The sequence below is a fragment of the Micromys minutus genome (genome assembly GCF_963924665.1).
Source record: "Micromys minutus genome assembly, chromosome: 29".
Classification (NCBI taxonomy): domain Eukaryota; kingdom Metazoa; phylum Chordata; class Mammalia; order Rodentia; family Muridae; genus Micromys; species Micromys minutus.
The window spans coordinates 36,341,299-36,463,194 of record NC_137964.1 but is presented as its reverse complement, the minus strand read 5'-3'; the positions used below and the strand labels follow the sequence as shown (position 1 = coordinate 36,463,194).

The 121,896-nt window shown below is 49.1% G+C and overlaps 3 protein-coding genes across 11 annotated transcripts; 1 reads left to right on the top strand and 2 right to left on the bottom strand.

Annotated features, from left to right (window-relative positions):
* Positions 1 to 211: 211 nt before the first annotated feature.
* On the bottom strand, positions 212 to 2,995 carry P2RX2 (purinergic receptor P2X 2; the record flags this gene model as incomplete). Of its 4 annotated transcripts, none has more annotated exons than XM_080941373.1 (12): positions 212 to 316; positions 524 to 601; positions 687 to 752; positions 877 to 970; positions 1,134 to 1,264; positions 1,581 to 1,719; positions 1,832 to 1,912; positions 2,044 to 2,140; positions 2,218 to 2,293; positions 2,373 to 2,444; positions 2,540 to 2,675; positions 2,820 to 2,995. In XM_080941373.1, the coding sequence occupies 12 exons, from the start codon at positions 2,993 to 2,995 to the stop codon at positions 212 to 214; spliced, it is 1,251 nt and encodes a 416-aa protein (XP_080797499.1). The 4 variants fall into 4 exon arrangements, with proteins under 4 accessions (XP_080797499.1, XP_080797500.1, XP_080797497.1 ...); XM_080941374.1 differs by having other exon boundaries at positions 212 to 253; XM_080941371.1 differs by having other exon boundaries at positions 212 to 601; positions 2,540 to 2,711.
* Positions 2,996 to 9,761: 6,766 nt separating this feature from the next.
* LRCOL1 (leucine rich colipase like 1) lies at positions 9,762 to 14,997 on the top strand (the record flags this gene model as incomplete). The annotated part of the gene is made up of 5 exons (XM_080941343.1): positions 9,762 to 9,854; positions 11,121 to 11,246; positions 11,443 to 11,568; positions 11,681 to 11,803; positions 14,917 to 14,997. The coding sequence occupies 5 exons, from the start codon at positions 9,762 to 9,764 to the stop codon at positions 14,995 to 14,997; spliced, it is 549 nt and encodes a 182-aa protein (XP_080797469.1).
* Positions 14,998 to 18,691: 3,694 nt separating this feature from the next.
* On the bottom strand, positions 18,692 to 101,391 carry FBRSL1 (fibrosin like 1). Of its 6 annotated transcripts, none has more exons than XM_080940805.1 (19): positions 100,774 to 101,391; positions 87,721 to 87,921; positions 72,761 to 72,865; positions 70,860 to 70,895; positions 51,381 to 51,410; positions 38,268 to 38,313; positions 36,611 to 36,929; positions 36,292 to 36,512; positions 35,877 to 35,945; positions 35,477 to 35,706; positions 34,846 to 34,896; positions 33,893 to 33,961; positions 33,743 to 33,772; positions 33,498 to 33,569; positions 31,885 to 32,014; positions 29,034 to 29,111; positions 28,762 to 28,845; positions 28,412 to 28,616; positions 18,693 to 20,393 (listed from the first exon to the last, which is right to left on the bottom strand). In XM_080940805.1, the coding sequence occupies exons 1-19, from the start codon at positions 101,059 to 101,061 to the stop codon at positions 19,556 to 19,558; spliced, it is 3,102 nt and encodes a 1,033-aa protein (XP_080796931.1). In that variant the 5' UTR covers positions 101,062 to 101,391; the 3' UTR covers positions 18,693 to 19,555. The 6 variants fall into 6 exon arrangements, with proteins under 6 accessions (XP_080796934.1, XP_080796931.1, XP_080796932.1 ...); XM_080940806.1 differs by having other exon boundaries at positions 36,292 to 36,509; XM_080940808.1 differs by lacking the exon at positions 35,477 to 35,706 and having other exon boundaries at positions 18,692 to 20,393; positions 35,782 to 35,945.
* Between the last annotated feature and the right edge of the window lie 20,505 nt (positions 101,392 to 121,896).

Here is a 121,896-nt window from a genome sequence, read left to right as displayed (position 1 = left end):
AAAGGAGATAGCAGGAACCCATTTCTCCTCATATAAGCCTTAGGAAGAGGAAGAAAAGCCTGGGCTAAAGCAAGACACCTGTCCTCTTGCACAGGTGTCTGTTTCCCAGTCATGGACATGGTTACTGAAGAGCACAGATCTTCCCTAGGGCTGCCTAGCAGCCAAAGCTGTCTCTGCCCTCCCAGATCCAGGTCTGTAGCTTAGGATGAGATCAAAGTTGGGCCAAACCTTTGGGGTCCGTGGATGTGGAGTCCTGTTGGGAAGGCTCAGGGACAGGAGGTCTTTGTCCCATATGCTGGTCAAGAGTGTCCACCACCTGCTCAGTCAGAGCAGAGATGGAGCAAGGCCGAGGAGGCTGGGCAGCCAGTGGTAGCTCTGCCCCTTCTCCCAATGTTGGTCCTTCACCTGATGGAAGGCTGGGTGGCTGATCCTGGGAGTAGTGACTAGGTGGGGGAGGGATCTGGCCCAAGACAAGGGCAAGGGTCACAGGCCATCTACTTGAGGGATGCCTTGGAGTACGCACCTTGTCGAACTTCTTATGGCTGTAGAGCTTGTTTTTGTTCATGAATGTTAACAAAATCCAGTCACACAGAAAGGAGCCCTGGAATCAGCGGGTGCCAGTGGGTAAAGGCATACCAAACACTCCCTTCCTGACCCAGACCCCCAAAGAGATTTGGGTTTCTTACCACCCCGATGGAGGTCAGAGCAGTGGCCAGATTGATGATGGTAGGAATGAGACTGAATTTCCCTGCCTGTGGAGAACAGACTTGTGTTTAGTTAGACCTTCAACACAGGTTGCTTGTGGCAGAAGTGGAGCTTGAGGGTGGGTTGCTCTAAAGGACATGGTCCCAAGTGGAACCCTTCAGCTGTGCATACCTGTCCATGCACAATGACATCAATTCGAATCCCATAGGCTTTGATGAGAGTTCGAGTGGTAGTGGTGCCGTTTATCTTGTAATACTTGGCAAACCTAGGGTGGAGTGAACCAAAGTGGTATGGAAGCTGTCGGTCTGAGGACGGTGGGGTTTGTGCACACTCATCTTCCTCTCTTTAGGACCACTTCTGGTGTAACTATAGTCAAAGCGGGCACAACTCTCTACGTCCTGGGTCTAGACATTCAGAGAACAAGATACCTGAAGTTGTAGCCTGAGGAGGCAGGGTCATACTTGGGGTCGAGCCTCCGGAAAGAATATTTGGGGTTGCACTCTGACTCAGACAAGTCCAGGTCACAGTTCCAATTGATGATGACTCCAATGACACCACCCTGCAGGAAAGTGGACCAAGGAAGGTTGAAGAGCATAGAGCAGGAAAACCTCAGAGCAGGGTTCAGCTCAGAGCCAAAGGTCCAGGGAACAACTAACTTTCTGGCTGTGGAGGTATAGTGAGGTACTAGCACTAGTCATGGGACCAGGTGTCAATAATTGAGCAGGTGCCTGCACAGACATGATCACATTTCTCCCCTCTGCCTAAACACAGCTAAAGAAGGCCAAAACAAAGAAGAGACACCTAGAAGTAAAACCCTTCTTGGGTAGCAGATGCTGGCACCCAGCTTCTCTGTCCCCACGCCCTCTGCCCCTCACCTTGTGTGCCAGTTCTGTGAAGTTCTCTCCTGCCTGCTCTACAATGAAGCCCAGCCTGAAGATGGGACAGTATGGGTCAGAGTCCTGATCAAATGTGCAGTGCTTCAGATAGTCACTCTTCTGACTTGCAATGTTGCCCCTAAGGAGTAGCAGAAGACACAGACCTGTAGTTTAATCACCTGGCTCCCAGCACAAGCCTACACACTGGCCAGACACAAATATCAGAATATTACTCTGTCCCTCAGACTCACTTGGAGAACTTGAACTTGGGGTAGTGGATGCTGTTCTTGATAAGAATGGTGAAATTCGGAGCCATCTTACCCAGAAAATGGCTGCAAAGGTACAGACAGTGGTTTAATCTCCTTTCCCCCAAAGCCCCAGGGAAGGGAGGACCTCTTCCCCCCAGCTAATCTGATCTTCATCAGTAAGGAGAAAGGAGACTGCCAACGGCAGCTGTGGATACTTGTCAGTAGTTCCATCCTCCACAGGGCACCAGGCTGACACCTCGCAGGTCTTGGAGTCCCCGTGGTAATAGGGTACACAGTGACCTGTCCGAATCCCTACAGGACACACACTGGTTAATCTGTTGGGGTCAGTGCTAACCCCACCTTCCCCACTGTCCCTGGTACACACTGACCATTGCCTTGCATGTCCAGCTGCCCGGCCACACAGTCATCATCTGAATCGCAGGTAGAACTGTGAACCCTCATGCTCTAGAGTGGAGACTATAGGTCAGAGGGTAGACTCTGTAACTGGCCTAGGTTTTCCCAGACCACCCTTGACCCGCCTCACCTCTGGGCATGTTCCCAGGGTCTGGGAAGGGGTAACCTCAATCCTGGTGATGATGCTGACTACACTGCCCCCCTGGGTGCAGAAATAAAGGCGTAGTGGGCCTGTCAGCTCACTCAGACCAGTCACACCGTGGAGGAGCATCTGGCCTGGGGCAGGAAGCGCCGCACCTCCGGGGGCTTTACGTATTCCTCCACGTCCCACACTTTGTCTTCCGACATGGTGATCCCCTTGACTTTGGTGATGATAGAGCTCTCCGGACCGGTCTCGCTGTCCTGGTAGCTTTTCTGCACGATGAAGACGTACCTGTGGGACAGGGCGGTGCCGGCTCCGGAGGCAACCCTGGAGAGACCAGGATGTCCCTCTCCTGAAGCCCTAAGGGTACCCGCGCAAGCCCCCAGCTGAGGATCCCCTTCCGCCCAATTGCCCACTGTGTCCCGGCCCGCGCACCACACGAAGTAAAGCAGGATGAGTAGCTGAACCATGCGGTGCACGAATCCCAGGCGCCGATTCCGCACCACGATCACCTTGGGCGTCTCGTAGTCCCAGAACGCGGACCAGCAGCCCCGGGCCAAGCGCCGGACCATGTCCGCCCCCGCGGGAAGCCAAGGCTGTGCAGCGGCCATGGTCCAAGGAGCTTGGTCCACCAGAGCTGCTGGAGCGCCTCACACCCTCGGCTCTAGTGGGCAGGCTGGGGGCGTGGCCTCGCTCCCCGCCCATTGTGACAGTAGCCATCTAGTCCCTTTTCAAAGATGATGGAGTTGTATATACTGGTCTCCCTGAAAGCTGCAGGTGCAGCAGGGTGCGGCTCAGAGTGCAGCTTGGTGACAGGGCGGAGAGGCCTGGCCAGAAGAGCCCCGGGGAGACCAAGAGAAGCTCCACACTGGGAGAGTGCAACCCTCATCACACTTGAGGCTCAGGAAAAGCTTGGGGGATGACGGCACCCCAGATTTCTCACAACAGACACACGAGGGCGCAAGCTCCAATTTCTCCACGGAACTGCCCAGCATTGTGCTGTCAATTCCGTTTCCCACCCCCACCCACTCCCAACCTCTTGCAAACTGAAATTGTTTCCTGGTAACTGATTATGCCTCTCCTGCGCCCAGGTTATTTGAAGCAAATTCCAAACATCTTAATATGTCTCAGAGAGATGACCTTAAGCTGTCCTTTATGGAAATAAAATGCATTTAACTTATGAACAATCCAGTGAGTGTAGTACACTCTGAACATTGTGCAGTTCCCTTCACTGGACAACACAAAACACGTTCTTCCGCCTCAAAATAAACTCATACCCGTGAAGCTGTTATTCCTGTTCCCCCTCCTAAACTATTGCACAGTAGTCTTCATGTCTCAAAAGGGTTTTTCTTTGAAATAGGACACCTGCCTTGGCTTTTCAAGATCCACCCACATTCTGTGCTCTTTGATAATACTTCGAAGTGAGGCCACAGCAATTCCATCTTTGGTAAATCTGGACATCTCTTTGCTGTTGCTAATAGTGCAGTTAAATTGTGTATTTGAACTGTTTGATTAAATCTGTGTTTGTGCCTAGGGAGCAAAGGCAATCTAATTCAGAACAACCAAATGCATAATTTTAGGGAATATTTTGTAACAAAAGGCCCGGTCTTATCCCATGTCAGACTGCCAATTGCCCAGATCCCTTCCAGACAGTACCTCCCCACTTGAAATCACCAAACTGATTACTTCCTTCCTGTTTTCCACGGAGGGCCTCCATAGATCTTGGCTCCTTATTTGTGAGTCTTACTTTCTTAGCTAAATTCTGGTTTTTAAGTTGCCTGAGGCCAAGCATGCTTATACAAAACCAGTAATCGCCCCACTTGGGAGGTGGAGACAGAAAGATTGTAAGTAGACAATCCTAGTCAATCCTAGAGTGCTAAGAATGAGTGCTGAAGTTGTACCGCAGGATAGCTCAGTGGTGGAGTGCTTGCCCAGTGTTTGTGAGGCCCTGGGTCCAGTCCACACACCTCCACCCAAAGCAAAAATCTCAAGTGAATGAACAGCCCACACTGTAGAACAGACAGAAACATTTATAATTGAGAACAAACTGAGACTATTATCAGGAGGTGGAGTCAGAACGAGACGTGAGCACCTGACAGTGGAGATCTGGGAGCAGAGAAAGGGGATTCTAGGTGCCTAAGGAGTTGTGGTCCTGGGGAAGGTGGCCCACAAGGAGCCAGTGCCCTACACTATCCACTAATGGTGTGCTTGGCTGTTAGTAGCTAGTCCTGCTTTGGAACAGAAGCATAAAAGCAGGGACAGTACGGTGGGAGGCCATGTCCATGTATCTCTACATCCTATGCTGAGGGTGGGGCAGGAAGCAGAACGCTGAGTGGAGTAGAGTTACAGCTCAGAGACTAGAGGACAAATTGCTCGGCTAACCTGTAACCCTCTACTTCAAGGCTGGCTGACTCTGACTTCAGAGCTGTCTGCTCTGCTTGGAAACTGCAGTTTGGCTGACCTCACTGCGGAGAGGAGCAAGTGGACCTGAGGCAAGAAGGTAGGGCCACTGGGTTTTCAGCAATACCCAAAACTACCTTTCTACTCCCAGGAATAAGTCAGATTAGTCTATCCTGGGTAGTGGGTACCTGACAAGAAACAGTATAGTTCCTGGTTCTACCCAGTGGTTGCAATCATCCCTTATCCCTGAAAGCAGAGTGGAAAAACTAATCGTAAAATGGCTTCTTTTGAGACTGAACACAGCCTGGAAAACCCCTGCTCTGTACAATATGAAGTAACTTAGAGTAGGGTGTAGCTTGATCTCAGCAGTAACCCCAAAGCCCTCTATGCCCAACAAAGCACATCTTCCCATTAAACAGAGTCTTTCTAGGCCCTGACACCATTCTTCCATCTGTCTCTGTGGATCTGATCCCTCCATGGCCCTCCAGGAAGTGGAGTCCAACAGTATTTGGCGTTTTGTGACTAGCTGATTTATTTAACATGGTGCACTCAGGGCTTTCCTGTTCAGTACTCCTTTGTAAACAGTGGAATGGTTATTTGTGACCCTGTTCTACTGGACTTCTCATGGGCAGTAATAGAGTGTTCTTGGGCTGTGTGAGGTATGTCCTGCCCAACTTGGAAACGGCCTGTGACCTTTGCAGATCTTAAAGGAAGGGCTGAGGCTTAAAAGCAAAAATCTTTCCCTGGTTTCAAGCACGAAAAGAAAAGCAAGTTTGAAATTCAAAAGTGTTCAGGTTGTGACTCAGTTTATAGCATATGAGGCCTATTAATATATAGAAAGAACACTTGCTGAGTTTGTACAATAGCTGTAGATCTATTCCCTCCACTGGGACAGTGCTATATGCCCCCAGCTACCTGGTGACAAAGGGCATCTGGGACCCTTGACTTGCTGAGAAGGAAACAAAAGTAGATTCTTTCTACCCTTAGCAGTCGGTCCCACTCCTGTGGCTGGCACAGTCTTCGTGGGGAATGGGCGTGTCTCACATTACTAACAAGAAGTGCAATTTGTTCTTGAATTGGAAGAGTAAATAAAAGCCATGGGAGCTGAGGCTGGAGAAGTGGCTCAGCATATAGGAACACCGATTGTTTTTCTAGAGAATCCAGGGGGGCTGGAGAGTTGGCTCAGTGGTTAGGAGCACTGACTGCCCCATCTAGGGGTCCTGAGTTCAATTCCCAGTAACCACATGGTGGCTCACAACTATCTGTACTGAGATCTGATACCCTCTCATGGTGTGTCTGAAGATAGCTACAGGTGTAGTCATATATAATAGAATAAATCTTTAAAAAAAATTCTAGTTCCAGACAATACTCCACAGACATGTTTGAATGCCAGTCTAATGAAGACAATCCTCAATTGGGGTTCCCTCTTACCAGGTGTCTCTAGTTTGTATCAGATTGACAAAGCCTAATCAGTATACCTGACAGGAAGTATGGCCAAGTCCTCAAAAGACTCCTTCATTTCCAGTGTCCCTGGACGTCCCTGCTGGCTAAGACTGTAGATTAGAACCCAGTGTTCCATCCTATCCTGGGCCCCAAGGCTGGCTAAGTATAATCACCTTAGCCCCTGAGGATGGCGTGCCTGGAGAGAATGATAACTCATCATGGAATGCTTTAAAACATAAGATTTTAGAATGTGGGGCTGGAGGGATGGTTCGGTAGTTAGGAACACTGACTGCTCTTCTAGAGGTCCTGAGTTCAATTCCCGGTGGCAGCATGGTACTTACAACCATCTGTAATGGGATCTAATGCCCTCTTCTGGTGTATCTAAAGAGAGGGACAGTGTATTCACCTCCACAGAATAAATAAATAGGTCTTTTTAGAATGTGTATAAATCAGGGGTGGGGCATCCAGGTGAGATGGGGATTGGGCTGGGGGTCAGTTTAAGGGTGACAGAGCATGAATAACAATTTTAATAACTCACCTGAATGATTATACAGTCTGGACTTGATCACATCAGGGCTTTGGGGTTTTTGCGTTGCTGCACTAGTGTTTGGAGAGCCTAGTTTGTGTTGGAGTGAGAGGCCCAAAGACTTTTCCAACAGACCTCTGAGCCACAGAACGTCAAGCATGGAGAAGGCTATTTCCAGCTCCAAAGTGGGGTTTCCTCTGGCATGGTAGGTGGTGACTATGCTGAGTCAAGATCCATTGAGCTATGTACTTTAGACGGCACATGGTGTGTTGTGTGACACTTGTTGCCTGAAAGAAAAATGGAATCCAAACTCCCCTTCCATAGCAGTTTCTTGAGCAGCAAACACTCAAGCTGAGACTTTGAGTACGGCACATCGGAGCTGGAACCTGACTGTTCAGGGGCTGCCTCTGGCCTGAGCAGAGGACAAGACCTTCAGGGAGGCTCTTTCTGGAAGTTCATAGTATGACATTACTAGTAGTCATATTGGGTGTGTTTGCCTATTTTCTGTTAGATTGTAACAAGGGGAGAATTATTCCATTCTGCCTCCCATCACTGGGAAGATAGGAAAGATGTTCTTTGGCTTGTCCCATGAGCACACCATGATTTGCAAACTCACAGTAGCCTCTGGCGCAAGAACAACTGTCTCACAGATGCTGGTGATAACTCATCATGGAATGCTTTAAAACTGACTCTGAAGATGCAGAGGTGAAGAGGACAGAGCTACTTGTGTACAGAGGGGAAGGCCCTATGTTTTGTTGCATGAGAGCAGAGTAGCTGCCGCCAATTATAGCAGCTGGACATGAGAGGGCAGGAAAAAGGAAGAGACATATCCTAAAGCCCCAACATTCTGCACTCAGACTCTGCCAGGCTCTCTGGTAACCTTTCCCCTTAGCACTTCACTGCGTGTGCCAGACACATAGAATCAGACTCGGACCAGGCCAAGCCCATTAACTGCTTCCTGAGATAAATAGACACCGTTCTTAGAAACAAAGGAAGTCAGGCCATCCACAGTATGCCATTCAGTGTTTAGGGCACACCAAAATAAAGACACAAAGAAACAGGGACCATGACCCACAAGCTGAGTGGGCTGAGCAGAAACCGTCCAGGAGAGACTCCTGTAACAGCTGCTGCATGCAAGGAAGGCACTTTGAAGCTCTCAGCACCTGAAGGCAAAATCAGAGGGAGAGTATATTTACACTCCTTAATGTTTGACCTCTTTCCTGACTTTGGCTTTCACAGAGAGTCTAATCCATTTGGAATTAGCTTCAATGGGAGAAAAGGATGCTGAAAGTCCAGGATCAAGCTAGAGATACAGTCTAATCAGTAAAGAGGATCCAAGCTCATCTCTAGAATCCACATAAGAAGCCCAATGGTGCACACCTTTAATCCCAGCACTGGGGAGGCAGCAGAAGGCAGTTCTCTGTGAGTTCGAGGCCAGCCTGGTCTACAGATCAAGCTCTAGGACAGCCAGTGGGGTGCAGAGAAACCCTGTCTCAAAAAAAAAAAAAAAAAAGTGAGCTAACAAATCAGGAAGAGACACGGAGAATCCTTAACCTAAATGAAAGAAATGATTCTGAAAAGCCACAGGCTGTGGTTCCAGCTAGAACCGTCTTGAAAAAGTTGAACTACAGAAAAAGAGAAAATCCAGCAATGACCTTGCTGGACTTGGGGAGGATAAGCAGGAACAACAGGCAATTCTGTGTGACATGACAGTGGGCATGCTGTTTTCTATTTGTCCAGATCTGAATCATGTGACTGACAAGTGTAAGGCCCAATGTCACCTTGAATTTGGCGAGTGCACATGTCCCTGTACATTCATTGGTGTTGCTGCCCCACCCCCCAGTGTGACATGTCACCAAAATGAAAAAGGGACTGAGGAAGAAAGAACTAGAAATCTACTTTCTTCACCATTTGGGAGTCATCTTTATTTAATCTGTTTCTTATATATACGAATACACTGTCCCTGTCCTCAGACACACCAGAATAGGGCATCTGATCTCATTATAGATGGTTGTGAGCCACCATGTAGTTGCCAGGAATTGAACTCAGGACCTTTGGAAGAGCAGCCAGTGCTCTAACCACTGAGCAATCTCTCCAGCAGTATTTATTTATTTTTATTCTATTTATGTGTGATAGGGTACATTTATGTGCACTATGTGTATGCTAGTACCCAAGGAGGTCAGTTAAAAGTGTTGGGTCTCCTGGAACTGGATTTGCAAATGATTGTGAGCTACTATGTGGGTGCTGGAAATTGAATCTGGATCCTCTGAAAAAACAAGTGCCCTTAACCGCCAGGCTGTCTCTCTGACCTCTTATTTGTTGTTTCTTTGTTTGTTTGTTTTGAGGCAGAGTTTCACTATGTAGCTCCGACTGTTCTGCAACTCAGAGATCTTCCTACTGCCATGTCCTGTCCTGCGTGGTGGAGTTAAAGATGCGCGTGTGGCTGGGGGAGGAGGGAACAATGTGTGTTCACATGGTCCAAGCTGGCCTCAAAGCTGCTATATAGCTAAAATAATGCTGATCCTCATGTCTTAACTTCCCAGTGCTGGGAGTTCAGTCATACGCCATCCCACCACATTTATGCAATGATGGGGGATCAAAGTCAGTGTGTCTATGTGCTAGGCAGTCAGTCTACCAGGCCTTATGCACATCTTTTTTCTTGTAAGCCCAAAGCTGCTCTTAAAAACAATTATTTATGGGGCCTGGAGAGACAACTCAGAGTTTAAGAGCACTCCCAGAGCTCCTGAGTTCAATTCCCAGCAACCACTTAATAGCTCATAGCCATCTACAATGAGGTCTGGTGCCCTCTTCTGGCCTGCAGGCGTACACGCAGTCAGAACACTATACATAATAAATAAGTCCTTAAAAAATAGACAAAAAATTACAAAAAAATTAATAGTTTATAAAAATCTATTTTATAAGAGAAAGTACTGTAGAGGGAAGAAGATACTTTGCTATATGCCAAGGGCAGGGCTTACTCCATAAAACCCTGACAGGCCCAGCGTGAGATGTCTGTCATGGTGTGGACACAACTACTGCTGCTGCTCTGGGCTGTGCCCACATCCCAGAATAAGAATGTGAAGATGGCTTCAGCCTACAAGGTGAGCTCAAGCCCATGCTCTCCCATGCATGTCTTTTATCTAGATGGCTGGAGGTAGGGTGGGGAACCCAGGACCTAGATGGAGCAGAGGTAACAGGAGCAGGCCCAGTGGGGAGGGACGTGAGAACGCAGATGGTGAATAGTACAGTCATAACAGCATCTGAGGGACCCCACTACTGTACCCAATCTTCTTGCAACTCGGTAAAGTCTTAAAGACGCAGCCGATTGGGAGAACACTCCAGAAGGCAAGGAACAGGATTCTCTTAGGGTCTCCCCTGACTCCTTTGTGTGCAATGTCATATCCCTGGTTGCCTTTGTATACACCCGAAATCACCCAACGCTATGTCCTGTTAATCTGTGATTCCCTTCTCCTGTGTGCCCTGTGTGTTCTGCTGTGGCTCCTTACTGACTAACCTCTGGTTGCAGTCTGCTTAGCAGTTCCTCTGACTTGAACCTACAGCCAATATGCTGGTTTTGTTTTAAAAACAAGACAAACATTTCCCTGGGTGGAAATCCCCAACTTTCCCTTTCTAGATCCAGATGAGCTGTGTGACCCTGGGGAAAGTGATTGTCACTAAGCATTAATTTCTTTATCTGTCATCAAAGGTAGTAAGGCAGACGTTGCAGGATTTGCTTGCAGTTCCTTCTTGCCTGTGTCCCAGGTTCTGGCACTTGTCTCTATCTTCTGTGTCCTATCTGACCTTCTGAGCCCCTGGCCTACGACAGACACTTTTCTTCTTCTTCTTCTTCTTCATCATCATCATCTTCTTCTTCTTCTTTCTCCTCCTCCTCCTCCTCCTCTTCTTCTTCCTTCTCCTCCTCCTCCTTCTTTTTCTTCCTCTTCCTCCTCCTCCTTCTTCTTCTTATCAGAACTGAGGACCAAACCCAGGGCCTCGCTCTTGCTAGGCAAGCACTCTACCACTGAGCTAAATCCCCAAACCTTTCTTTTTCTTTTTTTGGCTTTTTTGAGGCAGAGTTTCCTCTGTCACCCTGGCTGTGCTGGAACTCACTCTGTAGCCTGGGCTAGCCTTGAACTCAGAGATTCTCCTGCCTCTGCTTCCCAAGTGTTGTAATTAAGATTCACATGCTCTCTTCCACTCTCCTTGTCTTTCCCTTTTCCCAGGTCAGAAAATTTCATACTGAGTTGGAGGGAGGTTAATACAAGGTAGCTGGAGTGGGTGGAGCCAATGTCTAAACCCAGAAGCCTCTCTGGGAATTTTGTCTGCTGCTGCCATGAAGAAGGTAAACAAAAACCCTGATGTTTCAGGGGATCGGAGAGATGTGTCGATACAACTCTGAGTGTCAGAGCGACTGTTGTGTCACCAACAGCTTGAACCCACAGAAATTCTGCACCCCTCAGACCGTGTTTTTGCAATGTGTACCCTGGAGGAAGGTGACTGGGGCCCCAGGGCAACACCTAGGGAGGGAAAGAAACAAGCAGGGGACACCTTCCAGCTCCACTCCTACCTGCCTTTGGATGATCTAGATGAAATGGGCCCCTGGGGAGGGCGAGAGAAGGGAGTTCAGGGGTGGTAGAGGGAAAGGGAGTCCTTGGAAGCAGAGAGTGCTGGTCCTCTGCTCCCTCACAGCCAAATGGGTACATCTGTGAAACAAAAGCAGAATGCCACAGCAACTGTTGCGTCAGGACTGACTCCAGCCCAGAAACGTTCTGCTCAGCAAAGTCCATCTTCTGGCAGTGTGTGTCTTGGCGCAAGGTGAGCATGGAGCAAGGGAGCCATGGGCCCATGCCCTGGGGCAGGGTCCCTGGTGAGAGAGGGGAAGAGGGACTTCACTGGGACTAGATGATATCTGAGCATCTCTCTCCAGCCCGAAGGAGCCGTATGCCAAAACCACTTTGAATGCTGGAGCCTGTGCTGCTTGCCACTGAGTGAGAACAGCCCTTCCCACTGCACAAAGCGCACCGGGCTCCTGGCTCTCTGCCTACCGGTGGTGAGGGTTGTATGTGAAACCAAATCCCACCAACAGAGGGCACAGTGGCTCCCTGTAGTTAGTGTTCATTTGTCTCTGTGGAGCACACTTGGGGGAGGGGGTTTCCTGGCCCAGGCACTGAGCCCTCTGGGTATGAAAGTATAGGACACAATTGTAAAGGCCTGTTGATGCCACCTGGAGGGACCAGAAACTTGCAAGTCAGGAAGCTGATGTTGAAACTACCAGAAGCTGGAGCAGAACTAGTCTTCAGGCCTATAAGAGTGTGTGTCTATATCTGTACATGTATGTTATATGTGCACGCCTGTCCTGTCTTACTCTGTTTTTCTCTGACTCTATGTGTGCATGTGTGTGTTCATGTGCATGCATGTGTGTGTGTGTGTGTGTGTGTGTGTGTGTGTGTGTGATGTCTACCAAGAAAAGGTACCATTATAAGTACCAGGCAGAAAGGGTCTCCTAGCTTTTCTCCCTCCCACCTCTTTACTTTCTTCTGCCCCTTAGTGGATCCAGAGGACAAAATCTCAGAGAACAAGGGCTACAGAGAATAGGGGCTTGTGGGACTGAGCAGCCTGTGTGTAGGGGCCGTGTGGGGTTAAGTACATACTTTGTTGTTAGACATCATAATATCCATGTGGTGCACAGGGGTCTATTGCTCCTAAGGTTAAGAATATGACCCCTGTCAGGAGAATCCAACTATTGGGCGTGTTTAGCTTGATTACCACTTCAGACATCCTGACACATCAGGGAACAGTTGGAATGGGGGAATTGTTCCACCCACAGTGTCTGGGCCCTCTGGTTAGTGCTTAGAATGAAGCCCGTATGATTTTTTTCTCTCTCTCTGACCTCCGCTGTCTTGTAGTGAATGAACATGATCTTGTGCGATACAGAGCTAATGCTGGACTTCAGAGAGCAGAAAGTGTGTTAATGTGAATTCCCTGAGTCCCACGCTTGAAGCATCCGGGGACAAATCACAGGATTTTGGCTTAGTTACTACACAGAAATAAAAACTACTCATTAATGAGGCCTTGTCCAGTCCATGTTTTTCCTTTTTCTTTTTAAGATTTATTTATTTATTATATATAAATATACTGTAGCCATCTCTCCAGCCCCCAGTCCATGTTTTTAAATAACAAAAGTATGGATGTTGTGATAGAATTGCAGCTTGTGTCTGGACAGACCACACCAGGCTGATGCAATTCCATGTGGGGGAGGTTTATTGGGGGCGACAGACACAAAAGGGAAAAGGGGGAAAGAGAGAAGAAAAAGAGGAGGGGTGATTAAGGTTAGGAAGGGTAAGCTTTTTATTCAAACTGTGATGTAACTGCTCACAGGTAAATGTGGGAGCTAAACCAAATGTATGCTGGGAATGTATGGCCATTGCCACAGCAATAGATGCAGGAGTCCCTGTCACCTGTGGGTGACGTCATTGCTGAGTTCAGCAGCAAAAGCCTGATACCAACAATGGAAATCTTTGGAAACCCTGGAGACACATTTGGCTCTGCTCAGCTCCACTGGGATCACCAGGATTGGAGATGTTGGTGTTCCTCTTTAAGAAAAGGATTCAGTTGGGCTGGAGAGATGGCTCAGTGGTTAAGAACACTGACTGCTCTTTCAGAGGTCCTGAGTTCAAGTCCCAGCCACCACATGGTGGCTTACAACCATCTGTAATGAAATCAGATGCCTTCTCCTGGTGTGTTGAAAACAGTTACAGTGTACTCACATAAAATAAATAAATTAATTAAAAAAATAAAGTATTTATTACATAAATTCTATAAAAAGTATAAATGTATAAGTTTAAAAATGACAATATGCAATTTTTTATTAATTGCTGATATCCCTAGGACATTTTATTTCCAACCTTTTTGGCTTCATCATCATCTTTAACTATACTTACAAAAAATAGCATTTTGGGACCAACAAAGATGGTTCAGTGAGTAAAGGCATTTCTTGCCAAGGCTGACAACCTGAATTCTATCCCTAGGATCCAGAGGTTGTGGAGTGGGTTGGCCTGATGCTGTTTGTATTCTAATGTTAATACAGGTTTCTCAAGAAGGGTTGCCCCGTGGGCTGGAGGGATGGCTCAGTGGTTGAGAGCACTGGCTACTCTTCCAGAGGTCCTGAGTTCAAATCCCAGCAACCACATGATGGCTCAAAACCATCCTTTTGGGATCTGATGCCCTCTCTGGTGTGTCTGAAGAAAGCTACAGTGTACTTACATATAATAATAAATAAATCTCTTTTAAAAAAAGAAAGTAAAGCAGCTGAGTTCCCACTGAGGGCACTGCCCAGTGCTTGTACAACATTGAGGACTTGTGATGGTTATTCTTGGTTGTCAACTTGACTACGCGAGGAATCCATTAAAACTCAAATGACTGGGAGCGGGAGGGATGGCTCAGTGGTTAAGAGCACTGACTGCTCTTCCAGAGGTCCTGAGTTCAAATCCCAGCAACCACATGGTGGCTCACAACCGTCTATCTGTAAAGGGATCCAATATCCCTTCTGGTGTGTCAGACACACAAGCTTCAGTGTATTCATATAAACAACATAAAAAGATAAATCTTGAGAGAGAGGGAGAGAACACCAAGGTTTAGTTCTCAGAATCCACATGGTGGCTCACAATCATTTATAATTCTAGTTCCAGGGCTGGAGAGATGGCTCAGAGGTTAAGAGCACTGACTGCTCTTCCAGAGGTCCTGAGTTCAAATCCCAGCAACCACATGGAGGCTCACAACCATCTGTAATGGGGTCTGATGCCCTCTTCTGGTGTGTCTGAGGTGAATAGCAGTGTATTTACATGTTTAAAATAAATAAATAAATCTTTAAAAGAAACCTCAAATGTCTGGGCATGCCTGTGAGAGGTTTTATTTGTTTGTTTGCTTGCTTTGGTTTTTCAAGACAGGGCTTCTCTGTGTAGCAGCCCTGGCTCTGGCTGTCCTGGAACAAAACACTGTAGACCAGGCTGGCCAAGGCTGGTCTTTCACAGAGATCTGCCTGCCTCTGCCTCTCGAGTGCTGGAATTTGTGCACCACCATTCCTAGCTGAGAGTTTTCTTTTTTTCTTTTTTCTTATTAAATCATTTGTGGGAAGGCCTATTTCTGAACCTGATCTTTTTTCAGGTCCTTATGGATTTTCATATGAGGATCAGTCAGGGCTGGTATGCAGAAGAGTCTGTCAGCGGGTTAGGGTTCTGGTGTTGACTGTGGGTGGTAATCATCCTCTTAAGGGAAAGACAGCCTAACTGTGGTCAGTTTTATGGTTAGTGCCTGGTTTGGGGAATTCGGTTTTTTTTTTTGTTTGTTTGTTTTGGTTTTTTTTTTTTTGTTTTTTGTTTTTTTTTTTTTGATGTTTCATTTTGTTCTTTAAAGCAAGGTCACAGGGATACACAATGAAAATCATGAACGGAGACTGGAAAAGACACAGGAGTAGAGCAAGGAGGAGCCCTGAGCCACGTGCTTGGGTGGTTTCCTTAGAAATTTCCTCTAGTGAATGGGAGCCAGCTCAGGACCCTGTGCTGTTCCAAAGACGGCCACCAAATGGTGATGTGGCCTTGTCATGAAAGAGCCTTGGCAAGAGGTGGCACCTGACTCAAGAGAAAATAAAACAGGCAGACATGGAGTAGACTCCCGTTTGTGCTCAGACTTCTCTGTAAAGATCTGCTCTATAAAGCTTGTTTTTCCTGCTGAATAGTCTCGGGCTGAGCCAAGAGGGTTGCAAAAATGTACATAGGGACAAAGGCTAGAACCCCAGGCTAGAAGCCTCTGAAAACACAGTCTTGAATCTCTAAAAGTCAGAGATCAGGATGAAAGTTGGCTCTGGAGGTGATTCCCGAGGCATTGAGGAAGAAGCTCAGTCCATGGGAAGTAAAAAACCAGTGAATTTTTCAAGATGCAGCAGGTTGGGTAATGCTGGTCCCTGGAGAACCTGTCCAGTTCACTTCAGAAGTGCTTTAAGGCTTTAATAATATGGTGGTGGAAAATGGGGGTGACTCCTGCTCAGTGCGTGTTTTATTCATGTCAGGGAAGACTGACGTCTACAATTAGCGCCAGGGACCACAGCTTAGCAGGGCCACTTGTGGCTTGTCCTGTGGGGTTACAAGAGCCCAAGCTGCCAGGCAGGTCACAAGACAACAAGGCTGGTGGTGAGGCTGCAGGAAGAGGACTTGGTAGAGCGTCAGCAACATGAAGATGGGACTGAGGACGGACATCTACTTATTAACTTGTGAGTGAGGACGGACCCCAGGTAGCAATGAATTACAGAAACAGTGAAGAGGAACGTGTGAGTTTATCAGGTGCAATGAGGCAGAATTCGAGGTAAGAAGTTCCTCAGAGCCTCGAATGCCTCTTACGTGTGTGCAGAGCCTGGTAGCTGCAGTCCACTTGAGAGGCACATCAGACTAGGGGACTTTTTACAGTTGGGGCACAGATATGGTCTTCCAATCTTGACTCACATCATCTAGGAGTGAAGATGAGTGTTGTTTGGGGGTGACTTCATGCTGTGGCAGCAGCTGGAAGTGTACTGACAAAGCTCATGCCTCACCTCTCAGAGAGCCAGTCTGATGCTTCATACAGACTGCAGTTTCCTGCAGAGGTCTCTTGCCTCTTCTGCTGCCCTCTGGATGCAAGATAAGGTCTGTCTCCTCTCGGTGACATCTCATCTTGTCCCCTTTGTCTTCACAGTCTAGGGGATGGCTGTTGGCTGGAGGCCAGCTTCGGGCAGGCAGGCCAGTGAGAGCTGAGATATATATGACACGGGCAACTATGGAGGCTGATGGGCCAGTTTCGGTTCCGTGTTTCTCTTGATGCACCTTTTGCCCTGGGTCTTCAAAGGCTGTGTTGTATCCTCATTCAAAGAGCCCCACTAGACCGAGGTTCTCACGGAGATGCCCAAATAGCAGAAGGTATCACAAACCCTGCACATCCAAGACCATCATTCTCAAAGGTAACACTCCACTTCAGAAAGAAATGTTCAGCCCGAAGGCCAGTGCCACACTAATGAGGTGCCAGCACCAGGTAAGCACCCTTTTGGATCTTTTGAGAAATTGGAGCCACTCCCTTCCTTACTCAGGGCCTGAGGCATTGTATTCCTTGGCTGTCAGTTCATCTACACGAACCCCTTAGACACATGGATGGTCTTAGTTAGGCGACACTACCGCTTGTAGTGAGTTCTGTGGCCCTGGCAGTCCTGTGGCATTTGAACAGGTCCCCATGAGCAGCTTCCAATTCCACCCCAGTCAGGGCTCTAGAAGAAGATGTAAAAATAAAGTATTTAAAACAAACAAACAAAAAAAAAAAAAAAAAAGAAAGACAAGTGTCACTGTGTAACCCTGGCTGGCCTTGAATATGCTATGGTCTCACAGAAATCCACCTTTCTCTGCCTTTGCTGGGGTTAAAAGGATATTCTTGATGCCTAGGTTTTAGAATCACTCTGATGATGCAGACGAGGAAGGCAGATGAATCTCTTTGAGTTTGAGGCCAGCCTGGTCTACACAGAGGCCCAATCTAGTCCAGGCTACCCTGGGAGGAGGTAGGTGTCAGAAAGACCACTCTGCCTCATGACTTTCTGGGAATGTTTCCCTGACACTCACTTCAAAGCTCCATTGTTCTCACAGTGTCCATTCTGAGGCTTGGGTAGTCACGTGGTTGCAGAGCACCACGACAGTCATCAACAGAGCTACCCTGAGTATTTTCAGGAGGGGGCAGAGTTGAACACAGCCTTGTGTTTATTTATGCAGCTGTCAGTTTTCTTTTGGGTCCTCATTCACTCACGTTGGCTTGTGATTTTTCTGGTGATGCAGCTGCTTTTAAGGCCATCCATGTCCTGTAGTTATCCCAGTAAACTCACTTTCCCAAGTTGGACTCCAGCGGAATACTGCTGCAGTTTGTCACTGGTGCCCTGTCACCCAGCAAGGTGATCTGACTAAGTCTTGAATCAAAACCCAAGCAAGACATGGTGACAGCTATACCAAACCACACGCCAGTCTTGAGCTTCATCTGTATGGGCGAAGGTGGAAGGAGGTGGTTGGCCACCTCCTACCTCAGGCATTCTAAATTTTCATTTACAGGACAAAGGGTTAACTAGATTCTGTGTAAGCTAAACACAGTGGGGGTCAAGCCCCAGGGCACAGCAGGTGGGAAACTGAAGGATGGGTTTCATGCAGAAAACCGGACAGACTCTGGGAATATGGGCTGGGGTGTCCAGGATGTGGGCTATGTGTCACCCAGGGCCAGCCTGTAAGGTCAGTGGGGTTCCATGCAGGCAGGGACGGCTCCAAAGGAGGCAAAGGAATGTGAGCAGTAAAGATGGCACTTTGAAACCCTAACCCATACCCTAGAGAGAGAGGCAGGCAGTGAGGTACCTGCCTCAGAGTCAAACAAAACACTGGACCACATTTCATCCAAATCAAGGCTGTATTTATCTGTGTCGATTGGGGTGAAGATGGACTGTTTAAAATAACCAGAGCTCACTGCAGAAACCAGGCTAAAAGGAACTGAACAGAGTTAGTAGACAGGGTACTGAGTGATTCAGCATGAACGTGCTGGTCAGGAACCAAAAAGGACAAGCTGACAACACACACACTCACACACACACACACATACACAGACACACACACACACACACACACACACACACACACACACACACACACACACACACACAGACCCATCACAAGGAAAAACTAGAGGGCAGGGATACAAAACCAAAGCCAAAGGGGGAAGGGATGAAAGGCTTAGTGGTGGGGAGGAAAAAACCAAAACTCATCTCCTGGTAACCAACCTTAAGAGTCCTGAACTTCTAAGATTCTGCCTGGCCTACACAAATGTAAAGAACATTGCATTAAGCCTAGAACTGGTTGCAGGTTGGTCCTTGTGACTAGAACCAGCCAGTCCTGAAGCCCACTCCTAAGCAGACTCCCAGAAGTGTGGCTCTCTGGGAGGTCCAACCACCCTGATAGGAAGATCAGAAACCTCTCCCCCTGAACATCCTGTTCTGTCCCCCAGGCTTGCATAGGTGAAGGATAGTTGTTGCAATTAAACTGTTGAGTGTGTTCACAGCTGACAATGGAGTGGGTTTTTGTGACCACTACACAAATAACCAGAGGGGTTTCTAGAAACTTGTTATAGACTGTCCAGGTTAAGAATTTAATACGTTTTATAATTATATCAACTGAGCATTTACATTTTTTCCTAAAAACAAACAAACAAACAAACAAACAAACAAACCAAGGAAATCCTCTTACACCTATGTGTAATAGAATAAGGCAGAAAACCCAAAGTTTTGCACATTATTATTATTATTTTAATATATATCTGTAATGTTGGTTCCAAGTACCAAGGGAAGGCCAGAGCCGGGCCTGAGTTCGGAGCCTCACAGTGCACTGGACAGAAAGACTGTTTCTTTCCATAAATAAGACAAACCCTGGGGCTCAAATGGGATCTGAGAAGTTAAACTGCAAATCCCAACTAAAAATTCTTTTTTTTTTTTTTTTTTTGGTTCTTTAAAATGTCGTTAGAGCACAAAATTAAGAAAAATACAAAACCATTAAAAATGCTTGTCACTTGTGAGGGGGGGTAAAAGATACAAAGCTAACTTTTTCCCAGTGATCTAATCGCAAGCTCGGAAAATGAAGTTACCCCCAGAAAAGCGAAAAGTCCTCGACTGTGTAGGCTGCAGCGTGGAGCAGACGGCACTGCTCACGGACTCAGGACCTGTACTCAGGTCCCAAGGATTTAAGAGAGCCAGCTCGCTACGACCGGACTACCGGGCCTCCACCTCGGGCGGATTGCACGCCGGCGAGTAGTCCCGTGCCTCGCCAGGTCCCAGCGTCAGGGGCGTCGTTCTGGGACGCACGGGCGGCGTAGAAACCCCACCTGCAGTCACCAGTGGAGGAGGCGCACCGAGCGCAGCAGCAGTCGGCGGGGTGTGGGCCAGGAGCGCACCGTGCAGCGCCCCGGGAGCCAGGCGCGGGTAGTGCATTACCGGCAGCAGCGCGGCGTCTGAGTCGGGCGCGCGCAGCTCCTCCCGGCGCACCTCCTGCAGGCGCTCCGGGCTGTAGTCGTGAGGTTCACGGTCCCGATAGGCGCGCTCGGAGATCTCAAAGGGAGCGGGTCCCGCAGCGGGCGGCGGGGCTGGGAAGGAGCGGCGCGGCAGTTCCAGGCCCCGGTAGGTGTCGCGTGGCGGATCCCACATGAAGCCTGACGTGCCCAGGCCCAGATGTGTAGCTGTGGAGTGCACGCTGACGCCCGCGAGGTCCGGTGTCTCCTCTTCCCTGCGCTCCTCCTTGACCTTCACGTCGCCCTGGGGCCGATCAGGCGTCTGTTTCCCGGACTCCCGACCCAGTAGGCCTGCCAGGCGGAGGCAGTCGCCCAGGGATGCCTTGCTGTAGGGTGATGGAGGACGCGCAGTCAGTTTGGCGCCATCCTCTTTGCTGGGTGAGTGGCTCTCCTTGACCCGAGTTTCAGCCTCACCACGCTCTGTGAGGACCCCAGGGCGGCTTAGCTCGCCGGAGCTCCGCTGCAGGAGGGTGCTGATAGGGTGACCCACTGGTGCTACAGGCGAGCCGTGGCTCAGCAGGCGCGTCTTCTCCAGGAGGTCCCTGGGGACAACGGGATAGAGCCATTACCTACCTGCAGCAGCTACAGCGCTAGACAGCGGTTTGTCAAGTTTCTAGGACCTCAAGTTTCCTGCTGTGTGGAGCCTCTGTATCCTGGTCTAGTATGGTGATAGAAGCACCCCAACCGAGAGCACACAGCAGACAACATTCCCTGGTTATTGGCTCGGCTTTCTATACCGCCTTGGGTGGCTACCCCAGGGCAAACTTTGGGGAGTTAGTTCTCCCACTGGGGTGCGGGTGGGGGAAAGCAAGGCAGCGTGACTGCCCGATCCTGGAATTTTCTGCTCAAAACCAAGTGTGTGGGGCTGCTTTCTTCAACTTGCCCTGGTGGCAGGGGATCTACTGTCACCCCTGAGCCAGGAGAGGAACCCACCCTTTTCTGATAGGGTCCCCAGCTATGCAACCTCTTCTCCCACATCTGCTCACAGCATGGGGAAGTCTGGAGCAGGCCCAGGGCATATTTCTCATCTAGCCCATTCTGTCACAGGGAGGGTGTGTGTGTGTGTTTGTGTGTGTGTTGTGGAGCGTGAGACGGGGTGGTGGTACTCTGATCCTTAGGCCTGGGGACAGGACAAGGCCTTCAGAGAGCACCCTAAAGAGGGTTGTGCCTGCTGCAGGAACTGCATGGTTCAGACTAGCTGTTGTCTCCCGTGGACCTTCCACTCATTTTCAGTGTGTCCTCAGTACTTACACTGGGTTGTAGCACATGTGTTGGCGCCTGGGGCCATCCTAACTGGATACTGGTGACCTCCACCTAACACACTGACCCACACATCTGCTTTACACCCTGCTGTTGGGAGCAGTCAATGGGATGGCCCTTACCCAAGTAGGGCTCCCGGACCAGACCAGAGTCACTTCCATGAGACAGGCACTCTCAAGAGCCCACCTGCCACTGGGTGTGGTAGCAAATACCGTTAACCCCAGCACTACAGAGGCTGAGGTGAGTTCACCTGGTCTATATAGTGAGTTCTAGGATAGCGAGGGCTACAGTCTTCCTGTCTACAGGGTCTCCCCTGCCTCAAAAAGAATTCAGTCATTCCCATAAACAATCCCATCCTCAGTTCAGGAGAAGAGGTATGTGACACCTACTAGAGGCACTGCTTAGGGTTTATTGGACTGAGGGCGAGTCCTAGGAAAGTCAACCAAGCAGGCTTTTGACCCTGGGCTGCCTACTAAAAACACATACTACATTGATTTTAGTAGCCTATACCTTGCCCAAATGACTGAAGTGCATCCAAGCCTTGTATTTGGGACGTCTGGAGAAAGAAGAGTCCTTAAGCTCAGTCCACCCTTCTCCCTGGAGGCCCCGCCTGTCTTCCGATATTTAAGCCAGGGAGCTCTTTTGTGGTCCTAGCAACTGATGCCAAGCCAGGCAAGTCGGTGCTACACCCTCATTCCATGGAGGGGTTGGAGTCCTACAACCCCTTCCTCTCACCCCTTACCCATCTCCCTACCTTTTCTGATACCTATCTTACCCAGAGTGTGGCTGCTCACCTGGCTTATTACCTGAAACCTCCAGGTCCCTGCAAGCTTTGTCCTCATATGCATCGCAAACCCTATTCTGAGGTTTTATTAGTGTGCCACAAAACTTGGTTTGAAGCCTTCCTTCCTGGTCTACCCCTCCATTCCTCTCTCACTAACCATGGACCTCTAGAGCAGTGTTGGGATTCTGTAAACCCCCACCCTCAGTTACCTAGCAACAGCCAGGTATACCCCGCCCCAGGGACCTGACACTATAAAAGAGGCTGCTTGCCCCTTCCTCCCTCTCCTGTTCTTTCTCTTGCTCTCCCCCCCCCCCAACTCCACGTGCTCATGGCTGGCCTCTACTCCTCTATTCCTCTCTTCTTTCTGCTTCTACTAACCTCTCAACTCCCTCATGACCTGAATAAACTCTATTCCATACTATACAGTCCTGTGGCTGGTCCCTCAGGGAGAAAGGATTCTCAACTTGGATCCCCCAGAGGTAGCCCCCTTGCCTCCAGGCCTTGCTGCACCTCCATGGGCCATATCTGTCCCCCCCCCCCCACTTTTTATCCTTTTCCTAACATTGGTGTCAAAACTGGGATGTCATCTTTTAACAACACAGAGGCTTTTGCCATTCCTCACCCCAATGCATACAACACCCATACACTAAGGTAAGATCCAGGTTCAGTTTACAAGCACTCTCCACTGACAACTCAGAGGCCCTCTAACTCCCTGCCTTTGGCTTTGCCTGCCCGGTCACTAGAATAGGGAAATCCCTGTTCCAGCCCCCACGTCACTTTCTGGTTGTAGCTGATCATTCATTACTTCATGTGCTTCATACTTACCTTGCCTAAAATGTAAGACTTGCATTCCTACACACTTCTGGCTTACCTTAAAATAAATCTGAAGATATTAGTAAGACTGCTGACTGACTGGACCCAAACAAATCAGATAATACTTTTGGCTTTCAAAGCATTATCAGAGAACTTCATAAGACAGAAGGGAAACAGTTCTGTACATCTGTTTCCGACTACTATGTTGAACTGTATATATTTCTGTATATCAGGTAACCACCCCCCACACACACACACCGAGATGGTTTCCTGTGTAGCCCTGGCTGTCCTGGAACTCACTTTAGACCGGCCTGGCCTCCCTCAGACTCACAGAGATCTTTCTGCCTCTGCCTCTTTAGTGCTGGGATTATGCCTTTTTGTTGGTAGACAGGTTTTCTCTGTGTGTATCCCCTGACTTTGAAGACCAGGCTAGTTTAAAACTCAGATCATCTCCCCTGTGTTGGGATTAAAGGTGTCCTCCACCACACTCAGCCCATCAAATTCCCTAGACTCTCTCAGATGCTAATCTGACTGACCTCCCTCTGTCACAGGAATGAACTGAAATACATCTGTATTTCATTGACACAAAAGGTCCAATTAAGACCTGGGACCTCTTCCCTCCAGAGGTGCTTTGGTGCTAAACTGGGACTGCTGGTCCCTTCCTGCATTCCTTCAGGAGACTGAGGTCACTCTTTCCCTGGAGATAAACATCAGCACCCCCCCACCCACACACACATACACACTTCTCTATTCTGCAACTCAGGAGAGAGAACTTTACTCTGGAGATCACTAAACCCCTTTTATGATAAACTACAGAGATGAACCAGCCTGCCTCTATATTGGTTTTGAAAGCCATATCATAATAAAGACAAAGTAGATTTACTACTGTTTATGATTAAATTTCTGTTTCTCAAAGAATGGGCTATGCCCCACCTGTAACCTAAACTACACACAGTTCTGGATAGTCCATTCCAAGAAACAGCAACCATGTCTTTGTTTCAAAACGTTACGACCACCTTGCCACTATACCTCTGTCAAAAGGTTGTCACGGTCACCTGTTAATGCCACATTACGTTTTGCTTCTATCATCCTGCTGCTTATAGAAAGGACAGAGACTTTAGCCTAGAAAAGTGGTCGAATGCTTTAAACAGGGTTTACTGGACAGTCGTAGTAGGAACGCTGACATGGTGCTGAGGGTGGTATGAACTGTGTTGGCCCAGTTTAAGAGACTTCAGAGGGGAAGAACATTGGTAAGTGGCCTAGAGACCATTTTGGCAAAGAATGTGACTGCTTTTTCCCCTTGTCCTGAAAATATGCCTGCAGCGGAACGGAAGAGTTTTTAGTTAATGGCACTGGCAGAGGCTTCTGGACAGCTGGATACTGACTGTAAAGTTGTTATTAGTAATGGCTCTCACGCAGACCTATAGTGAAGAGGGACAAACTGGACACAGAGATAAAAAGTTTCCTAAACAGAATAAAGGGAGTCGTGACCTCATAGAAAGACCCACCTAGGTAGGCTTCCAACCTGTGACAAGCAATCTAAGGGAAGCTCAAGCAGTGAGTGAAGGAAACAGCAACAGAGGGAAGGGGTCGAGTTCCAGCCACATCAAACAGAAGATGTGGTTCTGGTTTTAGAGACAGTGGGGCCATGGACTCTCCACAACTAAGGAAAGCTGCTGAGGCTAGGCGTGTGCCAGGGGTGTCCCTGCATGGAGGCCAAGAGAGGCCACTTCATGGAACTGTGAAGCTGAAGCTTAGGTTACAGTGGAGACCCCAAGAAGTTGGAGATGCTGGCTGTGGGGCACGTGCCAAGGAGAGCCGCCGCCTGTGGAACCATCGCAGAGAAAGACAGTGCGTTGCAATCAACAAAGCCGGAAGGAATGGGAGCTCTGGAGATCAGTTTGTCATCAGACATGGAGATTTATAATTAGTAATTTCCCTGTGGGTTTTGGACCTGCTTTGCTCCTCATCAGGCTCTTTCCTCCCTATTGGAATGATAATATATATTCAGTGCCACTGTGTGTGATCTGCTTTTTGACTTTTGGTTTTAATTTTACATGGTGTTCTAGTTACACTGCCTTTAAAACTTTGACTGTGAGGCAGTCCTGACACTGAAAGTCTATGGAGACTTGTGAAGCTGAACTGATGCATTTTATTCATTTATCTCTGCACTGTGATATGGCTACAAGCCTGTGGGGCAAGGGAGTATATGATAGTAGTTTGAGTAAGAACTCACAGGCTCATAGGTGTCATGCTGAAGAAATGTGTCACTAGGGGGTGAGCTCTGGAGTTTCAAAATCTGGTCCAGTGTGCCAACCTCCTGCCTCCTTTGCAGATCTGGAGGTAGCTTTCAGTAACTGTCCTAGCACCATGGTTGGTGTCAGTTTGATAACAGACTGACCCTCTGAAAGTGTAAGAAAGCCAACAATTAGAAGCTTTCATTCATTCATTCATTATTTATTATGTATATGAGTACATTGTAGCCGTTTTCAGACACACCAGAAGAGGGCATCGGATCCCATTACAGATGGTTGTGAGCCACCATGTGGTTGCTGGGAATTGAACTCAGGACCTCTGGAAGAGCAGTCAGTGCTCTAACCACTGAATCATCTCTCCAGCCCCAGAAGCTTTCTTTTATAACGGTCATGGTGTCTCTTCACAGCAATGGAACAGTGACTAAGACACAGTCTTTACACAGCACATTTATTGGATCCTAAGAAGGACCTAGGTTGAGATAAAATGTCCTTCTCCAATATTTTTTGTTCCACATGTATCTGCTTTTGTTTCTGCTTGACCTAAGAATGTTGTTTACTAAAGGTCTTTATGTTCAAGATTCCCTTTCACAAGGGGGACTATAAAAAACAATCCCAACAATCAGATTCAAAATTTGGATTCATTAAAATATATCTTGAGGCTGGGAGAGATGGCTCAGTGGTTAAGTGCACTGACTGCTTTTCCAGAGGACCCAGGTTCAATTTCTAGCATCCACATGGCAGCTCACAACTGCCTGTAGCTCCTGTTCCAGGGGATCTGATACCTCACACAGATATACATGCAGTCAAAACACCAATGTATATAAAATAAAAATAAATTAAAATTACAGATGACAAAAATACATTTAATCAATGTGACCACATAGATAAAAGAAGCAGATATGGCTAGTAGCCCTAAATCTTTCTTTGGAAGAATTAACCTGAGTTTCTAAATTTAAAATCTGCTTTTAAAGAAAACATACAGTCAAGATATTATCTCCTTAATCCTTGTCTTAATTTTGATTCTATAACATGGTCCCCATTGCTGAAAGATATAAAATAACTTTTAAGAGGCAATTAAGCCTTACTGGAGCGGCAGCTCAGTGATCATATTATTCATGAGGACTAGAGTTCAATTCCCAGCACGCACATTGGGGGGGAGCTCACAACCACTCCAGCTCCAGGGAATCTGGCACCTATGCTCACACTTGTGCCTGCACACAGACATGCCCATACACATAATTGAAAGTAATAAAAAACAACCCCTAGCATTTCTTAGAACACAGGGTTTCTGTCCTATCTTCTAAGTTAAACCATGGCCATCTTCATGCCTAAAACGATCACAGTGGGACTTTTTAATATTCACAAAAAGAGGAGACAGACAGGCCAGGCCATCTGTGGCCCCAACAGGCTCAGATATTTGGACACTTGGTCCCCAGTTATCAGAACTTTTTTTTTTTTTTAAACAGAACTATTTGAGAAGGATTAAGGTGTGGTCTTGTTGGAAGAGGTGTTGTCACTTCTGGGGTTTCAAAGCCCACACACTACGCCCACTCTTGGGCGCTCTCTGCCTGCTACTAATGAATCAGATGCAGGCCTCTGCTGCTGTTCCAGCATCCTGCCTACCTGCTGCCATGAGAGAAGTGGTCCTAGACTCTTAAATAACCCCTGCAGAGGCACTCCAATTTCTTCCACACTTCTAAGTTAAACAGTGGTCACACAGGCCTTTGAGTTATCTTCCCGGAGATAAAGACAGACTAACTGGTAAAAGACAGACCACAGGCTCCTCCCACACCCACTGACCCCTGAGGACTAGATCCTTAATTGGCCCTGACAGTACAAAAACAAAAATTAATTATGGCTACCTATGTGGTCTTAGACACTCAGCAGAAAAGTATATCCAGAATTTACATGATCAGTGTATTTCTTTCAGTTTAATCCTCAGATTATACTTAACTACATGAAATGTTGCTTGGATAACTATTTCTCATTAACAACTCTTTTCCTGATCTAGATACTGCACAGATATAGGATGTGACCTTTGGATTACTTCAGTACGGCAGTGTCTCTCTACAGCTGAGGAAAGCACTGAGGTCAAATCTAAAATTTGTATTCACCAACTATGGAACACTGTCTCTTCTCACAGTGTGATGGTCTTTCTGCACCCTAACCATCCTGATACTCTGTCTGGGAAATTATTCAGGATCTTATTCAGTGGTATCCTTGGGACACTGCTAGACAATCCTTGATAATAGGAATCAAACAAACTACCAATTCGATGGACTAACTTTTCTTACTAACTTTCCAAATGCTTGTACCTGAATCTGATGCAGTAAGCATCTGATTACAGTCACCTTATCCTTCCTCGGGGCTCTGGCACAATGCTGTACATTTTACCTTACTAAACAACACTTACATTAAAACATTTCCTCAGCAACTTTAGTCTCCTAATGTTCTCCACAAGATTGAATTAAGGAGCTCTGATAACTAATTCTGAACTATGCTGGCCAATGACAAATGTCAGAAGCTCTTTCACAAAACCAGTGGCCTCACTTCTTACAACGGACAGCAATGACAAAAGCCACAAGTCTTGCTAACACTGATGATAAAGCCACTGAGGTTCTATACAAGGCTGTCTTGCCTGTTCTTAAGTTACAGTGGCTGCTTCCCTTATAACACACTCCAAGGATAAATGCTGTCACCAAATGGCCGTTTTACCTTCTAGATTCCGCCACTTTAAGTTTTATTGTTGCCTTAAATGGCCCCACAGAGGTGCTCTAACTGCTGTCTTTTACATCCCTGGTGCCAGCTATGAAACACGTCTGTGCCCCCAAACCCCTTGCAGCAGTTGGGTGACCTCTAAAATGGCAGATGGGCCATCTAACTCATCCTTGATAATCTGGGCATTTTTTTTTCTCTTTTGGAACTCAGAACTAAAATAGCTTTATGTGACTTAATTTCTGGTCAGCTCTTAAAAACCTTAGAGAAATTTCACGTGAACTTAATATTCTTCAGGACCAATTATATTCTTTGGCTGCAAAAATTAAAGAGGGTGTCGTCTACCCCCCAGTCCCCTGTACATGTTCTTGGGGTCTGGATCGAGGGTTAATGGCCAGATAAGTTAAGAAACCCCAGGCAGGTGAGTTGACATACTGAGAACAACCTGGCAGTTAGAAGCCAGGAAGCTCCTGATGAGGTTAACACACCAACTTTTGCTGGTTTCTGCAAGTGTGAGACCCTTTGGGAGCAGATCTGCAGATTGACTCTTCCACCCTAAAAGTTGCCTTTCCTGCCTTGCAAAACCTCTAAGCACTCAGCTTCCACTCCCATGGAGATTTAAGGACAGTAGAAGACATTAACTTTCATGTTACTGCTTTGATCAATCCTCATCTAACAGATTGCCTGGTGAGAAACCAAAGCGGGCAGGAGTCTCAGGGCCAGATGAACTCACCGCTCATGTTCCTCCTGGCCCGTGTCAGGCTCTCGGTCATGGTTGGTCAGGGCTGAGAGGCGCTCACTGTCCCCTGGCTTGGGCCATGGGGGCGGGGTAGGAAAGGAAGGTGGCACCCGATGCAGCCGGTTCCAGGCATCATGGGGGCTGGGCAGGCCAAGCAAAGCTGTGCCGTCCTTGGGGGCAAAGATGCTGCTCCCTGGTGCTAAAGTGAGAGGAAGACAAGACAGAGGCCAGGTGTGTGAGCTGGGCAAGATGCCCCTCAACACTGCGCACTGCTCAATCCTAAGAAGCTGTGAGAAGGGCGCAGGACAGACGAGGGCAGTGGATGCATGTGTCCAGTCACTTACTCAGTGCATGGCTGCCCAGACCTCCAAACGCATGGTTGCTTAGGCTCCCCAGGCCTCCAAAAGTGCTGGATCTGCTGAAGGGATCTGCAGGGGGTGAGGGGAGGTAAAGAAGGGGTCAGAAATCTATAAGTCTTTAACCCTGCCACCAAAAAGATAAGAGTGGTCCAGAGCTTCTAGCCTGGACAGGCACCACACATACAGGTCTGAGAGGCTGTGGGACCTCTGTCCCTCTAGCCCATGGAAGATGCCACCCAGGCCTCCAGGTCACCTACCTGTCAGATGACCAGTGGGCAGGAAGCTGCCATGATGAGCTGAGGGTCCAAATGGGTTGGCAGTTGGATGGGTGGCACCTGGGTGGATAGTAGCCAGGTTGATAGAGCCACCAGAGCTGTGACCTCCTGCCTCTACTGGTGGGTCACAGATGGGACACCCCGGTTTACTCTGGAAGCCTCTACACCACTATTCAGGTGTATAGTTAGATCATGAGGTTGGAATTCAGTCTCCCCATATCTGGAGGCCCTGAGTGGGCAGGGGAAATGGTATTGACCATAGGAGAGCTCACACAGAGGAAGAAGCCAAGATGTGGGCAAAAAAATGCAGGCCCAAGTAAGTGAGCCATCATGGTAGTTACCCCAGGGATTAAAACTGGAGCTAAATATGATCCTGACCACCCATGGGAGGCAGGTGGTCTTGGGTCTGCTGCCTTCTGTGGAGTCCCTAAACACAGGGCTCTGTCCCCAAGGTCATCTTGGTATCTGACTTGGCATCTCCAGCAATCAAACCCTGGGTCTCCCAGAACCAAGTGTGGAGAGCAGTGCAGGGACTGCTGAAGGGGGTGACTAGGGAGAGCCAGCGCTGTGGCCTGTCAAGAACCCGTCCTGCGCAGGGCAGCAGGTAGGGAAGCAGCAGGTGGGGGAGCGGCAGGTGGGATGGCAGGGCAGGAACTTCCCACCAGAGCCATCAGAGCTTCTGGTCTGCACTGAGGCTCTAGCAGGCAAATCAACCCATCTTGGGCACATTAATCAGCCCCCTCAGAGCAATGCAAATCCACTGTATCACAGCCAAAGGCTCAGTTTGGGAGATTAGCAGAATTGTAAGCATTGGAAGAAAGGCTGAACTCTAACTCTCTAAATTCCCAACTTAGTTGGGAAAAAGACAGCAAAGAAATAAAGGTAAAAAAAAATACAGATGCCAGAGACAAAGTCTTATGTTTAAAATTCTGATGTAGCTGGCCATTGTCTGGCAGATTAGCAGAGATGCAGGGCTAGGCAATATGAGCTACTTCAGTCTCTGAAAGGAGCAGGGGCTAACCATTAGTCATTGTCACTTAAAGAGAAGGTTTCTACACTGTTTCATAGGGCATCAGGGACTAAATGCCCCTGTATTGCTTAGTAAGAGTATGGGCTTCAACTAGATAGTATATACTTTTTCAGAATCTATGCACCCCCCCCCCTTTTTTTAGCTAAATGTAATTTTAAAATGAGTAATGAGCGAGGCATAAAACATGTCTATACTCTTACACAAAAGGGCTACACCTTGCTAATGGACTAGAAGACATCAGAAAGGATTGAATTTTCTTTCCCATACAGTTTTAACTCAATCCCTGTCAAAAATATCAACTGGTGGACACTAGGCAGGTTTAAGAAGACAGAGAACTTTGTGAACTGGGTAGAAGGCAGTGGTCATCCAAGACCAGGCCTGAGAGATGGAGAAAAGGCCAGCTGCAGACTCTTGCAGAGCACTAACAGTTTTGTCCCGGGGCTTGAGCAAGGGTGTAAGACATCAGGAATATCTGTTGTGAGGGTCTAGATCTGAGGCATCACCAGGATGCCAAATCAAGGAACAGGGAAAAGCCGTTGCACTGTCTGGTTTTGTGTGTCAACCTGACACAAACTGGAGTTATCACAGAGAAAGGAGCCTCAGTTGAGGAAATGCCTCCATGAGATCCAGCTGTAAGGATTTTCTTAACTAGTGATCAAGGGGGGCGGGCCCAGCCTATTGTGGGTGGAGCCATCCCTGGGCTGGTAGACCTGGGTTCTATAAGAAAGCAGGCTGAGCAAGCCAAGGGAAACAAGCCAGTAAGCAGCACCCCTCCATGGCCTCTGCATCAGCTCCTGCTTCCTGACCTGCTTGGAGTTCCTGTCCTGACTTCCTTTGGTGATAAACAGTGATGTGGAAGTGTGAGCTGAATAAACCCTTTCCTCCCCAACTTGCTTCTTGGTCATGATGTTTTGTTCAGGAATAAAAACTAAGACAGCCGCTATGCTGTGAGGCCAGCTTTGGGTGGCTAACCAGCTTTGTTGTCCTAACGAAGGTGAAGATATACTTGCCCTCATCCACCCCAAGTGGACACCTTGTGGGAGGAGGGTGGAAAAGATGAGGGGAACTGGGGCTCTGAGGTAACAGACCTGAGACCTTGTGGAAAAAGAGGGATCCTGCAAAAGGAAGATAGCCTTCATGTGTGTGCACATGTGTGTGCACATAGGCTGGAGGAACATTCCCAGAGAGGCCCTCAACTTGTCTCTACCAATATCTGGGTTTTGAGTTTAAGAAAGTTCCTTCCATGCCCATGACCATAACTGATCTGCAGCAATACACTGTGTCTAGACTTCATTCATGTAACCTCATGCTGAGTTTTTTTTTTTTTTTCTCCTGGAGATGTGGGATTTGGATACATGTCTGAGAGGTGTCCCCAATAAACTCTGGGCATGAAGTCTTGCCCAGACTTCCAAGGTTAAGAGCAAATAACTCTGCACTGCCATGCACTTAGAAAAGGCTGGGACACAGGTTGTTGGAAAGTTTCTTACATGTGGAGACAACACAGATAATGTCCTAGGGGTGTTGAGCTTAAAGAAGACAGATTCCCAGTGATGAGGGGTGCCAGGATGAGAAGGGACCAGGTTACCAAGCACCAGGTAATGTGGGACAGAGGCCCAGGTGACACACAGTGGTCAAGGCCCTGAGTAAGCAGCACCAGGATCTCAGTGTACATGGGCTGGCTTTGGGAACTATGGGGCTTTTAGCCTGGAACCAGCAGTAGATATAAAGAACACTGCACAAGGGCCCTGGAAGTCTCTTTTCCCACACACTCAGACCCCTGATCCCAGCTACCCTTGGCCTCACCTGTGCTGGAGAAGAGGGGCCGGGCCAGGTCCTGTGGGTAGTGGAACCCAGAGAACATGCCTGGGGCGGGGGGCCGGCTGAACAGGTCCAGCTTTGTGCCAACCTCTAGCTTGTGGGGGTCCAGCTGCATCTGCAGGGGGACAGAGTGTGTGCCAGGGCTGTGTGCAGAGGCTTGGCCACTGCCCCAGGTAGAACCTGAACTGGTTGCTGGACTATACAGAGACCTCACTGGAGGCGTCTCATTAGGAACTGCCCATGCTCTGGCAGCCATGGGGAAGGGGAAGGAAAGCCAGTTTTAGTGGGTTTCATCTGGGATAGGAGAACTAAAACCTTACTACAGTATGCAATGCATGGATCACAATGGCACACAGCACCTTTATATCATGGCTTTCAACTGGTGTAGTCTTTATAACAGCATATTTGTGCATTTCTCAGAAAATATCTTCATTTAGATCTCACAAAATTCAGCTGAAAAAGCATATCCACAGGCCTAAACTGTCCCAAATTTGCTTGTTTTTCAATAATGCAATTTATGTTTAAAAACATGATTTCACAGCAGTGAGATGGCTCAGCAGATAAAGCCACTAAGCCTGAGGACCTGTGTTCAAGTCTTAGGGCCCACAGGGTAGGAAGAGAAATCCAACTCCTTCAAGTTGTCTCGGACCTCCAAATGCATGCCATGGCACACATGAATTGCATATGCAGGTGCACACACATGTAAGCATAGACACACACACACACACACACACACACACGTGCGCACACACAGCTTTATTAAACATATGTACAACTGAGATGCTTGTTCTCCTTTGGGCTGGCCATCCCTTGAGGACTCTGTGGCCAGAGGATCCACTGAGTGTGGCTCTGAGGACAAGGACAAGGGTACTGTCATTCCATTCCTTCCTTGCCTGTGTGACCTGCCCTGCCACACCTTGCTATGGCCAGCATTTGGGGACTCATGTTCTTCCTATTTCCTAAAGCGCCTGCCTGCTTCCCCTCTCTGTAGGACATGTTTACACATCACCATGTTGGAGTGCTCTATGTTAGGTGGGGCAAGTGGGTGGCAGGTAGAACTTTATGTCTATGATGACATCCAACCAGGATCACAAGTTAACAGCTGAGTGAGAATCCAGCCCTAATTTCCTAGAATATCACCAGAGATTGCTCAGAGCCACTGTGGTCACCCTGAGTTTTATCACTCCAGTCCCGGAAATCTACACTGCAAGTTCCTTCCCACCTCTACCACGGCATGTGTGCTAGGATGTAAACACTGTCTACGAGTCCCTCTGTTGACTTTAAGTCTTTTAGGAGACTTTTACAACTATACACAAAGGTGCAGTGCATCATGGGTAACATCTGTACTGCAGACTGTCCTGACTTCTGGGGAAGACACTGACCCTCTCCCGGTTCTACCTATCATGAGCCAATCAGACACTTGTGCACATGCATGTGGCCCTTATCCTGGTCTCTGTTCTGTCTTCCCGGGCAGTTCCATGAATGCTCCTCACTACAACCTCGGAGCTGGCCAGAACCTCTCATCACACACCGTAGACTCCTCCCAAATGGTCCCACCAGGGAGGCCCTGGCAGTGCACCCGCCTGGCCCGGCCTCACCTTCATCTTCTGCTGCTGCTGGTAGATCTGCCAGGCGATCTGCACGTGTACCGCACACCACTTCCCTGGTTTCTGTGGCAGGACCGGGACGTGCTCAGAGAGCCCAGCGCCTCTTCCCAGGCCTCATCTTCCCCAGATTCCTACCATCAGGACCACCCCAAGGCCACCCAGGAGAGAACCGGAGTCCTTCCCAGCCACAGCCCTGGGTGTGCTTCCAACTCCTCTTCCCAGCATGCACCACTCACCCTGACTGCTGTCCGGTATGGATCAGACACCTGTGGAGAATAGGAAAGAGATGGTCATGTCCAGGCTCTATGGGAACACAGACCCAGGGTTGAGAGAGACAGCACCTGAGTGTATGCTGCCAACTTACATGGGTGATCGCTGACACCTACCCCAGGGGATTTCTGCAGGAAAGTGTGAACCGCACTGGACCGGCCTGTTATCTCGATTGAGTTTGAAGTCTGAAGGTGCAGGGAGAGAGGGAGAGAGGGCATGAGGGGCAGATATGCTGGGGAGGGAGGAAGTATGAGGCCTCTGCAAGCCCCAAGTTCTGGGATGGACTATTATGGACTATTATGCTTTGGCCTGCTGGTGGGACCCTGAACAGTTACCTCAGTCCCATCATAAGACCACTTCCTCTTCAGTCAAAAGGATTTGCCAAGGCAGGGAGAATGGCTTATGACATCACTGGGGAGTATGAGAGGCACCTACATGCCAGGATAAGACAGTACTTAGGGAAAGGAACAAGCACAGTTCAGAGCCCTGGAGAGGGAGCTGCTGCATGAGAATGGGTGGGCTTAAGTGAAGTGGGCCTACATTCTCTGTCTGGAGGGACATGGAACCTCTCCTGCTCAGCTCCTGGCCCTTCCCGCTCCTTCCTTCCTGGGCAAGGTGATGGATTTCACCGTCAGTTGGCCAACTCCCACAGGACTCAGTGGCAGGCTTTCTGACTGCAAACAGGCCCTCAACCAGCAGGGGTCGCTCACAGTAATGCCAGGTTGCAACAGGAAGCGGAGCTACTCTGTAGCCCCGCCCCATGCCCTAAACCCACCCACCCACAGGCCTCCTCCCTGCCAGGAGCAGCTGTATCTTGGGTTGAAAAGGGCCCTGAAGGGACCCAAAGGGGCCCGGGTGCACAAGCAGGGTTGGCAGTCTAGGGCCTGTGGGAGGGAAGGGTGGGAAGAGCTTCAAGAGAGAGAGAGTTCTGGGATGTGGGCCCCACATGGTGGAGGGCCTTTGAGCACTGCTTTGCCCTCCCTCAGCATCCAGAAGGAAGCACGGACAAGTTTGTAGCTTCCTCACACCCCCAGCAGGCTGTAATCTGGGCCTGAGCACAGAGACTCACGTTGGAATGTCGGAAGTAGGGGCTGTCCAGCTTGGGTGAGAACTTGTCAAACTGCAAGGGAAGAAGGCAAAAGTAAGAAAACTTCCTGTACAGGCCTAATGCCCTCCATTGGCCCAGAACCCACCCAACGGCTGGGTTGGGCAGTGACCAGGATGGCTACTGCTTTGTGAAGCAGATGGCCTGGTGTCACCTGGGTTCTTGAGAACACCAGCCTCTGGTTCAGAGGTTGGAATGTACTCAGCTGAGGCTCTAGATAGGGGAGTGGGCATGTAGCCCAGGCTGAAGGAGAGCCACGGACACCCCAAGCTGTGATAGAGGAAGTGGCTGCAGGCAACAAGGTGGAAATGGACCAAGGGGCACACGTGAGGACTGCAGTGGCCTGGTCCGTGCAGCTTAGTTTTGTCTAGACTCTGAGATCCAATGTCAAGACTGAGCACTGTTGAAGCCAGCCCAAGTTCAGGCCCACAGTCCACCCAGCACCTGACACGAAAGCCAAGTGGGGTCTACACACACTGGCAGGAAATACCACGGTCATCTGCTCAAGGCCTATGCATGAGGGTGAGTGTGCATCTGTGAGCTGCCTGTCCCACCCAGCCCGCCCGGCCAGGAGCCAGCACTCAGGCCTACGCACCGGCGAGGGTGCGGTGGGCGGCATGAGCGGCGTCGGGGGCAGCCCCGCAAAGGGGGCGAATGTGTGTTGGTGCTGGTGTGTGTGCTGGTGTGTGTGCTGATGCGTGTGCTGGTGAGTGTGCTGATGGAACTCGGCCCGGAGCAGAGCCCCCGGGCCCAGGGAGGCGCCAGGCCGCTCCGCATTCTGCACCAGAAACCGCGTGTTCAGCTCTTGCCTGAGCAGTTCGTGATCTACAAGAGAAAAAGAGAGAGAGACAGAGAGGCACGTCGGCCGTGGGCTCCCAGCGGGGCGAGGCGGATAGTCACCTGGCACTCCCGGGGTCGGCAGGCCAAGCGGTGGTGGCCGCTTGCCACTTGCGGGCCCAGGGGTGGAGGTAAGAGAGGAGCCTGTGACCAAGTACCAATCAGAATCCCCGAATGAGGCTGGCAATACATGATTGGCTGGTTGAATGAGATCAACAGACTGGCATCTAGAGGCAAGGAGAGAAGTCTGTGAGCCCCGTCCAGCGCACGGCTGCAGGCCTCAGGCTGGGATACTAGCTCTGCAGGATGGATGGCTGACTTCGCTCAGAAATCCTTCAGAGATTAAAACTTAGTGAAGTTTCCAGCCAGTAACAAGAGGAGGGACTTGGACCCCATTTGGGGTCTTCTGGAAGTTGGGAACAGCAAAGGTCGAGTTATGTACATAACCAAGAGTCCTCTAAGATCCCCTCCTCCACTACCTCCAACGGATAACTCACAAACCTCCCAGGATCTTCACCTCTTCCATCAGGGCCCCACTGAGGTTGAGCACGCACCCCTGGGCGTAATACCTACCAGTAGGGTGTCCTGGGATGACCAGGCTGCTGGCGGGCAACGCCGGGGGTGGGGGCAGTGTTGGGGGGGCAGCGAACATTGCCGCGGCGTGGTGCTGGTGCTGTGCCTGGGACCTGAGCGCCAGGTGTGAGGTAGACAGGTGGGGGCTGGGACCGTGTGGAGACAGTGTCACGTGCTTTGCCAGGCCCAGAGGGGTGCCGCCGACCGTGCTGCTACTCCTGCTGCAGGACAGAGGGCTCAGTGGCATCCCTACCCTCAGCCCTGAGATGGGCAGGAAGCTACCGCCCTTCCCCAGGCCATGGTATCACCCACTCCCCACCTGAGGCTGTGCAGGTGCAGGCTACTGGATGCCACCTGGCCAGGGCCCGGGCCCACAAAGGCGCCCAAGGACAGAGGCACGTGTGTTGGGAGTGAGCCCCGATGCTGCGGGGTAAGCTGTGGCTGCAGAACGTGGTGAGGTACAGTGGGGACTTCTCTCTTCACCAGGGGGCTGGCCCGAGCTCCTGGCAGAGGTCCTGAGGGTTCAGGTGCTGTGGCAGGCAGGAAAGACTCGGTGCTGAGCTCACTGCTGCGCTCCAGGCCTGACACCTTGGGTACTGCCCCCGCCTTGGCCTCTGACTTTTCGCCTCTCCCAGAACCTGGAAAGAAAGAACAGGTGTGTTGATGGACCTGGCCCTATGTGCCCAAGCACCATTTGCCACTAACCACAATGTCCAGACCCTGCCATTGCTCTTGGTACAGTGCTAAGGCTCCCTATGTCCAATGGGGCAACATAAGTCATGTTCATTATCTTAGGTCACACAGGTGTGCCAGGATCCTACCTGGTGCCCAATCCCAGGTCCTTTTCACAACTCCAGAATTCTAGGCTCCAAGGTAAGGCTAGGGTATAAGCTCATTTTTAAAGTTTCAGTGAGGTTCCCCCTATCCCCCATGTTTATTTTTTGTGTGTGAGTTTTGGCAGTACCACCTGCTTGCCTGGTGCCTGTGGAGGCCACAAGAGGGCGTCAGATCCCCTGGAACTAGAGCTGCATATGATTGAGAACCACTGTGTGAGTACCGAGAATCTAATCTTGGTACTCTGGAAGAGCAGTCAGTGCTCTTAACCATCTCTCTAGTCCCTTCCCCTTAAAGGACTACACCACCACCGCCCAGCCCCTATCTTTCTCTTATTTTAGTTTTAAAATGATGTGTTTTCAAGGTGTGTGACTGTGAGCACAAGCGTCTGAGGAGAGGACAGGCGCTGGACTCCTTGGAGCTGGAGTGTGTGACGGCATGTGTGACCTACCTCGTATGGCTGTTGGAACCCAAACTCTAGCAGCCCTCTTATAGAGCAGTGTAATTTCTTAACCACTGAGCCATTTTTCCAACCACCCCTCTCTGAAGACAACAGGGTCTTTCTGTGTAGTCCTGACTGTCCTGGCACTTGCTCTGTAAATCAGGCTGGGTATCGAAGATGGACTGGGCAGTGTGCACACTTGGCACCACCTTAACCACTGAGCCATCTCAGTGTTGTAAGATAAGTCTTGCACATGCTCTGCTACTAAGCTATCTCTCTAGCCCTCTTTGACTTTAATTTTCAGACAGGGTTGCTTTAAGTCATCTGGGATAGTCACAAACTCACTCCATAGCCTACAATGGCCTCTAATTTTAATCCATGTCCAGCTCTCGTGACCCCATTTTGTAGACAAGACTAGGGTTCTACAAGGGCTTGCCCTATGGCTGATACTTGTTTTCTAGGCTGCAGCATGCATTAGTAGATGTTAAGACAGGCACACAAGCATACACCAATGCCCACCTCTTTCTGATGCCTGCAGCGATCAACAGAAGCTGCCCCTGCAGTAAGACTGCTTCCCTTTGCTCCACTGTTTCTAGATGACCATCCATGCCCAATGAGATAAGCAGACCCTCCCAAGGCTCCTACTGCCCTTGAATCTCTACAACCTGAGACCCAGAAGCTGGGCTGGGGAAACACTCACCTTTGTCAGGTGCCGGGGCAAAGAGCTTCTCAGAGCCCACAGATGCCTGAGGAGAGAGAAGAGGCTAACATGCTGAGAGTGACTATTACCCACCACCCCAGCAGAACCCAGTCCCTAGTATAGTATACACTTCTGAGGGAAGACACGCTTAGTCCTGGACTTGGCATTGTGCACACATTATTTACAATGTTCATAAAGCTTCAGTGGACTTGCTCAAAATGGGCTACGCGTGATAGCCTTGTGGTGAAATGGTCTGAGAATGCCAGCAGCCTGGCAGGTGGCCCATCTCTGTGCTCAGGGCTCCGCTGGGTCTGTCTCAGCTACAGGCTGAAGGCAGAGAAGGCAAGACAGTCCTTACTGCAGCTGCCTTGTTCCCAACCCAGGGCACAGAGTCAATGCCTGGAGAGTTAGAAAGTTAAGAACCACCTATTCAGGGATGTGCAATCTTTTGACATTGTGGTTTAACATTGCCATCAAAAATGTGCCAGGCAGCATTCCAAGATATCTTGGGGTACATTCAGCTGTGAGTCACAGTAGTGGTCCTACTAGGTACGAGGTGGGGGGATGTGTCTCATGCTGTGGTATAGCGCCATTCTCAACATCCGGAACTGGCCAAGTCAGGGCTCATGTAGTCCAAGCACATGAAACCCTGAGGGGGATCTGCTGCTCTCTTTCCATTTCCCCCAGGGAAGCATACTTGTGTAGTTTGGACTGAGCAGGCACTTGCAGGTATGCAAGTGATCAGGATGAGAATATGGCCATGGAGGGTGAATGGAAGGCCCATATTCTGAAGGACTTGGCAGTTTGAAAACACTTGGTAAAAGTGACCCCGCTAGATCTTTCCGTCCTCTTAGATCACCTCCTCAATATGAACTGACTATGTCCTCACATAACTGCACTGAAACTCTCACTGTGATGGCACACCCACAAGCTGATCTGTGGTCAATGAAGGAATGTGTGGGATCAGTGTGCTCTTATGATGGAGGCCCTGGAGGACTCCCTGACATTCCACCATGACAGGACACTGAGAGTGCCCTGTGTGAACCAAGAAGCATCACACACAGATACCAGATTCTTTGCACCCTCCTGACCTTAGACTTCAGTCTAGCAGTGAGCTGCAAACCTCTGCTGTCTACAGTCCTCTGTGCTACATCACATGTGTCGGGTGAGTGGGTCTGGGGAGAACCTCCACCACAACCCAGCACTTCTAGGTTCCATCTGAAGCCCCAAGACTGTCTCTGACTCGCCCTGTTCTGCACCTGCACACAAATGCTTCGGTGAAGTTGGGGTTTGTGAAGACCATCATACCTACTTAATGCCTTAAAGATGCTGTTCCAAAAAGGGAGCAAAAATGAGATGTCATTTGTCAGCCAGAGACGTGTACACAAGGTGTCTGAATATGTGCACTGTATAGGTACACATCTGTTTGTGTTTTTGGGTGCCTGTATTGTACAGTCATAAGGCTGATTGTGTGTAAGCAGGTATGGATAGCTATTAACACACAACATACAACATTAGTTTACATTACTGCCATGTGCAATGACTGTAAATGTATGTGATTATGTCTGTAAGGCCTTAGGAAGTTCTGGAGGGTATATGTCCACTGGATATTGGTTGGGTTTGGTGGGTCTTGTGCCATAAGCTCAAACTATTTTATGGTTTTACAAAAAGAAATTCAGTTATCACTGAATGTGATGAAATGGCCTCTGCAGGGAGGTGGAATAGGCTTGCCCCACGGGAACTCATGGGAAAAACAGCTCAGCAGAGAAGACTTGAGGTCAAAAGAACAACCTCATCCCAGAAGGCTATACTCGGTCGGCACTTAACATCATGTAATGTAGCTCTACCATCTACAAATTCCCCAACCCCATCTAACAGGCCAATGTCAGAATGTGTGAGCTGTTGAGCCCTTACTGTCTATAGCTGTTCTACGTGGCCTGGCCCAAGGCCTGGACTGGGGCTGTGTAGGGCTGGGTTTTTAGGATGCTAGGCCCAGCCATCACAGAGTGAAGACACGCCAGTGTCTAGGAGCAGGCAAAGGGGATATTATATCTAGTCCAGACTACCTCAGCCTAAAGAACTGTGGACACAGGACAGAATTCTGATTGGTAAAGTTAAGGAAAATCCTACAACACGAGCTGGGGAGAGATGGCTCAGTGGTTAAGACCATTAGCTGTTTTTCCAGAAGCCCAAAGTTCAGTTCCCAGCACAACAGGGTGGCTCACAATCCTCTGTAACTTTAGTCCCAGGGTATCTTCTGGCCTTTTTTGTACATGTTGTACATATTACACAGGCAAATCACCCACACACACACACATTAACTAGTTAATTTGTTTGTTTGTTTGCTTGAGACAAAGTCTCACTTTGTAGTTCTGGTCGGCCTCCAATTTACTGTGTATACCAGGTTGACCTCTGTCTCCTGGGTGCTGAGATTAAAGGTGTACACTGCCACAACCAGCTTTTTTTTTCTTTTAATTTTCTAGTTAAGAAAGAATACCCCAGAACGGCGAGGGGCAAAGCATATATATGACTTTCTCCTGGTGACAGGCTCCTGTCTTCCATGCTGGGGTATTTACTACATGTTGGAGCACAAAGTAGGCCAGCTTACCTCACATAACAGACATTTCAGTGCCCTGACCTTGGACTTCCACTCAGTCTCAGCAGTGAGCTGTGAGCGTCTGTGGCCCACAAGCCTCTGGGCTACACTGCACTCATGGCACCCCAGTTCCCTGGAGGCTTGGGGGTCCTGCCAAGGGTGGGTAGGAGAGACTACAACCACACCTGTAGCTCCAAGTGTGGCATGTGCTCGATTTCGGGCCCTGGAGGTGGAGCTGGGTTGCTTAGACACAAGTCAACACAGCTTAGACCTGATGAGAGGTCTTTATAATTAAAGCCATTATGGCCCTGCATCCCACAAATCTCCAAAATGCACCTCTGGCCAGCTCAGCCCTTTTACACCATGCCACAATATGTAGCTGAGGTTTCCCAACCCTGATGAACCTTCTGCTCTTTCTATAGCCACCACTCCAAGCTAGTTTGGTAAAGAAGTTAAAACAAGCCAAGGTTCCTCAAGGTCAGGGCCGTTTTTCTTACTACTACTTCTGGATTACTGGGAGGGGTGACCACTGTAGGGTCTGTCCTAAAAGGGGCTCAGGATCACAAGGAATAGGGAGTCAGCCAGTGGGTAGGAAAAGCCAGAGACCTGCTGGGCAAAGATGGCCTGATGTGGCTAGAGTAACCTGTTTGCTCATCACTGCTGTCTGCAGACAGGTCCACCAGGGTCCTGACCAAGCACTGCCCCTATTGCCTTGCCCTGTCCATTAGGACACCCAGGGCTCCAGAAGGTTCTGTCATTGCCCAGTCAGAGCTCAGGCAGGCCACTTGGTCATCGGTGCCTGTACGAGGACTGCTGGGGCTACCTTAGCCTTTACAAAGTTCTTTATACCCAGCTGAGAAAACCTAAGGCTTACTCCAGACCAGAGCACAGACTTTTCTGACTGTGGTAGAATTCTGCAGATCCTTCCTACCTTATTCTTCTGCACACAGAGCTACCATGGTCCCCACTGATCTCTCTTGGCATCTCTTGGGGCTCCCTGGAGTCTAGTCTGACTGTATCCATCCTGCTGGTTGTCTATAGCTGACTATGCAGCAGCTCTGGGAACCCCAACTCTTGGGACCCATTACATAACCAGCCCCAAAGGCACGTGGGGATGGACAGCAGCTGGCCTCCCTCTGAGGCTGCTGTCCTCTGGGTGCCACCCAGCCCTTACTACAAAGTTTGCAAGCCCATCTTGGGACTCTGCTCCACATGCAGCTTCCAAGTGAGTGTGGGGCCCTGCAAGACAGAAAGGAAGAACTGTGACCTCTCAACCAGAGAAATGAAACAAGCCATCAAAGTCAGGACCTGCAAGTCCACATCCAGGCTGAAAGGCAGCTTCCAAACCTGACACTTCCAAACCTGGCAAGCATCGAGTGAAATGATTTAAATTTGGGTGGAGAGGATGACCCCTACTCTGCGTGCCTCTAATTGTGATCTAATGACTTCTTAAAGGTACTTCTTAGCAATGAATGTTCTTTCCCCTTGGTCTTCAATCTGCTGGGGGGGGGGGGGGATTCCCCAGCAGAGAGCTGCCTTTCCCAAGGGTGAATGTAAAACCCAAACTTTCTATGGACTCAGATCCATGATCAAGACTCCAGGAGAGGCAAAGGGGTTGGGAGTAGAGTGAGGAAAAGTAGGGGTGGCTTATTCTCCCTATCAAGGACAGTGCTGGCATGGTCAGTCAGCTCCCTCCACGCACAGGAAAATCTGCTCAGAAAGAACATGGGTTCTGGCAGGAATCCTAGTGCTTTGCAGGGTTTTCTAACACGTGGCCAGGCTGGTTACTCCCATTCAGGAAATCTCTGACCCAGAAGACTCCAGTTTCTAGGACTTCCAGAGGAACCAGTGGTGGAATATAAGTCTGAGCGACTGCCTTCCAAGGCAGACAAGACCCTTTCTGCCAAATTTCATAGCTGGCTAGCTAGGCCAAGACGGATGTCTCACAGGGGCCGCCAGACCTGCGTTAATAACTTTCTGGGCATTATCTACAGGGATGAGACTCGAGTACGAAGTTCTCCTCCAATCTTGGTGTGGAGCCAGAGTACAGACGAAAAGAATATGGTCACTTCATACCAAGATTCATGTGGGACATCTCCAGGTTGCAGGCTTGTAGGTCGGCGCAAAAGGTATATCTGGCCGGAAGACACCACTAATCCTCCAAGGGGCGTCAATATGGCTCGGGGACAGGGTCACTACGTGCTTTGTTTGAGACTATTGGACCCTAGGGACAGATCTCAGATTAGACACGAAACAGCCTCAGCCGCACCCCGCCCCAGACAAAGAACTCAACTCTAGGCAGGTAAGCAAGGCACCACACACCCGGTGGCGGACAGAGCATGGGGGCGCAGACAAAGGCGCGCGCCCCCACCGTGCTCCGCCTGCCTACGCCGCGCGCCTGATGGACCCGGGACCCTCGCCAGACAACACCCTGCGGCTTGCCACCACATGCGCCCCAGGTGCAGCCACGGGAACACGGGGATTCTGAGGGATCTGCTCCAGTGGAGGATGCGTGAGCGGGATTCCAGGAGTCAGCCTTTTTGCCCGTTCCTCTAAGGGGTCGGTGCTTCCCCACCCGCGACATCCTAAGTCCTGCTTTGCTCTTCATGCACTGACCTCTCGGGCACCCAGATTCTGTGCGCTTCTCTGCGTCGACGGTTTCAGTCCTAGGTGCTGCACAGACGCGGATGGCAGAGAAACTCCCGCGGGCCTGCCATCTAGGGAGTCTCTTTCTGCATGCCCAGCTCAGCCGGAACCCGAGCCGGGGGGCGCGCGAGGCGCACAAGTCCCCGCGCCTTCTCTGAGCGCTGCGAGCGCTCTGGCCGCAGCGGCTAGGAGCCGTCGGGCGGGCGGGGCGCTGTGTGGGCGGGGCACGGGCAGGCCCAACTAATCCAACCCCGAGGCGCAGATCTGCCTGTGCTGGGAGACTGTCTGATCTGACCCGGTACCCCAGGCTCTGGCTCTACTCCACAGTCATCACAAAAACAAGTTACAGACAACTGGTATTCTGCTTACATTAAGGGAAACAGAGCCAGAAAAAAGCGAGACCATTGGCAAGTCAAGGAGCTGGGGTATGAAGGGCTGACAGGATCTCCAGAGCCAACAGCAAATTGTCAACCAACCAACCCAGTTTATGCTTTGAATCCAGATCCAACTCTAAGCTATCCCACGCTGAAAAGGGCTGTTACTTTACAGAAGACTGGAGACACAAAGCATCTAGTTTTGTTTGCTTGTTTGTTTGTGAGGCCAGGGGAGCTGACCGAGTCCACAGGAAGCTGAATATGCCTGCCTGACACACAGACCTTAGCACAATGAGCCCTTCAATTCCAGTGGGAAATTCAAGCACCCACACGAAGCTTGAGGTGGAAGAACCCCCCACTTGGGTCAGGATGAGGTATCCACTTTGTCTCACCCATCCAATTCCTGGTGTAGTTTCTTCGAAGCATAAATGCCATGAGAGTTGCTGTGCTTTGGTTTTCAATTGAGTCTGTAGTGGGTAGATCACACTCAGCCTGGAAAGGTTTACTGTTCCTGGTATCTTCCACAGAAGAAAGCCACAGACAGAAAGGCACAGAGGTATGACAATACTTTAGGTGGATGCCAGAGAAATAAATAACACTCTTGGCAGTATTTTGGGGCCAGGAACCAATGGAATGGAAGAGCACATGAATGCTGTTGGAGAAACTTGGGGTCTATCCTCATAGGGCAAGACCCCTGACCTGAGGTTTCCTTCTACGGGGCCTTGTCTGCTCACACATCCAAACTACAGAGAAGTTGTTATTGTTTAACAATTATGATTGTCATTTCTTGTCACTCCTGAGGCTACTTTTGGCAGAAGAGCCCTTGAAGAGAGATTAATCCAACCAATGGGCTTAAAACTCACAGCAGGAGACAGTACCTAAGCCCTGCCCACAAATCTCCCACTCTGGTCTGGAAGTAAAATTAGACTTTCAGAACCTGGGGCAGGCCTGTCTAATTTTGTTTAGGAAGGAAAATAACTGTGATATGAGAGGTTTAATGAGGTTAGAAATTGAGAAGGAAGTGGAGGTAGAATAGATTATCATGGGAAATAAAGGCAGCTGCTAGAGACAACACTGATATCAAATATCAGCCTTCCAAACCAAATATCTGTGATCCACTGGGGCTTAATGGTGGTACTGGGGCACATTTATCCAAAACCCATGCGAGTTCAACAACTCACATTATAACTTACTCCACCATCATCCTATATCTCTAGGGGAAGATGTGAGCCCTGAGAAATGCTGAGTTCTTTGAGTTATGCTAGTCTGACACCCTGGGTACTCTAACCTTCACTTAACTATAGCTAGTACTTGAGCCTCCCTGAGGGCCTAGCCCTGTGATAGGATCACACACCATGGAAAAGCTTCTCCCTTTTGGCTGTTACTCTGTGGGGACAAGCCCTCAGAAGCTGAGTCTGAGACCACAGGGCAAAGAACTGTGAGATGTGGCTAAGGAACAAGTGGTGTGTTGGGATCTGAGAAACGGTTGCTTCTGTCCTGTAGATCTGACATGAACATCTGAGCCAGTTGAATAGGACATCAGGGCCAAGGACAGGAACGTTACATTCACCAGTGTGGTGAGTACCAAGAAGTGCTGCCTAAAAATGCCGACTACTAAATGACCTTGAGAACATTCAGCATCTGTGGCTTGAGACCATGCTTTGAGAATTACCACAACAGAGACACTGTAAAGACCTGTAGTCTCATCCTCTCAGAGATATCCTGAAGCTGCCAGGACCTGGGCAAGGGAAGGTAAATTCAGGGCCTGCAGTACTTTGACTTTGGGCTGTTGGGTTCCAGTGTGGGGAACTTTAATGCTCAGCATGGGCCAGTGTTTAGAACAGCCATACAGTCAGTCCCACATTGCTCTGTTAGGAAAAAAAAAAAATGGCTCTTACCAAAAGCTACTTGCTTCTTTGAGAGAGCTGAATACAGCTGCTTGTCTATTGGTGATTGCCAAACGTTAGCCATCGGAAAGCTGCCCTTCAAAGCTAGCCTATCCAAAGCCATGGTCCATACAGCTCTCTTGCCTCATGGCTGTGTCAAGGGAGGAACTTTTGTTTTTTCTATTTTCCAGGCAAGGAAACAGGCTCAGAGAGTCCCTGGCAGCCTGAGACCCCTGTGGCTTGTGGTCACCCCCAGTGTGGGGCTGAAGGCAAAAACCACGGCTTGTGTATAGTCTGGAGTCCCGTGGAGGGGAGGCATGGGTACAGGAGAAAAAAAAAAAAAAAAAAAAAAACTACAGCAAAATGTTTAGCTTCTGCTCTGGCTGCAGCTGTGAAGAAAGCTGAAGGCTCAGATCCCCCCTTTTACCCCCCCCCCCCCCACTAAACTGCATTCCTATGGCCATTTGTAAGCTACATGGACACACCTCTCACCTGTTCTGTGTGAGCTGGGTTTTTCTTTTTCCTTTTTCTAGACAGGATATTACTATGCAGCCCAAGCTGGCCTGTAGCTCTGTCTCAGCCGCACAAATGCAGTATAAGCCACCATGCCTGGCTTCACCCTGCTAACTTCTGACACCTATCCCTGCCAGCACCACTCACCTGTCTGAGGCGGAACCCAGCCAGTCCCATGACATGCCTAAAGACTTGCCAGAATATGCATTCACTGTAGCTCCCGAGGGGAATCAAGGTGCCTTCTTGTATCAGAAAGTGAGAAGGATACGCATGTGACTGTGTGTATGTGTGGGAAAGCCCCACCTCCCAAGATCCTCTCCTCTCTCACTGACCCCACCCCCAATAAAACAAAACAAAAACAAAAAGCCAGCCAGGGTACCATCGTGAAGTTCCTGTAATGAACCAGATGCTATTCTGGGAATCCCATATATGAGGCCATAGCCTTCAGGGCAACACTGGCTTGAGTTCAATGACCAGCTTTATCTATCCAACCCAGGGCAGAGGCTTGAGGTCTCATTATTTGTTTCTGGAGCTTCTGCACAACTCCCTTCTACCCTGTACTTTAGAGGTCCTATTTGAGGCCAGCTGAACTCTCTCTTCTCTTGCCCTGAGACAGGGATCACCCACAGGCCTCTATCTAGCTGTTCCCACCTAGAGAAACCCTAAAGTCAACAGGTAGAGAGTCTGTGGGTGTTTATGGCCAGTGGTAGTTCTCTATGCACAGATGGAAAGTGGATCCTGCCTAGGTCACTACCAGATGATAGGCACCCACCTAGAGGTAAGGGTGGCTGCAGGAGCTACTTAGCCTGACAACCATCTGCATAGCAAGCTCTGAGGAAAAAACACACAGTTGCCACTCAGGAGCATCCATCAGATGCAGCCCTTTCTTCCAGGCTGAGGCACCAAACAGACCCACCTAGGAACCAGATAGTCAGTTCTACACATGAATGGTGTGACCCTGGGCCAAAGCCTCCTGCTGTGCATAGGAGATGCTGAGTAGGATTCTATAATATCCTGAGGGTCCAGGAACTGTGCCTGGGCCCCTCTTGGGACACCCTCACTCCATACTGGCTCTGTGTTGAGCTCTCAGGTGGAACCAGGCCCCTGGACAGGCATGCCCACATTCCCTTTCTGTGTACTTCCTGATATCTAGGTGTGCTGTCATCTGCCCCTACAATCCAGGGCCCTGGATTTCTCTAATCACATCCCTCCACTCACGAAGGGAAGTTTCTATCCCTCGGAGGCCTTGCCTGATAATGAAGTCAGTGAGTAAGAGATATTGTGGGGTTATCTGGGTCCCAGGAAGTACCAGTCATAAGTGGTAGATGCCTGTGCAACCTTGGACCCCATGTTCTCTGCCCAGTGGGCCTCCTGCATACCAAGTCCAATAGGTGGCCATAAAGAAGAGAATTGGGTGCCAGCCAGCCAACCAGGTCTGGGACCTAGAGATGTCCAACTCAGAAACAAATCACTAAAGCCCTTGGACACCAAAGCCCAAGAAGGTACACTTGATACAGGCCAGGGTTGTCTGAGAAGTGGGAACCTCAACTGAGAAAATGCCTCCATCAGATTGGCCTATAGGACTTTTTTTGATTAGTGATTGATGTAGGAGAGCCCTGTGTTGGTGGTGCCGTCTCTGACAAGATAGTACTGAGCTACACTAGAAAGCAGGCTGAGTAAGCCATGGGGAGCAACACCCCCTCCATGGCCTCTGCTTCAGTTTCTGCCTCTAGATTCCTACCCTAAGTTCCTCCCTTGGCTTCCTATGATCATGGATGGATTGCAACCTCTAAGCTCAATAAACCCTTTCCTCCCCAGATTGCTTTTGATCATGGTGTTTTAACACAGCAACAGAAACCTAACTAAGACATACACAGTGTAGCAGAAGAGGTTGGCAGGCTTCAGACATACCCTTGAAGTCACTTCAGAAGGAATATCACTCCTGAGGGAAGCAGTATCCACTACTGGGCCTAACCTGTGCTGTCCTTCACAACATGGCCCATGTGGGGTCTACTTACCCCTGGAAGGGCCTTCTTGGTGGCTAGGATATAAGGAGCATCTCCTAGTAGACACTGCAGATGGCTGTAGACTAGTCCTGGGGGCTGGCTAGCCTAGCCACAGGGCTGAGGCCGCACACAGCAGGGAGGAGTCCTTACCAGATGGCTAGCTGCTAGGGCCACTTGGGTAGAACTGGCAGCTGGCTGGGACCTAATGGGCTGCCTAATGAGCCCCTACACAGTTTTTCACCCATATTTTCCCAATAAAAAAGCAGCTAGACACCAACTATAGCCCTGAGGAGGAGCCGTCTGTCTGCCCACTCCTGAGCCTGCAGATAGCACTGTCAGCTGCCATGCTAGAGTACAGCCCTGGTGCGTGGAGGTGCACAGCTGTCCTATGCAGGGCTGGGAGAGCTCGTCGGCTGCTGAGCTTCAGGTGACAGAGAGACTCGAGAGACTTTCCCAGAGTGTCTGGATCCTGACTTGAATCCGAGCTCTAAGCTTGTCCCTCAGGGAGAGACGTAGAGTGCTAGAGAACTAGGCTCAGATTCTGCCAGCTTTGGAAGAAAAGACCACCCTATCTATGTGAACTGGCAAGCTCTGAGTCAGTGCTGAGGCTCCTAAACAATGACCTCATTGGGGAACACCCCCACCCCAAAAGGATCTCTCTACAACTCTGACTGTCCTGGATTAGACCAGGATGGGCTTACATTCACAGAGATCTGCCTGCCTGGGCCTTACTGAGTGTCACTCATCAGTAACCCTGCTTTCTGCTCTCAGGCCACATGGAGCATAAGATGGTGGATGTGAAAGCTAAAGTATATGCCCCAGGGTCCCCTGTGAATATGGGCTGTTGAAAGGCCTCTTTCCCTCCAGAGTTCTTGCCGTGTTGAAAAGGACCTGGCCTTGGCAAACTATGCCCAAAAGACAGGATCTAACCACGTGGGTACCAGCATCATAAAGAAGGAAGCACGGGGTCTGGACTCTCAGACTCACAACCCCTAAACTCAGGATCCCAGCATCCAGGAAGCAGCATCTTTGTTGTGGCAGGAGCTGAGATGTATGGGCTGTGATCTGTCTCTATGGTATTGGGTACTTGGAAGGAGGTACAGCTCCCACACAAAGCCCTATGCTATACATTGATCCATCAGGGAGGGTAACCTCAAGAGTGTCAAAAACTGGCAATTAGAACCACTACAGAACAACAACTCTATTCTGTAAAAGACACCAGGACAGTAAACCTGTGTAGCCATCACATAGAGATTGCAGATGATTGTGAAAAGGGCAATCTGAGTTAACAGGGCAGGCATGTGACCTGTCCCAGTGATTTATTGCCCCATAAAAAGATAGATAGATGGGTAGATGGGTGGGTGGATGGATGGATAGACAGATGGATGGACAGATGGACAGATGGATAAATATCCCCAGAGCAGCAGTCTGCTGGCTGTTCTGTCCCTTGCAGACCCCACTAAGAAAACCACCACAATGACAAAACAGACTGTGGAATGGGACAGGTGCTACCGCTGAAACCTTGGCTCATTCCTCTTGTTCAGGGGGACATGAGTGAAGGAGACGGGAGCTGTGCTCTCCCACTCTCCCTGGTACCTCTCCAGAGGCCCCCACTCAGCCTCCCCAGTGCAGACCTCTCTGAAGACTCCACAGTACCTGTGTTCCACCCAGCAGGCCTAGAAGCAGCCTTCAGACACACAGTGGATAGAAGACCAGGTACCCGGAGGTTCAGGATCAACTCTGGCTGCTGTGAAGTCAGGGAAATGATGGGGACCAGATGGCCAGACTGGCCACCTGCCCTTAGGTGGGTGATGGGATTGAACCCCCTCCCCATGTTCCTTTCAGTCCATATGCGTTGAGCAGCTCTGGGCTACGGAGAACACTTCTTTCTACAGTTAGCTTTATGTGAGAGGTGGCACCATGGGAGCTGCAGACTCAGCACTTTTTCGGGTGCTTGTTTAAATGTTCCATCTGTATAAGGTGTCTGCAGCAAAAGAGGCAGCAGCTCCAGGCAGTGAGAGGAACAACTCCAGCTTTTCCACAGGTCTCTTACCCTGAGCCCAAGTGGCTCCGTCTGGACACACTGACCTCCAGGACTTTTTCCCCTGACATGTTCAAGGGACCTGTGAGAAAAACCTGTACTGCAGAGAGGCCATGAAGGCACCACAGGGACTTGAAACCAGATGGAACAGGCAGGTGGCAACAGAGCCAGAGGGGTCTGGCCCTGGGGCCAGCTGAGTTGAGCCTGCCAAGAGACCAGACATGGCTCCATGAAGCCATGCACTGCAGATTCTGCTTAAATAAAATATGCATGACCAGATACCAAAATACTCTCATGTACCCTAAAGACCTACATATAGAAAACCCTTCTTACAAAAACTTGCCTCAAACCAATGTCCAAGACTAACTTCTAACCCCTCCCATACCCGGTGTCTGGGAACAGCTCCCTTTGTGGCCTCTCCTCTACACTTGGGATTGGTATATCCAACGCAGTCCTGTTGGCTATGACGTTATTTGCTCAGATGCCAAGGCCAGTACACACAAGACAGAATCCTGTACTTGGCTGCCCCAACCCACCTGGTAAGTGTGACCTCTGCTAAGTCCCCTTCCTCCTCCCCCAGTTCTCCAACTATCTGTGATGAGGTGGTACCTGGAGGGCTCAAGAACCCTTGGGGGGCCCTGAGAAGTTGTCATGGCAACAAGTGACTCCAACACTGAGCAGCACAAATCCTGGATTAATGGGGATATTTTGTTTTGGACAGCAGAAGGCAACAGTGACCATCAGCTCCTACCCCACCTCCTGCAGGTGCCTGCTGCCATTCAGCAAGGCTCTGCTATCCTCATTAAGGCCAGCCAGGGCCTAGGCTGATCTCCATCAGGGTTTCCACAATGGCTACCTATCTGATGTCTACCGTTGGGATGCCTAAACCGATATCATGGCAGGCAGAGCAACTAGGGAGACGTTCCCTATAGTATTAGCCTCTCTATAGGGAGAATCCCAGATGCTACTTCTTCCTAGCTTCGTGGGTTGGATAGGCAGATTATCCCAGGTCAGTCCAGAAAGAAAGGGGTTTCAGGGAAGCCAGGCTCACCTTGTCATCCACGCCACTCTCACTGTCGCACTGTGGGTCAGAGAGAGAGAGAAGTGAGTCAGTGCCTTTCATATTGCTAGGGTTACTGGGCTACAGGGTACGAGTGGGCACTGCTAACTACATCTCAGCCAGGGTTAGCGGGCTACAGGGTACAGGTAGCATTCCTAGCTTCATCCAGTCAGGAGGGACAATGTGAAGGAACAGGGACAGAGGGAAGGCATAATACAACTGTCTGGTTTCCCTCAGGACCAGGCCAGATCCTGTAGCCTCAGCATGACCTGTGATGTTGGGAAATGTGCAGAGAGCTTTACCCAGTCCAGATGAACTCAGCTATCCCAGGATCCTCCATGGGGACCACTCCATCTTGTGAGGAGGACCCAGGTTGAAGGAGGCTCCCACCATACTCTCTCTGCCCAGAAGCAGCCCCAGTAGCTATTCTTCTATACCCAGGTGGAATGGGGCACAGAGGAGAGGGTTGGCACCACAAGAGCCAGTGAACCAGGAGACAGGGCCACGGCTACTCAGCTGAGAGCTCATGTTCCTTCTCCTGGTCTGAAACCAGGGATTTAACTGGAAATACCAGCATCCCTTCAGCTCCTCTGGCCTCTGTGGCAGGTCACACTTTCGCTATGTAGCCTTGACAAGTCCCTTGCCCTCTCAGTGCCTCAACCCATGCTTCTGTAAAGCAGGGACAGCAGCTTCTCTCGGTGGGAGTGTGGCTAGAGACACTGGCCTTCAGTGTGGACTTGCCTGGAATGCTCAGGCTGGAATTCAATGAATGGAATGGAGTCAATGACCCATTTGTGAGTACAGCTGGTCGACTCAAGAAAACAAACTGGTGCTTCCCATTTTCACTAAGTAGATCTGAAAAGGACACACTGCTAGAGAACAATGTAGTTTCTTCTAAAATAAAAAGGGGGGAAACATGCTAGTAACTGCAATTATGATACGTTCATGTCAAATAAATTTTATTGCTGAAAATAAATCTCCCCAAGACACATTAGATGGAGATTGGGCTGTGGTCAGACATGCACAGTGCTGGCTTTATAAGCTGTACTCAACATGATTAATACATATCATCTAATTATATTACCTTCCACTGTCCCAACTGACGGCCATAATGTCTTCAATGACAAAGTTCAGAGTTACATAAAACTGTGTTCACCAGCCACTCACTGCAGTTGAAGCTTTGCTCAAGCTCAAGGACAATATGTCAGTCAGCTGGGATGGGCATGTGGGGGGTTCTGAGACAGGCAGGCTTCACACCTACAGCTCAGAATCACCTATGAATCTTGTAGTGGGTCACGACCTGGTGCGCAGGCACCAAGACTCTGATGCTAAGCTCATGGGACCTTCGAGGAAAGTGGGAGACGAGACCATGGAGGTAAGTGGAGCCTGAATACACCGAAACATTTCTGGTCTATTTCTAGGACAGTGCAGGTGGCATGAGTCATCCTCAAGGTAGTCGTTTCAGCTCACGGAGACCGGTGTGTGCAGGAAACGTGGAGGTGGCAGCTTGGGGGCTAAGGGCAAGTGGAGAGCTTGCCACCTGGGCTGCAGTGACCAGAGGCCTCCTACCATCAAACTTCATTAAACCGTCAGCATTCGCAGGATCGACCTGTTTGGCATGTCTGTCACTGGAGCATGTGCCAGCTCTACCCTCTGCTCCTTCTTCAGCACCAGAGCCCACCTGCACCTTATACTATGGCCAGCACAGCAATTCACAGACCTTGACTGGTCACAGATTGTCCGATGGCTTTAGGTCTGAAGCCAGACAGGAAGGGCTCAACAGTGGAACAGGAGGATGAGGAAGGGCAGATTAAGGTGTTTAGCACCAGGTGAGAGAACAGGCAGGTACAAGAGTGTTGGGAGTTCTGCCCAGCCCCCACCTGCTATGGGTTAGCAGAACTGCCCGCCAGCAAGCCTTGACTTTGGGAAAACACACCTTTGTAATACTAATGCCCAGTCCCAAGCCTGCAGCACACCTGTTCCTGTTACCTCTGGATACAGACTTCACTCCAGGGGGTGACTCCTCCACCCAGCAGCTAGGTAATTTGCATACTCCCTTTGTAACTGCTTTTGTAAGTATATTTCTGGAGCTGGAGTCAGTTGGAGTGCAGTTGGAGTTGGAGATGGAGTAAAAGCATCTTCTGGTGACACTAATAATTGAGTTGTCTTTCTTTCAAACCCTATCAGGCCTTGGCCGGATTCGAAGTAGCTGTTCGTGGTGCTGGCACCACACAGGAGAGGCCGCCTAGATCCTGTAACTGCCAAACGGGTGCTATACCATTTGCAGTATGCAGGTAGACGGATTCATGTGGTTAAGTTCCAGTGAGGCAATGAATCAGGACAAGGTGGGGAAGAGGCATGCCCATCCTTTAAAAGTAGCTTGAGCAATGTTCAGGGCTGGACAGGGCTGGACAGGGCTCCGGGGCCCTGGAAGCCTTGCCTCGGTGTTGACATGAACAGGTCTTCAGTGTAAGGAGGAAGGATGTATACATCTGGGAGCCAAGACATGGGCTCTAAAGATACCTGCCTAATGCTATGTTACCAGTTACACCGGGCCCCAATTTACTTATCTGTGCCTCAGTTTATGCTTCTGGTGAAACAGGGATGACGACTCACTTACAGGCATGCACTGTCACATATATGAGTATGTATAAGTCTGCACAACACTGGGATAGAGCTGGGCATCTAGTACAGGTGTGTATGACAGTACTAACACCATTCCTATTGCCTCTCCCTTTCTGTCACCCTTCTGATGGCTAGCTAATCCAGTGAACTTGACAGGACGGGATTTAGAATCAGCTAAAAGGCATACCTCTCTCTAAGCATGTCTCTGAGGTATTTCCAGACAGGTTTCACCGAGGTGGTGACTCACCCTCAGTATGGGTGGCACCATCCCATTGTCTGGGGTCCTAGACTGAGAGAAAAGGAAAGCCTAAGCTAAACACTACCATTCGCCTCTGAGTGCATGCTGCCTCTCATGGACTGTCTCCTCTGACTGTGAACTAAATACATTCTTCTGTAATTTGCTTTTGTCAAGTATACTGCCATAGCAACAACAACCAGGAAAGCTGGACCTAGGAAGTGTCTTTGTTATGACACATCAACCATATGGCTCACACGCCTTTGGAATTGGTTTATGGGAAGAATATAGAAGACTATGAAGCTGTAGGCTAGAGAAGCCACAGAGTGGTGTAAACAGAACTTAGGGGCCATTCTGGAAGTAGCTGGAAGACTAGAATGCCCAGAATATAAACAGTGGGGGCTAGGAGATCAGGTTTTGGAGAAAAACAAGCCTCTACTAGGAACTGGGATCACAATAATTAGTAACTCTCAGGCAGACTCTGGTTGTATTCTGTCCATATCCTGAGAACTTCAGTGAGGCAAATTTAAAATGTGATGAGAAGAATTCATTTGGTAGAGGAAACCTCAAGTGAGCACGGCATTCAAGCTGTCATGGCTGCTGTTCACAGTCTTTACTCAGGTCTTCAGTGACAGACAGCACCAAGGGAGCAAGACAGGGAAGACAGTTGAACCCATTTAAAGTTGCAGACAAAGAAGGCCCAGAGAAAGCACTGTAATTCTTTAAGAGACTAGTGACATTAAGGACAAACCTTCTTAATAAGGAGATGGTGAAACCAGTAAATTACTTGCTACATAAACATTAAGACTTAAGTTTGAGTTAAAGGCCAGCCATGGCAGCATGTGCTTGAAATGGAGAAGCCAGCCTTGGTTAAAGAACCTTACGACTGAGAGGCCAGGTATCAAAGAAAAAGGTAACGAGTTGTGGGGTGCACACCTCTAAGCCCAGCACTCTGGAAGAGGCAGGACAATCTCTGTGAGTTCCAGGCTAGACTGGTCTATACAGAAAGTTCTAGGACAGCCAGGACTACACAGAGAGAACCTGTCTCAAAAATCAAAACAAAAGATTTAAGGTAGATAGCCAAAGTTGAACTCTGGCCTCCACACACATGTGCACATATAATGTACATATGTGTGTGCATGCATATTTGCATGGGTGCTTGCAAGCATGCTTGAGTGCACAAGCACACACACATTTTTCTAGGCATGATAGCACACACCTCTAATTACAGCACTCTGGAGCTGGAGGGAAGTAGGTCTCTGTGAGTTCAAATCCAGCCAGCCTGGTGTATATACTGAGAGACCCTGGATTAGAGAGGGGAAAAAAAAAACTCCTGCTATGTTCTGGGACAATAGGAAAGATGCTGAGTACAAGCCTACCTGTCCAAAGCTGTAACTTGTGATAATGCAAATGTATCTAAAAGGGAAAGCCTGAATTAAGAATGTCCCTAAAGAGTTTCCCTTATTAAGAGACAAACTATCTACTAGGGAAAGGTTTTCTCAGAAGTCATTACAGTTGATGTAGAAAAAAAATGTGACAGAACTATCCACATTGGTGCTGGTTTTATAAACAAGTTAATACAAGAAATGTGGGGTCATGGGGTCACCAGAATTCTAGAAAGCTGCTGGAGCCAGGCAATGTGTGGCAGGATTGCTTTCCCTCAAAGAAAGGCCAGAGGCCATTCACTGTGTAAAGCTATGAACATTATGGAGAGCCAGGATGTTGCAGATATCAGAACCATGGGACATCTACCAAGGGAAACTGTCAGCATAAAGTAGAAGTGACTTGAGGGAGGCTGTGTACCACAGACAGAAGCAGAGGGTCAGGCTACTGAAGGCTACTGGAGCCCAGACGAGTCCATCATGAGTCCTAGATTCTTCATACGGAGCTGCAAGATTTGGTGCTTACGTTGATAGTTTCAGCTTTATTTTGGCCTGGTCACTCTTTGTTGTGCCTCTAGCTCTCCTTTTTGGAATGGGAATATATTTAGTTCATATCATTGAACAGCAAACGTCTATAATTTGGTGTGTGTGTGTGTGTGTGTGTGTGTGTGTGTGTGTGTGTGTGTGTGTGTGTATGTGTGTGTGTGTGTGTGTGTGTGTGTGTGTGTACATATGTATGGCTCCTAATGCAAGACACAGAAAAAACTTCATACTTTCACTGCTGGAACAACTTTTGAGATGGACTAAATGCATTTTGCATTGGGACCAGAAGTAGAATAATGTGTTTGGGTTTTGAGCTCATTCGGGTTGAAGTGTGATAGTTAAGGTTAACCTGACAGGATTTAGAAAGAGAGGGAGAGAGAGGAAGAGGGAGAGGGAGAGACAAGGGAACTCCTAAAAAACTGTGATGGGATGCTGAGGTGTAGCTCTCCACACTGGATGGCTCTGGCAGGGGTTGAGGTGGAGAAGGCCTCAGCTTCCCTGGATAGGCTGGGTGCAGGGAGTTTGACCCCAGTGGCTATATGGACAATATCAAAACGGACTTTTTTTTCTTTTTCGGGGGAAGGGGAAAGGTTATGGAGGAAAGGGCCAGACATGAGATGACTGGGAGGCAAGCATGATCAGAGTACATGATGTGAGATTCCCAAATAATCAATAAAAATATTATGTTAAAAAAAAGTAGGGTCTCTATGTAGCCCTAGCTGTCCTGGAACTCACTGTGTAGACCAGGCTGGCTTCAAACTCAGAGTCTGCCTGCCTCTGTTTGCTACTCCAACTCAAAAAGATTCATCTGCTAAGTGTTGGGATTAAAGGTGGCATCGCCACACATAAAGAAAAGCCTTCTTTAAGCTGCATGCACTGTCTCGTCACAGCAACTAGAGCACTACACCGTCACTACCACTAAAGTTCCACTCCTTCCTGTCACCTGTTTAGTTTGGCAGCCATCCCTTAGAGGGACTTCTAGGTCCTGAGAGTTCCCCACTATATAGCCCCCACCTACACTCTCTCTAGAAGCCTGGTCAGCTGCCTGCTGGGGTGGGAACTACTTGTCACTCCTACAAAGACACAAGTCAGCACGGTTATTAAGGCAGGAACAGCACCATCCTTTCTTCTCTGTGTGAATGTTAATTACAGCTTACAGCAGTATTCAGAGGAGAACCACTGTCTCCCACCACTCAAACAAAGGCATGAAAATTCATGAAGAGAGCCTTTGCAGCCAGAGTTACTCCCAGTCACAACCCAAAGCCCACCATGTGTATCAAGGAGGAGCTGACAGAAAGAAACAGGAGGCAGGCCTCCCCAGACTCCCACAGGTCACCATTTCTGGGCTGAGGCAGGGCTGCAGGAGCCTTAGGCAAGTGCCAAATGTATGTTGGATTTCTATCCAGTTACAAAGCAAGAGCTGTGAGATATTATTACCTCAGGGTTGTTTGGGACAAGGAGGCCAGTCCCTACTGGTAGGCTGAAACAGTCCCAATGGCACTGCCACCTGCTGAGCCCAAGGAGATGCAAACTAAACAGGATAAAGATGTTCAAGAAGTCTCAGGAGATTTTACTGGGCCTGGCCCAAGAATGGGTAGGGTCTCAGCCCTAGGGATGTTTAGTACCAAAGGTGCACTGGAGGCTGGGTGTAGGTTGCCTGAGGCATGTACAGGTAGAATAACATACAAGTGCTATGCTGGCTGCTGTTGACACACAGACCTTGTATATTCCATGCATGTAACTGACAACTTTGTGGTGGGCATCAATCAGCCCTTGGATGTATGCACATGTATTTTGGTATGCAAGCATGTGTTTGAGTGTCCTGCAGTAGATGCTGAAGCCAGACCTCACACACAGTTCTTGGCACCTCGATTTTCTCCTCAGCTTCTCCCTGGATCTTGTGAGAGCAGTCAAGTGTCATGCCTCAGGCTTCGGTCGTGGGCCTCCAATGTTTGAATTCAGGCTTGGAACTTTCCAAAGAATCCAGGAAAGAGAGTGAGGACTACATGGTGCCAAGCCTAGGAGATGCATTGCTACTGCAGGTATGGAGTGGGAAGAGGCTCACCTCCATGCATAGTCTAATTAGCAATGCAGCTAACATAAGGAGCTAATGTGGGGTGCCCCTATGGGACTCAGAGGCTAGTGAGGTCACATGTTAAGCTCAATACTGAAAAGCTCTGATGACCAGATTGGGATTAATACATAAGAGTCATGTGTGGACAAGGTCATTGTTCACTCTTAAGCTCACTTCTGAGTGAGTCAGTGAAACTTTTCACCTTGTAAATGTAGTGAGTTTGACAAGACAAGTGCATCTACCCCATGCAACTAGGTCACCAATTGGGTCCTCCCCATGGCTGCCTGGTATCCTTAGGGACCAGGAAGTCTACAACTGGATCCATAAACTTCTTTCCCACTTGACTCTTGGAGCCTTTGGACTGAAGAACCTTTGAGGACAAGAGTTCCTGCCCCAGACTGTGGGTGCTGAGATGTGAGGTAGCCACACACTCCAAGCTCACTTGTCCATTTCAGAGAACTGGAGGTCAGAGTCAGAGGACCTGCCGGGGCAAATCAGCCAGCAAAGGCTGGGAGCTTAGTTTAGGGCCCAGAACCAGGTTCAAGGTGCTGTCTAGTAAAAACACATAAAGGGTTAGTGACAATTGAGGGTGAAGCCAGGCAAGGCGATTCAAGTGTTGCTATCCGGTTCTGACATGCTAAAGCCCAGATGATTGCCATCAGAAACCAGGAGAACATCTCTGCCCAAATACGATATCCCTGTCGTTCAGACTGCAGACATCGTCTCTTATTACTCCAGATAGTGACTGCAACAGAAGGCCTTGTGATGCGTATAAACGGACCCAACCTCAGCAGGAAGGTGGGAATCAGAGGAGACGGAGCATTTGTATGGAAAGCCCTCGGAAGGTCACAGACAAGAGATGGCTGGAAAGGGAGAAGGTGAGAACCAGTGATGATACTGTGTATGATGGAGCCACAGGTGACTGAGCTGAGGCAGGTGGTTCTGCTGGACCCTGGCTGATGTGGTATGCTTGGATGTGGACCAACAGGACTTGACAGACTAGATGTAGACATGTGAGGGACATGAGTACAGTGGGGCCCAGGAGCCTAGGATGAATGGAGAGCTACACATAAGTTGTCTGTATGTCTATATACAGTCAACTTCTAAGATGGGACTGGCTGGGGCAGGACTTGACAGACAAGGCCATAGGAATTTGCCTCAGGTTAGAACCTACATCCTATCGACCCCACTTCCTCTTCCTTCCTTACCTGGGTCTCTGGAGGCAATGGTACAAGTCAGATAGGGGCCACATACCTCATTCAGGTCCCATCACATACCTGGCCATTAATGGAAAACTGAGTCCCAGAGGGATAGGATCAATTCCAGGTACAACTAGGGGTGACTGAAACTTGGATTTAGGTTGGACCCTCTGCCTAAGGCTATGAAAATCATATCTGATTAATTATATAGTATTTGGTTGGCCCGAAATACTATGTCTACTCTTCTAATTTACTTTCTGAGTGTTTAGGCTTTAAAGCCAAACAAAGCACTAATTACACAATCAAGAGTCAATTAAGTTACAGCTGCTTAATAAACTATATGGGCAAACCCACTGTGGGACCAGCTGACCACTCGTGCAGCTATGGTCTCTGAGTGTGTACACCGACCTCCTGCTGGTCTCCTCTGTAGCCTTCAGTACAGGAGGGCTTGGGAACAATGACTACCCACACTGGCATCCTGCCTCCTGCCAAACTTTAAGGTGCAGCCTGTTCAGGAGCCTTGGCATAGTTGGTGTATCACTGGAACACGGAGCAATATTTGTGAGGGGTTCAGAGCAAGTGGCCCCTCCCCTAACCAGGCTCAAAGTGAACTCATTTCTCAGCTGTGAGGTCTAGGCTCCATCTCACTTAGCAAATACTCGTGACGCTAGTGGCTCAGCAATGATGTCATCAGCCTCTCCTGGAGACAATTCTAATGTAAGGTCATTTTAACAAGGTAAACAAACCAGAGTATGATGCCCCAAGCCACAGACAGATGTTTTCAGGGTAACTGTCCTGAAGGATGTTCCTCTTAGCTCTGTGTAAGAACGGGGGGGGGGGTCCTAGAAAGGACACTTGCCCAGCACCTTATATCATTCTGGAATGTTCCAACAATTTTCCCACAGCTAAAAACCTGCTTAAGCCCAATTTATACTTGAGCCTAATTCTATTGTGAAAATTGTTACTAGTTTTCTCAAATTATGCTTATAACAGCAAGGAAAATCTAGACAAGTGTCTTTTATCTATTCTCTGTGGGGTCACCACCCAGGAAGTGCAGAACACTGTACCTAGACCTGCATCACAGACAGGCCTCATCTGTCTGTTCCACAGGGTTGTATGTCTGGGGCACATTCTGGTTCTGCCTTTCAGACTCAGCCTGGCACTCATCACACAAGGGATTCTGTGTGATTTTACTTGGTACTTCCTTCCTGTTTCCCTCTCTTGTCTCAAGGGCACACATTCTCACTTTAACTGTGTTGATGATTTTGTGGTCTTTGTGTACAGCACACTGTGACGTGATGCTTAAGTTCCACCCCACCCCACCCCCGACATCCCTCCATGCCCCAGCCAGTGCTCTACTCGGCTCACTACCTCACTACTCGGCTTGGAGCTCACCAGGACACTGGATTACCTTCCTGGTTTCTACAGGCCTCTGTGACTGTCAAGTAATTACAATCAGACAGGGGTATAGCACACACTTGAAAGAGCAGGCAGCTCCTGGAACATCCCTTCCCCAGTGCTCTAGGCAAGTTACCCCGGGGATCCCCACAACCAACTTAGACATTGGGCCCTCCACCTGCATACTAGGCCCTTGTCTAACAGCACAGGCCCTCCACCTGCATACTGTGTTCTTTTCTAACACAGTCCCTCCTCCACTTCCCTTGCCCAAAATGTCCTCCTTTAGATACCCCACATAGCTAGGCCTGTGCAGTTTCTATGACCCTTTAGCCTTGGCCACAGTACTAGGAACCACCAATGGTTGCTATGCCCAAGCCTGGTACTATCACCCTTGCTCTGGTCCCACCCAGCCCCAACACCACCCTAGTAATGCCTTGGTTCAGACAGAGCTGCTCTGGTTGCTTCCCAGATCTCCATTTCCTCTACACAAACTGGTGTGTTCCTCACTACTCTTCTTTGCTCCCCTCCCAGCAGCCCAGGCTAGCCCAGACTAGCCCAGGATAACGAACAAACCTGTGTCAGGGGATAAATAAAAGGTGTCCAGTGCCAGCATGCAGCTGTCCTTTCTCAGAGTCTACTATATTAATATATCCTTGAGTTGTCAGACTGAGAGTGCTAACGACCTCATGAATTATTTATCAACAAACTCTTAGACAGAGCCCCTGTTAACACTCATCCCTAACTGTGGTGTCACAGCAGCTCTGGCTTGTTCTCAATAATGATATGAAAGGTTGGAGCAAGAATTCAGGAACCAGACTGCCCAGTGAGACCTGTTATGGTTCAGGACATATAGTTCAGGGTAGGATGAACACATGGGACTGGCTCCCTGTGAGGACAGGAAGCACTGGTAGCCCCAGGAGGGACAATGGAAGAGTGGGGCACCAGGCCACAGCACGTCTGTGTCAGAACTGCCGGGGATGGGGGTGCTCCATCTCCTTGTTGACCCTCTGACCTATCTGTGGGGACCTAAGGCCGTGGAGTAGGATGCAGTTTTCAGGATCATCAGTCAAATGTCCCAAGGTCTAGTGACTCCACCCTGAGAGGCAGGACCTGATAGGCTTCTGGGCTAGGGAGAGTGTGGTAGCCTCACAGACTCTCCTTGCATTTAGCCATGGTTCATGTCTGAAGGTCTCATGTCCAGTGTGCCAAAAAAGCCTAACCCTGTAGCTCCACTGTCCAACACTGGGGAGGCTGAGCAGAGAAGTGGAGTCTCTAACCCATGAGCTGTTTCACTTCTCACAGCAAAGCCAGTGGCCAGGCACATATGTTAGGGGGATCATCTCACAGCTATACATAAGAAAAGAACTGACCCCTGGGAAGACAGTGTTGTGCGTAGGGAAGCCCCTGGGGAAAAGACACCCTGTGGAACTAGGTCTATCCCAAGCCTGGAGCAGCGTGATTGGTTAGACCTGAGCCTGCCTAGGCTGAGTTAGCCACAACTGGCTCCAGTCCCCAGCAGCCTAGAGATACCTGACTTCCCCGGGCAGACCCTGAGAAGGAGTCTTGGAAGACACTGCCCAGGGCTGGGTGCAGACACGGTCTAGATGGCCTCCAGTCCAGTCCAGCCACCAGCTTATGGCCCCATTCTGAGGATGGAGTCACTTAATAAATGACGAGTCAGAAACAGTGACAGGACCTCTCAAACCATAGGCCAGAGTAGAGGCTTGGGGTAGTTTCTGCCGTCATGTCCTGTTTCTAGGAGTAAAATGGGACAGGGAAGGACCATGCTCACTGTCCCTATCTAGACATGGCCCTTGAGGGGCCACTATTTCCCTATGTAATGTTCATAGTGGGCATTTGATGTGTGCCTGGTTCTGAATCTGTAAGTTGGTCTATGCCTCTTTCAAAAGCCAACTGCCATTCTGAAACAAGATAACATGGAGAAACGTATAGAGGTGATGGGAATACTGTGGGAGAAGAGAAGTCCTTGGAAATGCTCTAGTCCGTGTTACACCTACATTACCTTCACACAGATCCACATACCCACAAACTGTATGCAATGTCCCAGCCCCCAGCATCACAGCCTATGACTGGACCAATCTCCCAGAGCCTACAAGACTTGCCTACACACTGGCTGATGGTAACTCCAAGCTCATCAGGGAGACTTCTCCAGAGGTGACCCAGCTGCAGTGTGCCTAAGCCACTGAAACAGTCCTCACCTGGCACCACTCCCTCAGGCTTGGGTGTCTCATCTTCCTTGCTATCTAACTAAGGTTGCAGATAAGGACCAGGTATAGACCTTCATGATCCCTCGATTCACGCTCTGCTTCTCTGGGCTCATCTGCCAACACCCACCTTCTTCTAGTTCCCTGAATACATCAAAATATCACTGTGTGAAGCCCTCACCCAACTGCTTGCCACTTCTCCCCTGAGCCCCACCCTGGCCACTGGGGTGGTCTCTCTGCAGTACCCCTGTGCTATCCCCCCTGACCACTAGGGTGGCGATATATCTCTCCAGCATAACATGGTGCCATTTTTCTTCCTTCCAAGTAGTTACTCTGAAGTCACTTCTATTTTGGGGGTGGAGATGGGGGATTGTTTGTTTGTTTCAAGACAGGGTTTCTCTGACTGCCATGGATGGGCAGCCTGTAGAACAGGTTGGCCCAGAACTCAGAGATTCACCTGCCTCTGCTTCCACAGGGCTTAAAGGCAAGTGGCACCACTGCCGGCTCATTTCCCTGTCTTCTGTGTCCAGTGTCCCTGCAGAAGTAGTTCTATCCGTGTATGGCTTCCTCTGAACTGGCAGCCACATCTCCAGTCCCCCTGGGGAGGGATCAGCAGAGCGCAACTAGCCGGGCCCAGAAAATTGCTCTCAGACTTTGTTGTTCTATGAGTCTGATAAAGGGAGACATGGGTTCAGTTACTATTCTAGCTTTAAAGACTCCTGTGCTGAGATTAGGAGGAATAGGTGCCCTCCAATCCCCTCCCAGCTCCAGAGAGAGGATGGCAGGTTTATTGCTTTTGTTCAATTATAACTTGGAAGTGGCCCTAGGAACAGCACAATAGATGTCACAAACCTTCCTCATGAATACAGAACCTATACTACAGGGCTGCAAGGCTGGGGCAGACATGTGACTCTAACTAGGATAGAGGATAGAGGGGGTCTCCCTTTTGTCATTGGAAGGTACAAGGTAGAAGAGGTATATATGATTGTGTTCCCCTCAGGACTTGAGGAAGGGGTGACAGCTCCGTCCATGTGTATTGTTAGCCCAGGCTTGTGGCACACGTCTACCTCAGGCCACCCCTATGCTGTTCCCTTTTTGATGCCTCAGCTACCTGACCAAATGCCACACCTGGCTTTAAGCACAGCTAAGCCCTGCTTCTGGAGAAGTGGTTGTGTGACCCAGTATCTACAGAGATTCAAGTCTATCCTCCCTCCAAGGCAGCACAGCCCTGACTGCTCAGACCACACTGGCTGTGGGTGCTTGAGTATAACCCAGGGACTCAGCGACACTCACAGGTATTCTGGAGGCAGATGCATCCTTAGGCCATTGCACAGATGAGCAAACCAGTCAGTCCCAGCTCAGTCAACTCAAAGCACAGCATTTAGACCCATCCTCAGACCCAGAAGGAAAATGGCAGAGCCAGGTATAGAGCCCAGCCGCAGTGACACAGCACCGACACAGCAACCTAAGAGAGGCCTCATCCCTGGCTCCAGGACAAAGAGGAGTATCCATGTGATAAAGAATGTGAGGTATCCCTGGCCCTCAGGCACTCTGAATAGGACACTTGCCCACTCAGGACTCTCAGGCTGGAGCCTCGTGTACTCTGAGGTAGGGCTGACGCTGGTGGAGAGCTGGGCTATGAGGAGCCACACTGGCTCTTCTCTGCAGGCACAGACAGGTTCACATGGTCTGGAAGGAGGGATGCACACCCCTAACAACTCAGGATAAGATTAGTGCCACAGTGGCAGTGGAGACTCTCCTCAGCAAAGCACAGATGGGGTGGTGACAAAAGGGTGCTGGTGGTGTGGAGAGAGGGTGCAGCAGACTGCCTAGAGCTCTGGGGGGCCTGTGTTCCAAACCGGGTGGCCCACCTGTAATAACTTTGCAGGTGAAGGTCCCCATGCCATCCACACAGGATGAGTACGGTAGGTTGTCTAGGGTATGGAAGGAACCAGTTACCCTTTCCACAGACTGTAGCCCTTCCTTTGACTGTTCCTGTAACTAGACAGGGTTCCTACAACCTTCAAGTCTTCAGAGACTGGCATCTTGGCTAAAGGTTGAGGTGACACCTCAAGTAGAGGCCAATGCTCAGGGAATACGTGGTCTCAAAATCTTCAGAACAGACTCTCTTCCAGTAGTGAACAGTCTTCCTGTTTACACTCAATCTCTAGGGATCCTTCAAGCTGTGTAAGGGGATCCCAGGACCACAGGAACTTAGCTCCTAGGATAGAACCTTTGTCTCCTGCATGCTATGAGCCCTGAACACTGCAGAGAGTCACTGTAGGCCTGGTCCTGGTGTGGCCTCTGTGAAAAAAGAGGTAGGGTCCCTGTAAATCAAAATATCAGCCACAGAGATCATAAGAGGTGACCCTGAGGGTCTATTCACAGAAGCACCAAGCACCAGTCTCAGTTTGAAAATACATAGATGAAGCAGGCTGCCTGGCAGATGCTTAGAGGGCCCAGATGCTAGAGAACAGCTAGAGGTGTCTTTCAGGCTCCTGTGTGAACTTCTGATATGTGGACTAACTTTCTTACAAGCTTCACGGCATCACCCTCAAGGTTATTTATTAGGCAGGCATGCCACCTCTGTGATGAGGGCTCCTGATACAGGAGTGGCACACAGCAGAGGACTGCTCTGGCATTTACACCATACCAGGATTCTTCCCAATCTGAAAAGTAGAGGGCAGGGAGAAGGGCACCCCAGGTTCAGCAGCCCTCAATGACTCTTTAGTGTAAGGGTGTTTAGTGGAGTGTGCTGAGAAGGAAGTAGCTCACACAGATATTAGTGGTTTATAATCTAACAATGTAAAGTTAATTTTTGAGGGACTAGAGGAATGGCTCAGCAGTTAAGAGAAGCATTTTCTGCGCTTGCAGAGGATCTGGGTTTAGCACCTACACTGGGTGGCTTGTGACTCCAATTCTATGGAATTTAAAGCCCTCTTCTGTCCTCCGAAGGCACCTAGAAGCACACAGCACACATAAATGTATACAGGCACACACACACAAAATAAAAATAATTTAAAAGAATAATATAGAAAAGAATAAAAATAAAAATAATCAGCTAATTATACCTCGTGCAAGGTGCCAGGGTGATTTTCCCGGCAGGTACTGCTTGCTGGTGGGATTCTGATCCCTCTGTACCTGGCCTTGAGGTTTTCCCTCACACAAAAACCTCCTTCTCTACTCTAACCATCAAAATCGGGAAGAAGACAGTGCAGCTTTCTCACCACATGCTATTCTCCTGCACAACTCTTATGCTACAGCACAGCCAGAGCTTCCTTGACCCCACTGCCCAGGAACCTCACTCACCTCTGCAGCTTCTCCATCAGAACCTTTACCTGCCTGTGTGTGGCTCCTCAAGCATACTTAGGCTTCTAGTGCAGGGCCTTCCCGCAGCTGCCCTTAGGCACAGCTTACAAAGGCCTACCCCTGCCGCATGATGTAAGCAAGCTATACCTACCTGGCCTGTCTGCTTCTCCTCTCATTCCCCACCCACACCAGGTTCCCCACGCTCGGTGCTGAGGATGCTCTGGAAGTATCCGTGCCTAGCCGGTATGGAGGTTGCCTAAGACCAGAAGCAGGGATGCTGCTGACTTGATGGGACCAATATGATGGGGGGGTGGAGGCTTTTCTAGCCTGCGAGGTGAGAGTTCGAGGGTAGCCGTGCATCTGTTGTCACCACTGTCACTCTGAGCTGTGTGCAACTGTGGCAGGTACATAGGAAATGCTCACTGAACATTCAGTGAAGGAAAAGGGTAAAGAAATGAGCAACTGGGCTGAAGGAATGGCTCAGCGGTTAAGAGCACTGGCTGCTCTTCCAGAGGTCCTGAGTTCAATTCCTAGCAACCACATGTGGCTCATAACATCTGTAATGGGATCCCATGCCCTCATCTACAGAGTACTCACATATATAAAATAAATAAACAAACATTAAAGAAAGAAATGAGCAACTCCTTTCTCATATCTGTAACTAGGTCCTTACAATGGAAAAGACCAGAGGGCAAAAGGGAGAACACAGAGAAGGCAGTCTGGGGGTTACCAGGACTCCTGATGGTGCTCCAGGCACCAAGGTGGATGGTTTAGGCAGGACACTCAGACAGTTGCTCCTTTCTAACAATGACGAGGTACTTAGGGAACTTTGGGCCACACTGCCATGTGGAGGGCCATGGGCTGTATGTGTTTGGGTAATGGAGGGAGAGGCAGTCCTTGGACCCAGCAAACTCTCCCTGAAGCCAGAGCCTGGCAGGTGTGTTCTGTAGCCTCTTCAGTCTGTGAGACCTCACCTGAAGAGCAATAGTATCAAGAATCTAACTCCACATTACAGGCTGGGTCTCCAGTCGGCTCCATATCAGCACTGGTCAGCTCAGCTCCACGATGGCTACTCCATCTCCTCTTCTCCTGATCTAAACAATGTCTACACTTGTTTAGACACTTCTAGAACATTCTTAGTACTGAGTATGGGGAGGCCAACTGGAAACTTCTATGTATAGAAATTGTTCTCATTTCTATCCTAAAGGAAGCCTCTGAGCCCCACATTCCAGGAGACACATCATCACACCCTTGGCCATGAGCAATCAAATTAAGAAAAATCACTGTCTAAGTTTATGGTGCTAACAAACATTTGGTGGCATATTAGGGAGGTGGTACCTACCTTTTAGAATGAAAGCTATTAAGGATGGACAAAAACTGGGGATTTTTCTGGGGATAAATCTCAGCAAAATCAACTTACTTTAAAACACAGTTTGCAAGTTGAGGATGTAGTTTAGTGGAGGAATGCTTGCCGAGTATGTACAAGGACCTGAGTTAAAATCCTAGTACTACACAATTAATTCATTAATTTAAAAAAAAAATAGAGTCTGAAGCTGGGCATGGTGGGGCATACCTTTAATCCTGGCCCTGAGAGACAGGTAAATCTCTACAAATTCAAGGCCAGTCTACATAAATGGATTGCTTGACAGTGACAGCTACACAGAGAAGACCTTATCTCAACACAAGAGCCTACAGAGCTAGGTTAGAGATACACAGTAGTGTCAGCATGGTGATGCTCTGGGGCAATAAGAAGAAATGTTCAAGGGGGGGCTGGCAGGGAAGCATGCACACAGACGTGGTGAGAAATCGGGATTCCCTGAGAAGCTAGAGGGTCGTATGAGTAATGTCTACAGATATGCAGGAATGCATAAACCACAGCTGATAAAAATAGATACATAGGCCAAGGAAAAACAGTTACTACATAAAAAACCAGAGAGCCTCATTTACATGCAACACACATTCAACTATATACACCTGATGATAAGACAGGGCATCATTGTCTCTTGCTGTCTGCCTGGAGCTCAGCTTCCATCTGAACCCATAGGGTTCATCTGAATTCATATCTGAATGGATATGAGGTCCCAGGAAAAGATAGCTTGCAAGTATCAGGGCTCTCAGTGGCACTCAGGAGCAGGAAATTCTACACAGGAAGACCCTAGAGATCTGTTGATTCAAGCCAGGTCTAATACACATGCATGCATATACTAGGGCCTAGGCTGTGTAGGTTCCAAGGACCTTCTGGGTCTGTTGCTCAGATGGGAAACATACAGTCACACATTGTAGACCAGTTGCTTCTCTTCCTGCCACCATCTGTCACTCTTATGCGACTGTCACAGGGGACTAAACTATAAGCATCTGGCAAGTTAACTGTATGCTTTTTAAGAAAATAGAAAAGCAAGGTCTTGAGGAGAAGTCTTGTATGGTGATGGTAGATTTGGGAACATAAAAATGGCCAGGTAGCTCAGAGCAGGGATGCCCCAGATACTCCAGGGGACTCAAGTCACAGGTAAGCCAGAGATCACCTGATAAACTTGGATTAGCTGTAGAGCATCTGTTTAAATGTTAGCATCACACAGGGCCACAACATCAGGAGAATGTTCCAAGATGTAGCATTCTTCCTACCCATGGGATGCTGCAGATCCCTGGAAATTTAGATAACAGATGTGGGGCCTAGATTTAAACCTGTGCCCAGGTGCATGACTTGACTCCAGTGCCAGCTGCTTCAACTCTCATGGTTCCGAGTCCTGCCAGCAGGTTCTGGTACTGGAGCCCACTATAAAAATGGCTTACTTCCCAGTGTCCAACAAAGTCCTGGCCACAGAGACATTCTCAGGAGCATAAGGACATTACACAGAGGAGGGTGACAGAGAAGGCTTGTCCATCAAACTAGAGGCACCACAATCACTCTCAAAGGCTGCTTGCTGTTTTCAGTGCTCAGGTGTGAACAAGGTCCCTTTCAGGCTGGAGAGATGGTTCAGCGTTAAGACCACTGACTATTCTTCCAGAGGTCCTGAGTTCAATTCCCAGCAACCAAATGGTAGTTCACAATCATCTGTAATGGGATCTGATGCCCTCTTCTGGTGTGTCTGAAGACAGTGACAGTGTACTCACATGCATAAAAGGAAGGAAGGAAAGAAAGATCTCTTTCAATGGCCAGCTAACAGGAGTCACCTCTTCAAGGTGTCTGTAGCCTCTGTGATCAAAGGGCCAAATACTGGATATTTTCAGTCAAACCCATGATGAAAATGGAGCAAAGTCTGATGAGCCTTGGCTTTCTATACCTCGGGTGGACAACAGAGGTGAGGCTAGTGAGGTGGGAAGTGCAGATGGAGAAAGAAGAAGCCAGGCCCCTCCTCCAGTCAAAGTATCCCCACCTTTGCTCTTAGTACAAGAGGAAGGAAAGAAAGGTCTACTGAGCCTGAGCTGCTGGGCCAACGCTTCCCTGTTTCTTTCCAGTGTCCAGAACACTAGGGTTGGGACAGCTCTCCAATAGGCCCTACTGGGTGACTAATGGGTTAATTATACACCCCCATAAAAAGCCACTGTGATTTAGAGAGTGAACTAGGCAGGCCTTAACTGGCAGTAAATCAGGGCTGCAGGGATGAGATGGGGAGTCCCAGCCTCAGCCTTCCAATAAGCCAAAACGCCTTTAAATCTGCAGAAATGGCTTTTATGAAGCTCTGGGTTTTATGATGTCATTAATGTTTCTCTTGATACTTAAGGGAAAATGAAATAAGCCACGAGGAGGTGCAGGAGCTGTTTTGTTCGGTTCCAGGGCCACTCCATAAACTCAGGTAGATAAGGGACTTGCCTGCCCCTGAGGTCATGCCCCAATGGACCTCATTGAGCATGTGTGAAGCCTCTCCAGTAGACCTGGGTGAGCCTGCCCGTACAGGGATGTTTGCAGCATGAACTTGCTGAATGTCATCCTGTCCTGATGTGGCTCTCCATGGGCCACAAGCCCACCAGTTGGGTACATGCTCATCTTCCCACAGTAGCTTTGGACATCTCAGGTTTCAGCATAAGCCCAATGGGGGTGGGAGCTGGAATGGGGGTGGGAGCTGGAATGGGGGTGGGAGCTGGAATGGGGGTGAGAGCTGGAATGGGGGTGGGAGCTGGAATGGGGGTGGGAGCTGGAATGGGGGTGGGAGCTGGAATATGCTGCTCACACACCACAGGCATCTTTACTGCCTTATTAGCAGCAGCCTGGGGCTTCCCACTTCCTGGCACCCTGCTCACCTGCAAAGGGACCCACTTCAGGTTCCTGGCCAAAGTCCTAGAGACTCTCTCTGTCTTATGTGTGTGTCCTAAGCTTAGTGCCTGTCAGGAAGCCACTGAGGTCAGAACCAACCAAGATTCTAAAGGGGAAGATTCCAAGGTGGTGGAACCCTCTAGGCACTGGAGCTGTGAGGCAGCTCTGGCTGAGGGATGGCAATGAGGCAAGGACAAAGACAGCAAAGGAAGAGGGCTGGAGACTTACTGAGTAGCCTCTCCCAGAAACCGCCTGTGCCGAGCTCTGTGGGAAAAGGAGAAAGACAGTCAGTGGCAGGCTAGGCCCCAGCCAGCAGCCCCAGAAGACAGGCAAAGGATCCTAGGGTCAGTAAAGTCTCATTGGAGACAGGGGGTGGGAGTGGGGGGTGTTTGAGCACAGTCTTCTCCTGCACCAGAGAGCTTCTCAAGCCACCTTTGAAGTAGTTGTCTCCTTTCTGATTTAGCCAGGCCAGCCGTCATTGCCACAGCTCTGGGTGGGCCCGACAGGGATGCCCTTACCCTATCCACAGCTCCTTTGGGACTAGGAGCTAACTAAAACTGTCCTCCACAGTGCAGCAGAAAGATCCTAGCTGATCCTTCACTACTTCTGCTGGAGCCCACAGGGAGGCTTCTGGAGGAGAATTTAGCATAGGCCTAAAGTCCAAGTGGCTTGAAGGTTAGCCAACAACCATAATGGAGGTTAGCATGAGGCCCCAGGAGCAGCTCAAGCTGCCAGGGATTCCACAGCTCCCAAGATAGGCCACAGAGCAGGTTCATCGTGTGTGTGCACATGTGTGTGTGTGTACATGCAGCAGATGCTGTGGGAGGCTGGGGTGCAAGGAGAGGCTGAGCTCCTGCAAAGTAACAGTGAGGCAGGGGAACTTCATGATGACTCCTGAGACAATGAGATGGGGAAACAGAGTCAGCAAGTGGAAATGAAATGGGAGCTAGTAGGCCAAGCTACAATCCCCCCTTCCTTCAAAGCAATCAGTCCCTGACATCCTTTCCTACAGACTACTGACAGGGCTAGGGTCACTGCTTGAAAGGCGGAGCCCACCCAAACCTACCCATTTGGGTCCCACCTGCCAGCCACAGGCAGCTGATGGGGTGGGGGTGGGGCATAATTGGTGAGTTCTCGGCTGCACGTTGAGCTGTGTTCAGAATGCAGCTTCATTCATCCTGGGCCGCAATTAGAGTGCTAACTAGGGCAGCCCTGCAGCCCCAGACAATTACCAGCCTATTTTCCCATCTTGCAGCAACAAGATCAGGAGCCTGGCAATTATGCTTCCCTCTGGCAGCAGGCTGCACCCCCAATCCCTATTTAAATGATAATGAGACACGACTCATTCAATTTAGTCCTTCAAAAAAAAAAAAAAAAAAAGACCACCCTGAGGCCACTTCAGGAGCTGGGCAGGGTTGGTGTCAGTAGCCATCTCCTGAGCCAGCAACTCCTCGGGTGGCCCCTGTTTTTACCCCAGTTCTTGAGTCACTGCGCCTCATTGCTAGTGAGCCTGGTTTCCCCGACTATGCCCACTAGGCCTACCCTGTGTCACGCTCCAGAGCCCTTCCACCTGGCTTTATGGCTGACTATCCCAAAGACCTAGTGCCCAGGGTCCTCTCTCGGGCACTGATATGTATGTATGTATGTATGTATGTATGTATGTATGTATGTATGTATGTATGTATATATGTATGTATGTATGTATATCCAAATCAGATCACTGCATATGCACCCCTACCCAGCACCTCTAAACCCAGGTACCTCAGGACCCATGCCAAGATGCACAGCTGTCTACTCTGCTTTGGGCAAGGTAGCACCTGGTGTTTCAGGCATGCCATCTACAGATTCAGACACATGTGTGGAATCATTTCCACACAGGTATCGCTGCAGAACGTTGGTGTAGCATCTGCCCTAGGGCACATGATGTTCACCTTAGGGTTACAGGACTAGTACTCAGGCTGCTACAAGGTACACCATGAGAGACTTATTATAACTGCTGCCCTTCATTTAAACCTTCCTACTGGTGAGGTCCTGTTTTGCTCATGAGCAGCCTCCATGTAAATTGCCAGGCACGGTCAAAGCCATGGGATACCTGCGGGGGCACCGGGATGTCAGTCAGGGGCACTCACATCACTTAGCTGGTCCCTTGAGCTGCTACGCTGAGAGCTGGAGGCTTCAAGGACACTGTCTTCATCACTGTTCCGGTCACCCCCTCTGGCCATTGTGACCTTCATCTGGGGACAGGGAGGAGAAAAAGTCTCAGATAAACATGCACTGACCAAACCCACCTGGATGAGTGCTTGCAAATTCAACACCAGACAGAACAGGAACAAAATGCCTCAAGGAGCCACACCATCACTGGCTCTGTTCCCTGATTCTTCCAGTCACTGACTTTGAAGCTACCCCAGGGGACTGAGAGACTACAAACCAGGCCTGCTCTCCCTGCCCACAGCCTGGCCTCTCTTCCTGCTGAGGCTCTGCAGGGCTGGGCTGCCCTTCTTAATGTGGTAACATTGAGACATGACACCATGCACACACAGTTGTATGTGATCTTGGCCTCAATTTGCCGTTTGCAGAATGGAGCTGATAAACTTCAGTAGGCACATGCAAACACTCTAGAAGCTAGCTGACACTGGCTATACTTAATGTTCTACACATCCTGAGGCTGATGACTGCAACAGCCCTTAGGACAACATATTTCACTCTCAGAAAAAGGAAACAGGCCCAGAAAAGGCTGGAGCCAGAACTAGAATAAAGTGACAGATATCACAGGCCTTGGCATTAGATACCAGCTCCAGCAGGAATGCCCACCTACATAGCTAGGCTCATAGCATTCTGGGACTATTTGCAGAGGCCACCTTCCAGCCCCAGACATGAACACAAATGTCCTGGCATGATGACACCACACTTCTGCCCAGTGCAGGTCTCTGGCCTGTTTAATGGGGAACATTCCCACATCTTGTAATGGATGAGCTTGGTCTCCTCATGAACAAACTGGGTGCAGTGTTCGGCTGGCACTGGACAGTAAGAGGCTTATGTGAATGTACACGGACATTCACCCTGCTTCCACCTTATACCTCTCCTAATCTTACATCCCAGAGCCACTGATATGGATTTGGTCAAAGTCCTCAGAATTCGGCCAGTCATTTCACCATAAGCATGTGCCAGTCCTAGAACCAGTTTAGGGCCTGGAACTGCCAACTTCTCCCTGGCCCCAGACTTGCAGGAATCCACACCCCTTTCCTATTGGCGCTAACAGAGTATCAATGCCAAGACACTGGTTGGATGTTAGTGCATGTGCATATGGCTAAATGGGGCTCCTCACCCAGGCAAATATCTAAGGCCCCAAAGAACTGAATGCTGGTATCGTTGGTCTACATAAACTGCAGAGGAACTAGCTCAGCCTGAGAAGCTGAAGGTGATCATAGTCACTGACTGAACTAACTCTACAGGGACCTTTTATTACTAGACCAATTGAGAACCTACTGGTACTCTATCATCAGCTAACTGCCATGGGGGTGTTCTCTCTTCTGACCCACAGTGCACAAAGACTCACTAGCAATTCGTGAAGGCTAAAGTATACACCTACGCAGCTGAACTGAGGGCACCAAGCACGCTTTCTGTTTGACGCATATACACAGAAGCTATCTTTTCTCTAAGACAGACACTGGGACCCTCTAGGTGGTGTGGGCTGCCGTCTGCTATCCTTTCTTAAGTAGTTGTCCTCAGATTGAAAACCCCACTTCCTGCAGTTTTATAGAGCTGAGTCCTGTATTCTGGAAAGCACTGCAATCACAGACACATGGAACTGTCACCTTCTGTAACCAGGTGGATCCAAAACAGTGCCACCTGCTTGCCCTTTGGTCTTTCTTGCAGTTTACTCACTTTGAGGAAGTTTTCTATTAGCTATGTCAGAGGTGGGGAGATGCCAAGCTTCCATCCCCAGCATTTATGGAAGGTTGAGATCAGTATACCCGGACCTCTGTATCTTCCTGGAGCCAGAAGTTGGCCTCTTTGCTCCAGGGAGGCAGGTGAGAGTACTTATACCCACCTTTGGGCCTTGTAGACCAGCCACCAGTCCATCCATTCATCCACCCAAGTAACCAGGTATCTATCAGTTCATTATCCACCCACACACCCATCCATCCATCCATCCATCCATCCACCCATCATCCATCCATCCATCCATCCATCCACCCATCCATCCATCCATCCACCCACTCACCCATCCATCCATCCATCCACCCACCCACCCACCCACCCACCCATCCATCCATCCATCCATCCATCCAATCAGCCAGCCAGCCAAACAACCAACAAACCAACAAAGCCAATCAACTAACGGTCAACCAACCAACAAGCCAACATTCTCTTGAGTTCTTGTACACTGGGCTCTTTTGGACAGTGGACATACAGACACACACCTCTCCATGCATGGCTCATATGGCTCACCATTAATGTAAGGAAAAACAAAAACAAAACATCCTGAAAAACAGCAGCAGGTGCTAAGGAGGCAAACTGCAAAGAAAGGTGGGAAGACCCCCAGAAAGGGCTGTTCTGTGCCACACGGCAGGCAGACTCACTGCCTACGCTGAGCAGTGTTTCACTTTGATGGTCAGAGGTGGGCTAGTCTGTATGCTCCAGACATGGAGCAGAGGTTAAGGCTCCTGCAACACGTCTGGATGACTATAGCCCACAGGCTCCCATGCTACCTCAGCAGCCCAGGAGGTTTACAGGGAATGGCTGGAAGCCAAGCTTTAGGGAAGAACCGTGGGTACTGTACCTTACAAAGCCATAGGCATGTACTTCTGAGCAGTTCTCTTTGGCTTGGATATACAGCAGGATATCTGCCAACAAGGAATCCATGCAACTGTACACGTACCCCAGGGGGCACAGCCACACTCAGTCTCTATCTCTCCCCTTGTAGTCCTTTCTAGGTTTCTGAGGTCACTTCTAAGACCATAGTTTTTACCAGTCTTGTAGGCTGGCCATGTTGATGGAGCTTCATGTCTGGTTTCTCATCTGGCCTCATGTAAGAGCTTAATTTATACACTATGTTGTGCATATATGTATGTGAATATTCATGGCACAGTGTGTATGTGGTGTACATGTGATAGCATGTATATGTGTGTATGCATGTCACATTGTATATGTGTATATGAGTGTGTAAGTATGCATGTCACAGGTATATGTGGGAGTCAGAAGACAACTTGTGGAGATCACTTCTTTCCTTTCTCCATGTGGGTCCCTGGAATTTGAATACAGGTTGTCAGGTTTAGCAGCAAGTACCTTTACCCACTGAGCCATCTCTCTGGCCTAGTAGGCTTGATGGTTTATAATTCTTTTTTTAATATTTGTTTATTTTTATTTTGTGTAGAGGTGTTTTTCCTGCATGTACATCTGTGTACCACCTGCATGCATTGCCCAGAGACAAAAGAGGTCATCAGATCTCCTGGAAATGGAATTACAGATGTCTGTGAACAACCATCTAGGTGCTGGGAATTGAATCCAAGTTCTCAGGAAGAGCATCCAGTGCTTTTAACATTGAGCGACCTTTCTTGCCTCTGGCTTTAATTGTTCTTCACCATATACTTGCCAGATAGTGCCAGAAAAAGTGCCAGGCATCTTTGGATAGCACCTGAAGGCTCACAAGCCTAGGGTCACTGGCAGCTCCAAGAAGTAGATTAAGAGCTAAAACTGGAAGCCTGGGGGCTAGAACTTTCTCAGGGCCTTAGTATTGGTGGGATTCAGCCCTTGGCACTGTGCTGTGCAGATCTATGAGGAAGTTGAAAGGAGAAAGACTCCCAGACAAGGGGACAGGAGAGTTCCAGAAAGTGACATAGAGAGAGGTGGGGCAATGATTAGGTGTCAGGTCAAACAGAGCTCACAAAACCTGAGAGAAAGGCCAATATTGTCCTACTGGGTTCCCAAGCTTACAATGCACTGATCTTGCAGCCCAGCATGACCCAAAATCCACAAATTGGGTTGGAATAGACTGATGAGCCAGGCTGCTTCCCACCATCCAGCAGGCTCCGCCAGCATGTTCTTCCTATGTGAGTCTGGATAGGACATGGGGCATAAAAAGGAAACTAAGCTAACAGAAACTTACACCCGGACCTGTTCAGTATTATTCATGTGCACGTCACCGACTGGGCAGGCAAAGAAACGGAGGTATATTCAGTACAGTGCATGGCCTTCTGCAGGCACCACATGTGGTAAGTGAAACCTGAGTGTGAGTTTACACCTTGGCACCAATGCCTGCCAAATGCTGGACACACAGGGCTTCAGCTGACACTTCTTAGGAAGAGTGGAAAGAGTCCTAACTTACACCAGTTAGCAGGACCAAAGCAAAGGCAATGTTGTCTGGTAAACCAACTTTATGGGAGGAAGAGGCCCACGGAAATGCCTGCCAATTTCTAGAGTTCCTCTAAACAGGGCAACCAGACTAGCAGGCTGGGAAAAGGGCTCCCGTAGCCATGAATGGTGGCTCTAGCAATGAGGTGCCTACTCAACTCCAGGTTGCACAAGGAAGTGATTGCTTCCAGTACTGGTGGCTAAGTAAACTGCTGTCCCAGGCAGGAAGCATGTGGTTTACTCTGGTACTCAGATACACTGAGGTTTTGTGTACAGAGCTAGCCTGTCCAAGATGGCCCTGAGCCATCTGTTGCTGAGCAAGCAGATGATGAAGGGCCTAGAAGTAACCCTTTCCACTTACAGAAGTTAGAAAGTCTATCAGAACCCAGACCCAGAGAGCGCACATGGACACACATGTGATTATGTACAAACCCCAGGTTATCCATGAAATGTATACTATCTAGTGTACACACCTCACCTGCTCCCCAGATACCTTTTTGCTCTGGAGCACTCCAAGGGGCACAAAGGCCCGCTGGAATCCCATTATTAAGGCTGAGAACACACACAAAACAGTAGGAACAACAACCCTGAGTAAGTGCAGGGCATGACCTGGATGGTGTGCAGGAGTCCAATGAGTCACAGACATGCTAAAGTATTCATGGGAGACAGTCACACCACCTCAAACTGTTTCATACCCAGACCAATGCTTAATTTGTGGCTGTGGGGTAGTTCACTTTCTGGATTGAGGATGAGAATGGACTGCTGACTGGTTGCTTTCTGCTATAATCCCTGGAAAATCCCTGCAAGGGGCAGGAAGCTCCCTCAGGCATCAGACCCAGGATAGGCCAGAGAGGTGTGGCTAGGTTCCCCACCCCACAAAATGAAGAACCAGTGGAAGACACTCTTGCAGCACTGACATCCTATATATTCAGTGTGTGCTGTGTATAGCATGTCATCCTATATAAACAGTGTATGCTGTATGTGCAGTATGCCAAATGTATACACCATGAGCAACATGTATGGTGCTTCCTGTGTACCATAAGCACATCTTGAATATGTGGCATTCTATGTGCATAATAGATCCTATGTGTACAGTGCATCCCATAACCATATGCATAATACACCATATGCACATGGTGTCTCCTGAACACACAGTATGTTTACTATATATGTTGTACCCATGCTCTGGCCCTCTAGCAGCCACTCTATGCCTATTCTTTTTAGGATATTGACCCCTCCGCCTACCTCTTGAGGTCACTGACCTGTGGTCATCAGAAGGACTCTAGAGGCTACCTAGAGATGGCACATCTTGGGTGCATGAGTTGCACCAGGCTGAAACTCTGATCCACTGGATCTCGCAGTGCTGCAGCCAGACTTCAGGAGAGCAAGCCTGTGCTGAAAGGGACTGAGCTGTGACTATCTCTGATGCTCTCTGTTCCCCAACCACATAGCTCTTACTGTCAGGTCTGAGTCCTGACTTCCCATGTCTTCTGAGACTATAAAACAGGTGCTGGCACAGCAAAAGACCTCAGCCAGCAAAGCAGGGAAGCTCATCATTTCTGTTTCCCTGTCTTCAGTCCGGATGGTTCCATATTTCTGGCGAACAGCACTCACTGAGCATTATTGACCACATCACACTTCCCCTCCATGGGTACCCAGCTGTGGCTCCAGACCAGGACACTCTATTCAGACCTCTCTCTCCAGAACTGAGCTCTCATGTAACCACCCAGATCTCTCTGGTCAAGACACTCCATTTGCTTCTTTCTCCATTAGCACCAAGATGTCACTGTTGTTCACTACTGTCACCAGTGGAGGGTGGGAGATGGCTCAGTGGATTTCCAGTGGCTTGCTGTTTCTCACTTTGCTCCAGTTACTGGCTCAGCTTCACATACCTATCTATGCTTTTACTGAGTGATCATTTGCTCACAACATGAGCCCAGATGAGGAAAAAAAGCACAATCTATCTTTGCCTCAAAAATTAGCCGCATCTGCCAAGACAGGGATGTGGATCAAAGAAGGGTCACAGATGCCAAGGGAAGAGAATATTCATGTGAATGCCCTAGGCATGCACAGAAGAGCATGCCTCCTGGTGAAGGTGCTAGGCAATCCCTAGCTTTCCCACCACACCACCCAACAAGACCTGTAACTAAGCTGTAATTCACACCTGAGCGTATGGGTGCCCACTATATAGTCTGGCACCGAAAGTTCTGCTTTATCAGATACAGCCCAGAAAGGAGAAGCACTCACATGGTTGTAATTAGTATCAGGGCTTCAACTGGGAAATTCCCTTTCAGTGAGCCCTTATGTCAGCAAAGTCTCCTCTGGGCTCAGTTGGGTCAACACAAGCCCTGTCTGCTATTTGTAGAACTATTCCATTTCTCTGTGTTGGCAGGTGGTTTAAAAGACTCATTGGGCTGCTACAGCTCCCTGCCAATCCTTGTGAAAATAAAATGAGGCCATGCTGGGGTTTAGGCCTGGAGCATCCCTCAAGGCCCACATACTAATAAGGCTCAGCCTCTGGAACTGCCGGGACACAGTGGAAACCCTAGAAATCACAGGTAAGAGACCAGACTGAACCTCTGAAACCATGAGCTCAAATCTTTGTTTTTTCCCAAATCTTTCTTACAAGCTGTTTACCTCGAGTATTCTGTCACCATATGTAATATGTAAAGTTTACTAGTTAACAGACTACTGGCTGATTACTCTCCCTAATTCACAGCTTGAGAGCTTGGTAGCAGGAGTCTTTACCTATGCCTGCCTGGCATAGTAGGCCCACTGAAGGGAAGCTTAGGCAGTGTTTGGGATGATTGTGTTTCCACACTCAGCAGTGCTGGAGAACTGAGTACTGGCCATCTTCAGGCTTCTCTACACCCTCTAGGATTCAGATAGGTAAGTTCTGTGTCAAGGCAACATGTCCTGGCAGAGGCATGAGGAGTTAACAGGAGACAGAGACTAGCAGGGATCTAGGGATCTCCTTCAGGAGCATGTGTCCAATGATCTGACTTCCTCTTACTAACTCCTGCTTTCTAGGGTTTCCACTGTGTCCGAGCAGTGCCAGAGGCTAAGCCTTATTAGCACATGGGCCTTGAGTATGCCCCAGATCTAAACCCCAGCCTGGCTCCATTTCACTCATAGATGTCTGCATGGAGCCGCGGAAGCCCAGGGGAAGTTCAGCAGCCTCCTCCCAGCCTGCACTCTGGGTCCTGAATGCACATCCCTGACCCAACCCAAAGGTGCTTCTCCACAATGCTATCACACTCGAAACAGTCTGGCTTGGCCACAGCAGTGCTAAAGGGAGGGACTTGACCTGCAGACAGAACAAGATGAGCCTCCAGGGTCTGGGCCTCAAACCAGCCAAGTAGTATGAGAGGAAGAAACCACCAAAATCATAGTAAGATTAGTAACCATCACACATTCAGTTTAAGTCTATCAGTACCCTTTTATGTTTTTAAAGACAGGGTCTCAAGCAGTCAAGGGTGGCCTTGAACTTACTATGTAAGGTAAGAATGAATTATAGGGTAGAGTCAACACACCCTGCTAACTTACTCTTCACCTCTCCACCTCCATATCCTGGAGAAATATGTGCAATTATGAACATTCTCACTTGTTAGGGAGAGACAGAGGCCAAGAAAGGGGACGCTGCCAAGCTAGAAAAGGCAACAAGGGGAATGAATACCTTGTATACATGTGTGCAACTGTCAAAAATAAAAATGTTTTAAAAAACGAAGTTCCTCCTACTATAACACACATGCATACACACACACACACACACACACACACACAGAGAGAGAGAGAGAGAGAGAGAGAGAGAGAGAGAGAGAGAGAGAGAAACACCACTGGAGGGAGTATAAAGGTCTTATCCAGTCCTCAGGAGAGCAGCCACTTCCAGCTTACTGAGCAATAGGGGAACCATAGGTCTTGGGCCCTGCTGAGAAAGTGGCTTGGCAAAGGTGGACAGGCATGCAGCAATTGCAGAGCTGGCTTTCAGGAATAGGGACCTCCCAATGCCTGAGGTGGCAGAAACTTCTAGCCACAATGGTGAGCAGACACTGCCAGATGCCAGCTAAAAAAAGACAAAGCAAGTCAAACTCACCAGTCCTGATATCCTTGAAGGTGGGCTGTCGTGAGCTAGATTCACAGACCAGAAAAGGAACAGAATTGGTTTTCTGAGAGACAAGCTCACCTCCTTCAATGGGATCTACCTTGCCCCAACCGCAAACCATGGCAAGAGATTATAGCTAAGCAGGCGGAGAAAAGCTCCTGGTTAGTGAGACTAGATAGGCCTGGTTGGGGAAAGGTGAGCAAAAGGGTCCACACACAAGAACAGTTAGAAAATAAAACCCACAAAGGTGAGTTATCCCAAGTCAGGTCCTAAGAGATTGCATACAATCCTCCTGAGGTGGGCAAGAAGCTGGGCTTCAAACTGGGGTAGAGGGAACACTCTAGAGACTCTCACACAAACCAGACTTACAGGGAAACCCCACTGCCTACCTATAGGCTAGCCAAAGAAAGCAGGACTCTGTGGAAATGGCCAATGGTATCACTACTGCCTGTGTTGGAATCCTGGTTTGGTTGTTTGGTATGTTGATATTGGGGAAATTATTTGGCTGTCCGGATTAGAGACTAAACAAGGGGTCAACAACAGTAAGCCCAAATTACCAACAAGAGTGTTGTGTAACAGGGAAGAGGAGGGAGCTGACCGAGGAGCAGGAACTGGAGATGGCAGCCACAGAGCAGTTCAGACTGACCGACCCTGCCGTCCAGTCAGCAGTAGAGACTGGTTACCACTACGAAGAACAATTTACCATATTCCTGCCTCAGTCCCCCAGATGTTGAAATCATAGGTATTGTGTACCTAAATTTTTTGAGGAATTTATTGGTATCATTCAGTTGTTAACTTGGTTGGGATAAACCCATTCCTAATCATTTATCTTGTGTCTGTAGCACCTAAGAAATGGCAGCTTGTTTTTTCTTGGTTAATTTAGTAAAGGATTTCTCAGCTTTATCACTTGTCCCAGTTACTTTCTATTGTCAATTTGGCACAACCCAGAATCACCTAGGAAGAGCTCTCTCTCAACTGAAGAAAAGCCTTCATCAGATTTGACTGTGTGGCCATTACCAGTCCACTGTGGGTCTACCTCACAGACAGGTGGTCCTGGGCTGAATGGGTAACCTAGCTGCACTTGTGCAAGGAAGCAAACCAACAAACAGCCTTCTCCCATGGTTCCTACCTCCAGGCTCTTGCCTTGGACTCCTCTCCTGATGCTCTTCAATGATGGGCTACCTCTTGGAAGCGTAGGTTTCACAGATTTGCTAGGAAGTCTTTTCCCCCATAGCTGCTATCACTGAGTTGTCTGAGGCCCTGTATTCCACTAGCTCCCACCCCTAACACATGCTTCCTGTATCCTCAGACCCTGTACTATACTCCGTGTAAAACACAGAAACACACACACACACACACACACACACACACCTCAGTGATATTTTTAAACACAAGATCTATGTAGTAAGGCTGATCTCAAATTCTTCAAGTCTCTCAAATGCTAGGATCACAGGTGTGTACCACAAATCAATTGCTGATTATTTTCATAATTACAGCTTAAAACAACACTTTAAGTAAGCAAACTTAAATGATATCTAATGTACATCCCAGCACTTGGGAGGCAGAGGAAGGCAGAACTCTGGGAATTCAAGGACAGCCAGGGTTACATGGAAAAAATGCCTCGAAAAACAGAAAACCTCATTCTGATTGTTTACTTTAGCTGTGGCTTATAAGACATTTCGAATCTTTGCAGCTCACATGTTATTTCCACCAGCAGCAGCTCTGAGTCCAAGCCCTACCCACACTTCTCTATACCTATTTCTCTAGAAACTGCCAGGAGCTCCTGTGGACTTTCCCCTCAGCTCTGCCAACTGTGAGGGGCGTCCACCTGTCACTTTCGCTTCAAGCTGAGGGCCACTGTGCCACTTGTGCACTGGCAATCTGAGCCCGTCTGGGGGGGGGGGGTTGACAGGCAGGTAGAGATCTCCTAGGTCAGACCAATGCACTTGCTGTACCCAGGGGCAGGGGCAGGCACTACCTTTCACCCAGATAAGCTGCTCCAAGGCCCGGAGACATTGTCCTGTTTCTGGATGGCCTTGCTTCCTTTGCCAAGGCTTGGTTGTTCCCTCTGTCATATGCCCTTCTAAGATAGCTAGTTTGTGGCCCCTGCAAACTGGAATTTGTTGGGACTAGTTTCTGGATAAAACCTGGTGAGCAGGTTTGGGAAGACTGGTAACTTCACAGGCTATGTTTCTAACATGTAGGGCAAGACTACCATCTGTCTAGCTAGACAAACCTTTGCAGCCTTGCAAGGCAGGCATGCATGCACTCACGCAAATGCCTTGGGGAGGTAATGTTCAAGGTAGCCTCTGCTTGCACTCTTTCCTCCTAGGCTGCCCCAATTCACATTCTAACTCAGCCACAATAAAACCCAAGGATCATTCTGATCCCAAGCCCTACAACAGGGGCTGCCTAACCTCCCAGGGAACTACTCACAAAACTCACCTTCCTGTTATACTCAGTGGGGACCCATTAGCTTCTTCAGGCTCCCCTGCCCTCTTGGTTATGCTACCTCACTCACAGCTAAGGAGAGCTTCACTGTGCCTGGTACAAAGTAGGAACGGCCCTAGCAAGAGTAAGTAGATGCTGATGGCCACTCAGATGATGGCACTGCGCCCACCCAAGGTCCATTTCCAAAGGGTCTTCCAGTGACCACCCATGTCACCCCAACTAGGATGAGTCCACTGCCCCCCCACAGCTGTCAACACCCCAAGCTTCCTTTCAGGGCAGCTCTAGACATCCTCACCTCAGAACCCATATCCTCAGCCCATATCCTGACAGGCCCACATAGCCTTTGGTCAGATAAGTTAGCAACACTAGAGTCTGACAAATCCAGAGGAACCTGGATCTCTAGTTACTCAGCTATCAGCATAACGCAACAGCAGATCCGAGACAGGTTCCAGAAAATGGCTCATGCATGTGACCCAGCCATTAGGATCCTGGTGATGCTGCTCTCCCCATGCTGGGTGTAGTCTTTGTGTGAATGTATACATTTGAGTGCAGGCATAAATGTGGCAGGGCCTGCCTACAAAGACCCAAGAACAGTTCTCAAAGAGTCTGTTCTCTCCTGCCACCTTGTGGCATCTGGGCATGGGGCCTGTGCATAAACACGTCCCTACCTGCTAAGCTATCCTCTGGCAGTTCAAGCAGTCTTCCTTACCAGTCTTTTATGCCAAGTCCTAAAAACCCAGCTAGCCATGACAACCTTAGCCATCCAAGCTAACAACCGGTCTTTCAACCCTGAAACAGGCTAAACAGTAGCAGTAGAGGATTTTAACAGACTCTGGCTTCAGGCAGGACAGAAGGACCTGTGTGGGTGTAGTGCCTCACCAACAGGATTTCCCTAATCCTTGTAGGTCCAAGGATACCCCATGCAACCAACTCTCCCCAAAACACTGGCATGGGTAGGCCTGGCTCAGAGGGACACGAATGCTGCCCTCAAGAGCTCCACCTTAATAACTCAACACCCCCCTCAAACCTCTTATGCCTGGGTCATGGCCGGGACAGTGCCTTACAGACCCATAAGACCCTCTATCTAGCACTTTGTAAACAGAAAGCCAAATCTAGAAACATAAAGCCACTCAAAGGAATAAATCACGGGACACAGGTTGTCTATTTAAATTAGAAAACACTAGTACTTTTATAAAAATGGCATGGCACTTTTTATTTTTATAATCAGAAAAATAAGTCCCAAAAATCTCAGTTCAGAGGCTATACTTGAACAACAGGAACACCATCAGGGTAAACAGGTACCAGGTAAGACTGGGGCCCTGGCCCACTCAACCCACAGAACCCCAAGTAGGCCGCACAGAAGTTCCAAGTCTAGTGTCTTCTGCTCTGGTCACTTCCCCTTCGGGGGCTCAGTTTAGCCACTTGGACTCCAATGTGGACTGACCTGAGATGGGATCGGGGAGGGGATAAACAACCCCTGACCACAGGTAGTGTGGGCTATGGGATAGGTGCAGGCCCAAACATGTCTCTGTAGTAACAAGTGTCAAAATCAGGGCTGAACACTGTTAGAATGGGAACAGAGTTCAGATAGGGGCTTCCAGTTGCCCTACCATGCCTCTGGGGTGGAAGAGCCCTGAGGTGGGGAAGCAGCCACTGAGTCACCACCCCTTCACATGTCTCTGGAGGAACTTCAAGTAGACACTAGCATCATCCCACAGCCAAGAAAACTGTGACCTAAAAACCGGCCAACCAAATCCAGTGTGGCCCTGAGTCACCTAAGCTCAGGGCAGAGAATACATTGGTGGGAAGAGGAGGAGACAGGAGAGTGAGGCCTAGGCTGGCACTTCATCACATACAGGCATACATGTACACACCATTCACACCTGCACACATGCACGAGAGACTCAGATGCAAAGACAGTGTTGGCAATTAGAGGCACCAAATGCTGAGGGATCCCAATAGCTCCAAGTCCTTAGGGTGGCTGTGTAACCTCACCCAGGAGTTGTCCATCACAAAGCAGCACATGTGAGGAGCACAGTAACGCCAAGAGGCCTGACACTCATAGTGGGGACAATGGGACAACATGGAGTTCCTCTCTCCTGATACGATGGGCCAATCAGCCAAAGTAGTCTGGAACCATCCTCGGGGCAGTCTGGGAAACCGTCTCAGGCTTAAAGAGAGCCTGCTCTCACTAGTGCAGTCCAACTGTAGCATACCTAATTCACCCAGGAAGTTATCTACAAGCCTCAGGCTCCAGGACTCACAGATGGGGCTTGACGGGCCACCCCTGGGGCAGAGTGTCGAGTCCACTGTGACCTCAGGGGCCTGAAGGGATGGCCCAATATCGAAGGCCGGGGATGACGAGCTGGCACCAGTCCCAGCAGGGACTGCCGTCTCAGCTGACACAGGGGCCTCAGAAGAGGCTGGGGGGCCAAGCTTGGCTGCCCCAGAAGTGAAGGGCGATCAGGAAGAGGAAGTAACGGTTGGGGTTTTCGAGGCTGGTCTGGGCCCAGAAGTGACCGCAGGGGCTTCTTTGGGCCCATGAGGGGCTGTTTGGGTATGTGGGATTGCTCTGGGCTAAGACGTGGGCACTTCTGTTGTTGTGACTGTCTAGTGCTCAGCAGGGCAGGCTTGGGAGGACTAGTTTGTTCTGGGCTTTCAACTAATTGCTGAGGTTGCTTGGGGCCCGCCGATGACTGTTGTGAGCAGGTAGGCTGGCCCAAGAGGGACCTATGGGGCTGGCTCTGCTGACGTGGGGCCAAAAGTGCCTGCTGGGGGCAGCAGCACTGGCCTGAAAGGCAGCTGGTGGGACGACGGCGTGGTTGCAAGGTCAAAGTCCGAGGGGGCAGGCACTGCTGGCACTGGACTAGCAGAGACTGTGGGGGCTGGCAGTGATGTCCTGTGGTAGCCCTACAGAGCTGGTCACAGGCACACAGTGTGGTCCATGACCGTAAAGGTTGGCAACGGTGCCATACGGTCAGTAGAGACCGGCAGAGGTGACATGAGGCCAACAGGGACCGAAGTGGGCGGTGGCGATGCCATGGAGTCTGGATGGACCGCAGGCGCTGCCTGGAGCCTGGAAGTGCCAAGAGTGGCATGCGGGGCTGAGCCAGGCGTGAGCGCTGGGTCTGGCTGAGCTGATCTGGGGCCGGAAGCAGAAGCTGGGGACGATGGTGCTGACCAGGGCCCAGAAGTGGGCGCCGGGGTTGGCAGGGCTGTCTCAAGCCTAGAAGTGATCGATGGGGCCAAGCACGCTGACCCAGGGGTGGCCGCTGGGGCTGGCAGGGCTGCCCCGGGGCTGGGAGGGGCCCCTGGGGCTGGCTGGACTGGCTGGGCTGTTGCTGCTGCTGGTGCTGGGCCGGGCCGTTCTGGTGCCAGGGGCTGGCTGGGAGCGGCCCCCCTTCTGGGGAGCACACCTGCATGGAAGAAAGAGTATGTGTCTACCTGGGCAGGTGCGCCAGCGGACCCCCCCATCCTGCCCAGGCCCAAGACATGCCATTCCCTCTCCAGAGCCCAATCCCAAAGGAGCTCAGAGCAGAGGGCTTAACTGCTAAGAAAACCCCTTTCCATGAAGAGAGCATAGAAGTAAGGGTCCCCAGGAAAATGCAGCTGCAGCACTGAGCCATGACCCAGGACAGACCCATGCTCAGCAGCCCAGCCCAGCTTCCACCTGCTCTGACAGACCTCATCTGGGCAGGAACGCTCCTCCAGGGGGCCATCCTTTTCCTTGGTTTCTCCTCTCACTCCTGGACCACCAAACCTGAAGCCTTTGGCTGAACATTCCCCTCTCTTAGCAGGAGCATGGTCCCCCACATCCATTTATAGAGACACTCTAGATGTCTCCAGACACCTAGTCGGCGGAACCTGACGGACGCAGTGGGAAACGGGGCCGGCCTATCAGCTTGGCACTGTCACCCATCCTGGCCAGCACATGCCCCTGTACTCCTGAGGAGAAGCAATAGCACTGGCCAGGTAGGCCTTTCCAGCTGGGTAGACAGACAGATCCCCGAACCTCTGTGACCAGCCTGGCTCCTGTCTACCCCATACCCCAAGCCCAGCAATGATGGAGAGCATTGCCAGGCAGGCCAAACGCCGAAGGGTGGGGTCCAGGTTCGTGTATAGTCCTGGTACAGATCCCACAACTGCAGAGGTCTTGAGTAAGGAAGGGCACAGAATGCTCACCTGTTTGGAGGGCTGCAACGGGACTTTCCTAGTCCCTTCATCACAAGTGGGCTCTGCATCCTGCCCTGGACTGTCCACCTCCAGGGGCTGCCTGCTCTCACTCAGCTCCACAGATGGGCAGTTTTCTGACTCTCGGGGCTTCTTCACGAGGCGTTGATCCCATTTCTCCTTCCGCTCATGTGGCTTCAGAGCCATGTCCTTCTGCAGAGAAAAAAGGGAATACCCATCAACCTGTGAGAACACCCTAGGAAGAGGGAGCAGGTTCCAAGGGTATATGGTGACTCCTGAGCATAAGGAGCCTCCAACTTGGAAAGGCCATGTTTAAAGGAGAATGGACAGGCAGATGAAGTATGAGGCCCAAAGTTCCTAGGAGCATTGTAGGATCTTCATGTATGGCATACCTGGGAACTCTGAGGTGACATGTTGGCCTGGAGCTCACCAGGTAAACACCCAGGAAGTGCCCCTTGGCAACATGCTATATAGAAAATAGGAAGTGACACCAAATTCCCCACAGAAAGTTACCCTTCCAGGTGACCATAATTCCCTACAGTTCTTCCCAGTTGACATACTTTATTCCTAGATGACTAATGTGTCTTGCCAATTATTCTCAGATTTTTAAGGTTGTTATGGTCATCTGGTCTGTCTGTGACCATCTACATTCCCATCTTCTGGGGCCCCCACTTCTGCAGCAATAACCAGCACTCATCCCAAATGGCAGCACAGAAGTGAGGTAAACACGTGCTCCCCCAAAGCAGTGGCCAGTGAAGAGGTCTACAGAAAAACAAAACTTTCCACAAAATAGAAAGTCTCTGTGTGTAAGGGAACATCATGAGGAAGCCAAGAGAGCCACCACAGAGCCACTCCGAGAAATAGAAGATTTGAGTCTCCTGGCTTGCCTCTCTGCAGTATACACAAGTATGTGCAGGTTCTGACCTCATTGTCCCCACACCGCAGACTGTCTCGTCACCTTCCCACAGGGCCCTGCCTGGGCTGCCTGCTGCTAAGGGCTGAGATGTACAAAAGCCAAGATTTACAGAACTCTGATGTTATATAGCTGACATGGTATTTCCAGGGTGTATTAGACCCAAAGCCTAAACAAACTGAGGTCAACTTAACAGATACCAAGAAATAACTGATTAGGATACCAGTCAGGAGGCAAGTCCTGACTTCCCAAAAACCAGAAAGGCTGAGGAGAAGAAATAGATAGACAGGGGTGCTGACAGCCACATGGCTGCAGAACCAGGACCTGCCTCAGGTTTAACTTGGCTATCCTCCTCTGCATCTATTTGGCACTTTGCTTTTTAAAAAGACAAAAAAGACTCTACTGGCCCCTCCAATTCAGCTTGTAAACTGTAGTCTCATCTCACACATGGGATTGTTTTATTGGCCGTCTGTCCCCCTTAGCCTAGGGAAAGGATGGTGAGTGACAGACAACAGCTAGTCCCCTACCCTAAGAGAAGAGACCTTCTAATTTTCCTTCATGAATGTACCTTGGGTGTATACTAGCCCAAGGATACAAAGGTGACTCAAGGGGTATTAGCAGGGCTGTCACCAAACCTCAATTCCGAAACTCCGGTGTAAACTCACTTTAGTCTAACATATCAGGAGAGCACGGGAAGTGAGAGGCTGGGTCTGGCAACTCGTCCCATTTATCCCAACACTAGGATGCAGAGGCAGGTGAATTTGAGGCCAGCCTGTCTACAGAGTGAGTTCCAGAAAACCCCATCTCAGAAAAACAAAACAAAAAGAGTGCCATCCAGCCTATCTTGGGATTAGTGGGCCATTCTGTCTGTCTGGCCACAACACTACCCAGCAGAACCTGTCTCTAAAACAGAGCACCAGTGAGGGAAGAGATCCTCATTGCTCTGACCTATACTTAATACAGGGCTGTTTTAGCTGTTCTACAATCTACCTCCCCCTACTGGGTAAAACACTGAAACTGAATCTCAGAGGTTGTGCAACCACAAGCCGGGGCCTAGACAGCCAGCGATGGAGCATGGGGTGCTGACTGCAATGTCAGTCTAATGTTCAGGTCTAAGAGAAAGGCAGGGCTCTAGAAGGACTGTCTTCAAGTGGACCAGGAAAAGTATTGGCCACTCAAAAGGTGCCAAGACACCAAGGAAAGGCTCGAAACACTCATAGATTGCAGAAGTAAAACTTAGGTTTCATATTCATGGCCCAGTGTGGTGCCCTACCTTAGGCATTCTCTGAAATACTCATTGGATCTGTATAAAACTAGTACTGAGTATCTTAAAACTGAATGTAGCTACTAAAGGCTCAAAAAAGCCAACCAAAAAGTAGTGTGGTCTCTAGTGCCCTAGAGCCTTGTGCCAGGAAACCCCCTCTAACACTCTGGGGAATGGAATGCATTACCTGCCTGAGCTTCTGGCAGAAGTCAAAAGCTGGGCCCACAGGGCCATCCTACCAGAACCTGTAGTACAAGATGGAGCTCACAGATCTGATTATCACATGCATCAATGTTAGCCACCAACAGTCTACACACAAACCCCCACTATGGCAACAGCCTCACAATCACATGCCAGCCTTCAAACATGTGTTTCCCTCCTCAGAAAGAATACCAGAGCTGAGTGCCTATTAAAGGAAACCGTCCATTCAATTTTCTTTTTTCCCTTTCTGGTTCTGAGAGAGGGTTTCTCAGGTAGCTCTGGTTGTCCTGGAACTCACTATGTAGACCAAGTTGGCCTCAAACTCAGAAATCTGCCTGTTTTTATCCCAAGTGCACCACTACTGCCCACCCCCCATCCCCGTCCAATTTTCCAATGATGACTTAACTAATGTGATGGTTCCCACCAAGTGTTCCTATGCAACACCAACTAATTGCAAGCACTACAGTAAACCAACCACAGTGAGACTTGCTTCTCTTTGGGGCTCAAGCTGCTTACCCCAAACATGGCCCTCCTGAGGCTCAGCCCACTTCTTTTAGCCATGAAGGTACATGCTCATTCCTCCTCCTTGACCAACAAGTCAAGGCTGTCCCTTTTGGCAAAGCAGAGAGAGGCCTAGCCCAGGAACCGACTGATTCTGGAGCCCAAGAACCTTACACAGACAACCACTGCTCTAACATAAGGACCCCTTCTGACCAAACCAACTATTTAAAAATCCCAGCAGCTGTGGTGGTGCACACCTTTTATTCCAGCACCCAGAGAGGCAGATGCAGGCAGATCTCTTGGTGGCCCTGGTCTACAGAGTAAGTTCCAAGACAGGCAGGACTACATGAAGAAACCCTATCTTGGATAAAAGAAAAACAAAAAATAAAACTACCACCACAAACACACACACACACACACACACACACACACACACACACACACACACACACACACACACGAGTTGGAGAGATAACTCTGGTTAAAAGCACTGGCTCTTCTTCCAGAGAACGTGGGGTCAATTCCCAGCACCCACATGGCAGATTGTAGCTGTCTGTAACTTCAGTTCCATGGGATCCGATGAACATGAAATAAAAATAAATAAGTTTCAAGAAAAATCCCAGTGCTGGAGAAATGGGTCAGTGGTTAAGAGCACTGACTGCTCCTCCGGAGTCCTGAGTTAAATTACCAGTAACCACATGATGGCTTACAACCATCTGTAATGAGATCTGATGCCCTCTTCTGGTGTGTCTGAAGACAGCAACAGTGTACTTATACATAATAAAAAATAAATCAGTAGATCTTAAAGAGAGAGAGAGAGAGAGAGAGAGAGAGATTCCAGCAGCCCTCACACTTCACCTCGTGCTGGACCTACCTGATTACTTGTTCTCTGGGCTGCATGCAGCTGGAAATAGAGCTCAGATCTTCCTCTCTACAGCTCACCTCTCCCAAATGGCTACTGAGTTTCATTCACAGAACCTGTGTCACATGTTCCCCAGAGGAATATTCATCTCTACAGGCCCTCAAGACCTCTTGCCCGCTCCATAAGGCTCTAGACCACTGCACCCCATCTCTGACGTCTCCAAGTTCATGGATAACTTGCCTACTCATTACCCAGATGTCAGCAGGCTTTAGTGTATAGGCCAAGTATGGAGTGTGGGCTGCCCTTATGATATAGGGAGGCAAAAAGACTGCTCCTACAGAGCTACTGCTATAGTGTTGGGGTCCAGGAAAAGTTGGGGAGGCCAGACAGCAGGGGGTCCATGCACCACAGTTCATCCTGCAATGCTGAGCCAAGTATACTGGTCATTCCCTTCATCCCTTCAGACCTCAGTCCAGTGGCTGCACCATGCACAGCACTGTCTGGGCAGATAAAGCAGACTTTGCTCTATAGCTAAACAAGGTGCAGAAGGAATGGAGCAGACATCACAGTGCTATTCATTCAGGGAGGAGCTGCAAGTAGACACGGAAGCATGCAGACCACTTGTAAAAAAACAACTTAATCTTATCCCTGACTAACTTACGGAATAAATGAGACTCAGACTACGGTTATTTTATTTGGCTTTGACAATTAATGGGGTGAGGAGGGGGCATTAACCACTTCCAACTACTTCCATCTACCCTTCCAACTGCTGGCCTGGCTACCTCCCCAGCAGTATACCCCAGATACTTGCTGTTTCTCCTGGCCAAATGCTCATGCTCTCCTTGTGGTGGCTACCTTCCTCCTCATGTTCTCCTACAACCAGGTTATTCCAAGCCAGCCAATCTCTAATCCCTCCGATAACTAGCAGTAGTTAATTTTATTTAACCAATAGGGTTTTTCCCCCATTTTTTTATTACATTCCAGTCGTGCCCCGCCCAGTCCCCCATCCCACACAGTTCCGGGTCACATTCCTCCTTCCCCAGGCCTCCCAGAGAGTACTCCACCCCACAAACATTTAACCAATAGTTTTAAATAAAGGAACAAGGTTTGCATTTAAAAAAAGCTTGCAAATGTGATAAGTCACGCCTAGGCCTAAACCTTCCGTTAGAAGTTAGCATTACAATACATAACAAAAGACCAAACCTAGAGAGCTGCAAGGTTTGGTTCACGTGGTGTGGTTACCTACTGTGTATGACCCTTTCCGACTCCTACAAGCTCACATCCATAGCTGGCCTGAGCAAGAGTTCTGAAATCAGCCTCCACAATCAATACATCCACAAGCCTAACATTTCCTTCCTTCCTTCCAGGTCCAATTTGTTGAAAAGCCATGATCTGTTCAGACAGACTATATAGCCTTCAAGTCCCTCTGTCCCAGTCAGGATAGACTGGACCCTCAGTGCTCTCCCAAGAGGTCAGTACTCCTGAGGGAACAGTCTACCCAAAGCCATTGTTCCTGGCCTATCCTCTTTAGCCAGAGACAAGGCAGGCCAACAATTCATCTGTCTACGCAGCACTCTCTCCTCTCAGGCCTGGGAAGACATACCTCAAGTCAGCTTCCTGCCACACTTCCAGGCCCCTCCAAGCTTCAGCACAGATGCTGCTCAGCTGTCACCCAGGGTGTCCCCCAAAGCCTCTTTTGTAGTACTAGGGCAGCTGAAGCCAAGCCTGGCTGTTTCTGATGCCACAAGTCTGGGACATAAAAGGATCTGGGTGAGTTAAGATGGGGGCGGGAGGGGCCTGCTCTCCTCTGCACTGGTGTCCAAAGCAAGTGGCCCAGTTGTGGTCCAGCAGTGACTATCTACTAGGGTAGACTGAGTCTAAAAGGCAGAGCCAGAGGGCCCTAAGCCATGTTCATTACAGGACTCTCATCCTACTGTCCAGTGGCTGGGAGAATAAGCACATGCTAACTCAATACCCTTCCTGAAGATAAGGAACTAAGGCCCAGAGCAGAAAGGAGGGTTCCCCAGCAGTTTACAGATGTCCCTGCTAGACCTGGCTGGCAAGGGTGAGGGCAAAGGGCCTCTTCCTAGGAGCTAGGAGACAGTGGCTGTACTGCTGGAGGATGTGCAGAAGCCCTAAGACAGGTTCATGGTGCTCCTGAAACCCTAAAAGAAAATGTACGTTTTATTCCTAGGTGACAGAAAACCCCTTTGAAGCCTTGAAAGCAAGTATATTCCCAACTTTGCTTGACCAATCCTATGTCAGATGGATGGGGAAGCTAGAGATAGCGAAAGATACTACCTCATCAGAAGTCACTGTGTTCTTTCCCTGTCTGGGTCTGGCCATTCAAGTCCCAGTTCTAAGTGTATTGGCAACATGGAATGAGAGAAGGGCAGGTCATACAAACAGAATCTGGTCAAGGGCAACCAACCAAAGCTCTAAGTATAAGCAGTACTCTCCCAGAGCAAGGGGGGGGGGGGGCAGGGTGGCCAAGGCAAATGAAAAAGACCCCTGTGAGATCTCTCTGGCTTTTAAAGAAAAGAGCCTGGGCCTTTTGAAGATGAGGAAATTGTCAGGATGGAGAAGAAATTACAGGGAGGAGTGAGGACCACAACCAAAAATGCAAAGAGCTGGACATAGAAAGCCAAGAGTCAGCTGGTCAGTCAGATGCCAAGGCAAGTGTTACCACCAACACTGGACAAAGCAGGAACAACAGGAGCTGGCCACTCTCTAGGAATCGATGCCTGGATCTCACCAGTGACTGACTCACCAGCAGTCTACACTCAAAAATGTCTGTCTGTCTGTACCTGTTTCTGCACATGGACGAGAACATCACTGCAGCCTCTTTAAAGGTTACCAAGAGAATAAACAGCAAATTAAATCCCCCAACCACCTTAAAGACACTGTACCAGGCTTCTACCCCAATGCACAACTGTATACACTACACATCTGCAAAGACACCTGTCTGGTCTAGAAAGCTCTGCACATGAGAGGCCACAAACTCAGCAGCTCTCCATCAACTCAACAGAAACCACACTGAAAAGCTAATGTTGTACTGAGGAATACTTAGTACCTAACTGGTATGTTTTCCTTTTTTAACATCTCATATAGAGCATGGCACTAGAACACTACCTGAGACCCCACAACACTCATTTTACACTGGTTTAAGAAGCTACCTTGAGTACTTTGGGGACCCCCTGCCTCCCCTCCAGACCTTAGCTTGCCAACCTGAAATGGACACTTTCTAAGCTGCTACACCATGACCAACCTCCCCCAAAAACCACCAGCACTTCTCTATTTGTACTTCGGCCTTCAAGGGGACCTGAAACCCACCATTCTGTGACTTTCTCCACAACCCCCAGACTCTAACAATACCCCTCAATGCTCTGACACTCACTGGTGACAGACCTTACAGGTGACCTTTGGGGCTGGCATAGATAAGGGGGAACGAATAGGATAGAGGCTCACCCCAATATTCAGGCCAGGCCTGCCTGCTCATGTGCTGTGACAGACCGACAGCAAGAGACCTGGTGAAGTCTGATGGGACAGATACCAAAGCCTCACTGCTTAGATACTTAGGGACTTCCAGTCCTGCAGACTGAAACAAAGAATCCTGTAGTTAGTTAGGGCTGAGGAACAGGCTCCTGGCAAAGAGTGAGCCTACATGGCATCACCTCCCTTACCATACCAATCTGAATCTCTTCAAGTGTCAGAATTGCCAGGCTTCTTGCTGGGTGAAGCAGATCTACTCCACATACCCTTAGGCTTAGCCTCTACAGTCAAGGGCTGCCTTCTGTTTAGCTTAGAGAGAAAGTAGTTTCTGGCTCAGTCAGGTGACAGCACATACACCCGTGGAAGGTCACAAGGGTCCAGAGGCAAAATTTCACATGAACGGCTACAAAGCAGTTCTGGGGCCTACAGACTGATGTGAGAGCCAGCCAGGTACCTGCAGTTCCACCATGTCTGACTAGTGTCACACCCTCTACTCTAGCCACACACAGCCTTCATCTCATCCCTCCTACCCCATACCCCAGCTGCCACACACCCAATACAACTAGAGGTTCTAACCCACCGAGCAGCAGTTGATCCGGTGGGTGGAAGTGCTGTAGGCTAACACTGGGCCTGGATTCAAGCTACTGGATCACCTTGTCAGGAGCCAGTAGCTCATGGAAGGGAACAAGGAAGTTTTCCAATTACAGTGGAGTCTGGATAGAGGAGTGCTAAGGTAAGCAGCTTGGGTCACTGTGACTTGAGTGAACTAAGGCCCCTCCCAGACTTCTGAATACTACAGCCAGGCCGAAGTGCCCAGGCTTCAGTAGATGGGCACTGCTCTATACCATGTACATACCAATATTAGCTTCTGCTCACAGGTTGCCTCCTGAAGAGGCTTCCCGACTCAAAAGCCAGGCCTCACCACCAACCACACTGACCAACTTGTCACCAGTTAATAAGGCTGGATTCAGGAACCTAAGAACTTTAAAGACTAGTAAAAAATTCTAGAGTGCAGGAAAACAAAAAAATTGCCAATCCAGTAGAGCTGACAGAACAAGACAGTCTCAGACTAACCCCACCAAGAATACAGCAACAAAACTCACAGCAAATCTAGAATGGACTCCACCCATATATGCAACCCCCTCTGAGGCTCCAGAGACACCTAAAAGAGCTAACAGCTGACATGTTACTGGATCCCAAGAATAAAACCCAGGTACAGTCAGCAAGGCCTAGGAAGGTACTTCAAGAACAGCGTTCCCATGAGATGCTGCTCGTCAACCAAAATCAGAGACCTCACCCACAAGGGAAGGAAAAATGCCAGAGAAACACCATCAATCCATGGCTCTAGTGGTGCTAAGAAATGCAAGATGAAATGACAAACTGGTGTCAGAGTAAATTTACAGTTATCAACAAAAGCAAGATGACCAGGGTCAAATGCTGGAGGACCTAATGAGACTTCAAGAGTACTACTTGCCTAGGAGCAGATGAAGCAGCTTTGGGAAAATGGCTTTCTCACTGAAGCAGAACAAGATTAAGGGAAGGGCTGGAGAGATGGCTCAGAGGTTAAGAGCACCGAATGCTCTTCCAGAGGTCCTGAGTTCAATTCCCAGCAACTACATGGTGGCTCACAACCATCTGTAATAGGATTTGATGCCCTCTTCTGGTATGTCAGAAGACAGTGTGCTCACAGACATAAATCTTGGGGGGGGGGGGGATTGAGGGGAAAAAAGGTAACAAAAAAAATTCTACTCATTCAAGAACAACCAGGGAGCTAGGAATGTAACTCAACTGGTGGGACATTTGCCTAGCATGTCCAGGATAGCTTTGATCTCCAGGATCATATCAAATCTGGTATGAGATACATGTTTCTTATTCCAGCACTTGGGAGATAAAGGCAAGTTACCAGCTACACAGCAAACTCAAGGCCAGGATGACCAAAGACTACCCTCAGAGCCCCACACTGACAACCACTGCTGGCTCAGTCTCCTCCAGGTACCACACTAGAGCAAGCAGATCTGGGGTGTGGGAGTGGTGGGTCAGTGGTGAAGACAACACAGATGCCTGTTGTCTCCTGAGGGGCAGTCGATCAGAGTGGGGCAACCTGTTAAGAGGACAAGAAAGAGCCCTGATAGGACAGGAGGTACTGTTCCCTGTTGTAGTCTTCCTAAGCAAGCACAGTTGGGGAAAGGGCCTTCCAAGCAGAGTAGTTCCAAGATCCAGGTTTGAAGTGGGTATATGGGAACTCCATGGAAGCAGGTGTGGCCCTAAGATCCAGATGTATAGAGAAGCTCAACCCAAGAAGTTAATAGGCCCAATAAGCTAAAAAGAAAAGCTATCAGTGACCTCAAGTAAGGGGTTTCCAAGAGATAATTAAAAGAGACCTTTCAAAAAAAAAAACTATATGGTTGGGGAAAAGGGGTGCCTGCACCACAATGCCACGAAAGGCAGGCAAAAAAGCTATCTGCTTAAACAAGGCCTTGTTATCGGACAGGCTGCCCAAAGTACACTGTGCATTCATGTGGGCCAAAGGGGCTGGACGCAGCCTTGCCTTCACATGCTATGTCCATTTATCCCTAGAGGGACTGGTCTTCCCCTAACCCCCTGCGACAGCTATAGGATTAACATCTCCTGTGAATGTCCACTACAGTCTAAGAGAAGGTTAGGTTCAGACCTGTGACTTTAGAACTAAGCATGCACACACCGAACCTCACACCAGAAAGCGCCGCAAGGAGGTACCTTAGACTCCTGAATAGAAAATGCTGCCTGCCATAGATCTCTTCTCTCCTCACGTAGATGTCTGTGTGGTCTCAGTTCCCACAGCTATGTACAAACACACATGGGGCATTCCCTACCAGCAGCTCATAGAAGGACACAGCCAGGGTGAACACAGCCTTCCCAAACTGTGTCCCAAGAACCTGTACTTGCAAACATGAGACTCAGAATAGACCCATGGGTCTGATTTGCTGATCAGCCATTCTCAGAGGTCACGGCACACTGGTGAGTGTTAGCTAGGCTGACAGGTTTTTGCTTTTGGGGACGTTTTTCCCCTTTAATACAAAGTCTCTACATAGCCCTGGCTATCCTAGAACTCAGAGATATACCTGCCTCTGCCTCTGGAGTTCTGAGATTAAAGGTGTGCACTCTGTGCCTGCACTAACAGTTCAGGACAGCTTTGTACACAGTATGGTTTTATAGACATATTTTATGAATTGTAACTCACATGTACTGACCAGAGAACACAGAAAATACAACACTTAGAAAAAGTAAGTCATGAGCACCACAGCACACAGCACGTAGAGGAATTTTTCTTTGTCCCACTATAGTTGATACTGCACAGGTGTGAGAAGCAATAATAGTCCCTTCCTATGTAGACAATATAGCTCTACCAAGCTCCACTGTGAAGCACCTCCCTTAACCCCAAGGTGATACTGGCTATGCAGCTGTATCTCCCCTGGAAATTCTCCTCTTCCCACTGCAAATGGAATCCGCATCCATATACCCAACTGCATCTCCACTGTGAGGAACCTCCCACCCGCCACAAAAGACACATATGAGCCCAGTTGTGTGCCTTCTTGAAGAACAATCTCCTTTCCAGTGTAGACAGCACAGCTCTCTATGGCCACTATAAGGAATCTATGTACAAGCGGCATAGCTGTTACTTGCCGAGACTCCACTGTGAGTGAATAGCACCTGCCTTCATGTGGAGGGTACATATGTTCCTGGCTATTTCCCTACACAGAGGCTCGAAAAACAGCCAACATCCATGGAACGTGGCAATGGAGCAGAAGCAACATGACACCCAACTTTCTTTTTGTCTTTTTTTTTTTTTTTTACTTTTTCAAGACAGGGTTTCTCTGTTTAGTCCTGGCTGTCCTGGAACCAGCTCTGTAAACCAGGACGGCCTTGAACACAGAGAGATCCACCTCATCTGCCTCCAGGGTACCACCACCGGAAATGCACTCATCTTAAAAGGCCTGACCTGATCACACTCAAATCGACTAGCACAAACAAATCAACAAAATCACATGACATGAAAGCACAGGTGATTTCTGCTTGGAGGTGGTAGTAAAAAAACCAGTACTCTAGATGCAGCCACCTTACAGCTACATGGACCTGAGCCCTGCTCCCCACAGTCTTAGCCCTAAGGGATAGAAAAGTGCTTGTCTGCCTGGGGCTGCATGCAGGGATAATCCTGCCTCCTAGAAATACAGGTACCAGCATAACTTGTTCAGTCACCTAAGGCACATGTACTGAGTGGAGAGGATGCTTCTGTCCCTAAACCAGGTCTCACCCTTTCACTGCAGGGTGACAGAACAGTCTTCTCTCACCTTTGTCAGTATACCAAGAGAACTGTCACAAGGAAGAAAATCTACTTTTCCTAAATGCTGGAGGGAGGAACCATGATTCTATGGATCCCTGTCCTTCACCCCCCAACCGGTTAAGAGCAGCAAGCATGCCCTCAACGCCAGCATGAGGCTTGTAGTCTCAATCTGTGGTTAAGTGCCACGCTGCATGAAGACAAGGAGTTAAGAAATACCCTTGCTTCAGATGAGATCTTAAATTGGCAGCAGGGCGAAGCTGTAACAGCCCAAAACAGTACACAAAGCACCTAAGGTGAGGCCATAAAGCCTGAGGCCCAAAGGAAGAAATGCGGAAAAGGCTGAGCTTCTGTGCAGGCTCTTTGGAGCAAGGGCCTAGGAGACACAGGTGTGGCATGGTAGGAAATGAGATTACAGATCTGGAGCATGTGGTGGTACCATGGCTGTAATGTAGGGGCTTTTGCACAGTGTCTGGCTGTGTCATTATCATCACTAAAGCAGAAACCCCAAAGCTTCCCTGTCTTAGCAAGTCAGCACCAGACACAATTCAGCACACCCCACAAAACCATCTCAGTTCAGGATCTTTGGCTTCAGCCCAGAACTCATGTTCCCCAGAAGACAGGAGGGCTGAACACAAAGTGTGACTCGGCCCTACATTCATCCTCATGTGTATTGAACAAACCCATCTCATGGTGGCTATCACCATCTGACCCTCAGCTCTACAGACCCAGCAGACCCCAGAATTAGGATATAAACTTGGGGGTTAACTCAACTTAAACATGCAATGACCAAATCCCCTTTCTCAAGCTTGGCCTGAAACTGGGGAATCGCAGGTCAGGACAAGAGTGAGAAGGGTTTGCAGCGATCCCTGCGACTACAGCCCAGATGTGGTTTCCAAAGTGCTCACCCAGACAGAGATCTCTGCATTCCTAGGGGCCTTTGAGGGTTTCTGCTGGTGCCCTGAAGGCCTGACCAGCATTTCCAACCACTTGAGTTCCAGAAACAGTAGCTACCCACTCGCCCACTCACTGACTGGACCATCTCTCTTACTTCCTTCTCTGCTAACCTGAGTTCAGGTAGAAAGGACACTTTGCTTAGCAAATACTGTGCATGACAACTCATTCAGACATGTAGTATCTTTAGTAAACCTATTACTTATACCCATGCAATAAGTAATCACTAAGAAGGGTTTGACTCCCGGTCCCATCCAAACAACCCTTAAGAGATCACCGTACAGGAAGAATCCCAAGTGTCCACCTTATCGTTGCTGCCTTCCAAGGCCCAACACTGTTCAGCTCCCCAGCTGGTACCGGACGCAGCGATAACTTGGCAACAAGTTAACAACCGCTGCAAAGCCCGCTTGGGTGGCAAGGTTTAAGTCCTCCCACACACCCCTTATTCCAGGTCCTCTTCCTGGCAAGGTGCAGCGCGGGCCCAGGAGGCGAACGTATGGGTTTCCTTGGTCCCGAGTCTGGCCTTTCAGCCCACCTACCTCCAGGGCCTCCAGGGTGCTGAAGCTGGCTATAGCGAAGCCGTCAATAACCTCCTCTTCCTGCGAGCTGGACTCGCGGCGACGGCGCCGCGGGGGGCGCGCAGCGCGCAGAGGCGTAGGGCGCTGAGGCGGCGCGCCGTGGAGTCCTGCGTTCTCCTTGCCAGGACTGGGCTCTGGCTCCTCACCCGACGACGGGCTCTGCGCGCGGGCGTCCCGGGCGGCTTCCCGACGCCGGCCACGGTCTCGCTGTGCGCGCGAACGCCGGCTCGGCCGGACCTTGGCCTCCATGGTGGCACCGCGGCGGTGACCTTGGCGCCCCGCGCCGCCTGCTACGCCGTGCCGCCGGGCTGCGAGGGCGCCGCGTGGGCTCGGAGCCGGGGAGGGCTCGGGGCTGGGGCGGGCATGCCGGGCGCGGACTCTCAGCACCGGACGCCGCGCGGGCTAGGACCCCGGGTCCGGGCCCGGCGTACCGGCGGGTTCTCAGCGGCCCTAGACCAAGCCCCCAGGGACACAGCCCATGGCGACCGGCAGGCAGCGGCAGCGGGCGGTCGAGGGCGGCGGGTGGCGGAGCTTCTGAGCACCGGGACGGTGAGGCAGACACAGTAGTGGCAGCGGCCAGAGCGGATAACAACTGACGCACTTCCGCCGGGCCGGAGGGCCAGAGGAAACGGGCGCAGCTGTGGGAGGCCGACCCGTCGACTCCGCCCCGCCCTGGCCCCGCCCTGACCCCGCCCTTCCGGACTAGATGGCTCTATGCTGAGCTGCCCCTTTCACATTAAGCCCCGCCCTCGAGAAGGGGGGCTTTCCCCCCTGCCCCGCCCCTGAAACTGGCCACACCCGTTTGCGCACTTCTCTTTAGAGTTCCGCCCCCACCCCATCAGACCACGCCCAATTCTTCCCGGCTCCACCTCTTGTCTAAGCTTTCAGTTCCTTCCGATCCTGCTCACCTGTGCAGGGCGCTGAGCCTGGTCCTGGTCAGATCCCTCCCACTTCATGCTCCGCCTTATTGACCACGCCTACTAGGCAATTAGAGCTCACGCACAAGTACTGCCCAGCCACCTGCAGCGAGTTTGTGGCGGTCAGAACCGCCCCTTCCGCCCTTCACCTAGTAGATGGTGGGTCTATGCACCTATAGTAGCTTCCGGTAAACTGAGTGGGAAGCACGTGCGAGAGTAGGCAGGTCGGTTCTGGGGTTCACTGTGTTGGAGCCCTGGAAGCAGTGTGTATGTCATCCTCTACCTGCAAGCCCTCAAACCCAGTCACACCCTGGTCCCCAAACTAAATTAGGTAGCTCTCTGATAACCAAACCGTACGGGTTCAAGTATGCTTTCCTTAGAGACCTGCCTACGATAGTCCTACGGACTGCTGCTTAGGAAGTTCAAAGCTAGACAAAACCGTGGATTTCCTCAGCAACTTCCCCAGTTGGAATGCCCTAGTTAACATGGAGCCGGTCACTAATTCACACAACAATTACCCCAAAACCTCTGAGGTGCTTTGATAACTTTCAGAAACATTTGACATGAAGGTAGGGGAGGTGTCACAGCTTGGGCACTGAGTGAAAAGTGACACTATGCCATGCCTACACCTCAGCAGCAGAGGCCCTGAAAGGAAGCAGACACAGCTAGAGAAAGCCTCAGACAGGACCTCAAGTGAACAGTTATCTGGGTCCCGAGAGAAGCCGCAGACTCTCTCTACCACGCAGTCCGTTGGGGCATCTGGGAACATGGCCTACCATCCATAAGTGCTCTTCTTTCACTTAACGCAGGGACCAGCACACCTGCCTGCCTACCCAGGAGGGAAGGTCTTCCTCTTCCCATTCCAGATTCTCTTCTGAAAACACTCACAGCTAGCATCTAACAACTGAGAATCCTGTTGGAAAAAACCCAGAACCAAAGCAGCTTCTCATTCCTGCTAACTCTATTCTCTTTTAGCCACCTCCTCCTGAGACCACCCCACCCCCAGCTTATGGGGAGTTTCTCTCCCCTATGTCAACCCTTTTCTACTCCAAGAACAATGGCTGAGACCTGCTTCTTGAAGTTTTCAACAGAAATAAAAAGTATCCTTTCTTAGCAGGTCTCCTGTGTTCTCAGATGTCCTCAGTGAAAGGCAGGGACTCCAGAGACCAGACTAGGAAGACCTTTCTTTCTGGGTTTCCTTCCCAATTTCCTTAGCTCTCCTGGGATTAAAAACTCCGTTAATTCATTTCAAACTCAGAGACAAGCCATGGCCTCCCTGGAGGAATGGGGCTGTAGCTTAGTTGTTCCCTAGAGGAGGCTTGCCATGGAAAAATATCTGTACTGATGTTCTCCCACAGGACACAGGGCGGGAGGCAGGCCTAAAGGGGACTGGAACCTGGAACAGGCTTCATTTGCCTGAGCTGTGAACTCAGGCAAATTTGCTTCCGCACAGAGTACCATTTGGATGACCCAAATATTCACCCAGGTTGGCAAGGACTTTCTAAAGTGTGTGATGCAATTTATACTAGTTTCTTAGTGGAAATGATAATCCTGTCTACCTGCAGTTGGAAGTTCCATCAACACAGGGACCCTCCAAAACAACAGATGCTTCCTAAGCACATTCTAGGCCTTTGGCTGATACCCCACAACTCTAGTCCTCACCCATTCCTTCTTTGGCTATCAGAGGTCCCCCACCCCTTATAAAGGGGATCCAGGTCACTGTTGTGAGTTCTTAGTTTCGTAGATAAAGGTATGTACAAGTGCTCAGGAGAAAGTTTGAAGAAGCTATATTGAGGTTTGGGAGGAAAAACAAAATAGAACGGGCAAGGTGTACATCCCAATAGCTGCTGGGAGAAGGAACCTGGGTAAGAAGAAAGTCATGCTTTCAGTTGAGTAAGAAGGCAGCTGCCTGCGTAGGGAGTCTTCAGTTCGAATGAGAATGCCAGAATGTCAGAGTATCAGGATAAGTGGGCTTAGAATTCTGACCACTATCTAAGGAGAGAGGCGGGTACAGAAGACAGTCTTTTTGAAGTAAGAATACAGAAAAGAGGACAAGCTTAGCAATAAAGATCTGCAAACAATTAGATTCAGGGAGTGTCTGTAAACCGATCCCCCCTCCCCCCAGTTCAGGTTTTGTCAGGCCCATTTGGATTGGCTCTTTTTCTTTAAATTTGCTTATTTCTATTTTATGTGCATTGGTGTTTTGCCTGCATGTATGCCTGTATTAGGTTACCTGGTCCCTGGACTGGATTTACAGACTGTGGTGAGCTGCCATGTGGTTGCTGGGAATTGAACCCAAGTTCTCTGGAAGAGTAGCCAAGTATTCTTAACCTCAGCCACACCTCTCCAGGATTAACTCTTAAAAGATTTGATTGTTGAGGGGCTGAAGAAATGGCTCAGTGATTAAGAGTACTGGCTGCTTCTCCAGACCACCCAGATGGTGGCTCGGTTGTCTACAGTTCTAGGGTATCCAACAGCCTCAAACAGATATTTATGCAGGTAAGACGCCAATGCACATAAAAAACAAAAACAAATCATTCTTTTAAAAAAGATTTGATTTTGAAGTAGAAGCACCTTAAACCCTGGTTAGCCTCCACTTTAGCCTAAGCAGACCTTGACTGTCAGATCTTCCTGTCTTCACCTACCAGAATGGGGGAATCACTGGTGTTCTGTGAATTAACTATAGAAGGAACAATAACGTAACATTGTAATCTTACAATCTTTTGGGCAGTTGAGATGCAGTATTTTCACCCAAAGTAAAAGATACACCTCAGATTCCATTCTTTTGAACACAAGTCATGTAATGGGCACTCAAGAGTTTAAGGGCCTTATTTTTCTTTGCAAGTCTCCACAACCCAGGACTCTCCTTGTTTTTCTACTCTGCTCCATCCACAGTTTCTCAGGGCCTCACCTATTCCCCGTCAGCCCAGGACTGCGCTTGACCACTGTGAGTGTCCTTCCCCTGGATCTCTGAGAGATAGTGTGGGTATGTGACTGGTGTGTGACACTCCCCCTCCATCAGCTGAGCTCATCAGTCATCTGTGGAGTTTGCCTTTGAGCCCCACCCCTCCTGTGCTGGACTCTGCAAAGCCAATCAATATGGACATCTGTGAGTTCAGCTCTTCAGTATCAGTTCATCTGCTTCTCATCGACACGTGTTTGGGATGCTCAGTGCTTCCATGGACATGCAACAGGATGGGCAACTCAGAAGCTCCAAGCTCCCCAACCAGGAAATGTGGTCAGTTATCCCTGATGCTACCGAATACTCAGACTGGAAGCTTAGGGTTAAAACTCCAGCTGCTGGTTGTTACTTTGTTTGAGGTAGGGTGGCTTGGAACTTACTATATAATGTAGGATGGACTCCCTAGTGCTGGGAATATGGGGGTGAGCCACCACACCCAGCTTCAGCTGTTGGCTTTTTGTTTTTAAGACAGGGTGTTGAAGCAGCTAGGCTGACCTAAAACTCTTGGCAAGCCTCCTGCCTCAGCCTCTTAAGACCTGGAATTATAGGCATGTTGGTACCACACCCAGCTTTTAACAGTTATTTTCTTGCTCACGAGACTGTAAGTTGCCCTGAGGGCTGAACTTTAATTGGTGGTCAGAGAAAACCCGTTTCACAGTTTTGTTTTGTGAGTGCCTATGTGTGTGTGTGTCTGTGTGTGTAATTGCCTGTGCATCTGTGTATGTATGCCTGTTTTTGTGCCTGTGTGTCTGTTTGTCTATGTGTGTCCCTGTGTGTCTGTGTGTCTGTGTGTCTGTGTGTGTATGTATATCTATGTGTCTGTGTGTTTGTGTGTGCCTGTGTGTGTATGTATATCTATGTGTCTGTGTGTTTGTCTGTGTGTGCCTGTGTGTGTGTGTAATTGCCTGTGCATCTATGTGTGTATGTGTGCCTGTGTGTTTGTGCCTGTGTGTCTTTGTGTCTGTGTGTATGTATATCTATGTATCTATGTGTTTGTCTGTGTGTGTGCATGTGTGTGTGTGTGTGTGTGTGTGTGTGTGTGTGTGTGTTTATAGACTGCAGAGTGGAGGAGAGGTAGAATGCTTAGCTCACCTGACCCTGTCCTTCCCACCTCGCACGGGGCAGCACTGTTGGTGGTGGTGGCAGCTTGGCACTGCAAAGATGGAATGTTGCAAAGATGCACAGCACCAAGAAAGATCCCAGTGTGTCAGTTCCAGAGGTCCAAACTGGTAGTCATTTGTCCTGTCTTTGGAACTAACCTCCTGGAGAATTCTATTTAGTCATCTTTGGTGGGCCCTCTTGCTGGCTGCTATTCAGAGGATCTGCTCTTCCACCTGCTTCTTCTGGGCCCAGGCATGTCCCTCCAAGTTCAGGCCTGTGGCTCCTTGGCATGAAGCATCACTGTTGCTTGGAGGCTGACTACTGGCCTGTTTAAATAGGAAAGACATTTCTGGTGGCTGTGGTCAGGGCCAGGTACCTGAATAATTTGTGTGTACTCAGCAAAGCTGAAGGAGAAATGGAACAGAGTTTTCATGGCCCAGAGAGACCTACATGGCTCTATCTGATGATGACAGTCGCGTTGACCCAATTTCTACACATGACTTCTGGGCCAGGAGCATGTCGGCCTCCTTTTGTCATAGGTAGAGGTAAAGACAGCGACTTAGGTATCTTGAGTCACTAGCTATTGCTATAGATACCAATACAGGTACTGGCTTGTGGGAACAGCCCAGGGTTTATCCATCCTGGTGCTCAAGTGGTTCCTGTCTCTGTCCTCTAATAGGCTAACAGGTATCACTTCCCAGCCGATCCACGAGGCCATTTTCCTGCCTCCCCCTGTCACGAGACCCAAGCTCAAGAGCAGAAGCCAGACCTTCTTTAATATGTCTGCCACACCTCTTGTTTCTGTGAAAGAGCCCCGTTCTAGATGCTGGGGTGGAAGATGTCAGACTTTGCATGGGTGACAAGCAAAACAAAGATTTATTTATTCTTTTATGAATGGTACATTGCTGCTGTTTTCAGACACACCAGAAGAGGGCATCATATCCCGTTATAGATAGTTGTAAGCCATTGTGTGGTTGCTGGGACTTGAACTCGGGACCTCTGGAAGAACAGTCAGTGCTCTTAACCTTTGAGCCATCTCTCCAACCCCTGGATTACTTAAAAATCACAGAAAACCAAAAAAGATTGGCTTATATCACTGTGAAAGTTTGACATCTGCCCTGGGTTTCAAACAGGGCTGGATCCAGTCACTGGATGGCTTTCTCTTCTAGGTTTTCTTACCTCCAGTTTTCTGTTGGTTCTTTATGAGGTATTTCTTCCTCAGACTCCATGTGTGCATGGTATACAGATATGCATGCGGGCAAAACACCTACACAGAAAGTATTGAAAGATAAAAAGAGGGAACCAGAAGAGTTAGAAACAAAAAAAGGTGTGAAGACATAGGTCTTGTAGCTTCAAAGATGGGACTACAAATATATGCCTCTAACTTTCTGGTTCTGCATGGTGTTATGTAAAGTGTGAATAGACCCCCTGTACCCCAGTGCAAGCTGACCCTGAACTCTGGGCTGTTAGGTTGACTCATGGAGGTGTACCTGGGATGTCACATGGACCCAGGAAGCAGGGTCTGTGTTTATCAGGAGCCTAGGTGAGGTTCTCATACTTGCTTATGTGGCTTGAACCACACCTGAGGGATTCAGGGCCTTGGGAGGTACTTGCTCTGTTCCAGGCATAAACTGAGAAATACATATCTTTTTCATCTGCACCAGTCTCAGCATCAACCCTGCTAAAATGTCCCCTCCTTGTTGAGTGGGTAAATAAGATACAGGTTTACCCATCATCAACTGGCAGAGGGAGGTGTTTCATTGCCCTGGAGTATGTCAAGGGTTCTTTAGGTGTGGTTTCATGGCTTTTCTTATCTTATTCCCTGCAAGATCCTTGCTGCCCAGAGGGTCACTGATGTGTAATAGACCCTTGGTCCATGAGAACAGGGGTTCCAGGTGTAATGAAGATACTGGACATCAGAAACTCAGGGATGTCGGAATAAATGGTTTATGGCTGGAAGACATCCTTGTGAGCAGGAAGGCCTCTGAGGACATGATAAATCTAAACACATGTCTCAAAATCACCCAGAGAAGAGTGGAGTCAGCACAAACCAACTCTTAGAGTGCTAGGCCAGAGGTCTGAAGTATGACTTGAGCCTGCCCTCCTCTCTGGCTTCAAGAGGTATACATTTATTTCTTTCTGCTTTAAAAACAAAATTTATTTTATTTATATGAGTACACTGTTGCTCTCTTCTCTATACCAGAAGAGGGCATTGGATCCCATTATAGATTGTGAGCCACCATGTGGTTGCTGGGATTTGAACTCAGGACCTCTGGAAGAGCAGTTAGTTCTTTTAACCTCTGAGCCATCTTTCCAGCCCTGAGGTACACGTTTCTTGTATGCATCTTAGGGCTAGTATGTAGGGAGCCGAATGTGGACGCCATTACAAGATGGCGCTGGCTCCCTCACGGTTTGAGGTAAATAACTCCATATATGGTAATGCTCTTGTCAGCTAAGGCACTGCACCCTGCTCATGCGCAGTACATAACCTATCTCCGGCCAATCCCGAGGCCTCTGGTGTCAGCAGACTGGTGACAACCAATCATGGCAAGTCCGTATGCGTTTCTCCCTATATAAGCGGACAGCTAGGGTAGTTCGGGCCCCTCGCTTCCTGCTCTTCCCTTCAACCAAGAGGCTCCCACAATAAAGCGTGATCTGAGAAGAATCCTCTGGTGGTCTTTCCTCGCTGGTGGAGGAGCGCGCCGCACTAGTATGGCCCAGGATGTTTTCAACTTGAGGACCCAAACATATTGCTAGTCTCTTCTGCTATGAGGAGGTTTCCATCAAAGTTCCCAGGATGAAGTAGGGGTGTTCTCTGGAGGCTATAATCCAGATGATCACAAACAAAGACCTTGGTAGCAGGAAGTTTTGTGAGAGACCTGGGAAGAGTATCCAGGAAGCATCTGAGCTATCCAAGTCTCGGAGAAGCCTGTACATTTGAACTTGAGGTAACGAGCTGGGGCTACCCCAGGTGCCAGACACCAGGCAAGTCTCTGTCCTTGTAACCTTGGGAGATGCTAGCACCTTCCCCATGAGAGCTGACTCCCAGATTTCTCTGTGGTGGTAGCATGTGCAGGGCTGGTGATGGTGACACTTTATCTCAGGTGGGAGGAGGTCAGCAGTCAAGCCTGAATGCAGAGTTGCCTGATTAGGAATAAGATATTTAAAGAGGTGGCAAGATAGAATAAGGTTCCTAGAGTGACTCTACTTCTGTGGAGGAGCTGGTGACTTTATAGGAGGAGAATAAAGCACAGGTACCCACAAGGGGATGGATGGTGGAGATGCCATCTGCCATGAAAGAGAGTGGCCACATGAGTCTTGAACTTGGGCCCCTGGAACTGTGAGAAATGAGTGTTCTGTTTATGTCCTGCTTTTTGTGTGTGTGTGTGTGTGGTTTTTTTTTTTTTTTTTTTTTTTTTTTTTTTTTTTTTTGATTGTTCTGGGTGACTCTACTGAAGCTGTGGATTAAGAAGGGAGTCTGGGCTGCCACCTGGGTCCAGGCAGTGAGAGGCCATCCTAGTCTCAGTCGGAAGTATTAACTAGCATACACTTTTAATCCTAGCTCTCGGAACACTGAGGGATCAGGGGTGGATTTGAGGCCACCCTCTTTTGTATAGAAAGATATGGTCTTTGAAAAGCAAGGCCTGGGGGGCTGGAGAGATGGCTCGGTGGTTAAGAACACCAGCTGCTCTTCCAGAGGTCCTGAGTTCAATTCCCAGCAACCACATGGCAGCTTGCAACAGTCTGTAATGGTATCCAATGCCCTCTTCTGGTGTGTCTGAAGACAGCTACAGTGTACTTATATATAATAAATACATCTTTAAAAAAAAAAGAAAAGAAAAGCTAGGCCTGGGAGTATATCCCATGGACAGAGTACATAGTCTGATTCTCAGCACCAAATTTTTAAAGAATTAAATAAAAATAGAAAGGATTCTGTAAGGATAAGCCCAACATGGTGGCTCATACCTGGACTCCCAGAACTTAGGGTGATGAAGCAAGATTGAGAGTTTGAGACCAGCCTTGGCAAGACAGAAAAACTGAAGGATGGCCACTAGGGTCTATAGTGGGCCAGATGCTGTGATATCCAGACACCAGTCCAAAGGACCAGACATCTTACAGATACACCTTTGAAGTTTATGGACACTTCAGAGCCTCAACAAGGAAAGGGAAGACCAGAGAGTAGTAGTGGGACAGTGGCTAAAATGAATCTGGGGACTCTAGAGCTGGGAGCTTTGAGGAATCAATGTGATGAGCATTGTTCTGGTACTCCTAGGGAGGTGGTGTAAGAGGGTCAGACATTACAACATGGCATAAAACTAAAGTGGCCAGGAGCCAGAAGAAAGCATATTCTTCACCAAACAAACACACAGTTTAATACTTTGCATGTTAGGAACAGTAAGGAAACTGGGGGCTAGGGATCTAGGACAGTCAATAGAGTGCTTGGCTGGTATGCACAAAGCGCTAGACTTGATCCCTAGCACTGTATTGGGCCTAGTGGACCAGGTATAGTGACACATTTTGTTTGTCTTGTCTTATTGAGACTGGGTTTCTCTATGCAAACCTGGCCATCCTGGAACTTGCTACTACATAGACAGAGCTAGCCTCAGTTCAGTTTCCTGGTTTACCTCCCATGCCAGGATTAAAGATGTGTATCACCATGCACACAGCACATGTGACTTTAATCACAGCACCTGTTGGCAGTCTGATCTCTGGGAGTTCAAGCAGAAATGACAGGGGCAGAGATGTGACGGACAGAAAAGAACTGTGTAGTATTGGAGATGAGAAACTAGTGTTTACAAGAGTTCTAGGAAGCTGCCAACCCTTAAAGGCTAAGACTCTAGGTCCAAGAGTCTTAGCTGGTAAATTTAGGAACTGAAGGTCCTGATTTTCTAACCTTACTCAGAAGCTGAAATCCTAGCAGGCACTGCCTGTTGCTGATATTTATAATCACTGCTGCCGGAAGCTGAAGGTTACAATAGCTACCCGCTGCTGGTGGGTTTAAAACCCAGAGCAGTAAACCACCATTGCGATCCTTGAGTCTCTCCTGGCTCTGAATGTCTAAACCAATAAGATTCTAGCTCTTTCTCTTGTGCACAGCTGTAACAGAAACTGTGGCCAAGGCTTCGTGACAAGCTGCACTGATCCCTCTGCTTCTGTCTCTGTTGCTGTGTGTGCTCTCAACTGTGCGTGGGAGACCATTCACTAACACTGGCTGTCCCTCCCTGGGGCAACAGATCTGGCTGAGAGCTATTTGTGGGTGGTGAGAAAAGGGTTGATCTAAGCCACCAACCAGGCCCCAGGGCAGAGAACTCCTCAGCATGTCTGTCCTTGCTTCCCTCTGACAAGAGACTGACAATGTGGCTCAGAGCCCTGGTGACCATAGATGACATGAAGTGTGAAGAGTCACGTTTGCTGCAAGGGGCTAGACAGAGGCTGCTTGTTACAGAAGATGGCAGAGCTTTCCTGACTAGTGTGGTTTGTCTGCATGGCTAACCCCATGCTCCTCAGGGATGGTCCTGGGTCAAAGCTTCGGCCTCCCTGTGCTGTCAGTTGCTGTAAATTTAGAAGAAGGGAGTCAGATGATCCTTTCAGAGGATCAGAGTTCAATTCCCAGCACCCAGTCCACCTCTGTGTGTGACTTGGAGGCATTAATGTGGTACATACACTGCATATACATAAATAAAAGTAAGCCTTTTTAAAGATTAACGGAAAAGACAGAGAAAGGCTCTCTTCCCTCAGGACTTTCTGCTGCAATTTCCCTTGGGCAGGGCTTTTGCTTGGATAGAAGACCAGGAGAACTGTAAGCAACTGACTGTCCTCGCTCTCTCCACTCCCTGAATTTGTAACAAGCTCATGTTGAACATCTCCCAACTCATCCGGGCACAGGCTTGGGTGAAAATCTCTAAATGAGGCTCTGGCCCAAGCTGCTGTCTCAGGGGCTGCACCCCACCCCGCCTTGGTCTGTTTTCTCATATTTGCCTCACACACGGAGTACTCACACTCCTTCCATCTTCCCTTCGCTGAGATGTCTAGCAACTCCTCATCTACCTAGAGTCGTCCATCACAAAGAACATTCTGTGTACTTGGTATCTGATTGTGTTGTTCGTAGCTAAGGTCACCAGTGCTAACCAGTATCTGCAGGTAGCAGCAAGCACTCCCACCGGAGCCCATAGGAACCTGCAGATGGACCTCAAGAGACCTCCAAGCTATTGGCTCACTGATGAGGTCTACACAGCAGTCTCCTGTGCCTCTTGCTTAGAGCCTTTGTGACAGAACTTTCCTCAGTTCAGCTGACAGGATAAACTGGGCTCGATCCTCTCACCTCTTGAGATCATCTTTCCCCACCGGGCCATACCTCAGCCTCGGGATCATCCCCCACCCCTGGTCCAGGGCCCTAGTTTTTGGGTCTCTCTGGCCCCTGCCTTACTTAGGTTGTTTGCTCTACATAAAGCAGCAGTTGATGTGGCCTCTTCTCAGACCATACATCTCAAGAGAGCAAAAGGCAGGGTGGCATACCAGGCCACCCCACTTCCACCCCCACATACAAGTCCCCTTGGTCTTCATTATTTCTGCTAGCTTCTCTGTCTTTTTTGGGGGGGGGTGCTTTTGCTGTTTGTTTGTTTGTTTTCAGATAGTAAATCACATGTAACTTGCTACATAGACCAGGTTGACTTTGAACTTGGGATATACTCCTTCTTTCGGACTCCCTGGTACTGGGATTACAAGCATGTGCCACCATACGTAGCATCTTTTGTATGTTTCCTTTTGGGAAATGTTAACTCAAATACATTGCTCAGTGTTCAGTGAGGGTATTTGTTTTCCTGCTATTGAGTTGTTTGAGTTCCTTTTTTATTTTGGACATTAGTTCTCCCTCTGTGGTTTGTAAATATTTCCTCTCCTTTCACGTGTTGCCTCTATGGGTCATTTCATTTGCCGTGCAAATGATTTTTAGTTTTAGATTCGCTTTTGTTGTCTGTGCTTATGGGGATGTATGAAAAAACAATGTTCAGCCCAGTATCACGGAAGCTTTTTCTCCATGTTTTCTTCTGATTATCTTACAGTTTCAGATCTTACGATCAGGGTCTTCAGTCCATACTAAGTTATTTTCATACACAATGATAGATAAGAATCCAGGTCCACTCTTCTGCAGATAGACATCCAGTTTTCCGATAAACACTCATTGGAGACTCACCCTTCTCTTTTGTAGTTCTCAGCTTTTTTTTTTTTTTTTTTTTTTTAGTGGCTGTAAAGAATATGGTTGAGGGCTGGAGGGATGGCTCAGTGGTTAAGAGCACTGACTGCTCTTCCAGAGGTGCTGAGTTCAATTCCCAGCATCCACATACATGGTGTCTCACAACCATCTGTAATGGGATCCGATTCCCTCTTCTGGTGTGTCTGAAGACAGCTACAGTGTACTCACAAACTTAAAATAAATTGAAGAAATAAAATAATATGGTTGAACCTACTTGACTTCCCTGAATTCTTATTCTCAGTATGACCTCTTCTCCTTACTCCAACTGACTAAACAATATGTGTTGATCCCTGACTTGTTACATATTTTAAACTTTTTCTTATTTATTCTCTGTTTTCCCCAAATGGGTCATAAGTAGTCAAGGGTAGGGGTCCCTGTCTTAGTCATTGCTCTACCTCGTGGTGTTCATGTTACTACAATAAACACTACCACATCACCATTATCACCTTTTAAAAAATAATTCGTTTGCCTGGCAGTAGTGGCATGTACTTTTGATCTCAGGACTCAGGAGGCAGAGGCTTTTTTTTTTTTTTTTTTTTTTAATCTAGCATGCCTTTTTACATGCTAGGCAAATACTCTACCAACTGTACATGTTTTTGGAGAACATAGTTTATTCCATACCTTCAGGATGCTTCCTGGGGACTGGGGTGCCAGCCTGGGTCAGCTGAGCAGGGGACTGGGCCAAGTGAGGAAGCAGCTATGTGGAGTGTGGCAATGAGTGGTGGGCAGGCAGTTCAGGGAACTGCTCTTCTAAGCAAGGGCAGGGAGGAACCCAAGATGCGAGTAAGGAGCAAGGCCAGGCATGTTTGCCCTTTCTCCCTAGGCTTCCACTGTGACTAATGACCCTTCAGGGAGTTCTGGTGTTCTAGTGGTGGGCTGACAAATCACCTGCAGTCATTGTCACCTAGGATGGCATGGCCATAGGTGAGCATGAGGCAGTGTGAGGGATGACTGTTCCTGGGACTTCCCCGTGTGAAGACAAATCCTGTGACTCCTTCCCTCCCATCAGGCTCTGTATCTGTTTCCTTGAATGAAAAACTAACAGATCAACCAACGCCAAGCGTACTTTAAGAAGTCTCAAGTCTGTCACCTCTCATGTGTGGTGGGTCAACATTAAGTGTAGCCTAGCCCAGTGGTCAGTCACCCTATAAGCTGGTTGGAAGCCTTGGCTGGGATCGGAGGTCACTGCTTATCAAGTTGGTGCAGGCTAAGGTCTTGATTCTGCCTTGTGCTCCACAGTTATTCCCTTCCACTGTGACACACGAGAGACTGGAAGAGGTTATAACAACTCTGGATCTGCTAGGAGGTCCTGCTGCAACCCTCTGGCAATGTCTGAGCGTACAGATGCGAGTCCGTCACAAGCCTTGCAGGAAGCAGATGGTCATCTTAGCGTTGATCATTTTGAGACTCTAATGAAGGCCTGTTTGCACAGGGAGGGGGGTGTGGGGAAAGCAACGGAGCCTGTCACTGTGCCTTGGGATCAGGCAGAGGCGCCATATGGGGAGGGAACCCTGCATTCTGGCTGTAAATGACGACTGAAGGTCATCCCCTGGGTGCCAGCCTCATCCCAGAGGAGCTCACCTTCAGTTTCCGATTGTCTTTTTACCCAGGGCACAGGCTTCCTGGGAGTGGAAACTTTCTCCTCCTCAGGCTGATTGCATATTTACATATTCATGAGATGAAGAAGAACCAGTTCCACTCAGCCAAACAGCCCAAAGTCAAGGCTGCCAGATGACCTCTGTGGCTCACGTTGTGCCCCTCCCCTAGTCCTACAGAAAGAACCTTACCGACTGCCGTGGGCCTGTGTTTCCAGTACCTCAGGCTAGCCCGGCTAGCAGCTGGTAGCAGCGTTCTCCTGTCTGCCTCAGCCAAACCCTGCTCTTTGCCTGTTACTTGCTCTCTCTTCTGTGGGTGTTGGGAAGAGGGGTGGCAGAGCCACTAGGAGCCCTAATACCACACCCAGCTGTACTGTCTCCAGAGATGTACTGGAGCTGTGAACACATACACAGCATGAGGCTTACACATGCACCCACGTGCCGACACACATGAGTACCCCACATACATGTGACAGTGCATATGGTGCACACATGCACAGGCATACATGGATATTTGCTTCCACCTGCACACATACACACTTGGACACACAGTACGGTGTTTACCATGTGTATGCACAGGCATATGAAACCAGTCATGCAGACACCGTACCCACAGAAGCACTGTTGTCTTTCCAGAGCACGGGGTCACCGCAGACTGACCAGGGAATACCACCTAAGGGCCTGCAGGGAGGAAAAGGCTTGGTGCCTGGCAAGGATGTTTCTTACTACCTCCAGCTTTACCGACTCAGCATCCCTCTGGAGATGGAATGAGGCTGATCACCCAGAGTCCTGGTAAGATCTGATGGCACAAAAATAAGTGAGCAGAGGGCTCCTTATGGTCCTGGGAATCAGGATGATCTGCTCAGTACCGTAACAGCTTAGGTGGAACCAGGACATGAGGGAGACTCTCACACAAACAGCCCAGTCATAGGTTAAGTACAAATGAAAAGGTGCTTATGTATGGGGATGTCAGATATGGCCTGCTCAGGTTGAGCCTATTGTCTTATTGCTCCCCAAGGGTTTTCCCTGCCCCCAGGGGACTGATTATAGGTTTTGCTTGGGGGAGGCTGAGAAGTTTCTCAGGTGGCTGAGGCATAGGTTCACCCAGGGAGGACAATAGCCTCCAAAGGACTCTGTGGCCCTGGGATAGTCTAGGTCCATTACTGCCTGTACCCACGACTAGTAGGCTCTTTGCTGTTCTTACTGAGGGTGCTTGTAGCAGGTGCCCTGTCGAAAGGCTATGAGTGCCAGGCAAGGTTTATACGCCCTGGTGTTTCCATGGCAATAACAGGATCATTTCCAGCAATTGGCAAACATTTAGTGGCCCTCCAAGACGGCTGGAGGCGGTGATGCTAGCTGCCTTTCCTGTTGAGTGTAGAGTAGGATTCAGGCCAGGTTCCCCACATGAGAATCAGAACCTGTGCTCCCAGAAGGCTGAAGGAGGCACAACAGGATCCCTGGGACAGCAAGGCAGGTGGGATCAGCTTTCACTCCTTTCTCAGCTGTGCCAGATGTCCACCGAGGACCAGACCACTGGCCCCCTTGGGTGCACAGTAACTGGTCTGGAAAGACATGCCTGCCATGTTTTTGTTCTGTCCCTCATACATAGCAGCCATCATGCTGAGAAAGCGGTACCTATTCCGAGATAGTGAGAGCTTTAGGAGACACTGTGCAGCTGGAGGAAGGGCCACGGGGAGCATCATAACTGCTCTGCTGAAGCACATGGATCCTAGTAACCACAGACTGTGGTCTTTCACGGTACGTTTCCTTCTTCTTGTTGCTGTTGCTGTTTTGAGACAGGGTTTCTCTGTGTAGCCCACACTGTCCCTGAACTCACTCTGTAGACAAGGCTGGCCCCAGACTCAGAGATACACCCTCTGCCTCCCAAGTGCTGGGATCAAAGGTGCTGTCTTGTAAGTTTTTTTTTTTTTGTCAGATCTCCGTTGAGGTGATCTGAAAAGCAGCTCATGGCTTATTACTGTCACTGTCATTGTTATTGCCACCACCTTCATCTTCAGAGCATCAAGACCTCTGGGTGAAGGGACTACAGTGGAAACCCATGGGGGTGAGAGTCTGCTAGCACACTTACCAGAGTGATGTGCACGCCTTCTGGGAAGTGAAAGTCTTTTGTGGCTCTGAAGGGCCACCTATCCAGTTAGCTAGTGCTAACCCTTGAGTCATCTCTCGACCCCCTCTCCTTTTGTTATTTTTTGTTTTGGAATTTGTTTTGCAGACCAGGTTACTCTTAAACCGCCAGAAATCTGCTTCCTGCCTTCAGAGCACTGAGACTAAAGGCATGCATTACAATGCCTGGCTTGTTTTTGTTATTTGAATAGAATTTCACTCTCTCAGGCTGACCTTAATCTTTCTCCGACCTTGAACCCCTGAGCTTCCTTATTCTATCCCTCAAATTAACACTGTAATCACAAATGTAGGTTTTTCCTTGATCGCCAAGTGTAAGCAAAGACTCATAGCTACAGGTCCCCAAAATATGGAAGACAAATAGGTCCTTCTGATAAAACTGAGCAAAGAGGACCCTCCTCAGCCTTTATGCTGGGAATGGAATCGGGCATGTGACTTGTGGCTGGGTGGATTGAAGTTGAAAAGCACTTTGTGGAACACCACAGGCGGAGAACTGTGACTATTGCTAGAGACACAATTGGTTGTTGTGTTTTGTAAAAATACAAGGAGAAGGAATATATTGGTGGATGTGTAGTCAGGTGTAGGGGAAAGGGTGCCTCTGCAGACCCATGCTGAAGCATCCCTTCCACCTAAGGGACCAGCCACAGGATGGTATAGTATAGAAGAGTTTATTCAGGACATGGGGAGGGGAGTTGACGGAATGAAGACAGAGAAAGGGAGAGGGAGGGAGAGAGGAGTAGAGGCTGCCCATGAGCACATGGAGAGAGAGGAGGAAGGGAAATGGGGAGAGAGGGGAGCAGGAACAAGGAACAGGGACAGCAGGAGGAAGAGAGCAAGAGAGTGAGGAGGGGGTAAGCAGCCCCTTTTATGAGTCAGGCACAACTGGCTGTTGCCAGGTAACTGAGGGACAGAGCCTAGACAAAATGCCAACCGTTGGTAGTCACTAAGTTTAGCAAGTGGGAGTAGGGGAGTAGATTTGCATTTCAAGGATTCGTTCCTCTATCCCCTTAACCTTGTATCATAAAAGGATTTCAATGCCTGCTGTGTCCCTAGGCCATCCCCCCTTCTCTTGCTTCCTAGTGGCTCCAAGGCTTGTGACCCTGTCACCCCTATCTCTTCTGTCCCTCAAGGTCTTCTTGGTATGCCTTCTCCCACCTCCTCTGATAAAAGCTCTGGACCTTGGTTTCCAGTCTGTCCTAACCCTGGCTGACCCAGATATAATTTTTGTTTGTTTGTTTTGAGACAGGGTCTGACTATGTAGTCCTGGCTGTCCTAGAACTTACTGTGCAGGTTGATTTCCAGGATAGCCAAAGCTGTACAGAGAAACCCTGGCTTAAAAAAACCAATGGAGAACTTGCATAATGATACCTGAGATTTTCCCAATGAGGCCACATTTTGAGGGTTTCAATAGATAAGATTTAAGGGCTCCTGGCCATCCCCTCTTGAGCTGGCTCCTTGAGACTCATTTCAAAGAACATTGCTGAATTTGGGAGAGTCCAGATGTAAGCCTCATGAGAAGAGGAAAGGAGAGGAGAAAAAGAGGAACCAGGTACAGCAGCTAGGGAAGAATAACCAAAATGGTGAATTATATAGGGTAAGGGCAGCCCAGATTCTGAGCTGGAGAAAGTTTAGGGTAGGGGGAGGGGTATACAAACCTGGGGGATCCAGTAATTGGTTGAGGCTGGGAGAACCTGGTTGCCAGGTCCACTTTGATATGTTAAATAGTTACCTCAGTCATTTGTCCCAGGGTTTGAGACTTAACTCTAACCCTATGGCTGAGGCAAGAATATTGCGAAGAGTTGGTGGCGAGCTAGGTCTATACAGTGACAACTTTTTTTTTTGTACCCCCCTTTCCTCTTTTCTTTGTTGTGTCTTTCTTAAGACAATCTTTCTTTAAAAAACAAAACAAAACAAAACAAAAAAACAAAAAACAAAAAAAAAAAAGCAAACTACATAAGAGTTTTTCAGGCCAGACTTTCCCAGTTCCCTTCCAACCTGCGTATTTCAGACTCTACCTCAGAGGATCCGGAAGGGCAAATTCCTGCTCTCAGAAGGCAGGGACAGATATAGCTAGATCTTGTCCTCTTGCCCAGAAGCCCAGGGGAGCTCTCTAAGGATCCTTGGGTCAGCGGGGCAGCCCCACAGCTGTCTTATGACCCCATTAAGAATTAACAAGTGGTTGTTGCTTTGGTAACTACTGCTGGGCCTGGCTCTGCTTCTGCTCCACCTACTGGCAAGAGTTACTTTGCTCAGCCTTTGGAGAACAATCAGCAGGTGATTAGTTTCCATGACTCCCTTCCCAGTCTCCTTGGCCACTGTTTTATTGGTAGTGTGCAGTAGGGGTCACCCTGGAAAGAAAGGCCAGGGCTGGACACTCACTTCACCCTAAGTGCCAACTGCAAGCTTCAGAATAGAGAGCCACAGCTGGTCCTCTGCCAGCCCCAGCATCTCACAGCAGTGGCCAGAGAGGTTAATTGGAGCAAAGCCCTGGGCAGCCAGCTGCCAGGCCACCTGCCGAGTGTCCTAGCTTCAATAAATCCCCATTTGATAGTAACAAGGTCCCCGAAGGTGCCTGTCTGCTCAGCTCAGCCCCACAAACTGCAAGAATAAATTTCCTGTCTCCTCTTGGGGATGCTGGAATTCAATTACAGCCACGGGGCCTTGAATCAGGACTCTGACTTTGGGGCCTGTTGGGATCCTCCCTCCCTTGGTTTAACATTTTGGAACCTGGTGGCCACATGGAACAAAGCTTTGATGGGGTTAAGCCCTGATCCACGAGGCTCAGCCTGCTTAGGATACATAAATGAGGAACTTGGAATCTGGTGATGCCACACATGTGTTACCCGGGGTCAGCTGTTTGGGAAACCTTGGGTCTACAGAGAGAGAGAGCTCACAAGGTTTCATGGGTATTAGGAAGGTGCCCCCAAGGGTGATATTAGAAGGAGATAAAGAAATGAATGTCGGGCTGGAGAGATGGCTCAGTAGTTAAGAGCATGGACTGCTCTTCAAGAGGTCCTGAGTTCAATTCCCAGCAACTACATGGTGGCTCACAACCATCTGTAATAGAATCTGATGCCCTCTTCTGGTGTCTCTGAGGACAGCTACAGTGTACATATATAAATAAAAATAAAATCTTTTAAAAAAAAAAAGGAATAAATGTCAAAATGGGTAGGGAAAAGACCCAGGATTCTGCAGGGAGTTAGTAGTTAGGTACAGAATCATAGAGCAAGGGAGTGGGAGACAGGAGGCAAGGGCAAGAGAGGGCCAGGGGTCAGAGGAGACAGAGACAGGAACCAGATGAACCGAGGTCAGAGGGGCTAGGCACCAGATGCGGACAGATATGGAGGTGGACAGGGCGAGGAGAGGAGCTCCAGGACACAGATGCCCTCCCATGCTGTGCTCTCTCGACCTACCTCTTTATTTTTCTGAGACAGGGTCTAATGCCGTTTCTGTCTGGGCTTCAACTCACTGTTTAGCTGAGGATGACCTTGAACCCTCTGAGACTCTTGCTTCCGATTCCTGAGATTCCACAATGGCCAGGTTTTCCAAGATAATATTTTTATCCATGGGTGCCGAGTCAGAGACAACCTGGATGCTCTGAGGGCCTGCCGCTACCCCTGCACCCCCATCCCCACGTCTTACTCTCTCTCCTCAGCGGCCCAGTGTCTTCGGGTATCCCATATAAGACCTGGTTCCTTTTTCCCTTTTGGCCTCTAGGTTTCCCTAGGCTGCCTTATGGAAACCCAATAGTTTGAAGGATGTTACTTAGGCATTTTGCATGCTACAGTCTGGCTTTTTGTTTGCTTGTGTGTTTGTTTTTGGATTTTTCCAGTATGTTCTTCCGACTATACTGTGATTAGGACTGAGAGTGAATGTTTCATATCACAAACTCCATGTTTAGCCCTGAACCCTGACTTGATGAGTGAATGGGGGTGAACAGATGAGAAGAGAGAGGGAGGGAAGGAAGAAGAACCGGGCACTGGTCAGTGGGAAACAGGATAGGGCTGGTTGAGAAGTGGCCCAGCTGCTGTTACACAGATCATCTCTGGTGTGGTGGCTGCAAGCTGGACCACCAGTCCTGTTCTATGCTGTGTGGATAATACTAGTCTGGGCTTTGTGGCGTTGATGGAAGCCACATGGGCTCCTCACTGGTGGGTGGACTTCTTGGGAGGGTTAGGATGGACACCATGTCCTGAGTAGCCTGGCCTGCTGGGTCTTAAAGGGAGGAGATAGCCCTACCAGCAACAGGAATGGACTGGGAGGGCTGGGTGCCAGAGTCCAAAGCCAAGCTCAGGGCTGTATCTCCTGTGGGGCACTGGGTCACCTGACTCTGTGCCTCCTATATCCTGTCTCCTGCTCCTCCTCTTCCTCCTGTTCCTCCTCTGTTGTTATCTCCTGGGTAGCTGTCCCCAGCTTGTGTCCTACAAGGCCACTCACAGGAGGTGGGAACTCCATAAAGCCTTCTCTAAGAATCTGGAACATCCCTAGGCTGGAATAAGCACCCTTTGTTAGAATGAACATTTAGTATCCTCTTGATAATAGACCTGACCTGCTGCAAGCAGCTCCCTGCATCTGTTTTGCTGTTCCCAGGCCCCCTCTGCTGATAAAGATCACCCTATGAGTGAAGGACACACTGATGAGGAACAGCCACCAAACTTGTTCCCAAGTTTCCCACACAGCCTGTTTGAGGCCTTGCATCAGTGAGGCCTTGGCAGCCTCAGGTAGACATTGGAAGACTGGTTCCTCAGAAACAGGGAGCTATGCTTATATCTTACCTATTCCTGGGACAGGCTTTCCTGCTCTGACACCCTCCGAAAACTTACCCCACTATCTTCTTCTCCTGCCCTGCTCGGGGCCCCAATTTTCATTCTGCATTGTACTTAACAGTCACACCAAGGCCATGTGGTCCTCCATGGTGGTTGCTTTGCAAAAGAGTATTTGACCCAATTCTCGCTTACAAACTAGGAGTGGTCATTGTAGTCTGTAGAATTCTAGGAACATCTTCTATCCCCTTCAGGGTTATGTAAAACTTTAGTCTTTGGGAGCTTGAGGTGTGTGGTTTATGGGAGTATAGAAACCCTAAGAGAGCAAATCAAACTCTTAGAACCCAAAATT

What these genes read in the sequence shown, in the direction of transcription:
- FBRSL1 (XM_080940805.1), bottom strand. Translation starts at nt 101,061, where the DNA reads ATGGAGGCCAAGGTCCGGCCGAGCCGGCGTTCGCGCGCACAGCGAGAC. An exon ending in CGTTGCAGCCCTCCAAACAG is followed by an intron (nt 72,866 to 87,720) that starts GTGAGCATTCTG and finishes CCCTGTCCCCAG; the next exon opens with ATGAAGGTCACAATGGCCAG. An exon ending in CATCCCAGGACACCCTACTG is followed by an intron (nt 35,946 to 36,291) that starts GTAGGTATTACG and finishes CCTTGCCTCTAG; the next exon opens with ATGCCAGTCTGTTGATCTCA.